General features: G+C 43.4%; 19 protein-coding genes across 44 annotated transcripts in view; 10 read left to right on the top strand and 9 right to left on the bottom strand.

Annotated features, from left to right (window-relative positions):
- Positions 1-6,944, top strand: part of LOC119561060 (RB1-inducible coiled-coil protein 1) — an 11,192-nt gene extending 4,248 nt beyond the window's left edge. Inside the window, exons 2-5 of the mRNA XM_037874896.1 lie at positions 851-3,922; positions 4,225-4,558; positions 4,619-4,718; positions 5,091-6,944. Of these exons, the coding sequence (XP_037730824.1) occupies positions 1,071-3,922; positions 4,225-4,558; positions 4,619-4,718; positions 5,091-5,863 (4,059 nt within the window). The 5' untranslated portion in view covers positions 851-1,070 and the 3' untranslated portion in view covers positions 5,864-6,944. The remainder of the gene's footprint in view (positions 1-850; positions 3,923-4,224; positions 4,559-4,618; positions 4,719-5,090) is intronic.
- Positions 6,945-7,604: 660 nt separating this feature from the next.
- Positions 7,605-13,922, bottom strand: LOC119561061 (ras-related protein Rab-23). Its single transcript, XM_037874897.1, has 3 exons — positions 13,861-13,922; positions 10,483-10,873; positions 7,605-9,458 (listed from the first exon to the last, which is right to left on the bottom strand). The coding sequence occupies exons 2-3, from the start codon at positions 10,600-10,602 to the stop codon at positions 8,772-8,774; spliced, it is 807 nt and encodes a 268-aa protein (XP_037730825.1). The 5' UTR covers positions 10,603-10,873; positions 13,861-13,922; the 3' UTR covers positions 7,605-8,771.
- A 1,048-nt stretch (positions 13,923-14,970) lies between these two features.
- Positions 14,971-46,714, top strand: LOC119561115 (TBC1 domain family member 4). 9 transcript variants are annotated; one of them, XM_037875028.1, is made up of 10 exons: positions 14,972-15,310; positions 16,349-16,652; positions 28,626-29,075; positions 41,269-42,026; positions 42,106-42,282; positions 42,880-43,767; positions 43,828-43,970; positions 44,030-44,622; positions 44,684-45,253; positions 45,326-46,714. In XM_037875028.1, the coding sequence occupies exons 2-10, from the start codon at positions 16,533-16,535 to the stop codon at positions 46,343-46,345; spliced, it is 4,719 nt and encodes a 1,572-aa protein (XP_037730956.1). In that variant the 5' UTR covers positions 14,972-15,310; positions 16,349-16,532; the 3' UTR covers positions 46,346-46,714. The 9 variants fall into 9 exon arrangements, with proteins under 9 accessions (XP_037730957.1, XP_037730956.1, XP_037730954.1 ...); XM_037875026.1 differs by having other exon boundaries at positions 14,972-15,345; XM_037875029.1 differs by lacking the exon at positions 42,106-42,282 and having other exon boundaries at positions 14,971-15,345.
- On the bottom strand, positions 22,170-23,711 carry LOC119561116 (serine/threonine-protein phosphatase 2A activator). The gene has a single exon (XM_037875036.1). It carries the CDS (start codon positions 23,636-23,638, stop codon positions 22,364-22,366), a length of 1,275 nt encoding a protein of 424 aa, XP_037730964.1. The 5' UTR covers positions 23,639-23,711; the 3' UTR covers positions 22,170-22,363.
- A 754-nt stretch (positions 46,715-47,468) lies between the features above and the next one.
- LOC119560376 (transcription factor castor) lies at positions 47,469-51,414 on the bottom strand. Of its 2 annotated transcripts, XM_037873784.1 has the most exons (5): positions 50,988-51,414; positions 50,416-50,669; positions 49,041-49,731; positions 48,404-48,813; positions 47,469-48,339 (listed from the first exon to the last, which is right to left on the bottom strand). In XM_037873784.1, the coding sequence occupies exons 1-5, from the start codon at positions 51,274-51,276 to the stop codon at positions 47,938-47,940; spliced, it is 2,046 nt and encodes a 681-aa protein (XP_037729712.1). In that variant the 5' UTR covers positions 51,277-51,414; the 3' UTR covers positions 47,469-47,937. The 2 variants fall into 2 exon arrangements, with proteins under 2 accessions (XP_037729712.1, XP_037729711.1); XM_037873783.1 differs by having other exon boundaries at positions 50,416-51,414.
- Positions 51,415-69,029: 17,615 nt separating this feature from the next.
- On the top strand, positions 69,030-70,331 carry LOC119560740 (probable RNA methyltransferase CG1239). Its single transcript, XM_037874354.1, has 3 exons — positions 69,030-69,158; positions 69,223-69,971; positions 70,071-70,331. Exons 1-3 carry the CDS (start codon positions 69,146-69,148, stop codon positions 70,233-70,235), a joined length of 927 nt encoding a protein of 308 aa, XP_037730282.1. The 5' UTR covers positions 69,030-69,145; the 3' UTR covers positions 70,236-70,331.
- Positions 70,255-71,826, bottom strand: LOC119560739 (CCA tRNA nucleotidyltransferase 1, mitochondrial). Its single transcript, XM_037874353.1, has 2 exons — positions 70,726-71,826; positions 70,255-70,667 (listed from the first exon to the last, which is right to left on the bottom strand). Exons 1-2 carry the CDS (start codon positions 71,824-71,826, stop codon positions 70,332-70,334), a joined length of 1,437 nt encoding a protein of 478 aa, XP_037730281.1. The 3' UTR covers positions 70,255-70,331.
- A 527-nt stretch (positions 71,827-72,353) lies between these two features.
- Positions 72,354-73,655, top strand: LOC119560048 (glyoxylate reductase/hydroxypyruvate reductase). Its single transcript, XM_037873354.1, has 2 exons — positions 72,354-72,552; positions 72,618-73,655. The coding sequence occupies exons 1-2, from the start codon at positions 72,413-72,415 to the stop codon at positions 73,519-73,521; spliced, it is 1,044 nt and encodes a 347-aa protein (XP_037729282.1). The 5' UTR covers positions 72,354-72,412; the 3' UTR covers positions 73,522-73,655.
- Positions 73,656-74,788: 1,133 nt separating this feature from the next.
- Positions 74,789-78,779, bottom strand: LOC119560594 (symplekin). The gene is made up of 5 exons (XM_037874119.1): positions 78,591-78,779; positions 78,328-78,521; positions 76,144-78,266; positions 75,154-76,076; positions 74,789-75,041 (listed from the first exon to the last, which is right to left on the bottom strand). Exons 1-5 carry the CDS (start codon positions 78,675-78,677, stop codon positions 74,871-74,873), a joined length of 3,498 nt encoding a protein of 1,165 aa, XP_037730047.1. The 5' UTR covers positions 78,678-78,779; the 3' UTR covers positions 74,789-74,870.
- Positions 78,780-79,348: 569 nt separating this feature from the next.
- LOC119560049 (nuclear receptor-binding protein homolog) lies at positions 79,349-83,722 on the top strand. Its single transcript, XM_037873355.1, has 2 exons — positions 79,349-80,962; positions 81,997-83,722. Exons 1-2 carry the CDS (start codon positions 79,829-79,831, stop codon positions 82,777-82,779), a joined length of 1,917 nt encoding a protein of 638 aa, XP_037729283.1. The 5' UTR covers positions 79,349-79,828; the 3' UTR covers positions 82,780-83,722.
- Positions 83,723-83,748: 26 nt separating this feature from the next.
- Positions 83,749-85,460, bottom strand: LOC119560051 (m7GpppX diphosphatase). The gene is made up of 3 exons (XM_037873356.1): positions 85,203-85,460; positions 84,979-85,134; positions 83,749-84,912 (listed from the first exon to the last, which is right to left on the bottom strand). Exons 1-3 carry the CDS (start codon positions 85,366-85,368, stop codon positions 84,110-84,112), a joined length of 1,125 nt encoding a protein of 374 aa, XP_037729284.1. The 5' UTR covers positions 85,369-85,460; the 3' UTR covers positions 83,749-84,109.
- A 255-nt stretch (positions 85,461-85,715) lies between these two features.
- Positions 85,716-115,176, bottom strand: LOC119559890 (exocyst complex component 4). 12 transcript variants are annotated; one of them, XM_037873029.1, is made up of 19 exons: positions 114,817-115,176; positions 111,226-111,422; positions 94,364-94,414; positions 94,236-94,299; positions 93,835-94,160; positions 93,166-93,237; positions 92,962-92,970; positions 92,385-92,497; positions 92,160-92,322; positions 90,981-91,191; positions 89,505-89,593; positions 88,897-89,237; positions 88,086-88,836; positions 87,900-88,024; positions 87,549-87,842; positions 87,089-87,490; positions 86,416-87,019; positions 86,151-86,357; positions 85,716-86,087 (listed from the first exon to the last, which is right to left on the bottom strand). In XM_037873029.1, the coding sequence occupies exons 2-19, from the start codon at positions 111,310-111,312 to the stop codon at positions 85,911-85,913; spliced, it is 4,086 nt and encodes a 1,361-aa protein (XP_037728957.1). In that variant the 5' UTR covers positions 111,313-111,422; positions 114,817-115,176; the 3' UTR covers positions 85,716-85,910. The 12 variants fall into 12 exon arrangements, with proteins under 12 accessions (XP_037728957.1, XP_037728956.1, XP_037728958.1 ...); XM_037873028.1 differs by lacking the exon at positions 114,817-115,176 and adding an exon at positions 111,967-112,173; XM_037873030.1 differs by lacking the exons at positions 92,962-92,970; positions 114,817-115,176 and adding exons at positions 92,777-92,782; positions 111,967-112,173.
- LOC119559894 (protein jagunal) lies at positions 113,429-115,322 on the top strand. Its single transcript, XM_037873051.1, has 3 exons — positions 113,429-113,601; positions 113,856-114,228; positions 114,288-115,322. The coding sequence occupies exons 1-3, from the start codon at positions 113,513-113,515 to the stop codon at positions 114,417-114,419; spliced, it is 594 nt and encodes a 197-aa protein (XP_037728979.1). The 5' UTR covers positions 113,429-113,512; the 3' UTR covers positions 114,420-115,322.
- A 360-nt stretch (positions 115,323-115,682) lies between these two features.
- LOC119559891 (katanin p60 ATPase-containing subunit A1) lies at positions 115,683-122,467 on the top strand. 5 transcript variants are annotated; one of them, XM_037873044.1, is made up of 6 exons: positions 115,683-115,904; positions 115,976-116,106; positions 119,585-119,853; positions 119,905-120,545; positions 121,316-121,790; positions 121,953-122,278. In XM_037873044.1, the coding sequence occupies exons 2-6, from the start codon at positions 115,985-115,987 to the stop codon at positions 122,276-122,278; spliced, it is 1,833 nt and encodes a 610-aa protein (XP_037728972.1). In that variant the 5' UTR covers positions 115,683-115,904; positions 115,976-115,984. The 5 variants fall into 5 exon arrangements, with proteins under 5 accessions (XP_037728972.1, XP_037728971.1, XP_037728973.1 ...); XM_037873043.1 differs by having other exon boundaries at positions 115,684-116,106; XM_037873045.1 differs by having other exon boundaries at positions 115,689-116,106; positions 119,917-120,545.
- Positions 122,468-122,543: 76 nt separating this feature from the next.
- On the bottom strand, positions 122,544-124,892 carry LOC119559893 (histone acetyltransferase type B catalytic subunit). Of its 2 annotated transcripts, XM_037873049.1 has the most exons (4): positions 124,774-124,892; positions 124,213-124,391; positions 123,656-124,157; positions 122,544-123,287 (listed from the first exon to the last, which is right to left on the bottom strand). In XM_037873049.1, exons 1-4 carry the CDS (start codon positions 124,824-124,826, stop codon positions 122,639-122,641), a joined length of 1,383 nt encoding a protein of 460 aa, XP_037728977.1. In that variant the 5' UTR covers positions 124,827-124,892; the 3' UTR covers positions 122,544-122,638. The 2 variants fall into 2 exon arrangements, with proteins under 2 accessions (XP_037728977.1, XP_037728978.1); XM_037873050.1 differs by lacking the exon at positions 124,774-124,892 and having other exon boundaries at positions 124,213-124,712.
- A 108-nt stretch (positions 124,893-125,000) lies between these two features.
- On the top strand, positions 125,001-127,067 carry LOC119559892 (26S proteasome non-ATPase regulatory subunit 12). The gene is made up of 4 exons (XM_037873048.1): positions 125,001-125,204; positions 125,262-126,316; positions 126,373-126,529; positions 126,591-127,067. The coding sequence occupies exons 2-4, from the start codon at positions 125,268-125,270 to the stop codon at positions 126,891-126,893; spliced, it is 1,509 nt and encodes a 502-aa protein (XP_037728976.1). The 5' UTR covers positions 125,001-125,204; positions 125,262-125,267; the 3' UTR covers positions 126,894-127,067.
- A 440-nt stretch (positions 127,068-127,507) lies between these two features.
- LOC119560763 (histone PARylation factor 1-like) lies at positions 127,508-128,990 on the top strand. Its single transcript, XM_037874384.1, has one exon. The coding sequence runs from the start codon at positions 127,582-127,584 to the stop codon at positions 128,929-128,931; it is 1,350 nt and encodes a 449-aa protein (XP_037730312.1). The 5' UTR covers positions 127,508-127,581; the 3' UTR covers positions 128,932-128,990.
- Positions 128,914-129,910, bottom strand: LOC119560764. Its single transcript, XM_037874386.1, has 3 exons — positions 129,723-129,910; positions 129,246-129,673; positions 128,914-129,185 (listed from the first exon to the last, which is right to left on the bottom strand). The coding sequence occupies exons 1-3, from the start codon at positions 129,821-129,823 to the stop codon at positions 129,004-129,006; spliced, it is 711 nt and encodes a 236-aa protein (XP_037730314.1). The 5' UTR covers positions 129,824-129,910; the 3' UTR covers positions 128,914-129,003.
- A 569-nt stretch (positions 129,911-130,479) lies between these two features.
- On the top strand, positions 130,480-135,498 carry LOC119560362. Its single transcript, XM_037873766.1, has 5 exons — positions 130,480-130,818; positions 130,927-131,070; positions 131,154-131,622; positions 131,692-131,839; positions 132,309-135,498. Exons 1-5 carry the CDS (start codon positions 130,663-130,665, stop codon positions 134,296-134,298), a joined length of 2,907 nt encoding a protein of 968 aa, XP_037729694.1. The 5' UTR covers positions 130,480-130,662; the 3' UTR covers positions 134,299-135,498.
- Positions 135,499-135,957: the final 459 nt, after the last annotated feature.

Here is a 135,957-nt window from a genome sequence, read left to right as displayed (position 1 = left end):
TCCACGCTGTTGTTGCTCTGGTTGCTGCTGTTTACGGCTCGCAAAATAAACACATAGTGTGGGGAAAAGTGAGTGCGCGTGTTCTAAGTGCGGAGCCATGCTCTTTACGCTTTTCCGCTTTCCCTGTTATGCGCCTTATCGCCAAAAGCCGTCTGCGAGGCCAAACTGTAAACAAAATTATAAAAATAAAATTGAATAAGCGTCTGTGCACATGCTCGCCCTGCTATTTTTTATTGCGACTCGGAAATGGCCCAGTTAGTCATTAACATTTGATCCGCCCCCACGCTACGCCTTCCCTCGGCCCTCTGACGACACAAAGAGAGCAAAAAACAACTGCGACAGTCTGTCTAACAGCTGTTGAGGAGCGACAGAGATCCAATCAATGGCTTAAAAATAGCTAAGCTAATCTCCGCGGCAGATTGAAGTGGATTCAATAGTTGTAAACGATAGTGTGTTGGGTTTTTGTACTCGAAATTTAAATCCGGGCTGCTTGCTGATTAGTTGGCTTAAAACAGATTTAACATCTCTAGAGCGTTTCGGTGGGCCTAATTTAGTAGTAGTTTTTCATCATCAGTGTTTATAATTTTTAAATAAATATCAGCTGTTTTCTTTAAAAACATTTCGAAAAATTTTAATTTCGTTTTCGATAAGTTGTCTAGCGAGAAAAATCAGGTTGAATAAATTGATTTTAGAGCTTAACTTAAGTAAACAACAAAGAATCATCAGAGAAACTACACATTACGACATTTAGCTAATTGCTCATTAGATCTAAATAAGTTGAATGCGCATCACAGCTAACAGTATCTTTACTCACCCGTTCTCTTTGTCTCTTTTGTTTTGTATCTTCCAGCTTAACACTCACAAAACAAACACGAGTACAAGGCGACCACAAGTATAAGCACACGAACCGATGAGGGAACACCACTAAATCTTCTGTAGCACTGCCAAAACATAAGCGATACGACAGGAACAAAAGGAGGAGGAGGCGGAGCGGGCGTGGGAGAGGGAGGAGCGGGAGCATCCCCTCCAGGTAGCCAAGTCGAGGACACAGAGGGAACACACACGGTTCCATGATGCTGTACGTGTTCCACGTGGACGTCGGCCGCATGCTGAGCTTTGACATGAACGTTGCCCTGCAGTCGGTGGAGCACCTGAAGGACACGATCCAGAAGCTGCACAACATCCCGGCCGCCAACATTGTGCTGTTGGTGAGCGGCGGCGAAATGCTGACGCACTCAACCCAGGTGTCGTGCTACTCGGCTGGCACAGACACCAATCCCATCTATATGTTCCTCACGGGGGACGAGCGCCCGGCGCCCACGATATCCAACTCGGACGCCGACGCCGAGCTCCGTCGCCAGGTGGAGGAGAGCCACCGCCTGCCACCGGCCCTGGAGACGGTGCGTCAGCGCGCGCAGTTGGCGCAGCACATGCGGGAGCTGGCCAGAAAGGAGGAGGATCTGTGCGAGCGTCTGGTCCACGAGCAGCACCTCCAGCAGCAGGGCTGGTCGGCGGTTGTGGCCAATATGGAGGATCTGACGAACGAGTTTCGCGAGCGCTTCCACAATTTCTGCTCCTCCTTCGATCGGCATCTCCAGAAGCGGGAGAGCTATTTGGAGCTGTTGCGCAACTTTGCCGATGATCTCAAGCAGCTGGGTAGGATACCCATACTCCCGGCCCTAATGTCCCTGGCCGAGGCGGATTTCCATGGCTTTGACGAACTGTTGGAGAACGACGACGTGTTTACCGCTCAGCAACAGCCGGCGCAGCAGCAGCAGGGTCTCACTGAATCCTCGCAGGCGGACTCCCCCAACAAAAAGCTGAAAATGGGCGACGAGGCGGAAACGGACTCTGCTGACCAGCAGGAGCGCGTTTCCCAGACCTCGACCAGCAGCAGTTCGCTGGCACGTCGCCACAACCTTAACCTGCTGCAGTGGATCAGCTCTAAAGGTAACCACAGTGCTCTGCAACTCATGTCAGACGAGTGCATCCAGGGGTTGGATATCTTCAGTGCGGAAATATATGAGAAACTGAAGGAGGAGGTCAAGCAGATCATTAAAATGGCCAACCAGGGCGAGGTCAAGGAGATCAAGGGCCTCGGTGACCGACTCTGCAAACTGGAGGAGTTTAAGTTCCGGATCAAGAAGATGGTGCAGGAGCAAAAGGAGCAGGCACTCGCCCTGCAGCAGAACGAGGCGCGGGCGCAGAATCTGCGCGACAACTCCGTCCTGCCGGACCTCTGTCTCTCGCATCGCTCCCAGCTACAAGTGATGCTGGAGAATCACACAAAGATACGCGAGTACTGCCGCTGCATAGCCAACTCCAAGGACGAGCTGGGGTGGAATCTGCACACTCGTCTGCGCCGGATCGTGTGGATCGAGAATGGGATGAGTGAGTTTGACAATCGGTTGCTGTTCAACCATCGCTGCTTGCGGCGTGCCGAACGTCACATCAGCATCATCGAACAGATCCACCGTGCGCCGAGCACTTATGTGGCCGCCGTCGCGGAGGTGGTGCGTCGGAAGATCTTTTCGGATGAGTTCCGGCAGTGGGCCACCCGACTCTCTGTGGACTTCGATCGCATCCACAGCGAGGAGTTGCGCCGGAGGAGGGAATTCAATGCTAGTTTTGAAGGTCATTTTCTCAATATTCTGTTTCCTGGCATGGCTGACATGCCTCCAGCGTTCGCTAATGAGCACCCTTTGAGCTTTGACACGCGTCTCCCTCCTCTGAGTCGATCGGACATGGAGCTGCTCTCCTCGCAGTTGCCGGAACTTGCCGGACAGCTGCAGTTGCCCGACATGAAGCCAGTGATAGACTTTTTCGTCATCCGATCGGGCAAAGGTGGTGAGCAAGATCAAGAACTGGAGCAGGAGACCCCACTGATAGCTCCCCGCTTGGCCGAACTGCAGGCGCAGACAGCTGCCTCCGATTGCGAAACGGATACCGAAACCGAGTTCGAGAAGCTCAGCACCACGTCCAAGTGCGTTGCTACATCAACCTCTGCCAGTTTGATAGAGCAAATAGCACGGGGGACTGCCACCGAGGATCTGCTCATGCTCAGTGCTGGCACCCTGACGGAAGAGAATGCTGGCAGTCTCCAGAGGATGCGTAGCGACATGGAAAATATGTCGAAGCTGGCACGAGCTTGCCTCGCCGAAGCTCGCTCTAATTTGGGCATCTTTCGCAATGATGCTGCTAACTACCAGGATGAGCTCCAGTCCGAGCTACATCTCCTGCGGGATAAGTGCAATGTGCTAAAGATGCAGTGTGAGGCACGCGAACAAAAATCCCTAGAGCAGCTGGAGGAGATGCGCTTGAAACTGCAGTTTGCGGAGCAGGAGAAGCAGGCTGCGGTGGCGCAAGCCCGGGAGCAGCTCATCCACGAACACAAAACGGAGCTCGAGTCCCTTCGTTGCCGGTTCAAACTGATGACATCCATGGAGCGCTCGCCGTCGGACTGTAGTCTTGAGAAAATAGAGCGTCCGACCAGCAGTGCCAGCGTGGCCAGCGCCAACGCCGGCGTGGATATCGACCATCTGCTTGCTCAGCAGCGCCAGGAACTACTGGCCCAAAGGGAGCGTGCCATAAGCGAGGCCGTTGATTCGGAGCGATCGCTGTGGCAGTCACGCCTCCTGCCCCTGAACTCTGAATCTGTGATGGCCAACGTGGGCATATTAAAGGACATGCTGGCCGACAAGGAGCGGCAGCTGGATCAGCTGCGAGAGCAGAACAAGATCCTCACCCAGGAGTCGTACCAGCTGAAGACCCGACTGGAGATGATCACCAACGAGGATGGCAACAGCTGGCTCAAGGAAAAGATTGACTATCTGAACAAGGACAAGTGTCGGCTGGAAGAGGAGCTTTGCCAGGAGAAAAGCCGTCGCCAAGAGATGGAGACCAGTGTGGCAGCCATGAGAAGGTAAGGAATAAAAGCCATTTCAAATCGCAGTTACTAAACAAAACATAGTTACTTTAAAATACCTTTAATTTGCTTTAAAAGTTAGTCAATTAGAAAACAACAGTTACTGATTGACGTGTAACTTGTTGGTCTATATGTGTACATTTCTTAAAAGTTATTTATTCATTACCTATTATTTTTATCCAGGCGGCAAAATTTGAAAAACCCCTTTATTATTTTTTTCAAAGAATTTTTTTAATTTTGTTTAATTTGTTTGGTTTTCCGGTTAGACGAATGCTAACACATAGCTTTTCCGTTCATAGCTCTGCCTACGATCTGAATGTCGGTGGGCCCTTAACCCGTTCCAAGTCCGGCGTCAGTTCCAGTCACCGGGCCATCGCCTTGGAGGGATGTGCTCGAGGCGATCTCGTCTTCGTGGTTTGGAGCATGCGACATGCGCAGTTTATGGTCGTCCAGGACTCGCTCACCCTGTACTTTGTCCACGCCGACAGTCTCGCTGGTCTGCAGCTGACGGCTCCTGCTGCACCCACTCCGGTACTAGATCCCTCGCTGGCAGTTGTGGATCTCAACCAGATCCCGCTGCCGTACTACGCCATAGGCCGGGTCATCGACAAGGAGTACTGTCAGGCGCGAAAGGTGAGTACACGTTTTTAGGATTACTTGGCATGAATACTCACCAGTATGGTTTCTTTGCAGGATGACAATCGCTATCGCGTCAGCAGGGGCTCCAAGTTCTATCGCATAAAGCTAGCGCCGTTGCCCTCTCGAAACGCTTCGCGGCGGGAGCGCTTAGAGTGTAAGTACCAATTGAAGCGGGAGATTCGTCCATAGTTCTGAACACGTTAATTCATTAAATACTATATGGAGTATTTGCATTTTCATAATATGATGTTTTTCAATTATTTCTGGTTTCTGTTATTTGAAAGAATATTACTTACACATTTGTACATATTATAAGAATCAAAAACCTCTAAGAATTATTCGATTTCGTTGTGATATTTTAATATAACAATTATAATACAGATTCAACCTGTAAATAAATTGGTTTTGAGAATAGATTTTTAAGCGATATTAACAAATTGAATGTGTCGTTTCATTCACAAAACTTACAGCGTCATTGGGAGCGATGAAGAACCTGCAAAAAACTAACTTATATCTTTCTTTTTAGCCAGCTCATCCGCCGCCGCAGCCGTTGCATCGCCCAGAGATGTCATCGATGCTCCCAGCAGCAGCAGCGTCTATCAGAGCTTCAAGCAGCGCACGGTGAGCATTACGAGCGTGAATGAGGAGGATGACGAATCAGCTTCACTGCTTAGTGAGCGTTGTCGCTACATAAGCGTCAGCGAGGAAGATGAGTTGCATGCTGCTGGCGGCTCCGTGTCGGCAATAACAGCTGCTGTTGCAACAGCCTCATCGACTGCAACAGCATCAGCAACTACAACTGCTGCAGCAGCCGTAGCGGGACCGACGACAACTGCAGCGGCGGCAGCAACTCAAGCACAGTCTGTGATAACAGAGCAGCCAACGGCATCGAGCAAACTTAAATTGGATCTACTGTTGGCCTCTGCTGATATAATAACACAACCCCTAACACAACAACCACATCAACAGCGACAGGAACAAGAACAACACGTTGAGGTGGAGAGTGCAGCGCCTGTGGCTGAAACAAGTCCAAATCAAACAATCCAACCGGAGAACCCGGAACCGGAAACCATCACCATCTATGTGCCCCCCAATCCCCCGGCACCATCAACTGCATCGACCACTACAAGTGCCAGCATCCTGGGTCCCATCGCTGCGGAGCCGATTGTCAGCACAGCCCCCATGCTACCAATGTCCATTGGTACGGCGGCCATAAGCGAGGACTCCGACGAGTACCGATCGCTGGAGGGCAAGGATGATGGCGATGCCGATGCCGATGATTTCCCCATTTCCGAGTAGTGAGCGACAATTGGGAGTTACATATAACTACTTATATACATAAATGGAGTGTGTATCTAGGCTAAATCTTTTACTCTGTGTAGGAACCGCAGCATACAAACAAAATACCCCCTAAATATAAGCCACAGGGCCGTCACCGACACAATACAGCAACACCAACAAGAAACAACAACCAACCACAGCAACAGAAAAGTGAAAAGTTATATACTTAACTAATTTAAAGTTTACCAAGTGCAGAATATATATTCAAACAGAAACTGAAAACAAATGTTCTATGTAGTCTATGTCTACATAATGATATAATCTTATCAAATTTGAGCGAGGGCCATACCCCTTCAAACACAATCACACCAAGACACAAACACAAGCTAGGATTTTCAAAATTTTTATTTAAAATAAAAATAATGTACTTTAACAAATTTACCTTATAATAAATATATTTACATTGGTAGTTTTCGGTTTAAAGTTATAATTTCCTTCATTTAGTGCCAAGAAAATTATTTCCAAGTCACACTAGTTTCGTAGCGAGTAAAATTGAAATGAGAAAAACAAAATTATATTTTTTATAGGCATTTTAAAAAGACTAGAACACAAAGAGTTTGCACACATACCCACCCTCACACAAAAACACAAACAAACACAATCTTTTGGGCTCAGCCTGCAAAAAACACAGTTTTATGCTCAGCTTACAACACTCTGCTCCCCCGCCTCCCCCCAAAAATCAAACTTCTACTCTCTCTCCCTCTCTATATCTAAGATATTTTGATTTTTCGACTTTGTGTAAATAAATAAGAACGGAAATCGACGAATAGTTATTTATGCCTTTATTAATAACAAGGAAACACTTGAAAATTACAACAACAAAATAGATATATACACATTTAATGATTTATGCGTTATAATTTTTTAACGCAAAATGTAAATAAAACAAAAAATAATATTTAAAAATACTTTAAACAATTTAAATGAGGAATCGTGGAAACGATGGTGTAACAAATGCGGATCGCAAAATTGTCAAGCTTACAAAAAAAGTGTAAAATCAAAAATCAAATAAAAAATGGTAAACATTTCAAAACTAAAATGGCTCTTTTAATTTATGATTCTGAACATTTGGATGAAAATAATTTATGGCCGATTGGTTTTAAATTTTAAACTGTTCATCAAAACGCTGATACTATGTGAGCATAGCAATCAGCTTTCTTGAACTACATTTTTCGTATAGCCAAGTGTATTGCTTAACTATTTACCGGGGACTTTAATCATTACAAGCAAGTCTAGTATAAGAAAAACATTTAAGTTTTATGATAATTCATTTTCATTTATAAGCTTATAGCTATATTAATTACAGTCGCATTATAAGAAGTATGCACTTCGAAAGGTGAATTTTCTATATGGTTCCAATCTTTGGCTGGAATTACAAACATTATTGCACATAATGACAAACTGACAAAAAGGCCTCGATTTGTAAAATTTCAGATCTCTTTTAAAAATCCTATCTATGTATGTATAACATATGTAAAATATGTCGCCAAGTAGATATTTGAATGTTCAATATCGTTGATCTTTCAATTTGACGAACTGTACAACAAAAAGTTGTAATATTTTCACTTTATATGACTTGAAAATCTACTCATTCAAATTAGAAAAGAAAACAGATATATCACGGCAGAGACAATCATAACGGTCTCCGATGTTTACAGCTGAGGGAACAAAATGTAATACAATATAAAAACACATAGGGTAATTTACAAAAATAATTTATTAAGCGAATATTGTAATGAGTCGTTACAATTATAAGTACAATATTAATAGGCTTAGGATTATTTATTCATATTCGGCTTATATAAATGTTTTTCGTGTGCCTTGTGCTCTAGCTGCAGATTTTTGCATAGAATGTGAACATCGGTCCACACAGAATCGCGTCAAATTGCGCTTTGACATGACTTGCAATTAGTTAATAATTATATAAGCTGAATAATTAATTGCACATTTGGCCAAAGTAAATTGGCGAAGGGATTTCACATGGATATCTGGGCTGGGTTAGCGTGATAAATAGCCTTTTAATTGTGCTTGGTTAGGCAAGCTTATACCCATGCTAACGTGTCTATATACATATCCGATATAAAAGCAAAGCTGCTTCAGTCTCCGTTATAGAAAAGCGGGCATAATACATACAAATTTGATTTCATATCTATAACTAATTAGGGCAGTTTTTTGAGAAACTGCCAGTGCTTGTGCATATTGTCTGTGGTTTTGAGAACTCTCATCTACCCTTGCAGATCGGGTGCAACTATTTTGGTTAAAGGCTTGTAGAGCTGGGGATTTTTATAACATTTATAAAGGAGTACTTTTAGTATGAGTATTTTGATTAAAGTTAAAATAATACCAATGAAAGTTAAGGACTCAAGTTTGGGTCTGGTAAATCTATCTTGACAATTATTAAGAACATTTTATATGAACAATAGTTTTTTTTTCAAGTTTTACATATTTTTCAGTGACCTGGACTCCACATATCATTAAAACCAAAGTTATGTAATATAACATTTAACCATTGTTTGGAGTCTTCGGAACCGGCCCGAGAGATACGGTTTAGAAAACATTTTAGAAGGATGTCTTTGATAAAAATTTAGTTTCTCAGTAAGTCTGCAAGGGTATCTCCTCTTCGTGGCTTGCTACGAAGATCCACTTTGCTGCCTCCGATTATCTTTGCTGCTCCGTAAGCATGTCTGAACCACATCACGCGGAGTCTGTGCACGACTAGTGAATGGCTGTGGTTGCATCCAACGGTTGGCTGGCCACCCGGCTACGACTTCATTAGACTCCAAAATAATTGAGCGTTAAATATGCTCCAGTTATTCATTGCCAGTCCAGTCGCCCCTGCCATCCATCCAGCTAATCCCACAGCTCCTCACAATATTCCACACTTCTTGAGCACTATCTTGCGCTTCCGGGCGACGCTGGAGCCGTGGCCCTTCTTCGCCGGACGGAGGACGATGGTGCCGCTACTGGACTTGGTGAATGTCGGACTGAAGGCGCTGATCGTGGGCGTGCTGCTGTAGGGCGGATGGCTGGAGTTCTGCTGGTTTCCGGCGGCCTGGTCGTAGCTCTGGGTCATCAGCTGATGGCACTTGGTGGCCAGGTAGCGGAACACGGACGCCACGTTGATGTCCTCCTTGACGGAGGTGCGGATGAGCCGGCAGTTGAGTAGCTTGGCCAGCGTCTCCACCTCGTCGGCGGTGACCACCGCCTGTTCGATAAGATCAATCTTGTTCTGCACAATCACCGTGGGTATTTCGTTGCACTCGTTCTCCACCTTGCGCTTCCACTCCTTGATTGCGTCGAAGGAGGCCCGATCCGTCGTCGAGAAGACCAGCACGGAGGCCTGGGCGCCCCGGTAGTAGGCCTTTGTGATGCAGTCAAACTCCTCCTGGCCAGCGGTGTCCCACAGCATGATGCGCACATCCTCGCCGTCGATCTCGATCTGGCGCTCCAGGAAGTCCACGCCAATCGTCTTCTTGTAGTCCTTGGTGAATATGCCCTTGCAGTAGCGCTGGATCATCGATGACTTTCCCACGCCGCCATTTCCCACAATGACCTGTTTGGAAAAAAAAAATTTTAGAGTTAATTAGAAACATTACAAGTTACATTAAAACATGTAAAATTTAACTATGTAATTTAACTATTTACCCTAAATGTAGACTTAACTTTGATCCTTTCATTATCAATATATTTACATTTTTCGTTATCGATCTTTCAAAGATCATTATTCAAATATAAAATTGCCATTTCCATTCGGGTATAACACAAATATATTTTCATTCACCAGAAGACGAGAAAATTAATTGTTCACATAATTTTTTTGCTTTCTAGTGGACATTTAAAACGGCTAAGTTAATTAAACGGGTAAATTTCAATCAAATTTGGCTTGTCAGTCGAGAGATACTATGTAAGAGAAATATGTGGTGTAGAAATCAATTCGAAACAATTCCAGAAACCCATTAGAAACAATTCCGCTCTGAGAGGAAAAAACCCTAATTGAACTAGAATCTTAATCCGTGCAGTTCCGCCATTAGCATCGGGCAAGGCACTCGCATTTGATCTCACAGGTGCCATTCACAGCACAAGGAGATGGGAATGCACTCGCAAAGAAGTAATGATCTTATCATGATTATCATTTTCAAGCAATCTGATGTGTTACTTAGGGCAAATACAACAATTTAACTTAAAACATTTAGAATTCTTTTCGTTTTAGATATGAAAACAAAATCACCATGTTTTAGTCGAATTCGATTTGCACAAATGTTAACATTCTAAGTGTTAACATTTGTGCAAATCGAAGTATTTTTCTAAGATTGTTATATTTAAATATCTATTAAGATGGTATAAGAACATTAACTAACATAATTCCAAGTTGCATAAAAAATGGGTTCATAATCAAATCGTTTCCGACAGAAATTCTCGAAAGTAAAATTCCGAACAGGTCTGTGTGAAAACAGAGAATACATATCTATTCGATCCTTACGTTGATAGCAAGCTGGTTTTTCTCCGTGCACTCATTTCAGCCATTCATCATCCGAATGGAAGAGATTCACATTCACGCAGCCGGCTGGGCAACTTACCACTTTAATGGCCAGCTCGATATCATCTTCACGCATGCTGGTGTAGTTGTACTGCGACTGGGAGTGGGTCTGCAGAACGGTCGCAGCAGCACCGCCGGTTGCCGATTGGATTAGACGCATCTAAGCCGGCGGGTGGGCCGCCGCTCGCCCAGGTGTGTGGCTGTTGCTCTGGCTCCAGCTCCAGCTCCAGCTCTCGGTTCAGCCTCAGCCTCAGCTTCAGCTCCAGCTCCTGGCCAGGCAAATCGGGTGGAGCACGCGATCTCGGGCGGCCAAATGCAGGTGTGTCCAAATGTACTTTTTGGTCAGCCAAGTTTTCCGCAGCTTTTCACTTTTCCCCAACTTTGCGTAAGCCTCGATTCACTTTCTACGCATTAATTTCACCAAATTCGAACTGTGGAAAAAGAAAAACCCACTCTTCAGCGACATCAGCCTTTAGATACATATAACAAATTAGACAGTCTAACTTCCCTAACTTGAACCAACATCTGCCGAATGACGAAATTCAGTCAGCTAACTTATGAAAACTTTGAAAGCATATGTCATATAAGTCATATCATTTTAAGATTGTTTTTTTTAAAAATAAAATGAATATGATTCTTTAATGTAGCGATTCTTTGTGTTGTAAGATACTTGAAGATTATTTCAAAACCAATCGAAAATCTAACATTTGGAATATCTGAGTTTATATCATATTTGAAAATAATATTTGGAGAGTTCGTGCTAAGGAAGTTTGACTGTAAATTCAAAAGGTTTTCTTTCATTTTCACATTAACCGGTTTTCAGCGCTGTCGTTTCGTTTCTTTTGCTTGGGTCTGTTTTTGTTGCCTTTTTCCTATTTCCCTGACTGGCCCCGGGGCCACCGAATGCGGCTTCTAATAAGACGCAACCCGAACGCCCGGGCACGCACGGTTACGTTGTTCAACAACAGGTGCTTCCACACACCTTACGCACAGGTAACAGGTGGTGTACAGGAGGGGGGGGGGGGGGGTTCAGGTGGGAAGACAGGGGCCACTGGATGGTAGATGGTGGATGGCGGTCACCGGCCAGTGGAAGCGAGATGGAGCATGCATGGCATTAGTATTCGCATTAGCGCGTGCTTATGAATTCTTTGAAAATTGTGCTCTTTCTTCTGGCCTTTCCCCTGTTTACAGTTGCTTTCTGCGGCCCCGTGGGCGGACGGCGTGGCAACGTGGGTTAAGAATAGATCTGGAGTGTTAATATATCTGACCAAACATGGGGAGATGCTAAAGCCACTTGTTTACATTGTGTTGTGCAGATGAGTTATTCGTTTCGTAGGCAAATTAGTTGATTTCCAAGGTTCTCAAACAAGATTTAAAGCTCTGCGTCCCAAAAATAATAATAAAACCACTATCAATTTGGGTCAGATACAAAATTTAACTGGTACGCCTCGGCCTCAAAAGAACACGAAAAAGGGGGGTAAAGCTATTCATTTTATTTATTTGAATATTGATTAGCTAAGAATAAAATGTAGTTCTAAAATGCAGTTTAACACTAAGGCAGCTAAAAAATTGGTGAATTTAAATAAAGATTTAACCAAGATGTAAGTGTTGATTGAAATATCTAGTTGTATAAAAATGACGTATTATTATTTTATAATAGAATCTATTTTTGTTTCGTTTAATTCTGGAATTTAATCAATAAAGCATTATTTTAAGTTCTCTATGCATATGTTTACCCTAATTTTTTCATTATTATTGGTGCTATAATTAACTACAAAATAATTAAACCAAAAATGTTTTATTTCAATTGATACATGTGGATTTGTATAGCTTTCAATGACCTAAATATTGTGATCTTTCTCCAAGGTTACTTGTTCAACAATTAATTAATTCCCAGCATGGATTCGGCATTCCGCACTAAGCGGACAGGTAACACAGGATTTGTGTTTTCCGTTTTTAATAGCTTGACGTTTTCTCATTTTTCTTTAACCTAAAATGTACCTTTAACCCACTGTGCAACCTTTCGCTCGTTCTAATTATGCCGCGACTCTTTTTCTCCAGCTTCTTCTAAAAGGTTCACGATATTTTCGTTTTTTTTTTGTAGTTCATTGTTATGATAATTAAGGCCACCGGTTATAGATTTAGTTCAATAGCCATCTGAGTACACTTAAAAGAAAGAATTCATAACTTATGGATCTGGCGAGCTCAAGGGATTGAAATTCTTGACTCGAAACTAAGAGAAATCTTTAAAACTTTAGTTTGGCTATACATAACATTAGAATAAAAAATTGTAAATGAGTGTTAGATTAAACAAAACACTTTTTTAAACACCCACATGTTATAATCAATTGTTGTCGAATATTTAAGATTTTACAAAGTGATATGCAAAGCAAACGCTTGAAATATTATTTATAGATTGAGATATGGCAAGAGACTCCAAGTTCAAGAATTTAAGCTCTTCATATTTTCTTTTCTGTAGGCTAAAAAACATCTCAGATTGACATAGAATCCAGGTGAGCGTGTGTGTGTGAGTGTGTAGAACTATTTGTTGTTGCGCACAAGTCGCAGAACGAATTGCGAATAAAGCACCGCACATCAATTTCCACAGTTGCACTGCAATTATTTTGAAATTTGCCCAAGGAACTAATAGATCGGCGGCCGTTTCTTGGCCATTGTTGTGGAATGTGGATTCTAACTTGTCCATTTAAGTTCACAGCACCACCACACCTGCACGGAGCCACATGCACTGGTGCTCACACCTACACGCTTGCACTTGTTGCTGCTGCCATCGCAGAGGAAAAGCGGATTTTCCGAGCTTACGGTGCAGTGTGTGTGTGTGGGGAAAATTATGCAAATGCCGAGCGCTACTTAAATCAATTAAGAGCGCGAATTCCTCATTATTTAAATTATGCTTAAACAGTCACTCGCGCACTAACGGTACTCCGCACAGTGTCGCCTTCAGCTTCGTTTTTATGTTTTGCCATATTTTTTTTTCATGGCTCTTTTACGACCCTTTCTCACTAAAGTCAAAAATCAAGCCAGCCGATTGTGTTTTCTGGGTGAGAAATGAACGAACAGAAGTTGCGAGTGCGAAAACGCGAAGCAGCCCGCATTCGAAGCCCAACTCAAACTCACACAGCCCGAGCTGCAGAAATCGTAAACACGTTCGCAGCGCCCCTTCAACATGGCCAAAACAACTAAGGCGGCCGGAGCAGCTAAAATGTGGCTAAAACAACGACGACAACGCGTGCGAAGCGCCTTAATTAAAGACGATCCCGATCTCGGAGTCGCAGTTGACCCGCAGTGAAAGTCTAGTTGCACACACGGTTCATCTATGGTTTTTGCCCCTGGCGATTTCTTAGGGCGCCAAGAGGGAGAAACCAGAAACGGGGACGGGAACGGGAACTTGAAAGCGCACCTGTAGCTCGTCGCGTTCGGAATTTGAATGCCAAGCCTGGCTTACGGGCAGTGTGACCGTGGCCAACAGGTGGCAGTATTCCCTGGGATCTTCAGGTAGGTGGTCACACCTGACGCTCTTAACACCGCAAGTCACAGGTGCAAACGGTCTTACTTTTATTTATTATCAAAAATAATGTATTTATTAGAGGTTGTCAATTGTACACTAATGCCGCTTAAAAACGTTGTAACAAATAATAAACGAACTATGAAAAATATCACAAGACTTAATTTTATATTAACCGTAAAATTTTTAAAATTGTTATATTTTATCAGAACACAGAGAAAACTCTCCAAGAACATTGTTCTTGAATTGAGAACATTGTTCGTGAATTGAGAACATTCGTTCTTAAAAACCGTACATTTTGGTATCAATTTAAGAACGAAATGATGAGAAGAAAAAAGTTAAATTGAGTTTATTTAACAACTTTTTGATAAGTATACACTAAGGACTGAACTAATAGTTTATTTGTACACATTATGTACTTAGCTACCGTCAATTCAACTTGATTCGAGCCAAATAAAAACATTTTCAACTTAAAAATGTCGTTCTATTTTTAAGAAAATTTTCAACTCAGATGAGAACGTCAGAATTTGCTCTGTGAAGGAAACAATTTTAGGACATTTTAGTGCCTTTTGGTTATTTCTTAGACCTTTTTATTAATTTTTTATATAAATTATGAATATTATTATAGTTAATAGTATTTTTATTTGAGTTGTCCAATCCTAAGAAGTATATGGATACTTTTCATTTTTGTTAAAATATCTTACAATATCGTTGTTGCGCTATTTTTCAAGTACTTATAATTCTGTTCATTTCGTTTAACAAAAAAACATTTTTCGTCTCAAGTGCTTTGTATTTACTTATTAAATATTAATTATTATTTAGAAATTACCAGTAATTGTTGAATTCAAATTTTGAAAATGTAGCGGTCTTGGCACCTGAGCCCATCGCTTTGCAACACTGCTTCGCTGTGAATGGCAGTCGCGGAAGAAGAAGCGCAGCGCATCAGCTGTTCGGCGAATCGGAACGACAAGACGCGCATTTGTTTGACTTTTGACTGCGGGTTTAAGAAACACAAATTAAGACGAATTCCCGCGAGGACGAGTTAACCTTTTGCTGAAAACCGACAAAGGAAACAGTGCCGTCGCCTTTGTTTACAACCCGTTTCGCAGGCAGGCACGCGCCTGCGCAGCAATCGCAAGTTATCGGGCGCCAGGACGAAGGACGAGACATAGAGAAATGCTGGGCCATCGCGAATTTGGAGCCGCGATAGCAACTCGCCTTTCAGTGCTCAGCGGAATTCGGTGGCATTTAAACGTGTTTTCGGTTGCACAAATCCTAAAAACAGTATTTATTATTGCAAATCGCTGCCCAACATCCGTGTGTTAGTGTTCCGGCGAGCGTGTGTGTGAGTGTGTGTGTGTGGCGAGGGGCGGCGAAAAGGTAGTGGAAACCTTAGAAAGTAGAAAGTAAAAAGTGCAAAGTTTGTGCAAAAGTAAATTCCGACATTGGGGTGACTGCCGTCTCTTTTTTTCTCGGTCTGTCTGGTGGTGGCTCGTCCTCTTCCTCCTCCTGTTTCATCCCCCTGGGCCCCCCTCCCCAACCATCCTAATGCCAAGAAAAAAAAATACAGTGCGCGCTTGATTGAGTGGATAAAATAATCCAAGGGTGTTTACTACAAAGAAATGTTCGATATAAGCTTGCCGTTGCCTGTAAATCCTAGTTTGTTTTGAGTGATAAAATAATCCAAGGGTGTTTACTACATAGAAATGTTCGATATAAGCTCGCAGTTGCCTGTAAATCCTAGTTTATTTTAGAACAAATTTATACTTTTAATGTATGTACTTAAAATCATTTTTAGTATTGTATTAAATTTACAAATTTCTTTAAAATTAAAAAAAAACCAACTTTGGTATGTGTAACTATAGTAGTGTGGCCGATAAGATAAGAATTTTAAAATTTTTATCAAGAATACGATATTATTTCAAAGAATTTCGAGAATATAAAATTGTATATATAATTTTTCTGAGATTGGTTCCGGTTACTTTATTTTTTAATATAAAGTATATTTTCAAGAACACTAGATCTACTTCCCCTCTTTAAAAGTTCACCCTATAGAGCGCGCACTGTACATGCGAATGTGTGAGCCATGAATATGTGAAAAACAAAGACGGCAAGGGCTGCGAATAAAAATCAATATTGATAGTAATTTCTTGGATGCTCTTCGAGACCTTCCCGCAGGAAGCGCAGTCAGGTGGTCATTGTCCGCTTCAGCCCCCGTTTCCCTTTTTCCGCACCAACCACCCACATTTTCCGCCCCTGGGGGTGACTCATTCAGCTCACGAACTCCGAATTCCAACAGCTACTCCCTTTTCGCTGGGAATGTGAAAACGCGGTCGCCCTCGCCGCATGTTCATTAAATATTGATTTCGATTCTGCACTACAGCACGCTGCAGAAAAAACATACAAAACGATTAAAAAGCCATTTGCAAAAGCGGCAAATAAAATGCAAAGTAAATAAATGGCCCGCAACTCAATTTGGCCTGCAATTTTAACAGTTTATCGTACGCCGAAAGTACACACCAATAAATAAAATCGAAAATCAAAAACAACTTTAAAACAAAGTGAACATGAAAACGCGCCTCGTCTCGCTGACTTATCGCGGCAGTGCGTCCGTCGATCCGCGCTACTCCGCCTCCATGTTGCCCTGGACCATCAACGATATCAGGTCCACGGAGAGCTACACGAAGGTAAATATTTTGAGGGGCTACTTATTGTTGATTTAAGTTGGGAACTAGTTAGTTATAAACTATTGTATTGTATTCAACTAAAAACTGTAACACTTTTCAGGGTTTTATAAAATAACAATTTAAAAAAAACATTATTCCATATTAGTTTCGATTTTATATTAAACACCCAAACTATTATAGAATCGAGAAAGAACGATATACCTTTTAACAAGTATACCTATATATTTATCTTATCTAAAAGGTAAGAGGCTAACACAATTTCCTTGATTTCAACAATTAGAAATTGCTGTTTAGGCTTTGTTTGATGCATTTTTACTTACCCAATGCTATCAAAATAAAAAAGCCAGTATTTGATCACGAGAGTTGTCGTAATATAAATCACAATATATATATATATATATATATGTTACTTTCCCAGTGGCCAGTTAGAAGCTTGGACTTCAAGACATCAATTTGATTAATATGCACAAAAGTACAATGCTATCCATCAAATATATTGAATTGGATTTGAATTTAAATCCCCCGACCTGCCGCCCACGCCAAACACCATTCTTGGTAATCGAATCAAACTCGGAATGCAATATGGGATCGCACATGACAGGTCTTCTCCTCACACTTTGTGCGCCTTTGGCGAAAACAATTAAAAGCAATTTGCCATTATTACGGATGGGTAAATCAATTATGTGCCAAGTGAGATGCTGGCAAAATAGCGAACGAAATTTAATTAATAAGTTTGTGCTCCATAAAGGATAATTACTGCGATTAGTGACCCATCGGCAGCCGTTCACCGGGTGCTACGGCCCTATAAATAGAACCCAGATAGACGATGACGAACGCCGGAGAAATGGAACAACTGTGAGGCCTAAAACAAATTGAGGGACACCCCCGTCACCAGGTGAAACCCAAAGAGATTACGCATACGCCGCGTTGAACACGTGCGACAACAAGTTGCCCATCCTCTCCGCGTGACTTTGCCGGCCCCTTTGGGTAATATTATTAGAAGCTGGGAAATTAATTTTAGCAAAGTCCGCAATTAGCCAGTCATCAGCGCTCTGCGTGGGTTTGAGTGAGTTGAGGGTTATTCGTCCTTTCCGAGGGCTATCCCTTGGACAATCTGTCGCGTGAGTTTAAGGAAGGCCAGACGAATCGGAAAGCAAGTTTACATTGTGGCGTTTGCAAAGTTGGCTTGGTTTGGAAGTGTGCTGAAAAAGAGTTTAAAATAGTAGTAAAGTTTAAAAAACCTTTTTTCAACATTTTTTAAAAAGGAATTGCTGTTGTTGTTCTTAATATTTAAAGACTTCTGATGTAGCCTTTAAAATTAATTATCCCTAAAACCTATCTGCGGGTATTATCAAAATTGAAAATGTTTTTAGGTAATATTTTATATTAGTACAACTCCTTGAATTTTAATTATGCTTCGGCATTACTTTGCACAGTGTGAAATCTGAAACCTAAGCAAACACTTTTTGTGGCAAGGAACACCTTTTATTTTCCCATTTTGGTTTCGCTTGCGTGTGTGTCCTCTTTGGTTGGAGCATACAGCTCAGATGCCCGTTGTCGCATTAAAACGAATCCATTCTACGTGCCTGCTACCATGCCCCAAAGGATCTGTGGGGAATCACACCTGCCTCTGGCAATTGTTGTTGATGCTCATTGAATGTACCTCGAGGGCTCGACTGCCCTCAAGAACCTTTCGCCATCACTTCAACAACGAAATACTCGGCTTTAATCTGCCCAGAGAGTTTTGTATACTTAGTTAAGTATGAATTTTCTGAAATTCAAAAGGGAATAGCCTTGGTGTACTCATACTTGTATGTTATTACTTGAAATACTTAAGGGAAACATTAAGGAGTTTAGGTAAATCTTTGATAACCAGGTCTCTTTTGGATTGCGTCAAATATTTATTTAGTTGTTAGGGAAACCATAATTTATTTTGATACTGGTGGCTTGCCCAAAAGTTATGGATTATTTATGTAGTAAGATAATCCATCTTTTTATATGGGTATAGCAAGTAGAGTAAATGATTTTCAGACCATCTCTTCAATTGTTTTCATAAAAATCGATCTTATTGAAAACTGTAATTTATTGATTGATTTTAATATCATGTGTTTGTACTTATGGTTTTAATTATACCAGGCCATTTTTTAGATATTTAGTTTTAGAAATCAAAAGTAAGAATGTAGTTAATTTAAATATTTAAATAAGAATAACTCTTTTTAAGTGTGATTACTTTCAGTCCTTGTCTCTAAGGTATTCTAATATGGTTTATGGCTAAGTATTTATAAATTCTTGTTCCCTGGCTTGGTGGCAATTTTCTGTAACTGGGGAATCGAGCATTTAGAATGGGCCAAAAATAATATTACCAAAATGGTTTTTAATCTTAGTTCCCAGAAGCGGAATCTAAATTGATAGTACGTCATCAAGTTGTGCGTTAGCCTCCGCGGCAAGCTCATTTTCTGCCCTCGGCGCATATCAGTTTCACAAACCATTAGTTCAAGCCCTGTGACATTTTATCCGCGCTCTTGTAATCCACTTAGCATCCGTACTCCAAAAGGCAGCCGCTGCTAGTGGCTCGGAGGGACCGGAACAGACCGTAATTCGCTTCATATTTACTTATTTAAATATTTACTTAAGCCAGCACACTTGTTTATTATAGTTGTTAGTTTTTGCCTCTCTTTTTTTGCATTTAAGTTGACACAAAACAAACACGCACCCGGAGCGAAAGAGACAGAGGCGAGTGGCATAAATAAAATGTTTGCCAGGGCTCTGCTCCTCTTTCTCTCTTCGGGGTTGTGTGGCGGCTTATTGCTTTATTATGTTAAATAGCGCATGAAAATTATAACAAGCTTCTTGGATGGATGGACTGCTGGTAGCGCCACGCCCACCCACAGCAAAGAAAAGCTGAAAAGAATGAAAATGCGCCCACTCTGGCGGCGTCATGCCATTTTTATACTTTTGTCAGCTTTGGTGACGCCTTGCGGTAGAATGTAACTCTATTTGAGTGCAAGTTGTTGAGCCAATATTTTAACACTTGATAGATAAATATTTGTCTTGAAATTAGTGGCAGAAGATTGATGGCGTTCTAGTGGTGTGCATGGAATACAGACTCTGAACCTGAGCTCTTTGTGAGTTTAATTATTGATTAATCCAAATAAATTTATTGACGCATCGAGCTAATTTTGCCTTAAATAGAATCGTAATATTTTTACGACAGTTAAGTTTTAACCATTTGTGATTTAAGAATTTGTAGGAACACTTAAAAGCACCACTTCTGCTTTTAAGTGTTCCTACAAATTCTAAGGGAATAATTTATGAAAGTTTTATACTTTTGATAAGATGTATACTTTTGGAATCTATTAACACTAATATCAAGAACAAACCTACTTGAATTAAATATTTTGTATAATTTCAAGAATTTTACCTTTTAATCAAGCGTAGAGACGGATCTTTCCGATTTCAAGTTGGATTTGTTTTTAATTTAAGAACGCACAGAATAAGAGAACAAAAGGTTACCAAAATCAAGTGAAATAGTTCTTGAATTTCGGATAATTCTTTACATTTCTGTACATAATTAAAAAACTGTTTATTCTTCTGAGGAATGTTAAAAGGATTTATTACGCTCAACTTGAGTTGCTTTAAAAATCGCTTCGCTTTTTACCTACGTGTGCTTAATTCCACCTATAAATCAAGTTTTATACGCACTTGGTCGACATCGAACCCTGAATGGGTGACTTTTAATCTCGCAACAATGGAGGGGATGGCCATTTTTTCACCCATAGCGTTCCCCTTTGATACATTTGAATAACACGAATGAGGCCCGCCAAGGATTTCAGGTGGTAGGTAAGGCCTCCCGATTTCCTCCCATTTACCATCCCCTGGCGATGTTGGCGCGTGCTGCCCCATTGACGTCACAACGCCGGGGAGTTGGGTTAAGCGATGGGGTCGAAGAGGAAAAATCAATACGCCGCTTGTTTCATTTTCATTTCCATTTTCTCATTTCGCCTCTGCAATTGTTGCCACTCTAGCTGCTTTGCCGCCTCCTGCTCGGGAAGTCACTCAAGTCGCGTTGGTAATCCGCTTTTGGTCGAGTCACTTGAGTCGCGCCACTCCCCCGACTCGACCCCCAGAGTCCTCTGCAGTGGCATAAATGCTTTCGCACTTCATCGTCGCCAGCCCGCTGCTCTCGAGTTCTGCTGCTGTGGCTCACGCGGCGTATGCGTTATATTCCCGGTACACCCCATCCTCATCCTATTCCCCATCCCCAGCCACTTGCTCTGCCGCACAGCCAGCCCACTCCATTCCAGTTGGCTGCTGCTTTGCATTTGATGGAACTCGGTTTCGTGGTCTGCTGATCTTTGGACCCATGTCTGCCGGTCTCTTGACATCGTTGCCATGTTGCAGATGTCGTTCCCGGATATTCGTGCAGATGACACACATAATTTTCCCATTACACATAGCAAAAGTGGCTTGAAAACTATGCATTGAGTGGATTGTCATTTTTATGTTACGAGCAAAATCTACATTTTGGTTATCATCGCATAGTTTGGTTTCACAATATTAAAATTGTTTTTCTATTTTTCTAAATTAGGAATAAAGAGTAATAAAGTAAAGTAAAAAGCAAACAATTCAGAAACTTTTATTGGTTGCATTATATGTACATAAACAGGATGTGAAGATGCTTCAGCTTCGTTTAACAAACATTCATTTTCCATCCAAACAAAAGTTAAAACACATATTTTAGTGGCCGGGACGAAGGACTTTACCTTCCAGCGCCCCTTACTATACAAATATTTATTTTAGTATTCAATTTGTTAATTTGTTAAGTAAATAAATATTTCAGTGGGTCCATTCGTTAAAAGTAAACTTACGTTTGCACAAAGTGCTGCTCAAAATTAAATATGTTAAATTCTAATCGTACTAATAACAATGAATTTACAGTAATATTAATAAAATATTAAATGCAAAATGTACTAATAACAATGAGTTGATTATAATAATTACTTGTCAAAAGTAAAGTAACGTTTTCAAAAAATGCTGTTCAAGATGAGATATATTGAATGCTATACCGACTAAAAACAATGAATTAATTGTACTAAAATTTGAATAATAAATAATATATTAAATGAAAAACTAACTAATAACTAAGAATTAATTGTGATAAAATAGGGGGAGAACTTATTTTGTATAAATAAGATATACGAGCTTTAGATTGACCTAACGTTAAATTTTAAATGATTTGTATTTTACTGACTAAATCTATTGGCGGAATATTTCCCTTAAATAAGATACATATATGTATGTATGTTTAATACAAAAAAAGGCAAACCAAGTTGATTTTATTTATTAAAGACCCTAAGGCAGAGCATTTGATTTTTTATTAATCTCTTATTTTAACATACTAGATTTAGGCATTGGGAAACGTCCTCAAAGTTTCCCTCCCCAGCTTGGTCCACGCTCTGTCGGTTAATATATATCCAAAATGGACGAAAATACCGAAATGTTTTTGATTGAAAAACTAAATAAGTTGGGGAAGGGTAACCTGTTTTAAAATAATATATTTAACTAAAGGCAGTTAGGGCACCTTTTGGTGTACCTTAAATACCTCAAAGCGCACCGTATAAGCGGGTTAGAGCGATACATATGTGAACCGCCCTGCTGGAACTTTTTTTTTCATAACAAACTCATCTCTTTATGCACAAAACACGGTAACCCTAATGCTTGGTATTCCTCGGAGCGTCGTCCATCCAAGTGGGCAGATGGACACTCACGCCGCTGAGAGATGAGCAGTCGCTGCCCACGGAAAGTCCGCTGTTGGACAGTCCGTCGCTGAAGGGTTTGTCCACAGCTGGCTTCTTCTTACTGCCTTCGATCAGTTCCGATCTGGAAATCGAAGGAGTGACGGAAGGCAGCTCAGGCTCCTGATCCTGCTCTTCCTGATCCTCCGCCATTTGGCGGCGCAGCGGAGACATCACACCCAGACGAGCGTTGCCCAGTTTCCGGCCAGACTTGTCCTCCTCAAAGGACATCAGCTCTCCGAATCGCAGGGCATTCAGGTTGTCAAAGTCCAGAAGTATGTCCTCCATGTACATGAGCATCACTCCGCGTTGGATCTTCGTCCACGAGGACAGGGCGGCCAGACTCCAAAGTTGGCTGGAGTGGCGGGCAAAGGTGCCGATGTAGGTGTTCGCCATATGGGCCACACAGTCGATCAGCAGATATTCCTTCCTGTATTGCGCAATGGTGTCCTCGTCCAGCATTTTCTGCGGGGAGAAGGGCGCCGCGTAGCACAGCTGGGCGAATCCCCAGATGAACGGCACAAACTGGAATTTGTCCAGGGAGTAACCCCCGTGCCAGTTCGACGATATCACCGAATAGGTCACCTGCAGCCGGCGCACGAACTTCAGGTAGCGATCGAAGAGAACCAGAGCCGAGGCGGCCAAGTCCTCCTCCCTGGTCAGGATCTCCGCCCTAAAAAGGGCGCACACGAAGAACAGGAAGCTCAGCTCGTGCCCAGTTCCGTACTCGATTTTGGTGGAGCTGCCGAAGGCGCCCGACAAGTACACCCCCAGTTCGTTCACGTGCCTGCATTTGCTGGCCGGCACCGCCTTCTCCACCATCTGGTAAATGTCCCTCAGCATGCAGTGTGCCCACCGCCGGTAGCCCTTGTTACCCGGCTCCAGGGAGGCACTGACAGTGGAAGCTTGGACCACGGGCGCCGGCGGATTGGTCTGGATCATGACCTCCAGTTTGTCGAAGATGGCCGTCAGTCGGCGAATGTTCTGGCTGATCGGAAAGGAGTCGGTGTTCCGTATTCCCTGTATCTCGGTGCTCACGTCGTTCAAGTATGTGATCAGCGTGAAGTACGCCTTCGAGACCTGCCAGGGCTCGATGTCCGAGGTGGACTGCACCCGGCACACGGGTCCAGTGGAGCTCCTTCGGAAGAAGGCGGCCACCCGCTTGAGGTTCACTTCGCCCTTGTGCTCCATCGGCTTCTATGTGTTTTGTATTTTCTTGTCTTATTGCTTTCCTTTTTTTGTGTCAACTAACAACCTACTTATATGCTAAGCAGTGTGTGCTCTAATGCTATCCAAGCTAAAACTTTTAGCATACTTTTTCGCGTCTCGATGGAATCTACCATATCATATTATTTATATTAAATCATTTGCCTTACTTCTATTATTATTATATTTTATTAAACTTTTTTTTAGTCTATTATACGAAATTTAGAGTGTGGGAAGATTAGTGATCATATGGAAATATGATAAACACCGATATATTTTAGAAAACTTCCAGAAAACTTATTTTGGCCTTTGCATTTATTAATAATAATATTATTAATTTTTAGTATCATAATGAATATGTATTCAAACCATGATGTAATTTCATCTTTAGAACATCAAGCTAAAAACACTAATTTATTTAAGAATATATATGTAAACTAAATAAATAGAGAAATTAAATCACTTAACTAAACTTATAACAAAAGCAAGTAACCTTCGTTATACCCGCTGTTTATGAATAATGAGTTTTAAGTAGAGTTTTTGTTATGTAGTAAGTGACCGCAATCCAGACCTAATAGAGGGGTTGTTTGGACTGACCCCGTAAATAGTTAGGGCTATACTTCAGAGGTTGCAACTCGTTATTAAGACGTCAGGAGCAGCAGAACTGCAACAACAGCAACTGCAGTTAATGCTAATTATATGGCTACACTGCGCCAGCGAAAGCAGCAACAACGAACAATGTAATGAACAATTGTAGACAATTTATTAGGCAACAGCCACAACAACAACAAAGTGCAGCTGCGGCATGAAAACGTAATGGAAAAACGGTTAAGACGTATAAATCACTGGGCAATAACACGCGACGTCTGCGCTTGGCAGCGACGTCGGCGTCGGCGTCATGAAAGCAACAACGCGCTTCTAATGAAAGCAACAAAAACCAGCAAATGCAAATGCAAAAGCAGTAATTTCACTCCCCAGCTGTTTTTGACATGACGCTAACGGCACTTCAAAAAAAAAAGAATGTGCGTGCAGGAAAGTGGACAGAAGAGACAGAGACGTCAGGTGAAAATACAACATTCACATGTGTGTGACAGCCTAGGGTGGACCAAAGATTTGTAGGTTTAAAAACACTAATAATAGAATTTATTTAATACATTAAGATTTTATTATTTATCAAACTTGGTAACTACCAGTATTCTGACAAAGTACATTTATCTTTAAAAACTCGAATGATTTTTATTTAACCGGAGCGTTGTGAAAAACAAAATTTTGAGGTGTCAAGAAGCCAGTAACCCGAATTATTTTAAAAATATCTAAAGTAATTATAGAATAATTCAACACCAGCGCAACCATATTCACAAAAAGCATTCCTCAAAAATATATTATGTAACGGATTTTACTATTGTATAATACATGTTGAGTAAATAAACCATGTCTTAATTTCCAAAAATCCCCTTAAAAGAAATTTTATCGAAATATAATTTTTTATCGTTAGTGGTCCACCCTAGTGCACACTAACACATGTAGTTCAAAAGTAAATACACCTGAGAACGTGACTGCGCCTAGCACAAGGCTTGATTCCAATTAGGAATCGCGGAACGGAGAGGAGAGAATACCTAGAGAATGGCCAAAAGAGGTCAAGCAGTCAATTGTTCCTGCAAGTGAACTGATTACGTATACGCAGTGTGCCACATCATAATTTGCCCCACTGGTCTTGCCAAACAAATGGAAACAAAGAACAGACAGCCTCATAATAATGGGCAAATAAGAAAGAAAAGTAACGAGCACAAGCGATGCTTTCACTTTCCGAAAGGAAAGAACAAAACGGGATAGTAGGCCAACGTCATTATGTTTTTAAGTTTATTTTAAATGTGCCATCTGCAGAATACTTGCCTAAGTATTCAGGTAAATATATTAAAAAACCATTTGTGATCAAAGGCGAATGGAAATCAAAGCTTTGCTATTTTTAAATCACAATTTACCTGACAACAAAGCCTTTGCGAGGCACTCAAACCGATGCTCAATAAACGAAGAGTGGCATTGTCTGTGATGGACAGCACGGATCCTTCGTCAAGTGTCAAAGGAAATTAATTAAATTTAAAATGTAATGGCCGTATGTAAGGTATTTATTTTTAATTTAAATTAAATGGATGGCAAGTAAAAGGAAAACGTTAGCTTTTTTCCAAGTCAAGACGACCTCTCTAATTACCGGTTGCCAGGAGGCGTTATTAGACGTCCTTTCCCCTCTAAACATCGTGAACTTCAAAGATTCACTTATGTACCTTAAGTGTAAGTTAACGAACGTGCTATAAAAAGCAACTAACTAATTAAAATTTGTTAGTATCCCAAATCCATATATATCATTTATTTGAGTCCTGATGCCTCGAGAATTAAAACTTCGAAAAATCAATACAAATTCTATCCATTAGAGCGTATGGGGGCACGTAAGTTTCCCAAGCCATAAGTTTTACTTATCGTATTTTTGTTATTCCCTCACTTGGCTTAAAAGTTCTCGGTTCTGTTTTTAGTTGGCTAAGTTAACGCCCATCTCATGAGCACGCCCACGCCCACACACTCTCGAACCTGAGCAACACTTTACTTTGATTTTAATTTAATTTGCGAGGAAAAAGTTTTCACTTTGTCGGGGCTTTCTGGGCGATAATGAACGCCTTCATTTGCTGCCCCCCTTTGAAGGCAGCTTGTTGTTCATTGCAATTGGAGATATTAGAGTCTCTGGGTTATCATTAGATGGGGGTTAACAACAAAGTTCTAGTGGTGGATTGGTTCTGGGAACTTGGGTTTTAATTAATTCTGCATTACGGCCATTTTCTCATTACAACGTTTTAATTTACAAATTCTCGTAGCCTGAAATTGACGTGAGTATATGTTTTTTGTTTATATTTTTCCTATTTGCAAAACCTTTGACAACAGAAACTTGTGGGAAAGCGGGAAATGCCGCCCCAATGGGGCTAAAAAACACAACGACCTGCTTTTCTGCCAACTACAGCCCTCGCAGCCACAACAACGACACACCCAGCAGTCAGCACAACCCAATTTCCGCCCCTCCTCCTCGGCCCCCAGAAACCCACCCGGCTCATAGTGTCGACACTCCCTAGTTACCGGGCTTTAGTTGTTAGCATATAAAAAAGGGCCAAGAACGGAATGAAAAAACGAGAGTACAGGCGGCGGAAGGAGGCAAACGAGGAGGAAGGGGACCAGGCGCCGGAAATGGAGCAGCCGCCATGTTGGCAGGCATGTCATGTTGTCGCTGTCGTCGTTGTCACCATTGCGCCTTTCCTACTGCCGTCCCGCTCTAAGCCCGCGCTCTCTTTCTCCTTGTGCATGCAAGTATGTAAACTGATTAAAAGGAATTTAATATGGTTAATCTGCTTCGCGTAGTGGAAACGTTCTAGCAAATTATGAAACAACGTGCAATTCTTCGCATTGTTTTTTGTTTCGTTGCTCTGGCTTTTTTCAAAAGCGAGGTGGATTTTCATTATATAACAATTGCGTTGTTTTAGCAGAGCTTAAATATATATATATGCGTAATAGCGTAACATGATACCTTCACATTTAATTACACAGTGCAACACGAAAAATGTAACCGCAGTTTGGATTTTAAAAACTGAAAGTACTCATCGAATCGAAATGGGGTATGATTTATCGATCCTTTGGCTTAGCGCGCGAGTGGATATTACAGCGGCTTAAAGATTTTGGTAAAACTCGATTCATAAGGGCAATATCTCTCAAGACCATTCGAATTCCGGGTACAGGTCCTGATATCTTAGCGAAAAACATAGGGAAGTGCAAAATATAAATAATATATTTCAGAACAGTGAATAGAACAACGGTAGACTCAAAAATGCAATGGAAATCTAGAACTTGGTATTTAAGTACATTATTTCCGAAATTTCAAAGCATATTTCCCGAAAGGCAAATTTTTTTTTATAAATTTGTCTTGCATTTTAATTCTGTATGTCTTTATACCTATAATAATCTTGAAGAGATGAACAGAAAATTGCAATCGGCCCTTTCGATGTGGCCAATTTTTACTTGATATAATATAATATATTAGTATATTAGTATATTAGTATATTAGTATTAGTATATTATTAGTATTAGTATAATATCCAATCGCGAGTTAACCCAGAGGAACGCCAAATGGGGTCTGTCTCTTTTGGATGATTACTTTCACAATTTGAATGCTTAACTGAGGTTACACTCCAAAGCCCGAAATATGATGCATAATGTTATATGTTGGAGCAATAATATGACAATAACATGATTTTCATTCAATGGTGACTTTTGAAGTAAATAATTTTCTTAAAATTATATTGAAGCTTTTCTAAATATTTAAATCTCGCTGGGGGCACTTTTCTTATGAAAAGTCTGCTATGCCCTTTGTATTAAGGCTTAAGCAAAAAACCATTAAAGTTAAAAAAAATAATTTTTGTTTAATTTAAGACTTAATTTTTTAACATTAAGACGCGATTGATTATAGAACAGTATGTATAGACGGACGTTTTAACCGTGCGTCTCGCGATGTAGTGCTTTGCATACCAATTACGTTTATTTAAGTTTCAACTTTTTTAACATCTCTTTCAACAATTCAGTGAATACGAAACTAATGAGAATTTGGAATAAGCGATTTTTCACGTAATTTTTACACCCCTGATAAACAAAATTGTTCATTATTTCAATAAAAAATGTTCCTTTTCTTTTTCCTTATAAAAATATTAAATGGCGATTTTGCGTGTACACAATAAAATTATTTTGTAATCAGGAACAATTTTTCTTAGTTTAATGGCTTGCATATGTGATAATTACTTTGTGTCAAAACTTTCTATATGGGAGAAACTCTCTTGTGGAAACATACAAGCAGAAACTCTCTTGTGCAAACATACAAAAATAATATATTTTCCACTCCAGTTTAAATTTAATTACTGAAGTATGTAAATCCTTTGTCTTGCAGTTATCGGTGGGCATTGAGCACGGCATCCTGGAGTCGTACAACTCGGACTTCGAGCTGCAGTTCAGCCACCCCCTGAAGCATATCGTCGGCATGTGCCGCATCGTCCACAAGCCGCAGGCCAAGAGCATCGGCAACGGCTTCCTGCAGCTGAAATCGGGTGCTGGCCCGGGCTCGGCAGCCTCCTCCTCGATGGCCGGCGGAGCCAACAGCTCGCTGACCGGAAGCGGACTTCGCCACACACTGACCGCGTCCACGTCGTACGGCTCACTCTCCTCCAGTGCGGCGACCGCCTACCAGCTGCAGCAGCAGCAGGCGGCCGAGGCCTCCGCGGAGCAGCCGCAGAACTTCATGGAGTTCCAGGGACCCATCACCGGATTGGTCTACTTGCTGAAGGACCCCAAGGATCCCCTGCTGCACCTCTATCTCTTCGAGTGCGAGACCGTCGAGGAGGTGAGTTGAGGCCCGAAGCCCTAATCCCGGCCAGAAGACGGATGAGAAAAGTTGTCGACGGTTTTAGCCGACATTGTGTCAGATGTCTGTCCGCTGGCATTTCGTTTTCTCACAATCTCTGCTATTCGAGGGGAAAGTGAACTGAACCGAATGGCGGAATGTGTGTGCGGACAGTTTGTGGCCTTTTGAAATGCTTTCATATGGAAATGTTTAGAAAACTTGCCACACAATAGTTTTCCGCATAAAAACTGCTCGGATTAAATTGCACCGAACGTGCAGGAAAAGCCCCAGAAGGACTTTGCGGGTTTTTGTTGCGACCATAATAAATTTAGATGCTTAACGAGCGACTACCTTTGGTTACACGAATGTGACATAGTTATAATTGCTGTCTTTGGTTGAATTGGTTAAAATGCATAAAAAGGCCGCAGAGATCGTACCTCATTAGAATCTTCCTAATGATGATTCGCTTTCTTGTCAAAGCTGCCCTTGAATTAAGGTTTGTGTTTCTATAGATTGTGATAGTAGGTCTGTAATAAAACTTGAAATTGAATAAGCAGTGAATAGTGCATCAGTGAGGTAAGTTCAAGTAATCTCGAACTTTATTGATGGGTTTCTCATTTGTTATTAGGATACTTCGTGTTTTTTAGATATTCTTTTATTTTATTTCTTCCCGAAACTCACAATAGGTAATGTTTGTATTGGGATATGATATCTTGGAGCAATAATTTTAAAAGTACTAGTATTTTGATTTAAATTAAAAAAAAAAGTTTTAAATACTCATAGCAATTTAAGGAAAGATTTATTGATCATGCCTCCGCAATAAAGACCTTAAATTCACCCCAAAGCTGTCCATTCAAAAGGCTCTGTACCGAGCTCTACGAAAATAGTAAGCTCAAATTTAGCACGCCCTGACCTCGCCTCCTTATCACGCATGTGTTAGATTCTAAAGTCTGAGCCCAGTGGGTGGTCAGCACGCCATAAATCGACTTCCGTTTGCATTTCTAATTAAAACAGTTCGGCAAGTAGGGAGCAACTAAGTGGGGGCTCTTCGACGAGGAAAGCCGGCAAGAACAGTCCACTAAATTAGGACTGCTCTGCACGACCTTCTGCCAAATACACGCAAAAAGTTAATTCCGAAAACAAATCCACTTCTACGCTTTTCGAAGTGGTCACGCCCCTCCGATGAAAAACAATGGGGTGAAAAGTGTAATGCCAAAAACATGGCGAAAAACTATGTTGTAAAACGAAAACAAAGTCACAAAGAACGAAATTTACGAACTTTTTTGAGTTTGGTGCTTTTAAAGTTAAATTATTGGGTGATATTTTTTAAAGTTCCACCGCGAAGGGCTTGCAACTTTCGGTTATTTTTGCATTTCGCTTTAATTCTCGATGGAGCGTTTCCACTTAATTTCACCGTAATTGGTAGAGAATTTTTCAGAAGAGCTGTTGTTGGTTCATTGCATGTCAAAAGCGTTTTAAGCCCTGCGTTTCGGCCGTGATGTTGACTTGGCTTGATTGTTGATAGTGGGTTTCGCTGGTGTGAGCTGGCGTTGCTCGGAGTTTTTATTGAGCTGTGCCTCCTGCACTCAGTTTCCAGCTGGTTTGATTTGCGAGTATCTGGGTCAGTGTTCGCATTTCGGGTTTACGGTCGTCTTAAACGCCTAACAAACTTCGATGGCATGTTAAAGCCTAATGCAGGTCGTAATAAACAAAGTATTAATGTTTTTGAATATATGCATTGAAGTATATATAAAAGGTTTTGCTTTCATTTTCTTGAATATGAATTAAATGTACTTGGAATAACATTAAAAATACTTTGCTTACATTTCGGTGCAGTTTTCTATTTGCGGTTTCTATTAATACGTTTTATGCATCAATAAATTTCAATTCAGTTCATGTCTATTTGCTTACAATAAATACAGACCAGCAGAAACGAAATGTTTTCCTTAGAGTGTTTACACTGAGCTTGTACTTGTTAATATAACAACCGTTTGATATGTGAAACAATCATAAAAGTGTGTTTGTTTTTATTTATTACGACACATAATAAGAAGCAATTATTTATATATAAAGCTAATTTACAGTGTATAACTATGAGATAACTTAAAATTAGAGAGCAATTAAAGGACGAATATTAATTTAAATTTTTAATTTTTTTAAAAATAAATTTCAAGAAAGCTTTCCCCAATTAAAACAATAAATACATATAGTTGTATTATGCACACAACAAATTTTTTAAGTAAATTTGATCAATATAAATGGGATTAAACCAACGAATTATCAATTTGACCAACGATATAGTCACTCTCCCAACAACAAAATACACAAAACATTTTATGATACTTTTACTATTAAATAGTAACCAATGAAACAATAAAATACACGTCTCAATTTTAATAGTTAGTTAGTTTTTACAGTTACGTAACTATCCGTATAGGTAATTTTTACCCATAAAATTTGTTATGGCCTATAGAATATTGCAATAGATTATAATTCGCAGAATAGTAAATTCTAGAAATAAACTTTCAACCAGACTTAAGGTAGGTGGTGGTCAGAATTCAGCTGAAATATTTTTCAATACGAGTACATCAAAAAAAGATAACATAGGGTTTCTTTTTCTTTTAAAATGTTCGACTTTGCTCTAAGTTGGATAATAAAGATCCATAGGCTTTCTTTTTAAGTATCTGAAGGCCAGAGTTGAAGAAGCTGAACTGTAATACTTTGCATACACCCAGTAAGATGACCATGTTGAACTTTCCTTTCGAAATGCATGAATTTAAATCACTGCCGCTATCTCTAATTAGGTACTGCACAAAGTTAAGCGAAGCGAGCACACAAAGCCAAGTCCCAACATAATTGCCCGACTGTGGTCAACCTGCTGAATACGTTCCGCCGATTGAGCCACTAATTGAAGCCATTAGGCGCCGAGATAAACGCACTTTCCCTTCGCCATCCTTGCTATTTTGAAAGCGATGAGCACAAAAAGAGGGAACCCATTACGCAAATGCTGAAAAAATAAAGCTAATTGCGAGGAGTCGGCTGAGCGTGGCATACTTTCGGGGGCGTTGGCAGCTGTGGTCCTCGGCGGCACTTAAACAACATCATAAGCTCGTAAATATTTAAAGCCTTTGTCCGCTCCACCTGTGAAATGTCCTTGTGCATCATTAGCAGGTGGATCCGTGTCGGGTCCTTTGCTAAATGACGCATGGCGCAGAGCTGCCATTCGGCTGTTTAAACACCGGGCTTATTGTCCTCCCTCCCACAGGATGTGCTCGTCGTGGACGGGATGTTGGTGGAGGGATGGAGGATTGGAACGGGCACTCAAGGCGAATGTCAGCGCCAGTTTTCGGTCCTGGCCATCAACATGCTCTTCTGCATCGCCGCTTGAACAACTCGGTTGGCCCAACAAGAAACTAATCGAGTGTGTTGGCAACCTTTCAAACTGTCGGCAATTTCGCATCCTTTGAAGATGCCATCGTGAGGCTGATGAAGAACGAAGGATTTGGCTTGGAGTGTCCACATAATGCACTGAAAAGGCCTCAATAACGTACCTCCCTCGCAATATCCGTAAGGCACACATACCATTTTCCCCATAAACTTTGGCACTAGATAACTTTTTGAAAACGATATTGAACGTTTAAAGCCCCCTCCGCCCTCGAAAGCCGCTCTCTCCGGCAGATAATTGGCTTTCACTTTTATTTCCTCGAATCGCATGCAAAATACTGCCTCCTTCCGTTTGGAAACGAGAACTTGGCAAGCCTGCCCGGTGAACAAATTCAATTTGTCGCACATTGGGGAAGGAAGAAGCTTTTATACCATGATTAGATTGGAGTCGGTCCTTTTCTCTTCGCTTAGTTTTGTGCCGTTGTTGGTTCGGTTCTTTGTGCCTGTGCCAAATTGATTTTATAGTCGGGTTTTAGTTTGTCAGGGGAGAGCAAGGTACAGGGCGAATGTATTATTTTGCATATCCATCTCACAATATTTAATATTTGTTTTTACCTCTATTGACATTTCTTGAGCACATTTCTGTTGGATTCCAGAGGCGAAATTCAAATAGACAGATTTTTTTAATTTTCAAAAGCTGTTAGGCTAACTGGTGTATTCAACTTTTATGAAACATAACGGTCTCAAGGGTCTGAATCTAATGGATGATCCCATGAAATAACTTATATCTATTGCAGTAGCAACAGTAATTACACAAAATTTCCATAAAGAGTTTTAATATTTGTTCACATTAAAGCCAAATATATAAGCTTTCTAAAAAAATTTCCTGAGTTTAATGATTTATTGACCTCTTAGCAGGGAAGTACCCAAATGTGTCCCAGGGTCACTGTACAGAACTCTGGCCTTTTTTTGATAACGAGCTCCAGTGCCACATGAAAAGCATACTGTACGAGAAATCTGTATTTCATAAGCTATGAATCAGAACATATATACTAATTTATATTGATTCATACCATTTTTTAAGCATTTATAAAAAATGTAATATAAATTAATTACTGCAAGATATTTTATAATCTTGTTTGTGTTTTAAAACATTATTATGTAAATATCGTCTTTATATGAGGAACGTTTAAAAAGCGCAGATTAATTTCATTTTTTATGAGCGTTCCTGATTTTGCTCCCCATTGTTATCCGAAACCAAATATTGAAGTGCATTTAATGTATTATTGCTTTTTAGAAACAAAATATTAAGCAAGTCAAAGCTTGAACAAATAATGTGTTTTTTTTTTAAACGAGTTTATTTATTTCAACGAATTGATGATTGATTGTAAATCATTTATAATTTTTCTATTAACATTTTTTGTTTTGTTGTTCATTTACAAAACTGCTGAGTTTATGTTCAACTGTGCATGCTTACTTAGAGAAATCAAAATAATTTAAAATAAAGAAAGTATTTCATTTTTATATGTAAACTATTCCATTATTGGTTTCCGAAATATAAGGGGAGCCTGCTTTAGAGGCTTAAAAAAATTTAACAAATTTAAAAAAAATTTCAAAAATGTGTACCCAAACTATCCAAGAATGTGTCCCCAATAATTCAAAAAAAAATGTGTCACTTTTTGTTCAATTTTTTAGGTTTAACTAGAAGCAACACTATTGAAAAAATAAAATTTTTTGGTTTTGTTTGTCTCGGATGGAAATTGCGACCTGCATCTTTCCCGCCGCAGGACATATGCACACTTGTGGCGCCTCGGCGAAATGCTTGTACCAGGCATAATATTACATATATATAATTGAAAAAACTTGAGAAGACTGTTGAGATATATAACAATAAAACCTGATAGTTTTGTTTCAATCGAACATTTCTTTCCTTCCCAAAAAAATAGATTTTTTGATGCTTCTAAAGCAGGTCCCTTCCTTAATAAGGACTTTTTATATATATAAAGGAATTATTGAAGCTCTGGTTCTACAATCCCCAAAACTGTATCTTCCTTAAAGAAGATGTGTATTTCTTTTCCATAGAAAATTGGAATTTAGTTTTATTTCAATTTGCCATTTCCCCCATTTGCAGTCTATGTTTTAGTTTGAGCACTATATCTGCTCTTTTGTCTTCGGACGATTGGCCATCGATTTTGGCTAAGCTGATTGTCATTTCCCCATCGAAATCCCCGCGGCATATGCTGTATTTGCCATGGTCGGTTGCCCAATGCACGTTTGTAATTTATGATCTTATTTACCACATGAAGTATTCGCAGTGTGGACTGCATGCCCCGAATTTTCCGCTCTCCCCGTCGTTCTCCGCTTCTCTTTTTCGCTCTCAGTAGCCCCGCATATATCTTCTTCGATTTCGCATGCGCAGATCGCTATATGGCGGGTTCCCAGTCGCACTTCTCGAATGGGATCTGCTCGTCGTCAGTTGTACGACGGCAATTGAATCGCGTGCGCGCTCCGCTTGAAGGCGGCGAGAGTTACCCACGAAAAACCGTATAATACCTGCAGAAAGTTAAGAGACCCAACAACACGTAAATAATTAAACGGGTATGGGCCGCAAACCAACGATGACAATAACCAAATCAGCGGCAAATTACTGAAATGGGCAAAAAATAAACTTGTTTATCGTACACGAAAATAAAAAGTGATTAGCAAATAAAAAACAGAGCGTTTCGAAAACAAAAATAAATCAGTTACTTAAAAGCGCCAGCCAAATCGAAAAGCAAAACAATATACCTACATATATCCACACATGTGTAAATCATATAGAATTCTGCTTATTTTTGTTCGTCGTGGCCAATCTATTATTCTTTTTATCCGTTTGTTCGCCTTATTGAAAAGTCTTGGACAGGCAAAACAGACCAATTGAGATACTTTTGGGTATTTACAAAGTGGTGATGTTTTGAAAACCCTCCTCGTAGCCATTAACTCTTACATAAAGTGATCTACGAAAATTTCCACTCAAAATAAACAAAGGCACTCAATAGGCTCTCATTGTCCCAAATATCGTGTAGTTGCAAAGTGCCATTGCAAACATCTCGGAATCAAGTCAAGCAAAGTCAATTATCGCGACAATTAGCAGGGGCGCAAGATAAAGATAGATGGATAAACAAATGACCGTATACTCGTCGTTATATGGACAGTTAGTTATAAATACACAGCGACATTGTCGGTGTAAGTGCAATTCCCTCGCCAATTGGCTGTAGAGACAAGTGCAGCTTTGGGAATCTGTTTAATTACAATGATTTATCGGCCAGCCAAGCGCAGCAGAAGGTACTTTGACCCTTTCTGTATCGGCACTATATACTATATAGTTTTTCTCCAACAGCTGATCGCCGTAGTTCGTTCGAAATTCGAAAATACTTTCGTTAGTCGCGAGCATCAGTTGGCCCTCAGAACACGCTCTATTCGCAATTGTTGCCGGGTTCTGATGGTCATTTCCCACCAAACGGGCCTCGTGAACGGTCGTAAAAGGTTGGTGCTTTACGTGATCTTTCGGGCGTCAAACGCAAATCGGAATATATAGGTATATATTATTGAAAAGCCTACTATACCGAAATCAAGTGGGTGGAATAAATAGACCAACGCGTATCGCGGAATTCGATTTAAATCTTAATAACGATAATAATTAATTCAAATCGGCGGTAATAAGTGTCTAATATGAACATAACATGACATAAAAATGGACATAAAATAAATTTATTCTCATTGTTGACACTACCTATAAATCCAAATAAATAAAAGAGTCACCAAATCATAGATAATACAAGTATTTATGGTCTTTTGTGATGCAGGCTTAACACGGCGTGAATATTTCGAACCAGCTATATTGTGATACATAGAAAACAACCATGGAAAACTTGTGATAGTCGTAAAACACTCAAAGTACAAGGCTCAAAATAGAATTTTGTGATACAAGCTGCAGCTGTGAAAAAGTTGTGAAAGTAAGTTGTGATAACCGAAAGCCAGACCCAGAACGAGCTCGCCCGGCGGATAAGAAAGTATCTCAAGATGTTCACGGTGCCGTTTCATCGGGACACCATCCTGACCACCTCCGTCAGCGATGCGTCGGTGCTCAACAAGAGTCGGGCCGTATGTAGAGATCCGGATCCAGTACTCCCTATCCAGTACCGAACCACTAACCAGCCCGCTGAATTGATTTCAATTTAATGCCTGCGCCTGAGCTTGTGTAATTTGTCTCTATTTACTTGCTTGCCTTTTGTTTGTCGTCTTATGTAATGGTTTGTTATGCATGCACTGCTGCGATTGCTTTGTTCTTTTGTCTCCCAACTAATTGCAGCGTTTAGGCCAAGTTAAAAGTCGCCCCCCCCTGGGCTTCACTGTTCAGCCCTGACTTCCACTCAACACTAATTGATTTACCCTTGAAATGGTCTTGCCATCTCGTCAATAATGAATTCGTTGTGCCATTTCTTTTCACCTTTCAAGTTGGACTTTTATTGAAATTTGAAAGGCCAGAGACAATTCCCATGTAAATGACTCGGATGTTCTATTCTGCGGATTACCATATAAAGTGTTTTATTTTTGAGGCTCGGAGGAGGGGGTGTCTTCAGTTTGGTGTTAAATTAAATTCCGCGCGCGTGCCAAAAGGCTGAGAAGGGTGGTCGGGAACAGGAACCCACTTTCGCCCGTAGGCGCCAGAAAAAGTTTCTCGAATTCGTCCTTTATGTGCCACTTGACCATGGCCATGGCGACTTTATTGGCCCTGGTGTCCAAGAGAGCGTTGCAATTGGGAAAAACACTTTTTGCGGCTTTAACTTTTTAGCTGAGTCGATTGTTCACTTTTGATGGGCTTCAAAAGTTTCACAAAAGCCGTTTCAAGAGCTGAAAAAAACATAAAGGGGAAAAGTTTCGAGCGAAAAATATAAAAAATAGAATTAAATGTTAAGTGGCTGAGCCGGTTAAGTAAATAAACGGCCATCCTTTTAAAATTAAACCAGAAAGTACGAAACGTTATTGTAATAAATATCTCCTTGATTTGTATACAGTACTGTTACAAAACGTTTGGGATTTACTCTCTTATAAAAACTTATCACATTTGAATGCATATACCTTTAAGCACCATCTTTATTTTTTTTATGATGATGTTTTTCAGAAGATTCTTAAATTAATTAGACCTGAAATGGTCTTACAAACTTGTATTACAACTTTTAGTACCCTTTGCAAGGGTATAAAACTATAAAAAGATTGAAAACAACATTAAATTTCAATTAAATTAGAGGCTTTTAGGAACCGGTCACAAATTGCCGGTCAATATAATATTTCCGATCAACTTTGAGCTCCGACTTGTTTAGAAAAGGCATTAAGTGGTAATTTAAGCTACATGTTGAAGTATGTCATTAGCCGCCATTACCCTCAGGCTTTTCGCCAGCTTTCAAATGCATTTTATTAGTACGTCGTTTTCCGATGGGCGACTGATATTTGAGTCATAATTCGACTTAGCGCAGGACAAACATCGCTTTAGGGGCTTGGTTAGTGGATGATAAACACATAACAATAAACACCGCTGTGTGCTTAAATGGGCCGGAACGAATGTCCACAAACCGAACCGGATCGAACCCGGTAGCGTCCCCAATTGACAGGGAAATGCGTTGCAGTCTTGACCTTAAAGCGACTCTAAATCTAATGTAAACAAGTTAGATTGAACGCAATGGCCATGCCGCCTGTGGCTGAATTGATCCGTCCTTTCGACGGAGCTGGGTTCAACAAACCCTGCCACAGGGCGCAGCTGCTGGGTCTGCGATGCCAGTCGGGTCTTTACTATTCAGAAGGCGTACTGACACCGCACATTGCAATTTCAAATTGCATAAAAAGTCATAAAACAGCAAACGAGTGGCGATAACAGCAAACAGACACGACTGTGGGCAAAAAGATGACATAAAAACGCTGACATGAAACATTGAATATTGCAGTTCAGACATATGACAAAATTTGCAAGCCAGTTCGGTGTTCCCGGAAATATTTGATATACGGGAAAAGTAGTGTCCTATGTCAATAGGGTGACTTACGAAAAGTTGGTATATTTTTTGTAAATTTACATGCATTTCTAAAGACATTAAACCATCTTTTGCTCGCAAAGTTTCATTTAAAATTTAATTTAATCCATTTTAGTTTCATAACAGAGTAAATAATAGTTCCAGATAATATCTACAGTGACCTTCCATATTCTAAATATAATAACTATCCTAGGGTTATGCAAAATCGTTATATGGCCTACTTAATGTTTTAGCGGTTCCAGTTTTTATGGCGAGCTAACCCCTTTTTACAAATATTTTTTTTAAATTTGCAATGCAAAACAGTTGGGGACCTACAAAGACCCATAACATCTCCGGCGATTATAAACGCGTGCAAATCGCCTGCAAATCGCATGTAATTTGACTTTGTCGTCACTGCGGCTTGTCAAGGTTACTGCGTTCTGTCTCGGACAGATTAAGCCCCGTCAATTCGGTATTATATATGCACATTGTTATTAAAAAGTAATGCAACAACAGCAATAGTGCAAACACGTAAAAATGAAGGAAAAAGCCAGAGTCATCAAGAGAAACGCGAGGCGAACGTGACGTTGAATTGAATTCCTGCGAACAGTTTTTCATTATTTATGTGCGATGCTTGATTTTTTTGTTTCGCTTAAACAATAATAATAAAAAGTGAAACACACATGCATATATTGTCGGAGGGTTTGAGATACAAGCGTGCCGCACAAATCCAAAGCAATACATACAGTTGCGGTTCAAACAATAGTACATCTATACTTTGAATGTTTAAGATTAAACGATGGGCGTAACAGCAAGGTTGTTTTCAGAAATCCCATAAGATTACATGGCTTTACAATTATTATAGCTTCCTATTTAAAACACCTTTAAATGTCTCTAGATTAAGCTACTTTATATTAAAAAGCAATGGTAAATATTACCGAAAATATATACCTTTTGAAGCAGATAATAGTTTGACTTATAACAATTCTTCTGCATTTCTTGATATGCAGTTTCAACCAATATTTTAAGTTAAGTAAACAACGATATAAAGCCAAAGGGGCCTATTCCCAATTATAATTATTCCCAATTAACAGTGGTTTTAACTAAAATATTGATCTATTGTACTAGATTAGTTTAGGATATTTCAAGATACATTAGAATTATTATAATGACCGCAGCTGTAGACACAATATATTTTCAAACTATTGGTCAACTTGTTCTGAAGATGTCGTCACGATCACTCGGCTAACGACTGATCACGACGAAGAAGCAGACCGAATAGTCCCGAAATAAGAATGAAAATTTAAATCAATTTAGGAAGATAACTTTTTCATTTGTTTGTGTGTCCGAATTTGTGCCTTAAAATTGCTGATAAATGACAATTAGTTGCGGTCCACACTAATGTATCTTCGAGATATTTTGTGAACGAGCAACGCATCTGACGGACAGCTGCATCCACTGAGAGTAGGATGGCATTGGACTTTTAACTTGCTGGCACCCGCCAAAATCATTTCTGGCAGCTCTTCAATGCAAAAGTGGGACGACGGACGGACTGCCCGATCTCCCGCTCAAGGAACGCCCCAGAGAGACCCGTTGGTCTCTCGGCCGTGCATCATCATCACGCCGGGAGCAGCTGATGCACATGATGCACCCGAAGCTTTCGGGCAGACATTGCGTCTGCATGAGCATCGAACATGATCACTTTGTGAGTCACAAAGTATCCCAGTTTTATCGCAGTTTGCGAGTGGGTGCCATATATGGGGATTGACATCTGTATGTTTTTCGTATATTATCCATAAATCAACTGGGAGAGCTAAAATATTTGATCTTTGAAATCCATTTCTTGAATCAGTTCCCAAAGTGTCGTTTAGTCACAGACATTTAATACATACACATCGAATGATCGCTACTTTGGTTGAATGAGAACATCAAAGTTCCTTTGAATTTTCTCAAGATCTTTCTACTTCTATGAGTTCTTAGAATTATATTTTTGTCATTACAAACGAAATTTTGTAGAACTCTTGTTTTTTATTAATGTATTCAAAATAATAATAATAACTTTTTAATACATTAATAGAATTAGGTTTGTATTATAATATCGTAGACCCTGTGCTATGAATCGAATTATATTTGTTACACTGTGTTACACTGTTAAGAAATAATACATACGTCAAAAATTCTCGCTATTTCCTGATGTACTATAATATACATATGTATAATTATTTCACTTTGAAATATTAACATTCCACAATCACATTTTATTTGCGGTTTGTTTGGGACACAAAAAATGAACATATTCCCTTGGCACATACATAAGTCTTCTTGATCCCTCCGAAAAAGCTGGAATTTTTATGGATGCTGTAATAAGCTTCATACTTCCACCTTTTTTCAAAATTCTGTCAAAATGAGTATAACCCTACCGCAGTCGGGTTGCATTATCCCAGTCACGAAGCGGTCTCAGCTGAAATTATAGGAGGGATGTCCAGCAAACTGTTCCCCGAACTTTCAAAGCGCCTCCCAGAACCCCTTAAGTGGCAGGACCACAAAAATTGTCATAAACTGAAGGGCAGTAAAACTCAAAGCTAAAAGAAGTAGGGGATAGACGGGAAGCGGAAGGAAACCAAAGGACATCGAGTCATCCATCAAATTGAGGGGACATTACTTTTGCTCTTGTACTGACTGCACGTTCTTAACTCTCTCCTCAAATGCCAGACATAAAAAAAATGAGTGTCTAACTCGGGTTTTCTTATGCGAATCTTTTGCAGATGGCCGAGCTGATGCACCAGATGCGGGATCCGGCCCACACGCTTGGAGGGTCCGTAGGCAGCATTCCGCAGACGCTGATCGGCGGCGGAGGTGGCGGCCACGGCTCGTCCAACGGAGCCCTGAATGGCATCCATGCCACTCCCGCCACGAACCTGAAGATGAGCGAGGCGATGCGCAGTGCCCAGCACGACACGAGCCCCAATCCCGTCAGCTCCAAGATGAAGGCCTCCAAGTCGTACACACATGGCCTGAGCAACTCCTCGGGCACGGTGAACATTCCCACGTCCACGTCGGCCCAGAGCAATCTCTCCCTGCTGGCGGACATCTCGCCGAATCACACGCACTTCTTCGAGGTGATGTACGTGGGCAAGATCCGGGTCTCCCAGAAGCGGGTGCCCAACACCTTCATCGACGACGCCCTGCCCAAGTTCAAGGCGTACGATGCCCAGCGCCTGAGGCTCCTCCAGAATCGAAAGATGTCCCTCAGCAGTGAGGGTGGTGTGGGTATTGAAGCCAAGCCAGGCAGTTCCCTCAAGAGCCACGACCTCAAGGAGGAGGATGAGGAGGAACCGGAGCACAGCCAGCGGCAGGAAGCGGAGCAGGACGCACAGGCCAAACCCCCGGTGCAGCTGCAGCTGACGGGCGCCGAGGAGGGAGCTGCTCCACGTCCCCTGGAGGAGAACAAGGAGAACAAGTCCCCGGAGAAGAGGACTCTGCTGCGAGGTCAGAGTCAAATCGAACTGGGCCACAAGGAGCAGTAAGTATCCAGTCAATCGAGTACCTTTTCCCCTGACATTTCGACCAACAACTTCTCCATCTTGCCGAAAATCCCAAAGCTCTGACGGCTCTCAGCCATCAGCAACCAATAGCCAGCTGGAGGCGCCCAATGTCATTGTAAACAAGCAGCCCACGCCGCCCAGGGAGCAGGGCGTGGCCTCTGGGACTGGGAATGGGGGTGCCACTTCCACTCCTCCGGGCCCCAGTCAACTGCATCCCAATTATGCGATGGAGAAGTAAGTGGCAGCAAGGCCAGCAATCCCGTCGCATGATTAGTTCGTTTCCTTTTCGTTTCTTGGTTTTTGCTCACAGCACTCGTAGTGGCTTTTGTATTCCTTTGAGGTCTTGAGAAGCTATAATCTATTATTTAAAATCATGTTTTATTTTAATTTACCATTTGCTTTTGTCTTATTTATATACTTTGCATGTAACATTCGTCGATCAAATTTCTTTAAAAATAACAAGTAACAGCTTTTTTTAGAGCCTTAAAATATGAATCATATTTATAGTCCTTTTCAGTAATATTATTACAATTAACATCTGAAAATGTTGATGATTTTATTAAAAACACTAAAATAATAATAACATATAACACGTTTTGAAGCCTTGTATACTAAATAGTTATTTCTAACGTAACCAGGAACTAATACCTAGAAAGATCCCCAGGAAGTAAAAGCCAAGCTAGTTTTACTTTTGATCCCTGATAGTTTATCCCTTTTTCGTTTGTTTCGCTTGCCAAGTAGCACCCATCTTCACTCTTTTTTATAGTCGCATGACACCGCTCAAAGCACCAAAAACTGTTAAAATCCAGCTATTAACACCTCCATTTTCAGCATACCCAAGCTGAGGGATCGCTCCGCCTCGCAGGGCTGCATTCCGCCCTTTGTGGAGCAAAACAGGACGATGGTGTTCCTGGTGGGCCGATGCGATCTGCGCCTCATCTCTCCCGACCGCAAGCAGGTGCTCCTCTACAAGGACTTCAAGGACGTGGCCAGCTGTGTGCACGGCCAGAAGTCGCTGGATCACTTTGGCATCATCTGCCGGGAGCTGAACAACGACGGCTACATTGGATACGTGTTCAAGTGCCAGTCGGAGCACGTATGTGACGATATAGTGGCTGCCATTGCTCAGGCCTTTGACACTTGCGCGGAGCAAAAGAGGAAGCAGGAGACCCAGATCTTTAGCTGCGAGCACTGCCCGATGCTCTGGTACCACAAACTCTGCACGGATGTCGAGGGACTCTCCGAGAAGAAGACCCAGGCCCTGATCCTGCGCCGGATCGAGACGCTCAGTGAAGACGAGCAGGAGATCGTGTGGGCCAAGTTTTGCGGCTCTGAGAAGACCAACTCACCGGTGGCCGAGCAAAACCAGTTCCTCATGATGTTGCTGAGGGCACACTGCGAGTCCAGGCAGCAGAGGCATGTGCACGACACCGCCGAGAACAGGTCTGAGTTCCTTAACCAGTATCTCGGGGGCAGCACCATCTTCATGAAGGCCAAGCGCTCGCTCACCAACTCGTTCGATAATCTCCTCAAACGCAAGCCCTCCAAGGATGACATTGCCGTTCCGCCGCACAATTTAAGGGATATCAGGGAGGGATCCGCCGAGCCCCTGGGCACACAATCCCCTCCTGAGGGCTTTCGATCGAGATCGAATACGGTGGGAGCCAGTCCCAGCAGTAAGCCCACAGCTGAACAGCTGAAGAGCCCCATGATGGATATGTAAGTTAAAATGCTTAGATCCTTGCAAGATCCTTAGTAATAATGCCGTACTCCGATTAGATTCATCAAGGTGGGCAACAGTCCCAAAGAGGCGGAAACCCACCAGGGTTCCTGGCGTCAGGCAATACTTAATAGTGTAGTGACACCCTCCAAGGGTCTAGACAGTGAGGTGCCCACCGAGTATCTATCGCCCATGCGCAAGCGTAAGTACTTAAAATACTCCCAATCCTTAAAGTAGTAGTTATTAAACCTTAAACAATAGCGGTGAAACGTGGCAAGCGGGATGCGGCGGAGCTGAGGGAGCTGTGGCGCACTGCCATTCGGCAGACCATAATGCTGAACCGCATGGAGACGGAGAATGCCATGTTGCAGGCGCGCCAGAACGAGAACGAGCTGAAGCGCATTAAGCTGGACTACGAGGAGATTGTGCCCTGCGACAAGCAGCTGATCGAGCGCTGGGAGCAGATTATCGAGCGCAACTCCACGCAGATCGGCAACAAAAAGGATCCCAAGGTTCTGGGTCACGCAATCCGCACCGGAGTACCCCGCTCAAAGCGCGGCGATGTGTGGACCTTCCTGGCCGAGCAGCATTCCATGAACACGGCTCCGGTCGACACAAAGCGATTTCCCAACTTCAATACGCCGTATCACACCCTGCTGAAGCACCTCACCGAGCACCAGCATGCGATCTTCATCGATCTGGGCAGGACGTTCCCCAATCACCAGTTCTACAAGGATCCTCTGGGTCTGGGGCAGTTGTCGCTGTTCAACCTGCTGAAGGCGTACTCCATTCTCGATCCCGAGTTGGGATACTGCCAGGGTCTGGGCTTCATCTGCGGCGTCTTACTCCTGCATGTGGGTTTCCTTTGACTGATTTCTGTAAAAGATCATTACCTAACCTCTGTTTTTTTTTCAGTGCGACGAGGCCAATGCGTTTCAGCTTCTGAAACACTTGATGTTCCGCCGTAATATGCGCACAAAATACCTGCCCGACATGAAGAAGTTTCAGCTGCAGCTGTACCAGCTCTCCCGATTGGTCAAGGATCACTTGCCGGATCTGTATGTGTGGCTCGATCAGAACGACGTCTCGCCCACATTGTATGCCGCTCCCTGGATTCTCACTGTCTTCAGCTCCCAGTTCCCACTGGGTTTCGTGGCCCGCGTGTTCGATCTGCTCTTCCTGGAGTCATCCGATGTGATCTTCAAGTTTGCCATTGCCTTGCTGTCCGTACACAAGCAGCAACTACTGGCCAAGGACAACTTCGAGGAGATCATGGACTATCTGAAGACCGTGGTGCCCAAGATAGAGCCCAACTGCATGGAGCAGATTATGAAGCTGGTCTTCAGCATGGACATTGGCAAACAGCTGGCCGAGTACAATGTGGAGTACAACGTGTTGCAGGAGGAGATTACCACCACCAACCATCACCTGGAAATGCTGAACAGAGAGAAGACGCAGAACCAGCATCTGGAGCAGCAACTGCAGGTGAGCCCACAAAGATGAATGCGACATAAGTCGCAATGATTAATATTTATTTGCCTTTTTTCCTCTCCGCAGTTTGCTCAATCATCGATTGCTCAGCTGGAGACCACCCGCTCCTCGCAACAGGCTCAGATATCCACGCTGCAGTCGCAAGTTCAGTCTCTAGAGCTGACCATCCAGACCCTCGGCCGGTACGTCGGCCAACTGGTGGAACACAACCCCGACCTGGAGCTGCCAAACGAGGTGCGCCGCATGCTCCAGCAGCTGGATGACCTGGATCGCCAGCGTCGCAAGCCCATCTTCACCGAGCGCAAAATCGGCAAGTCCATTTCCGTCAACAGTCACTTGGGGTTTCCACTCAAGGTGCTCGAAGAGCTGACCGAAAGAGACGAACATGGTTCGCCACAAAAGCAGAAGAAGGAGAAGACACCTTTTTTTGAGCAGTTGCGTCAGCAGCAGCAACAGCATCGCATCAACGGGCAGTCCTCCAATGCCAGCGAGTCGGTGTCCCCGACGCCACCCTCGCGGCCCAATCGTCTGCTGGACAACGCCAGCGCCAGGACAGTCATGCAGGTGAAGCTGGACGAGCTGAAGCTGCCGGAACATGTGGACAAGTTCGTGGCAAATATCAAAAGTCCTCTGGAGGTGGACTCGGGCGTAGGCACGCCACTAAGTCCGCCCAGCACGGCGAGTAACAGCAGCGGAGGCAGCATATTCAGTCGTATGGGTTACCGGACCACGCCACCGGCTCTCTCTCCGCTGGCCCAGCGCCAGAGCTACGGAGTGGCCATCACCACGGCTCCGTCTCCCCAGCACATGGAGGAAGTGCCGCCAGCCACGACGATGGCTGTGATGTCTCGGGAGGATGTCGAGGAGCCGCAGGCCATGCATCCGCTCAGCATGGTCGGAGGCGATGTAAACGTGCGCTTCAAGGGCACCACGCAGCTCAAGTCCATTCGTCCGGTGCACCACATGCGAGCTATTCCGCTGGGTGGAGTGCCGCACCAGTCCAACACGGAGTCCACGGTGCGAGTGGCTCCCGTGCCCGTGGAGCTGGCACCGCCCGCGGCCACGGCGACCACCGGTCGCAGCTAACGGTTCTGATTCATCGGGAAACTGCTGCGCGGATTTTATCGCGACTAGGGCCCGAAGGCAGAGCGGGCAGCTTAGAAACCCAACGCTACTCATAACCTCTTTTGTTGCGGCTTAGATACGATTAACCCAACCTATAAGATATAAACTTCAACTACTTCGTTTTCAAATTGTGTGTATGTGTCGATGTGCGCACAAAATGTTGCCATAGATATTGCTCCGAAAGTTATGCAATCGTTATAAACTGATGCCCCAAATATTAGACAAGTATACAGCTTATAGGAATAAATTGGATAATGCTTTTTCAAGGTTTTATAAATTTGGCTACCGCATCGAAATCGAAGCTTATAACCTTAGGCAACGCCCGAAAAAACAAAAAAATCAAAAGAAGCATTAATGAGTCTGTAATATGTTTTAGTTTTCCCCTTTCTATTGACGTAATATTTAACGAATTTACTTAATAGCTTACTTGTTGATTTTCGTGTTTCTTTAGTTCTAGACCATTAGTTCTTAATGTTACTCTTAATTTACTTATATTTGTACATTTCTCCCAGGGTTTTACTTTGCAATGTAATCTAAAGTCAGAAACCTAATGTATAAAAGAATTCCGATGATACTTGCTTGTACATTGTTCTTGAGTAGGATACAACTTTCTGAAATCTCTTTCATATGATTATGGTACTTGGATTGTATTGATTGTTTACATATATATACGATTATGAAATATGATAATACGGCAAAGAAAATAATTGCTTCTGTGTTAAGTACTTATCTATTGCTTAGCTGGACGGCTTTTGTCAGGTGTCCAGAGTTTGTGTAGCTGATTTGTGTTAGACTATGAGTAAAATCAACAACAATTACATGAAAACAGTAATAAAGTCAAAACTTATTTAATCAAAACTAATTGTGAAGTGTTTTTAAGTGGGTAATGATATACAAAATCCCTGTTTCTTTTTTATTAAACCTCCCAAGAAGAAGTCTAGAATTAAAATGTTGGTTTTTTATGGTAAAATCTGAACGATTTTATAATTTATTCAGCTAAAACTATTCTTAATTCGAAAAAGCTGCATTTACTAAAGTTTCTAATTATTTATTATAATAGCGTTCTCTTAATGTACAAAGCGAAAACAATTAGCCTTATTTTATTGGTATATCACATACAATTTAATGCTTATTTGCTATGTTATTCCAAGTCTCCTAAGTCCGGCATATCCTGCATTCTCACTATCGATTAAAAGAGGCTAGTCTAATGAAAACATCACAGTTTTAGTCAAACTAAAGTTCAAGAAATTCTTCTTTTTTTATTAAAAATGGCTGAAAATTTTAAAAATTAATGTGGCACTGAAAAGTCTAAGCTAGGGAAAAGCTTTTTACAAAAGCCAATTCAGCTACACTTTGAACGGAGACTTATAGCTCCCAAAAGTGTGGCTGAGTTGGTTTTTGTGGAGGAAAGGATGTCATGTCCTGGTCCTGCCTTTGCACCCAAAAAACCCACCCAAGGGAGGAGCCTGCTTAAAGCGTGTATGTACAATAAAGTCTAAAGTCCGTCGGTCGAACTAACTGGCTACAAACTACCCTGAGGACATGCATCCTTTCTACTCCTTAAACTCTGGCTTAAAACTAAACTCCGCCTTGGGCTGCTGGACTCCAACTCCGTTTGCCGCCGCTGCCGCCGCCGCTGCTGCTGAAGCGGCACTAAGTGCTGCCAGATTCCCCAGCATGGAAGGGTTCTGGGTCATTCCGGGATAGAGGTTCTGGTAGAAGAGCGGGTTTTGCAGCTGGAAGAGGGCCATCAGGTGGGTGAGCTGGAAGTTGGGGGCCGTGGGATCTACTCCAGGAGCAGCGGCAGCGGGAAGAAGACCGGGAAACAGACCGTTGGTCAGCGGGTGGACTAGGGGAGCTGGCTGGGACTGGGGCAGGAGCACGGCGGGATTGCTGGTATCGTCCTCGACCTTTAGGCGCTTGGCATCCGACTGCTGAGCATCGGCGGGCAGTTGCTGCAATGGAAAAGGAATTATATATATGATTTATAATATTTATAAGACTGATCTCTATACTTACAATTTTCTTTGGCGGCCTGCCGCGTTTGCGGGACAGGAAATGCTCGGCGGAGAGGGAGGAGAGCGGAGTGGAGGCGTTGCTGCCACAAACGGAGTGACTGACTTGAGGTTGGGTAACACTAACAGGCTGCTGCTGCGGTGCGGCGTCCAGCGAGGACTCCTCCGCGTCCTGCTTGACCTTGAACTGCTGGTAGGCCTGCTCGCCGTCCTGCCGATCGTGCTTCCTCTTGTGGCTGATCATCTGGCTGCTGGAGTGCAGGATGTAGTCGCAGCCCTCGCGGACGCAGTGGATGTGGTTGCAGACGGTGGAGAACTTGCAGGCCTCGAAGGGACACGACTCGGTCTTCAGGATCTTCTTGAAGCCATCCATCTTCAGCTGGTGGTCCTTTAGATGGTAGGTCTTGTGTTTGTCTAGGGAAGAGATATATGTTATTAAGATGTGTTTAATTTATTAAGATAATATAATTATAAATGTTTAGTAATCTAAACATGTTAAACAAAAATAGTTAATACTAAGTAGGGTACCATAGAAATCTTCATTTAGATTTAAACCTATCAAAACTTCCGTAGTTTCCTCAAATCTGTGTCCTTTTTTTCTATCTCGACTGACTATATCTTAGTACTCCTTGCAGACTTACCCATATCAGCTTTGTTCTTGAAGGTGTGGTTACAGCCCTCGCGGCAGCAGTGGTAGTGCGAGATCTTCTTGCCAAAGAAGGGGCAGTCCTCGATGCGGCAGTTCTCGTGCGCCCGGAAGCGCCGGAAGCCCTCGTTCACGATCTCGGAGTCCTTGCGGTGGAAGTTGGCGTGCATCTGGACATCGCTGGTGCTCACATAGACCTTCGGGCAGTGCTCGTAGACGCAGTGGTAGTGGGTCTGCTTCCAGTTGTAGGCACAGCCCTCCCCGTAGGCCGGAGCACAGTCGTCCGCCGAGGAGAAGCGGGCGAAGCCCAGCTTGAGGCTCTCCTTGCGCTTCTTGTGCCACTTGAGGTGCCGGATGATGTCATCCTTCTTGCTCAGGATCTTGCCCTGGCAGGGCTCCTCGTGGCAGTGGAAGTGCTCCCGCAGGTTCTCCTGCCGGCACAGGCTGTTCTCGCACTCCAGGTAGGAGGACACCTTGCGCAGGTTCTTCAGGACCTCCTCGTTCTGGAGGAGTGCGTCCAGGCCGCTGGCCGCCGAGAGGCTGACCAGGCTCTTGCTCTGCTCGCTGGAAGGGGGGGTCAGCAGGGAGGTGGTCTGGGTCTGTTGGAGGGGGGTGTTGGGGGTCAGTTCGCTTTCGACGGGCGTGATGTGGTACGATGAGTCCGCCGGCTGCTTGACGGGCGTGTACTGCAAAGATAGGCAAGAGGGGGAGAACTTTATAGAACATACTTGGATGCATCTGTGGGGCCAGTCTCAGACTGCCTGGTGCCCACAGCTGGGCAGCGATCGACCCATCTGGGGAACCCACGCGTTGCCGACACAGCTGTTTGTTTTCTCTGGAATCGCGATCTTTCTGTTTACCCCCACACTTGAAGTTTTTAAATCACGGATTGTTTCATGTATGTCTCTCAAATTACACCAACAGAGCGTGGGATATTCCCAAAAAATAAAAACAAAGCGAAATAGGGAAAAAAATTGAAAGCTTTCTGAAGTGGAAAATATTTTAGATGGGTTCAGCTCTCTTTTGAGAAAAGGGGTATAAGTTAATGGAATGGTATTTTAAAACAGTATACGCCTAACACCAATGAAGGACTAAAAAGAAACGTTCACTTGATGTTTAGGGAAAGGCACTTTAAGTAGGAAAAATAGTTGAAAGCTTTGTGAATTGGAAAATATGGGGTTGATTACCTTTCGTTAGCTTAGTTGTATAATCTTTAAAGTACTGTGTATTAATAAATGTCTATTAATATACTTAAAGTACAAAAAAATCTTCTTTAGTAGTGTTACCTTTTAAGTTTTGAAATAGGGACGTAATGGAATTTGCTTTATCCATATGAAAGTAAGCCCCTAAGTAGAATATATATAACTTACCATGCTGGGTGAGTCAAGGCTGTCGGAGGTTGACTCCAGCGGATGGACGCCCGAGAGGAGCAGCTTCTCGGAGCTGGCGTTGGTGTGGCTGTGGCCCGAGGAACTGCAGCTGTTGAGGCTGGACAGCGGCTTGTCATCGTCCTCGTCGTCGGCGGAGTCCTGCTCAAACTTGATCGTGACCGCCGAAAGGTTGCCGGCAGTTGCTCTTGCGGATGTCGCTGGGGTGGCTGCCTTCTCGATTGGCGTGGATGTCACTGTGGAGGATTGCAGAAAATTATTTGTGGTAAACTGTTCGGAGCCGGCCAGTTGGCCCAGCAGCAACTGGTGTTGCGGCGGGTCCAGCTTTCCCAGGGAGCTGGGGGTGTGGGTGGGGGTTAGTAGGAGGTTGGGGGTGGTCAGCAAATGTTGCTGCTGCTGCTGCTGCTGCTGTTGCTGCAGCATGTACTGCGTCAGCGGCGGCAGGGTGTTGAGCAACATTTGGCTGACCAGGTTGTTGTTAGGTGTGTTGTTGGGTGTTGGTGTTGCTGCTGTAGCGCCTGTATATTGATGTGGTTGAAAAGCAATCAAATTACTATTGGGACTACAACTACGGCTACTACTACAGTTGGTGTTTTGCGAGCTAATGCGTTTGTGCGTTCTTGTCTTGAGATGATCTTGCTGTGGCTGTTGCAGTTGCGATTGCTGTTGCTGCTGCTGATGTTGCTGCTGCTGCAGGCAAGTGCTGCTCGAGATATCCTCGTTCTGGGTGTAGGTGTATCCAGCCAGCGGCTGCTGCTGTTGCTGCTGCTGCAGTTGCTGCTGCTGCTGCTTCATCAAGTTCATCATGTAGAGTTGCATAATGAACTCCATTTGATTCGACATTTTCACGAAGCACTTTTCTGGTTATTTTCGGCACAGCACAAGGATATCTTTTAATTTTTTAAAATTCTTTAAGATTTCTTCTTTTCAGATTTTTAGTGGGTCACAGCACAGAACACAGCACGAGTATCTCGTCCTCGATCGACTTTCTTGCACGGCGTCTCAGCGATCCTCAAAGTTCGGCTGCGAGGCTCAAACTGTTTCAACTCTTTTGCGGCCTCCAGCTAATATAGCAAAAATTGCGCAAATCCAAGAACAAATGCAACCCTCTCGCATCTCTTAAAAAACCGATCTCGCTGGCTCTCGGCTCTCTTAAAAAACGAATAAGCCGAGAGGTCCGTTGGTGGTGGCTCGACTTTCAACCCCTAGTTTTTTAGCGACCCTTCGCCGGAAAATGCTCTGGGAAAACTCGGATTGTTTTCGGCTGGTTTCCGTTTTTTCGTTCACTTTTTCTCGACCAATAAAATGCCAGCGTTCATGTAAATTTATCTAGAAAAGAGAGTTTTTTAGGTAAAAAAAGGCCATAGAATGCGAGAGAGGAGCGCCTATTTGTAAAGGAATCTCCCTTGGCCAACGTGGGACAGAAAGGGATGGCAGAAGATAGAAGAGCACAGATCAGCAAAGGAATTTTATTCGATTTCTCCAACAAAGGTCAGAAAAATTGGCAAATATATCACTAAGTCTCAGAGACTAACTATTCTTGGTATCTTTTGTAATATATTTTGATATTTTTGTAAATTTTAAAATAAAAGAGATCAATTTAAAGTCATAATGTGTAAGTATTGTGAGTGTTTTTAAAAGTTTAAACTCTTAGTGAAGACTCTATTTCCTTGAAGAGAATCCTATTCGTAAAAAAGTCTTCATTTGAAATAGCCGTTATAAAAAAGGTACTACTTTAAAATGTTTAAACGATTTTCTCACACTAGAAATTCGCGTCCCCAATCTTATTTGCCTATTTCCATAAATATAATCAAATCTTAGCCCGTACAAAATACAGAATCCGCATCTTTGTTCTTTTTCCATCACATCTCTATGCAAATTGTCTGTACAAATTTCGGCAAAATTGGGAATCGAAATGATTCGAGGAATCGGCGCGGTCGCGAAATGGAACTGGAGCAGCTGCCTTCCGTTGTCGAAATAATCGAATGAAATCCATTCAAATGCAAAAAATAAAAACCCAAATTTCCAAATTAAAATTACAATCGAGCAAAAAATCTGCATTACAATCGTGCAAAAAAACACAATTAAAAATGCCAAAATTTTCATAGACCCATTGCAAAAAAATTAGCATAAAAAAAACGTTTGCAGAACTGCTGAACGTGAGCAAACCCTTAAAACATTTTCCGTTCGACGGAGGCGACATGTAACATCCGCTGCGCAGGAGCGCCGTATTTTTTTGCGGATTGTAATTTGCATAAATTATTGCTGCAAAATATTGGCACGCAAAGCTATTTGCATAATTTTGGCGCATCAGCCCGAGGCGAGAGCGGGCGATCGGGTAGGAAATCCGACATCCGGATCACCAGCTCGTATAGCCAGTGTTATGCAAATGGACCTGCACTTTCAACGGGGAGGAGGGTTACGTTACAGATTCGGGTGCGCCGATCGACTGCGCACGCGCGCAATCGGGAAATTTATGCAAATCAGCCAGGAAATCCCCCGAACATCGAACAAATCGATTGGCGAAGGACGAGGGGCGGAGGCTGAGGTACGATTGATTTTGGATTTGCATTTTGAATTCAGCTCGGAACTTGGAACGGCACGGTGAAAGGAACTAAAAGGCGGAAGGATCAGCCCAGGACATGGTTTGTCACTTGGTTGGCGAATTGGGAATGAAGTGGATTTACCAATTGTTGCCATAATTGAGTGACATGGATAACGCAGAGAGACTAACCCATGTACGGAGCTATTGATTACAGAAAAGGTTCTATGCCACATGGAAAAATGGCAACTGAAAATGGAAATCTGCATGAAAATGCAAACAAAAGCCCATAGATTTCGTATCCGTAGCCTGGGTATGGTCTTGTTTTATTTCCCCATTCATAGTTTTACTTCGGCTTTTATGCTTTTGCATTAGCCCAGCGAATTTACATACGACAATTTCATATTCAGTTACAAATGTTTCGAAATAGAAAACTTTTGTTAGTCACCATTGTTGAGTGTTGTTGCTGCTGGCTCAGTTGATTGGAGTTATCGCTGGATAGCCGTTTGTTCGGAGGATCCTGCCATTCCTATCCCATGAAGCGACAATTATTATTTCGGACGAAACTTTGGAATTAGCATTACACTGGCAAATCAATTAGCCAAGTGAAGGGCATGTTACAGAGCGAGAATCGCTCAAAAAGAGTTTATGGTATTTTAATTGCCACCGAAGTTCATCCTTAGTGGAATGTACTGTACACTAAATCACTTTACAAAGTTATCTGCGATGTCATCAACGTGAGAAAATCCCTGAGAACAATTTGAATGAGGAAGCATCCCCCATCTATCTCCCTAATTACGCCAATTGCCTGTGGCACTTCGATTTCATTGTCCGTTTTCCCAATTTTCACGATTTATGCTAAAAAGTAAATAAAAACGTTTGAATATTCAATCCGAGGGCCACAGACCCTATTTACCTATTCTTTTAAGATAGAGAATATTTTCCGTATTTTCTACCTTTTTCTTCGAGGCTTTGTTTTGGGATGCGTTTAGCCACAGATTTATTGCCTAAGCCATACGAGTATCTCAACTTCTACCCCCGAAGGTCTTACAAAATCTTATTCCACAGATCGATGATATTTCAATATATTCATTGCCAATTCTTGCTCTTTGTTTGTGCAACACTGCTGACCCTTAAATAAGGAGCCCCGGGCTGCTGTCCCTTTTGCATAAATCTTGGCTATCAATGACCACAGCCAATGCTAATAGGATCTTCATTTGCCAGCGTTTTGTCGACACCTCTTGAGGTCCTCAGCCTCGGCCACTTAGGGATGCAACGGATGGACAATGGCTGAGGACGAAGTCACTGCGACGACAATGCAAATGCGATAAGTATTTGAGAAGGCAGTTGGGCATCTTGGACTGACCAACCCCACGATGGACACGCGACCGAGTAATCTCAATCGCTTAGAGCTGGTCAAGAACGAGTTTCGGGATGGACCTGAAGGGTCAACGATTAAAGGGTTGTGCAACGGTCATTCCAGGGGTCAGTTCGGCACGCGTCCTCTAGAGGCATATTAACCGGATATCTAAAGAATTTCAATTTAAAACAAAGAATTCATATTTACTTATTAGGTTTGGTAAGAATGAAATTCTTACAAGGGCCATTATAGTAATAAGGTTTATTTATATTTAAATTATCTAAATAGGGATTAGTCAGAGGGAGCCTTATCTAGTAATTATAACATTGTTAATTTAAGTAAACAAATTTTTAAAAACTCAGAAATATATTATTGAATATTTAAAATTAAAATTCCCATTAATAGTATCTTTGATAAAAGCCGGATATGGTTTCTTTTACATGAGTATAATTGTTGGACGCCTTTCATTTATGTTCAGGCATAAAGTTCAATAGAACATCTTAGGTGAAACTTGATGTACCTACTCGATTTTTTTGCATTTTCTTTATAAGATGCTAATCTATTGTCCCTGCTCGATTCCCATGAAAAGTTCGCCGAGAATTCCTTGAGAAATGTCCGTTAATTGGAGAACACGGGTTCAACAAAATGGCTGACCTCCGGCCGCAGAGCTTCCCAAACGGGACAGGACCTCTGAGGGACACGCTGAGAACAAAGTAGAAAGATAATTTGAATGCATGACCGCAAGGGAACCCTTTGAACCCGGTCGCCATTGTCCCGCCTGTCCGCCCCGCTCGCCACCCCAAGGACAGCATCGGAAACGGGAACAGAAACTTAAACAGGATCAGGACGAGACACCCAATATCCAGCCTCTAAGCGCAGCATCGCTTCGCTGCTTCTAGGCTGACCAGATCCGGCTATGGACCGCCATATGGCTCGTATATCCTGCAAGGGTTTCATCTTTTCAACCTTTTTTTTTTTGCTTTTGCCGCGCTGTCGAAATTTTCTTCGCGGCCTTTCTGAAAATTAATGCCAATGTCCAAACCGGTTTTCTTGTGATTTTCATTTTTGATTCGTGGTCGCGAGTCCGGTCCGGTTTTCGGGCCAGGGCGGTCCTTCCCGCGACCCTTCAACCCTTTTGTTGTTTTCCCGGACCGCTTCCGAAAGGATGCGCAAAAGCGAATAAAATTGCAGCTTTCGGCTTCATTGTGTTTGGGCCTGACCCGAAGGACAGGGATTAGATGTGAAATCTTTTCTCAAGTTTTTTGTACGAAGATCCTTGAAGGGATTCTCAGGAATAACCGTTACAATTAGCGGAGGCAGGGAAATGGGACGGATGAGGTAAGATGGCAGCACTTCAGGCCTGACCACTGACCATCTCAATTAGCAGCCGTTTACTGGCCACGCGTCCAGAAGGATGACCGTTCAAGATGACCACCGTTGACCCTTCCGAGAAACCTGCTTGACCACTCAATAAGAAACCCATTATCCTTTGAGGGCCACGCACACGCGCTGCCCATTGGTCAGCACACCTCCAGAGATAATCTTCGACTTTTCACTCGTGTCGCCATTGTTTATGGATATCCACACGTGTCCACTTGGATTGTGAATGGACTGAAATAAATATTCATCTCGACTCAGGTATCTGCCAATTTATTAGCATGAAACCCATCAGCGTGCATTAGCCAAGGGTCAGTAATCTGGCAACAGTAAAGAAATCACTAAAATATTCAAGTGCTGAAAGTATCGAGGAAAGATGAGGGTAGAAACTGAAATTCTGATATATCTTGGGCAATAAATCTGTGGCTCTACGCATCCCAAAACAAAGCCTCACAAAAAGGAAGAAAGTACGGAAAATATTCCTTATCTCCAAAGAATAGGGAAATAGGTAAATAGGGTGTGCATGCCCACTGAAGCGCCCCTCGGATTGAATATTCAAACGTTTTTGTTTACTTTTTAGCATAAATCGTGAAAATTGGGAAAAAGGACAAAGAAATCTAAGTGCCACAGGCAATTGACGTAATTAGGGAGATAGATGGGAGATGCTTTCTCATTCAAATTGTTCTCAGGGATTTTCTCACGTTGATGACATCACAGATAACTTATTCCTCTGTATGGAAAGTGCACTGAGGATGAATTTCTTTGCCAATTAAAGTACCATAAACTCTTTTTGAGCGATTCTCGCTCTATAACATGCCCTTCACTTGGCTAATTGATTTGCCAGTGTAATGCTAATTCCAAAGTTTCGTTCGAATTAATAATTGTCGCTTTATGGGATAGAAATGGCAGGATCCTCCGAACAAACGGCTATCCTGCGATAACTCCAATCAACTGAGCCAGCAGCAACAACACTCGACAATGGTGACTAACAAAAGTTTTCTATTTCGAAACATTTGTAACTGAATATGAAATTGTCGTATGTAAATTCGCTGGGCTAATGCAAAAGCATAAAAGCCGAAGTAAAACTATGAATGGGGAAATAAAACAAGACCATACCCAGACTACGGATACGAAATCTATGGGCTTTTGTTTGCATTTTCATGCAGATTTCCATTTTCAGTTGCCATTTTTCCATGTGGCATGGAACCTTTTCTGTAATCAATAGCTCCGTACATGGGTTAGTCTCTCTGCGTTATCCATGTCACTCAATTATGGCAACAATTGGTAAATCCACTTCATTCCCAATTCGCCAACCAAGTGACACACCATGTCCTGGGCTGATCCTAGCCTTTCCTTTCCTCTCACCTTGCCGCTCCGAGTTCCGAGCTGAATTCGAAATGCAAATTCAAAATCAATCGTACCTCCGCCCCTCGCCAATCGATTTGTTCGATGCTCGGGGATTTCCTTGCTGATTTGCATAAATTTCCAGGTTGCGCGCGTGCGCAGTCGATTTGTGGACCCGAATGTGTAACGTAACCCTCCTCCCCGCCTTAAGTGCAGGTCCATTTGCATAACCCTGTGTCCTGAATCCTGGGTCCTTGTACGAGTTGCCTGCCTGGCAGCGCCTCAGTGGAAAAGTCGCCTGTGCCAAAATTATGCAAATATTTGGTAAATGCGTTTTAGGCATCAGGTCTCTCCACATGGTGGAAATTTGCATAATTTATTAATGATATTAACCCTCGGAGGGTAGCAAGCAAATAGTCGTTATTTTTTACCGGCAGCTGATTTCTCCGATTGATTTAATGAACTTTTGGCAATTTTTGCAGCAAAAAAGGTAATCGAAAACTCCGGCTCAAGATTTTCACGCTTTTTATTTTTATTGGAAAGAAAAGAGAAAACTTGGACAATAATTTATCAAAAATATGTGCCCTTTCAGCAGCTGTCCGAGTTGATTGATGATTGTTATGAGATTTCTTAAGTTGTCTCCAAGATTGCCGAGAAATCATTAGCGATGACTCAAGTTACAGATCGCAGAGAATTCTCACGCAATTTTAGGGATTTCCGAAGATAAAAAAGTTTTTTGGGAGGGTTATTCCCGAAAACTAATGACAATATTAAAATTAATGAAACCGGGCGATGTTATAGGATACTTTACGTAGCATCCTGCAAATATTTACCCTTTTTCTCGGCGAAATGTTGCCTAAATGTGCGAAATCTAGGTAAGAAATTTTGCCATTTCTCTAATTGCAGGGAAAGGGGTTCCTTTTTCAAGGACTTTCTTTAAAGTTTCGTTTTCCGCATTTTTTGCAACCCCTAGCAAATGTCCTTTCTCTGCGAAACCAAGCCACGGGGTCAGCTGCCAAAGTTCCCTGAACTCTGGAGCGCGAAAAGCAGGAAAAATAGAGAGTTGGAAGTAGAAAAGGAAAACCCAAAGGAGAAATATGAAATTATAATCTTATTACATCGTCACAACAAACAGCGCAGCATCGGAGCCCCCTCCTAGGACTGTTATCCTTTGGGCGTCCTTCGATCGTCTTCAGCTGCCTCCAGGGATTCCCTGAAAGGATGCCTGGCAACTGCGCACCGGCCGGAGATATGCCGTCCTGGATTTGCTTCCTTGCAGCACAATCCTTTCAGACACACACCACACGGCACACACACAATGCGACGTGTCCTTACAAAAAGGATTACGCAGCATGCTTAGACAAATGCTGTGGAGGGAACATCTTGTTATGTGTTCAGCATCATCATCATCATCATCGCAGCGCCATCGGCTTGAGGGTGGATTCCCGATACTCGATTGCTTTCCTCGTATCCCTTTTTTTTCGGCATTTTCCGTCCCAATTCCGATCTCGTTTTGTGGAAAACACTCCGACGCAGTTGTGGTTTTGTTCGAATTTCGGTTTTGGCAGTTGCGCAATGAGGCGAACAACGCCAACACAGTTCCAGGGAAGAGGATCAGGATATCATGATCAAAGCACGTTTGCAGCTTGATTGGGTTTCCATTGTCAACAACTGGGCGGTCCCGACCCCATCCCCGAGCAGAAGGAAAATCACAGAAGTGCGGAAAGGAAAAAGGATTGATATAACAATAAAACATATGTGACTGGGGATTTTATTTGCATCAGTTATGTGAAAGTATAGATGATTTACTCCAGTGAGGACTGACCTAATTATAAAACGACAAGAGAGATACTTAGCTACCAACTGTTAACCACTTTTAAAATAAAATTCCAGAGCAGATTCTTAGATTTAGATTTATTTATGGCACTCCGTTGAATCAAACTTGCGTAAGAACCTCTAGAATCTGTATGTTTAATTCCAATGTTCAAGCTTTTATCGTTTCCGAGATCTCAGCGTTTATACGAACATGGCTAGATTGATTCGGCGAGTGATCTTGATCAACGCCTGCTTCTACCCATTTCATACTTTCCAACGAATACAATTTACCCCTTCCTTTAACTAACTATATAACTATATTATATTGTTATTCTTATAACCATATTAAATATTCCTTAACTGATATGTAGAGACACATATTACAGTCCGCACAAAATATTAGTTAAGGTAGTACCAAAGATGAAAATTAGAATTAGAAGGAATACCAAGAAGCCGTAGAACAAACAACCATTATTGGACACGTTCACCTCCTTAACATGCTGACTAGCTGTCTGACCTGCACATGTCAACACAACTCATTAAGTTCCAATCAATGTTCCACCCTTCGACTTCCGACTCTCAAACTTCAACAGATTACTAATGACTTGCAAATTTTATGCAAATTGGGTGTCGAAATGAGGGCGTTGAAGTGGCACGACCAAGATTGTCACGTTATATGACAATTAAATCAGTCACCTCCTCCTTCCGAAAACTTCGACTAACCATCTATTCTTAAAAACTAAGAAAACTGTCTTAGTGATATGGGAAAAACGGTTAAACTTAAGTATTATTTAAGATCGAAGTAACCTAAGTAAATACCGCTGTCCCAGTTTTGATTAATATTTGTTTGGACAGTCAAGAGGAAGAATTGCCCAGGGGGAAACCCACCCTGGATGCCTTTATTCATCGGCTTTGCCATTTTTCTGCAAGGAAAATTAAAGAAAAATAGGAAGAGCGGAAAAGGCTGAGGGAAAAGGTAAAGTAAAATCGCAGTCCAGCCAGGCATGAAGACACTTTTGCCACAGCTTAGCTCACTGGGGCAGGGTCAGGGTCCATTAGGTTAAATGATATTGATGATGATCGCAGGCCGATCAGCTGGCGCTATTTCTGCCAGCTGGGGGGTTGATTTCGCCCAAGATCCTTCGATTTTTATTGCCTCTTGCCTGGGAAACTTCTCACATTTTCACACAAAAAACTATTGAGCTGTTTACGTTGGCCGTGGTCCAAGTCCTGGTAATAGAGCAATTAATAGGATTATGTATGCAGGGACACGGCGGATATGTTGACAGTTGGCTGGCCAGGGGTCAAGTTGCGCTGGTCATTTGCCGTTTATTCGCTCATTTGGATAGGGGATAGGGGATGGATGGCCCTAGTCAAATTGTCAGCTATTTTAGGCAACATTTCATCGAAAATGTCCCTGCAACGCGATCTTCTAATTCCTCGCGCTGATTGATGAATTTTCTCCTTAGCCGGAGACCATCGATCATCCGGCCAAGGGTTGCCCAGCCCAAGGCGAAAGTTTCGAATTTCCGGACAAGAAAATGCACCCAAAAAAGGATACTTTCTACGGCAATCCTTTTCTAGCGGAAATCGAATGACAAATGCCAGCCTAATGATGTCAGCTGCTGCAGATTTATGTGAAAGTTCCCTCGCGGATCTTCTTGCGAAAAGGGTTACCCCTACCTCACCCCAAATGCAAAAAACGGAAAAGTGTTTTACGGTTTTCTGCCTGTCTGAGCAAAAGGATTCTTGCACTCGAGACTCTTGCCAAAAAGGGAAACCTGCATCCTGCATCCTTGCTTCATTTGCCTGAGCTGCTCCGGGAATTCGTTGCACAATCCTTTATTGTACTTTTCTGCGAGCACTGTTGCCATTTCCCTGACATTCGATACTGCAAATTGCATAAACACGGAGCATGGGAAATTAATAAATTGATTGGACGGGGAAAAGGGTTGAGGGACCCGCGAAAATTAAATTTTGCATTCATAGATGGCCGAGATTTGAGGCTTGGGAAAATCGGAGCTCTGAACTGCGGAATTTGATTTGTGAATAACCGTATGCATACACATACATACACATTAATGCAAGAATCATAAGAGGTGGTTCTAGGAAAAGAAAAACTAAACTTTTCTTGGGATTAAAATGATAAGACTTATAGATTAATATAACAGTTGGTAGACCTAAACCAAGAAAGGACACTTACTATTATGAGTATGGTGCAATTTTTTTCTAGCTCTATTCTCGAGCCAATTAAATTATTTATCTGGAGTTCTGATAAAGCAATTTCAGTCATGAAGAACTCATTTCCCTAGAATTAGAATTTGATTTTTTAGATTGATTTATTTTAGATTTACATTTTTATAAGCTTTACTCGTAGAGTAAAAGTTTATAATAGATTCGTTGGAAAGCGTTTAGAAGGAAGCGTTTCCGACCTTATAAAGTAGGTACTAAATATATATTCTTGATAAGGGTCACTAGCCGAGTCGATCTAGCCACGTCCGTCTGTCTGTCCGTCCGAATGAACGCTGAGATCTCGAAAACTCTAAAAGCTATAAATTGGGGTGCAGATTCTTGAGGTACTGAGACAGCTCAAGTTTATTTCAGAAGGGCGCCACGGCCCACAAACGCCCATACGCCCACGCAAAAGCCTGTCTAGCGCCCAAGATTTTGAAAAGTTTGTAAAAGTGTAAATGCAATTTTTTGATTATCAATATCTATCTTCAAAAATTGTCCAAACCGGACCATCCATTTAAGGATATAAGCATCAAAAGGAATCTACGCTAGGTGGCGCTGTGAAAACTTTGTGAACAATTGCTTTGCTGCTTGCATATCTCCATCTCCCTCGCACTCCCCTTAGCTGAGTAACGGTTATCTGATAGCCGAGGCCGTCGACCATGTTGTTCTCTCTTGTTTACTTTAAAAATATCTTAATAATATATTTATATATTTGTATTTAAAAATCCGTAAGTGTACTTTAATTTGTACAAAACTAAATTGAACTTAGTTCTTGCTTTAAAAAATTTAAATAACAGTTTATTACACCACCGACTGTTTAGATAAATATTGCTTACATTTTCTTACACTTAAACATGTTCTTTAATACCCAAAATATTGGCCTTAATCTCCTTCAAAGTAACAAAATATTTATGCACCTTCTGGGGCAGCATCTTCACGTCATTACCTAACCATATATTTGCACATTACCAATCGACTTTGCGCATCGCATGTTTATGGTCCGTAAATATGCCCCTCATGAATATTTAATAGGATTCAATTGAGTTGCCCAAACAGAAGACGTCTCCTCCTGCCGAAGAAGTCCCCGCCTCAAGACGGCACTATCGGCACTTGAGGAGAATTAACATTTAGCACGGCTGATGCCAAACAACAAGACATCAAAATGAAATCAAGGGCTTGTCTTGGGCAATCTCTGTAACCCGTTGGCTTCGGTGGTGCATCCGGGAAATTTGCATAACATTGGCACAAGTCAAAAATGTGCTGAGGGTCCCCTCGCTGCTCGCCGCTTTTCCAGGACACCCGCTTAATTGAAAATGCCAAATTTATGCAAATCAGCACTAAAATTCAGATGTGCATCATTTGGGTTACGTTTGTCGGCTTGGGTGCTGCGGAAAATTCGCAAGCCGGCGGTCTGAGGTTCGGGAAATTTATGCAATGCCATTTGCAGTTTATTACTTACGCTCTCTGAATAATATTAATATGCATATAGTTTTTATTCGAATTTTTCTAAGCGAAGTAGATTGCAATCAGTGTGGGAAACGTTGAAAAAGGAGCGGAAAATGCGAAATGAATATCAAGGAAGGTCTGGGAAAGCCAGGATAAAAATTGCATTTACTGAAATGCTGATAAAATTTCTAAAAAGGCTTCAGCAAATAAAGCTGCAATTTAAAAAGCAATTGACTGAGAAAAAAGTACTGGAATATGATAATCCACGAAATGTAAGATCAAGAATTATATTTATGCAATGGATACTCGTTGGTTGTTTTATGTTACATACTGTTTAATACATATAATAGTTTATAATATTTTTAGTATAATTTGCTGAATAAGCCATATACCACCAAGTTATAAAAGATTTTTCCTCGATTCTCTTGACTTGGCTACCTAAACATTTTATAAAGATCATTAATTTTTCGACCAAGGTGCTGATACCTTATAGTACAATGGATCTTTGGATGATTGATCGTTAAAAGACGAAGGAAACGAATTATAATGATGCGTTGAAGTCCTTGAAAATGGCAAAACTTTAGACTTGAGTTTCAATAGCATTTTATTACTTTTTGGCAATGCCATTTAAGATTTAAGAGAACCCAACTCCATCTCTTTCCTCTCTCAAACTGTGAAAATTCTCCTCCCCCTTGCAACCACTCTCTTTTTTGCCGGAGCGTTTTTAAAATTCTGCGGGAAGGTCAGCGAATTTTTTGTATTTAGCAAACATCAGAACGCTCGGCGTTTTTCTGTTTTATGTCCTCAACAATTGAACACGCTGTCAGGCGACGCACACAGCATCCTTTATCCTTTATGCGCCAAGCTACCCCTTTCCATGATGGCCGTGACAATGACGGGCCTTTTGCCAAAATGTAGCGTTTATAACGTTTTCAAATAGCACAATTTCCAACAAAAATAACGCGAATAAAGGGTTGATCTGAGTCCAGCAGGAGATGCCCTACTGCTGTGCGTTCATATACCATATTTTCAGATATACATATGGTACACACGTATATGTATAACTCGCCTGCACCGGCAGGCTTCCCTCATCAAGATCTGGGTTCTGAAATCAACTTGCTGAGGGACTGACCGACCGTCGGCGACTTCTTAATCACACGCACGTGCTGTCCGAAAAGGATGGGCTGACAACAACAACCAAAACAAAGGGGAATCCTGTCCGGCGCTGGTCAAGCGGTCACTCTGCCCGCCGAGGGGTTAACTTTTGTTGGACACGCGTCACCGGAATTTTCCACAAAAACACACAATGAAAACCCATCAAAATGGTCTGTGGTCAGGGGCGGGACCTAAAACGATTTGGACGAACTGGTTTTCCCGGAAAAACAGCCGGAAAATTGTGTGAAAATTCAGAAAGCAACAGCTTAGGCTATAATTAAGCGGTTAAGCACCAGAAATTTGACGTCATATAATTGGGGGTAAAAAGCGGGTTTTCACCACAACAAGTATGGTTCCGTTTTTGTGAGTGCAAATTAATTGTGTTCTTGAAATAACAAAACAAACTCAATAAGTGTACTAAAAAAAAGAATGGAAAATTTAATTAATTTATATGCATTTAATTGTTGAATTTTGAATTCAGAGTTTTGTATTACATATTTGAATTAAGTACAGAATCATATTAATCTGATGGATACATATGAAAATATTCGAATCAAGGCAGATATTGTTTGATATCATTTTAGTACTATTTACTTTTAATATTTCTGTCGCTAAATCCATGTTAAAATATTGAAATTAACTACGATTCTTCAATTTTATATTTCTATATTTAAGACGCATTGCATAAGAAATTAATTTAAAAATATTCAGTTTATATATTAATGCCCAACTTTAAATTTATTATATAAATTATCAACTAAAATTAAGAATAATACATAAGATGAAAAATGCGTTAAACTATAGTCTTGAACTTTACATCTTTCACATATACAATTCTTACAATAGAAACCTTTAAAAAATGGATTATTACTTTCAGGGATTTTAATTCTATATTTTTTATTTCATTACAGAAAGCCAGATTTTATAAATGAGTTTCTGTAATGGGACGATTGAAGAGCGTTTTTTGCGGTAATAAAAATTGCAGTCTTAGATTTCATGTTTCGCTTTTTTGCCATTAAAAGTTCCTTCTCCCAGTTCTATTGATCGACGCCCCTTTAACCCCATTGAAACCCTATACACCCATCGATCATGATCTCGCTTCCTTCCGCAAAAAATTCCCACAGTGCGAAAATCGGCGAAGGATTGCGATTGAGATTAGGAAAAGGAGCCGAGCCTGGCGAAAAGAAATTTACGAGCGATCGAATAACCGAGGCGAGGCCAGGTATCAAAGGGTGCAAGTCCTGCCAGAGGTCCCGAGGCCGGGTTCAAATGTGTCACGTCTTATGATGTCACTGCTGGCGGAGCTGCAGCAGCTACCCCAGAGCGCAGATAGTCATCGGCCTTCCTCGCGTCCTCGTCCTGACCCCGATCCTCGATGGGTTCACAGTAAATTACGCGCAGAGGTGAAATGCAAACAAAGACGGATCGACTGGCCTGCCAAAGGTCTTCCTCGGGGTCTCCAACCCTTGCTCGCCGCTTTTCTTATCTTTTCCTTTCCCAACCTTTTCCCCTTTTCATTGCGCTCCTTTTTGTGACGAATCTAATGCTTTTTGCCTCAAAACTGAAGCGATTTTTCATTGACCCAGCGGCGGGGTGAGTTCAGAGATCGCCTCGGCTTGGCCTGAGTCTCTGTTATGCCAGCTTGAACTGGTAAATGCGTTCACCCGTGAAGACTCGGCTCTAAGGAGTCTAAGGAGTATCCGGCCCGACTAGGGCCTGGTTTCTTGGGTCATTGCCGCATTAAGCCGAATTTATGGCAATCGAATGCCAATAGTCATGCAGATTAATGGGAAAGGGTGCTCAAGGGTGAACTACCCAAGCCTAGGTCAGGCCAAAAGTATACATTGACCTATCCTTTTTCGGTAAAATAGTTAGCAAAATGTAATATTGGTAATAAATAAATTGCTTACACTTTATTGCACTACTAATAAAAAGTGAATATTAAAAATAAATAATTTGATATTGCACTCAATAAGTTTTATTAAATATTTTAATTAAGTACAAAATCATTATATTCAACACAAACCATATTTATTTGTTTAATTAAATTTAAAATGTCTAAATCAACGTAAACAAAATGAGTTCTTCACGATGTCCGACCAAACAGATTTCTGTGTCACCCCCGATTTAGTTTTAACATTACTTTAAAGAGTTTTAGATTAAAATCAAAGTTAAAATCTATAAATTAACTATAATTTGTAATAATTTATTATAATTTATATAATAAGTAAATATAATATCTCCATATTTAAAATTAAAAAACCGCAGTCCAAAACAAATTTTAAATGTATTGTTTAATTATTTATTTTCTATTTTAATTTATTATACTAAATTCAATACTTTTTTATCAGTAATTGAAATTGTTTTTAAAATCTTTTAATTTAAAGATAATTTGTACGCTTTTATGTACAAGTTTGGAATGCGTGTGTACAAAGAATACTGGACTTTTTAAAATTTAAATAATGATAATGATTTTTGCTTGAACGAGCAATTCTTTTCACTGCTACAAAAGATAGAAAACTACCCAAAAATGCTTTTTCGGGCTTCAACAAGCCAATCTATGCCGCAATATCAAACACTTTAACGATCGAAATTACATTCAGCAAAGAGGGAAAATAGACCGAATATGAACAGATTTTTCACTCATCCACTGAACATGCAAATGACCGTTTTGCGAGGGGAACAATGCCTTGGATCTTTCAAAATAATTTGATGCTACATTTGTATGCACAATACAGATGGACAGGAGGGGAGGAGGAGGAAGAGGGGCAGGGGAAAGGTGAACGGGGTGCTGGTGGTGATGGAAATCGGGAATTGGGAGTAGACCAGCACGCTGACCCGAAATTATAAAGTTACAATAGCGCCGGCAGGCAACCCTTTGCCACTGCTACCCCCGAACGAATCGAATTACAGGAGTTTCGCCGGACCGAGGACCATAAACCCAAGCCGTGGACCGACCCTCGGACTCCGGGTCCGCTGGGCTTGTTAGCCGCGCAGCCCTCGTGTGGCTATTCAAATTGCTCGGTGCCAGCCCAAGGATTTGACCAAACAAATCCCCTCTAATTTCACTCGCAGGGCCGCGCATGTGCAGCAGATTAAATGTTTGACGCCGTGCAGCTTTCGTTGCACAAACTCGGGCAAACTGGTTTTGGATTTCCTATGCCCATTTCCTACGGCGGGATGCGGATGCTGGGCTGTCCATCCATCAAAGGACCTGGACGCTGAGGGGAAAAACAACAAGTCATTTGAAGTTTTAATAGATGCTGCATCCTTTTGTTGGGAAAGTAGCTAAAACTGGTTCCTAAACCAGACCAACCCTTTCCCCTGGCCGGAAATTTTATTTTAATTTTATTTCCTTCGATTCGAGCAAGTTTTCCCTGGGAAATGTCTTGTGCGGTGCCTGCCTTTTTCAAAGATATTTTACAATTTATTTTGATAGAATTTATCTCTTGCCGCTTAATGGGCACTTTGGGTTTGGGCATCTTGAGAGACTTTGGGAAAATAATAAGGGATTTCAAAATTCATAATTGCGCTGACAATGAAAGGGCCCTAAATTTAGAAAAGGATCTCCTCAAAACTAAAATATTAAAAATGGAGCTAGTAATAGTTTACGAGACGAGTGAAGCAGGAGGATTAAATCCTAAATTTGCCATGAGCCGGTCACTTAATCAAAAATTCCCGTTCAACCCTTGGTCGCACTTCAACTGACCGCTGGTCCTCACCCAAACTATCATTGGCATTGTTCCTCATCATCGTCCTGCCTTTCCCCTAACGGAGAAGGGTCAGCATTCGGCACGCGCGAACGGTCAGGAATCTGTGTCCTGCGCGATTGCATCCGACACTTTCAACGGATGCGGCAAACAAAGCGAGGATTTCAATTTGCAAAAACATATATTATGCTTTCATTAAGCGGGCTTTGTTATGTAAATTCCGCAAAAACATTTACCACCAACAAGCAGAATGGCAATATCCGTCAATATGTAATATGAAATTTTAAAACTTAAACTCGTTCTGTTTGATTTGGGTGTTAAAAATTGCCAGGGCTTTATTTTATCAAAACGTAAATATGGGGTAACCAATTACTATAACTGCGAATTATTTTATGTAACTCCTTGCTAATTTTTTACTAATTTTAGTAACTAATTAAGAACTATTATTTATTTCAAAAAGTGTTTAGTCTTGTATTACAGAACGACTACAGAACAACTGAACAAATACTTATACTAAAAATTTTCTTTGAGTCTTTCAAACCTATGGCAATTATATTTTTAAGCACTATTCGGCTTGAATGTCTTCTCTAAGGAACATCTTATTTGCACACCACTTTGTAATGTTATTCACAAAATTGGTGATCTGCATCGCAAAGTGCACGTATAATTATACCCGTTACTCATAGAGTATAAGGGTGTATTAGATTCGTCGTATGTAAGAGGTAGGGCGCACACACCACACATGCCAGCGCCACGGCACCTAGCGGACGGTTGCGGCACTACTGACCATGTCAAAGACTGTTTAACTTAGTTAGTCATATACTTTTAAAAGTATAATCGTTTAATGTAATGTTGTGTAAAATAAGTAAAAGTGTGAAAAAACCTAAAAAAAAAAAATAAAATAAATAAAAATTCTAAAAATTGTGTGTACATTGTTATTCGCTAACGCCCAAAATTGGCCAAAATTGGTTTTCACGGCACCTAGCGGACAGATGCAACACTACCGACCATGTCAAAGCCTGTTTAACTTAGTTAGTCATAACTTCGAAATAAAATTGCGATTGGTACGTTACAGGCATCTTTTCTACGAGGCAGGTTAACTATTTCGAGAATAACATTGCAATGTGATTTACAAAAATGTTTCATCCTTATGATTCCTAGAGAAGACATCCAAACCAACGCATATTGCTAAATAAAAATAGGATACCAAAGCCAAAAGAGTGACCAGCATTAGCTGTTAAAGCTATCAAGTTACTCACAAGCAATGTTGGGATCAAATAATTATTATAACATTATTTAACGTGTATAAAATGTATATTATAAATACGCATGTACATTTTAATGTATAATGTAAAAGTATATTCCATGACTAAAATCATTTTCAGCATGCGAGTGCTGGAAGCGCACCCTTTCAAAAATTTTTGCTCAAATACAATACACATTATTGTATTGTATTATAAATAATTAATTTTATTTAATAAAATATATAAACACACTAAACAATTTTGAAATGCGCGCCAAATGTTTCTTAAGAATTATTTATGTTGGTATTTTTTCGGAACTAGCTGGTATTTTTGGCCTCGTCGCTCTTGAACATTTACAGCAATGATCACCCTGTGAACCATTTCGTGAAGAGTCACCCTGTTTACCGCGAGATGTGTTTAATTTTTTAGTTTTTTATGTTTTAAAACATATAAATAAGAATGAACTCATCAAATCTCAATTTAAATGGGCATATGTGGTGAGTATAAGGATTACAGCATTTACATAGGAAATTGCAACATTTTCCTCTTATTATGGTTCAGATTTCACCATGGACTTGGAAAACAACAACAACACGCAGTTAACCGGCAAAAAGCCGGAAAAATTTGCGGGAAAGCGAAAATCTGTAATTACAGCAGAAGACAAGGGTGGTGAAAACAAAAGACTGAAAACGGAGGATCCCACTGTGGAGGCCACGTCGCGTCCGCCACCGCAGAGCCCCAAGAAGCGCCTTCAACTGAATGGAAAGCCCAAGCACAACAAAGATCTTAACTTTACTTATGGCAACTATAAGCATTACTATGGCAAGAGGATACTGGACAAGGACTTCCGGGATATCCGCCTGGACGTGCTTGGCACCCAGCCGGATCTGTTCCGGGGCAAGCAGCTCCTGGACATTGGCTGCAACTCCGGGCACCTGTCAATCCAGATTGCCAAGACCTTCGAGGCCAAAAGCCTAGTGGGGCTGGACATAGATCGTGGCCTGGTCAAGGATGCCCAAAACACCATCAGCCACCTGAAGCGAGAGGCAGGTCCTGGACAGGGCTTTCCCCACAACATGAGATTCATGCATGGCAACTATGTTCTGGAGGACGACGTGCTGCTAGAGATTGAGCGTCCGCAGTTCGATGTAATACTCTGCCTGTCTGTCACCAAGTGGATCCACCTTAATTTCTGTGATTCCGGCCTGAAGCAGGCCTTCCGCCGCATGTACCTGCAGCTGCGCCCGGGCGGCCAGCTCGTCCTGGAGCCTCAGTCATTTGACGGCTACAAGAGGCGCAAGAAGCTATCGGTAAGTAACTATAATGTTTAACAGATTGGCATTAATTGCCAACATTCTGTGTCAATCGTGGAATCTCAATCTTAATTATCTCTGTACCCCATTTTTCAGGAACAAATTAGAGAGAACTACAATTCCATAAAATTCCGACCTGAGCAATTCACCGAATATCTACTTGGCCCAGAAGTAGGCTTTGACAAAATGGAACTCATGGGCACACCAGAGCACTGTGAAGCCGGATTCAAACGACCTATTCAGATCTTTACAAAGAAATAGTACTACAACAAAAAATTGATAACATTCTATCAAGTGGTCATAAAAACTTTAATAAACATACCCACGAGGGTAGGAAAGCTCAAGATGGAATCAGAACTACTTCATACTTTTTACTTTACTGGGTGAACTTGGTATCTTTTCCAAGACGTCAGGAATCCTTTTCACCAGATCATCGTAGCTTAATTGGAAGTCACTGTCTGCCCAAAGGAGTTTTAGTTCGTCCATAACCAGACCAAGTCGTATCCCCTTAAGACCGTGCTCAGCCAACGCATTTCCTCTAATTGGAAAATTAGGCTTGACCCACGACTTGAGCTGATTGTAGAGTTCCTGTTTGTCGGAGTATTTAAGCAACTGTTCCACGTAATCCCGTTGAATGTACTTCTGCAAGCACAGTTTTTGGTAGTCGCGCAGGGTGGTGTAATCTGTGCCAACCTGAAAGTCGGAGTTTAAACGATGAATAATTAGAGTTTCAGTATGTGGGTCTTATAACCTTCTCCCGCTCCTGAGTGATAAACCTGGCCAGGTCCCTTTCGTAGGCGGATAGCTTCAGGCGTTTGTGCATCGCCATGGCATCTTCCGCAGAGTGCAGCATCCCCGTCATGTACAAAATGGGATAATGCGGTTTCTCGAAGTGCTCTAGAGCAGCGCAAAGTCGCTCGAACTCCTCCAAGTTGGGCTCGACAGGCAGACCAATGTGCTCGAATAGGTTGCAACGATGCATCTCCAGCAGCAAGGCGGGTCCGTAATTCCCCACCACTATCTTTTGCAGCTCTGTCCAGATCCGCTCTCCGCTTATCCTTGCAAGGCCCCCTGCATTCTCCTTAATGGCAGCCAGAGTGGCCTCATCGTGGTTATTTTCTTCATTCGCTATGCGTCCGTAGAATCGGAAATAGCGTAGAATGCGAAGAAAGTCCTCCTTGATCCGGACATCCGCATCGCCCACAAAGACCACGCGACGCTCCTGGAGATCGTCGTAGCCATAGAAGTAGTCGTATACGGTGCCATCGAAGCCCAAGAACATGGAGTTGATGGTCAGATCACGGCGGTTAGCGTCCAGCTGCCAGTCGGTGGTATACATCACCTCCGCGTGGCGTCCATCGGTGCGGATGTCGATGCGCAGTGTGGTGACCTCGAAGTTCTCCTTGTCATTGATCCGGGGAGTGATGGTGCCGTGCTTTTCGCCGTTCGCGTTGATCATCCGCACCTCCTCCTTCTCGAACATCTCCTTCATCTGCTCCGGAGTGGCAGTGGTGGCCAGGTCGATGTCCTTCGGAGGAATGCTCATCAGGATGTCGCGCACAGCACCGCCAGCGATCCGCAGCTCATAGTCGTACTTATCGAAGAGACCCACAAGCTCCTTCAGCTCGGGGGTGAATATGCTTTGGAACTCGGGCGTTTGAACCTTTTTGAAAGCCGGATTCGTGCGCATCCTGGGCGGTTTCCCCAGCTGGGCGATCAATTCCGGAGAGGGCTCTCGTGGTGACATATGTACGGCCATGGTCTTCATCCAGCGACTTCTCTGTCTGAGGTTTAGCGCAAGGGATGCTAACGCACGTGTGGACAGCTTGGCGAGGCAGCGAGGGCCATTCATGGAGGAATTGGGCAGGCTCCGAATACCTATTCTTTTCCTAATCGCCTTTCCTTGGTGTTTGACTTACAAACAGTGAAAAAGCCGGGCGAGATCAAATGCTTTGTGAGGCAAGTTTCGTGACCAGATGTAATCTATACCCTGTAGTGGAAGGGTATACTGAGTATACATATGTATCACTAACAGAATTGTTGGCCTACATATGTATGTATTTTTTTTGGGTATAGTAAACACGTGCTAGGATAATAATAAGGTAAAAGTTAAAGTTTGCTCACTTTACGGAAAAACAATTTGTAATGATGGCGCTATTAGTGTGAAAGGTAGCTGATAACAATCAAAGAAATTTTAAATATGTATATTATATATTGTCTAAGCCATATTGTACTCAAGGTGCCAAACAATGATCCAATTATTTGATGTTTTTAATAAAAGGGACTTTCTGTCCGTTGGAGGTGGGAGGCTAACTTGATTGTAGGGTAATCTCCAGTCGAGTACCCCAATATCTGGTCATTTTTTATGCCGATACGGTCATACTAACGGAAACCTGTTACTTTGTTTACCCACTTTGCGATCCAACAAATTTGAACCAATGCCCCCGCGGTTGCCGTTCGGTCAAGTCAGAAACTTATTGCTGCCAGGACAGATAGCTCGAAGGATGAGTTCCCAGCCAAGTGTATACGTGACACGTCCAGATGTGGACGACAGTGGTCTGGAGTTGCTGCGCAAGAGGTTTGTTCTTAATGTTGCCGGCTAATTAGCTTACGGACTAATTTAATATCCATAACATTTCTCAGTTGCCAGGTGAGCACTTGGCATGAGACTTTCCCCGTCCCCCGTGCAGAGCTGATCCGCGAGGTGGCCGGAAAAGACGCCCTTTACTGCGCCCTAACGGACAAGGTCGACAAGGAAGTCCTGGATGCTGCGGGCCCCCAGCTTAAGTGTGTGGCCACAATATCCGTAGGCTACGACCACATCGACGTGGAGGAGTGCAGGAAACGTGGCATTCGCGTGGGCTTCACCCCGGACGTACTCACAGATGCCACGGCGGAACTGACGCTCGCCCTCCTCCTCGCCACCAACAGGCGACTGTTCGAGGCCAACAAACAGGTGTACAACGGTGGCTGGAAGTCGTGGGCCCCCATGTGGATGTGCGGTCAGGGACTGAAGGGCTCCCGAGTGGGCCTGCTCGGCTTTGGACGCATCGGCCAAGAGATAGCGGCTCGCATTGTGCCCTTCAAGCCGGCGGAGATAACCTACACAACCCGCTCGCCACGACCCCAGGAGGCAGCAGCAGTGAATGCCCGTCACGTCGACTTTGACGAGATGCTTCGCAGCTCAGACTTTATCGTAGTCTGCTGCGCCCTAACCCCGCAGACCAAGGAGATCTTCAATGCCGCGGCCTTCCAGAAGATGAAGTCCAACTGCATTCTTATCAACACTGCGCGTGGTGGGGTTGTAGACCAGAAGGCCTTGTACGAGGCACTGAAGTCCAAAAGAATTCAGGCCGCTGGTCTGGATGTCACAACGCCGGAGCCATTGCCACTGGACGACCCGCTCCTCGAGCTGGACAATGTGGTTATTCTTCCTCATATTGGCAGTGCTGACATCGAAACACGCAAGGAAATGTCCCGAATCACGGCCAGAAATATCCTTGCTGCTCTCGCAGGCGAGAAAATGGAAGCCGAAGTAACAGCCTAAATCACGTAATATTGGCATTCTCAGAATGATTTTACGTGTATCAAACATTTATGAGCTATTTCTTAAATTTAAGTTGAAGATCTCGACTTAAAAAATAAATATGTATTCCCTTGATTCAATTGACACATCATTCATATGAAAATATATACTTCGCTTATTTCGTGCAGAGTTATACTTTAATTTAAAAGTTGTATAGCCGATAAACTTTTTAAAGGTATCAACCAAATTTGAACGCAGTCTTATTCAGTAGTATTTAAACATATATGCCAGCCCATTGTTTAATATTTTTTTAATAACATTTAAAACTGAAAAAATTTGGAAATCGATTTTTCTATTTTTCTACTGATTGAAACTGCAAAAAAAATTTTGTTGATATCATTTATAGTTTAAGAAAAAATTCGGCTTTGAAGGTTGATTATACCTCTGCTCAAAATAACTCTAATTTACTTAATCTGAAACCGACCTGTTGGAAATCCGGAAACCTCCGGAATAAAGGATTGAAAACGAAGACTATAAGCACAAACTGTAGTATGAACGTGATTAGCCCGGATATGGATACCCGCGCTGTAAAGTTGTTGTTTGTTAGGTGTTCAGTTTAAATTTCTAGCTAAATAGAGCTTTTTCCATATTTGATACATCCTAACAGCTGTTAGGTAAACACTTGCCAGTTCCCCGCAATAAGCTGATCGGCCAGATTTCAGACAAAGACTTTCTGTTTGTACCGCATTTGACAAGGTTCATAAGGAAATTATAAATGCTGCAAGCGCCCAGTTTAAGTGCGTGGCCACCTACTAGGTGGGATATGAATACATTGAAGTGGAAGAGCGCGAAAAAGTACCTTTGAGTGGGATTCACTTTAAATTCACAGAAAACGTTGAGCCTTTTTAAGCTGTAAATAGGTAAATATTCGTCGGTTGTAGAACTGGGGGCCCATGTTGATGTGCGGTCAATGGGTCTTTAGTTTGTATTGGTCAGGATAAAGCTCCAGAAATATTTCCGTTTAAGCCAGTGGCCTACACGACCAGTGATCTGCTGCACCCTAAACACTTAGAACAAGCTGATTTTCAATGGTCTAGCCTTCTAGAAGCACACTGAGGCGGCGTGAGTTGACGTGACCACTACAGTGCCCCTGCCTCTGCCCCGCCTTCTTCTAAAATGGATGAACGTGGTCACTCTCCCGCACATCGACAACGCCGATATTGAAGCCCACAAGAAAATGGCTCGGATTTTAGCTCATAACATTCCCGTACGGGTGAAAAATGGTAGCTTAAGAGAAAGTGTAAATATAATCTTTGTCTTATTGAGTAAATTGGAGATGTCTATGGGCAAACAAAACAGTTAAGCTGTAGCTAGTCCTCGCCAGGCGGCAGAGGCTGGTTCAGATCGCTGGCGATGGGCGGGGGAACAGGCAGTGGCACCAGAGACGTCAGCACGGGCACTGTGGATATAACGCCGATTTCCGATGGATCCTGCACCTCCTTTTTGATGTGGTCGGCGCTGATGTAACCGCCACTTTCGTCCTGAGAAGGAAGAAAAAAATTAATAAAATCAAAGATTTTTTGATTCAATATAGTTAAGCCTTTTAAGTTAACCAAGGCTGGTGTGTAGAGCTAATGCAAATTTCATAGTTACCGTGACAAACACATCCACTGACTTCCCGGAGATGATGTCCAAAACCTGCTGGGTAATGCCGCTGCCATTCATCGGCTCGTCCTGCATACTCTCCGCGTATTCCGACAAAGCTGGCCTCAAATCAGGGCACTGCTGCAGTGCGTCCACCAGCTGGGCGGGAGGCAGGTGCAGCAGAATCGGCATGGACTGCGGCTTGAGGCGTTGCACGGTCTTTAAAAAGCCCTCCCAGATCACCTTCTGCCGCCAAACTTGCTTCATGATAAGACGCTGCAGCAAGTTCATTACAAAGTTGGCTAGGCGCGGATAAAGAGTCAAACTCTGTATGGTTGTGCGCATCATCAGAGTAGGCAGTGGAACAACCTCCACCAGCTGCTGTAGCACAGCCATTAGCACCTCCTGGGTGTATAAATCTCTCTCAGCCAGGCACAGCGATGTAGCCTTGACAATGGCCTTAAGGTCGCAGACATTGGTGTCAATGGTGTGCAAGGCCACCAGAATATCAGTGGGAGACAGAGCCATCGTCTGATGAGCAAATTCGGCACCAATGCCAAGCAAACGATTGAAAACCTCCTTCACCACAGCGGGGTTAAGTTTTATCAGCTTAGGAAGAACGGAGATCAGCTCGGAGCGGGACAAGCCACTTAGTACGGGTATCATCACACGAACATCCTTGACCTTGTTCTGGTAGAGATCCCTAACCCGTCGGACCAGATCCTCATGCGGCGATGGCACTCGCTCCGTCAGTATGTAGATGATGCGGATCACCAAGGTCTCCATGCCCTTCGGGCAGTCCTCAATCAGCTGCAGTATTGTAGGATTTTCTACACCCAGCTTCTTGATAGGATTATCTAGGCTACGCAAAATTGTGCGCTTCAGTTCGGCGGAGGTAGACACGAAAACTTGACAAATCTGTTCCACATAAACTATTGGGTACAAATAAAGGTTAAATCGATAACTTAATACACCCTGCAGTGGTATAAGGAAACTTACCTTCCGGCTTATAGGGTAGCAGGGTAAAGGCTAAACCAAGGCACACCTTTGCCGTGTCTTCCCGCCAGGCGGACTCTGCTGTTGGTCGACCGAAGTCTTGCGAAAAAACAGCGGCTGGTGGAGTCTCCTGCTCTACGAACTTAAGCCACTCCGTAGCAAATTCATCTATCCGCGCCGGAAGGATTTTGTGCACATGATAGAGACTGACAAGGTGGGCCAGTGCACGATCCCGAAGGTCAGTTCGCTCGTGCACGGAAAAGTTAAGCAGCGCTCGCACGAATCTATTCTTTCGAGGAGGTCTAAGAACCGCAAGATCCTTGATTAGCTCCAGACCGTGCTGGGAAAACTCGTCGTCCAATGAAAGCTGAACCAAATGTCCTATTGAAACTTCGGGAAGAATGGGTGCCTCCAGATAAACGCGACGGATCAGTATAATCTTATCCTTGTGATCGCAACGCTCTCCGATGCCAAATATGAGCTTGTTTAGTAACTCGTTATATGCGTGATCTGGTCGATTCTCTGTCTTAACGTAAGTGTGCCTTGTGAATCCTTGCAACAGAGAGTACTCCTCAAAGAGCCAGGAGAAGGCTAAATCAATGCGCTGTTTCACATCCTCAAGAATGAACTCCATGATGCCGTAACGTACGTTATCCGGGAAGGTGGCTGCAATAACGGTAACCAGCTTCCGGCGCCTAGATGACACCCCTCCCTTGATGCACTGCCGCTCCGAGTTAAGGATGCGACGCACTGCTTCTGTTAGGAACTTTTCCTTAAGATTGCGTGGCAGAGGCTTAGTGATCTCCTGCAGCTTCAGTGTCTTGGCGCGCTCCTTCATCTTTTCGATCACAGTCTGCTCGCCCTTGGCTCGCTCCATTGTCTCGCGCAGCTTTTTGGTGGCCTCCTCCTTGCGTTGCAATTCTTCTTCACTCAGTTTTTGAACAGCTTCATCGTCTACGTCCATAGCAGTAGATGCTGACTCATTTGCTTGCACTTTTTTAACCCTCATTGGTGGCTCCCGACTAAAGGTTGCGGCGCCTGGGCCAAGGCGCTTCTCTGAAAGCTGCTCGCCAAACATTCTGGAGATGTTGCTCACCTGCTGCTGTAAGGACATTTCACGAATGGGCGTGTACTCCTCAAGAAACTTCTGTGGCACCTCAGCGGGCAGGCTTGGCAGGAACTCCACTACCAGACCAACCACCGTTTCGGGATTGCGCAGATGCTCGGCCAGAAACTTCTCGTTCACTCGTGTGGACTTTTGCTTCTGCCTCTCCAACTCCTCGGTGTCTAGCTCCATCTCCCTATGCTGCTGCTCTTGCTTTTCACTGGCCAAACGTGCTCTTTTTGCGAGACTTTGTGCGGCGTTTTCAAGGATGCGCTTCTGTCGCCGAGCCATCTCCTGTTTGTCCATCTTAGGAATAAGCTTCTGGATCTCATTAGTCGAGGATCCCAGGTCAACCAGCATGCCTCGAATGGAGCCCGAAAACTCGAAGGCTCCGCGATTCTTCAGCAAAGTTTGCAGCTGCATCTTCAAACTCTTGCGCACGGAGCTCACCTGCGAATCAGTGAGGGTGGGCGGCAGATTGGCATTCAGCTGCTTAAAAGCATCTACTACGGCACCCATGAATACGGGCCGCATTTTGGCAACCGTGCAGAGGCTGCTTGTACAGGCAATTAAGTTTACCGATGAAATATGCGTGGTACCGTGGAACTGGAGCAATATGTCAAATATATTGTGGCCTTCCTCCTGCAACTTTTGGCGGCGGAAGAGCTTACAGTGGTCCGGGACATCGCCCAGCGAGAAGTCTCCATCCCTTTTGAGGCTGTCTTCGTCAGCAAAGCTCTGCAGCACAACAACGCCCTCGAGGAACTTGATCGCGTTTGTGCGTATGCCATCGTTTTCGTTGTCTATCATGTCCAGAATCTGGGCCTTGATCAGGCTGAGGATGTTCCATGCCTGCTCGGCGCTGTCACCAGGTTCCATGAGGTTGCACAAGTACTGCAACCCATTTTTGTAGATGCTGCCGCAGGCCTGGATGACTCGCTTGATCACCTGGGCAGAGTTATCCCTTAGCAGCATAGACACGATGTTAATAACATGAGGCAGTAGCTCAACCTTCACTTTGCTGGAAATGAGATATATGCGATGGACCAAAGACTTTCCTTATTTTATGCATTGGTACCTACCACAGTTGCTCCACGAAGGCGACCACCTGCCTCCGCACCTCCATGTTCGGGTCGTGGGCCAAAGACAGCACTGGCTCCAGGAACTCCTCGGCCAGCTCTGTGCAGGATCCAAGGACAATCTCCTGCACCTTGACCAGGAGTTCACATTTGGTCGAAGCCGGTGCGATTACCAGTTCATTGCACCACTCGACTACCTGAATGGAGAAATAGAAGATACAAGCAGTCAACTTTGGCGGCTTGGCGCAGGGGGAAGCTGTTTCTACCTTAGTCCTTGCCGTCGCCGTCTTCTCATCTAGAAAGAGATTGGCCGTTTCTGAGACAAACTGGCTGCGTCCAATTATGCTATCCATGATCCGTCAGTTGTTGCAGAATTTACAGAATTTTCAAGAGCTGCCGGCACAGATGGCAAGCGGTTATCGGTACCATTGACGAACTATCGAAAAAGACTTGTGGTGATGGTAATTCTACGCTTTCGCGCTAGGTCTAGCTATTTTGTTTGATTGTTAAATATGCTAGTTGGCTTGCAAGTAATTTGGATATAAACTGTTGAATGCCATGACTTTTTAAATTTAATCCAGTCCTTAGGTTAAAATCAAGTCAGTGCTATAAGGCCGTAAATTAATATTTAATGATATTTTAAACGTTTGTGACTAGTAGTCAAATCGAAACTAAGCAAAGATATGATTGAATTATTAGAAAACTAATAGTCTGTTCAGAAAGAATCCGTTTATGTATTCGCCAGGCTATAACGAAAAGAATAACAATTTTAATCTTTCAGAGTGTTTTTCGGCGGAAAGATGGTCACAGGCGTATGCGTTCGTTCAGCTCACGCAGGACCTTATTAAAAATAAATAGATAAACAATTAATTAAGAAATCGAAGAAATCATGTCCAAAAAAATTTACTAGTAATTGGAATACCCAATATGTTTGCTAACTCAAATCTAGCGTTTTTCCAGCTACTTTTAGCTTTCCGCATGACTATCGATACCAGGCGGCACTGCTGCGCTGGCCCAGCGATGTGAGGGGGTGACTATCGATAAGTCAGAGGCATCGATTTGCTCACATTTCTTGGGTCTTTTAGCGTGAAAAAAACGCCTAAATAAACGAATCGGCAGCGTGTCAGGCCAGAAAGTGCAACCAACGGATCGCCGTTCGCGCCGCAGTCGAGGATTGGAGCCGTCGAAGGCGCCGAAAAAACGTCGCAGCAGTCGCCAGCAGTCGCAACGGAGTGTTTACTGGGCGAGGGGTGCAGAGGAGGAGGTGGTGCCTGTGTATGTGTATGTGTGCGCCAGTGAGTGGGCAGAGGCAGCGACAGAGGAGCATCAGCGGATGTAGCTCGTTGCCCGGACCCCGCAGTGGACACCACGAAAAGTGAGCGTAAACGTAGGCAGGCCAACTTGCAGGCACAAAGAAAATAAACACTGGAAACCGAAGACGAGGCCTTCTGGGACAGGAACAGAACTGCTCAACAGCCGCAGACGCGTCGGTGACCGCACCCTAATGTCAAATAGCCAAGCGAATGCCGGCAACAGCGGTAGCGCGACATCGGATGAACCGACCCAGCACCACCCCCCCTTGGCGGCCGCCCCTGCAAATGCATCCTGCCCAGCCGCGACGCCGGCGTCGCAGTCGACGCAGCAGCCCCCGCACATAGTTGGTGCCTCAACAGCTGATGCTGGCAGCGGCGTCGCGGTCGGCGTCGGCGTCTCTGTTGTCGTCGGCAGCGAGGGCGTCAATCTGGACTCGTCGCCGCGCGAGTCCGGGGACGATTCCGAGGACGAGAGCGAGATCCTGGAGGAGTCGCCCTGCGGACGTTGGCTGAAGAGGCGCGAAGAGGTTGACCAACGTGATGTGCCCGGAATCGACTGCGTCCATCTGGCCATGGACACCGAGGAGGGCGTGGAGGTCGTGTGGAATGAGGTGCAATATGCCAGTCTCCAGGAGCTGAAGTCGCAGGAGGAGAAGATGCGACAGGTGTTCGATAATCTGCTGCAGCTGGACCACCAGAACATCGTCAAGTTCCACCGTTACTGGACGGACACGCAGCAGGCCGAGCGACCTCGAGTGGTCTTCATCACCGAGTACATGTCGAGTGGGTCGCTGAAACAGTTCCTCAAGCGCACGAAGCGCAACGCCAAGCGGTTACCGCTGGAGTCGTGGCGTCGATGGTGCACCCAGATCCTGTCCGCGCTCAGTTATTTGCATTCCTGCTCGCCGCCCATCATCCACGGCAACTTAACCTGTGATAGCATCTTCATCCAGCACAACGGCCTGGTCAAGATCGGCTCGGTGGTACCGGATGCGGTCCACTACAGCGTTCGGAGGGGACGGGAGCGGGAAAGGGAACGCGAACGGGGGGCCCACTACTTTCAGGCGCCCGAGTACGGAGCCGCCGACCAGTTGACCGCAGCCCTCGACATCTACGCCTTCGGGATGTGTGCCTTGGAGATGGCCGCCCTGGAGATCCAGCCCAGCAATAGCGAGTCGACTGCCATCAACGAGGAGACCATCCAGCGCACAATCTTCAGCCTGGAGAACGATCTGCAGCGCGACCTGATACGAAAGTGTCTCAATCCGCAGCCGCAGGACCGGCCAAGCGCCAATGATCTGCTTTTCCACCCACTGCTCTTCGAGGTGAGTAAACAGGCAAACCAATCATAATGTTCTCAATTGATGTCCCGCATGACAATTGCTTTGTTAAGTAGACCTTGTAATCTAATTCATGGATCCATCTTGCGGAATTTAAATTCAGCTTTAAGTGGTTTTCTTAGTCAAGTTTCTTTTTGTTTTCCTAAATACATACATTAATTAAAAAACGTCGAACTATCTGAAAATGTGTAGACTTTACCCAACATTTTACCGCCCATAACTTATACTTGCAAAGGTCTTTACACAATCATTAGCCCCATCTTCAAAATAAGAATATTGTATTTGTATATTAACATGCAGGTCACACAAAAAAAGTCTTAAAAGATTAATATTTTAACGGTCAGGCCACAAGTGGATCCAAAAAGTTAACAAAGGGAACTGGATTTATAACTGACTCCTTTTCAACTTTTAACAACTTTTTCCCCACCAGTACAATCAAAAAACAGGCCTTTTAAAAATTTATCATTAATTTAAAGAAAATATTCTTAACAAGCTAAACAAATCAATGCTTATATTAAAAAAAAGACAAGTGCACAGAAAACCAGACTACATCAAACGTTTCAATTTTTTAATACTACTCGCACTCACAGGTTCTTTTTGTACTATAAATTCTTTTAATACAAATATTACCGTAATCGATAATTCATCAAATGAGCTTAAACTTTAATAATAAATGGAAAACATGTATGGCACTGATGTACATATGTATGTATCTTTGGAGATTTTAAAAATTAAAACTAGAAAGCTACTAAAAAAAGCTATTAAAAATTGTTTTTAAAATAATGAAACCTATGTATAAGTACCTATACTTCCTCCCGTTAAAGAAATATTAACATACTCGTCAATTAGAAAAATGTTTTGATAGATAAGATATGATCGCGTGTTCAATTACATCTTGATCGTCGCCCTTGGAATTTAATACCAAAGTATACAATGATATTTTTTTTCAAATACACCTGACTAAATGTAATCCCCTGAGCAAATGAAGTAGGTAATAATATCATTTGTTGCTCCCGTAGGTGCACTCCCTCAAACTGCTGACTGCCCATTGTCTGGTCTTCTCGCCCGCCAACCGCACCATGTTCTCGGAAACCGCCTTCGACGGCCTGATGCAGCGCTATTACCAGCCGGACGTGGTTATGGCACAGCTCCGGCTGGCTGGTGGGCAGGAACGGCAGTACCGACTGGCAGACGTTACGGGGGCCGACAAACTGGAAAAGTTCGTCGAGGACGTAAAGTACGGTGTGTACCCGCTAATTACGTACAGCGGCAAGAAGCCGCCCAATTTCCGCTCTCGGGCCGCCTCGCCCGAGCGGGCTGACTCCGTGAAATCGGCCACGCCAGAGCCGGTGGACACGGAGTCGCGGCGCATCGTTAACATGATGTGCAGCGTAAAGATCAAGGAGGATAGCAATGACATAACCATGACAATACTGCTGCGCATGGACGACAAAATGAACCGCCAACTGACATGCCAGGTGAACGAGAACGATACGGCGGCGGATCTCACCAGCGAACTGGTGCGCTTGGGCTTCGTCCACCTAGACGACCAGGACAAGATCCAGGTGCTGCTGGAGGAGACGCTGAAAGCGGGCGTTATGAGCGACGGTGCCGGGGCAGAGAGCTCCGGAGTGGGGGTAACAACCACGGCGACCATGGCAGCCTTGGAGCAGCTGGAGCGCAACTGGTCGATATCCTCCGACGCAGACCAGCAGGGCACTGCCGTGATGTATGTGCCGCAGGGGCAGCAGCACACCGATGTGGACGTCGATGTGGAACAGTCGGGCACGACGAGCAATTGAAAGTATCAGCTTAGTATTCAGGGCAGGCCGACGCGTATTGTTTTTATTATATTGGGAAATTACACATTACGATTTTATTACTACTATTATTGGTTATTTTTATATATATACCTATATATATGTATATGTATGTATGTATTTGAAATAATATTTATGTATGTATGTACCATAAACGATGTTGAACCAGGCTTCCAAGCTAAAGAATTCGATGAAATAGGACACACACCGCACACGGGTGGGTCGACTGGCATGAACACGATGAAAACGAAAAATCTTAGGAACAGACTATTATCTGAAGTCATTTAACGGCAATTGGGGTCCTAGAAACTTTAAATATAAAATTAATTGTGTGTTTCGATAATATAGAAAGCCCGAAAACGTAGCCAGAAGAAGTAGAAGATATTTTACGGTAAAAACTGGCCTAAAATAAATTGTTAGGCATACAGTTAAGTTGGCGAAATTAAGCACTATTATTTTGACCATACTCTCCGGACCCATTTCATAATTGAAGTATCGATCCACCTTTAAAACCCTTTTAAAAACACGCAGCTAACGAGCTTACAAAAATCAAGCATTCGCTTAGCATAACTCTGGAACGAGCACGAATGGAATTCGCGGCTTCCAAGGCTAGACAAAAGTTTCGAATATGGAAATCCAGACCCTCAGATTTTGAATATAAAAACATCTGGGCGCCAATACACATAATTTTTTCTAGGACTTTATCAAATTTGATAAATTAGCCATGCCGTGACGAGAACAAAACCTAAAACTGCAGTGGAATGTATTTAAATGTATTACAAATATAAACAAATACGCAAGGCCACGAAAAATAATAAATAAATTATTTAACTAAAAACTATATAAACACAAGCAGAGCATGCAACAGAAATAATACACAACAGACATAGCTACACTATTATTAAATAAATAAAGATGGCAACCAGCTGATTAATTATAAAGTCTTTTTCCTTTATTTTTTCTAGTCATAATGGTTAGATTTATTGTGTTCAGGTGTGCTTATTTTGTTGATAACGTGTGATTCCGATTCCTCTACCTTTAATCATACAAAAATTACAAATGAAGTAGGGCAGATTTTTCGATATCCCAAAGTCAGTTTCTCAATATCATGTTAGGTGGTAAAGTACTTCTAGCATTCGGTTGGAAAAAGACTCAGTGATTGTAACTAATATTCCAAAACAAGTTACATATTTTATTTTGATTTTAAAAAATTAATAATGAATATCTATTTTAGCTTCATCATTGAGTAATACCACTTTCTTGGGTAGGATCCCTTCGCATTTCATCAACGTTTATTTTACGGAAAGTAGGCTTAAGCACACGCTTGGGCAGTAGCCTCTTTGGGCTCCGGAGTGGCCAACTTAATGCGCTTGCACTGTCTCTCCTCCTGCTCTTCATTGCTGCATCCTTTTGCTGGATCGGCGTCCGCAGACTCCTTTTCGGGCTGCTCCTTATCATCACCCAACGCTGGCACCACTCGAATCGGTTGCTCCTGCTCGTAGAGATCCAACAGCTTGTTGCCTTCATACAGGACGAACGGCAGGGTGGCTCGCTGGTAGTAGTCTGTCATGAGCTCCAGGTTGTTAATCACAGTATCCAGCATATGTGACTTTTCGCACCAGATGCCCGGGGCATCGTTCCGAACCGGATTTATGTGCACATGGAGGTGATAGAAGGATGGCTGGTAGTGGAAGTACATGCGTAGCTGGTTGGGATTAATGCCGTAGCGCTTGGAGATTGCGTCCTTCGACGACTGGCGCAGGTTTCGCAACAGATCAAGGTGGCTTCCGTTCAAATCCCGCAGCGATTTGATGTCATGCTTGTGAACAATGCCCAGCAGGTACAGGCTTTCAATGTTGCGACCGTCCCACTTGAGGTCGGGCAGCAGTATAAAGCCAGTCTCCGGATCCTTGTCTTCAAACACGATACGTTCCGTCTCTTGCTTGTGCTCGAGTATGTTATAGACCCACTCAAGGGAAAACTGGCTTGAGGTGAGATATGGAAGCGTTATCCTTTGGTAGAGATCAGGGGTCTCCCGAATGAGGTACTTCTGGCATACGGAATATTTTTCGATGTGCTTCTCGGTGGCGGGATAAATGACAGTGCACTTAACACCTGTGATGTGGAAGATTCCTTTAAATATTTCACTTTAATAGTATGGATTGTTAGTTTAATACTTGCCGCATAGATCTCGGCTGGGCACAACCTGATAGCTGCCGTATATATTATTGACAAACTCAGTGTCAACTTTCAGATCCGCGCTAAAATAACTAGGTTTCTTTGGAGACTCCGACTCCTCTGATGGCAACTCCGTGGCCACTTCGCTTTCCCGGTAAGCTGCAGGATATGATGTTTATAATACTTAGATTACTATTATTATTTACTAGTTTGCTTTTTTTTTTTACCATTTTTCTCGAGAACAACAATGGCATCGTCAGCTGGGTCATCAAATGTACCGAGGAGGGATATACTTTTCCTCACGGTGTTGTTGGTCAATATCCGTTTTAGCCGGAACTTGGACAAGTCGTACGACGGCGACTTTACCTCTGAGCTTTCAACTGGTTCAGTCATTTTTATAATTATTTAATTAATGTAAAGTTGGAAATTATATTCTTGCAAGAAAAAACAGCGATATGTTGAGGCTTTATTTGTACGAACATATAGGTTCCTATCGTTTTTCGATAACAGGAGTTATTTGTATCGAATCTTCTTAATGGAGACTCAAACCAAGGAGGAGAACTTTGGTGAATCGGTAATTCCGGGTTATCTTTCAAATTATTCGTAAATTTTTAACAATTCAAAGAACCGGAAGACGTGGAAAATATTTTCTACCTCACCACCCCCCACTTTCATCATAAAATTTGATAAGGTCAACAGATCGTTGTTAAATCCTCATTTATTGTGTAGAAGCCATTCAATTACTATTAATGAACTTTAGAATATGTATTGTATCTGTATAAACGACTGCATCGCAACACCAAGTGCTCGCCAAACATGTTCAGAACATTCATTATCATTTTGAGCTTAACACTAACACACATTTTGCCCTTACACCTAATGCCGATGTACACAAACGCATGGATATTAAAATGGTTCGCCGAGTGCAGCGCTAACTACACAACAACGCCTTTGGAGGGCTTGGCCCCCAGTATGTCCGACAGCTTTTGCTGATAGGAAGCCAAGAGGTTGGCGTCTGTTATGCCACAGGACTTGCAGGACAGTTGCAGGGCATTGAGCAACTGCATCTCTGAAAACTGAGTGCCACGTTCCAGCAGCGCATTGAGTATTTCCTGTGGGTAAACGAGCAGATATGTAGAACGAAAATTGCCTAAATAAATAACAATCTTGCTTACATCTGGCTCCATGCAAAGCAATTCGTAGAAGTGTTTGGCTTGATCCAAAGCCACTTCCCTGGAGGCAGTTATGTTACTCAGCGTCTGCTGCAGGGCGATCGAGTTCCTGCACATGCGTTGGACTGTTATTTGATCGATGTGCTCCAGATAGTTGGATGCCTGAATAAGAATGCGCGACGCCAAGTGCGCCAGACCCTCAAAAATATACTAAAGGAAATAACAAGGTGTTAGACTTGGTAATATTGGGGAGATAATATTATCTTACCCTGGTCTTCCTTGGATGTAAAGTAGCACTAAACGCCTCATCCATCTCGGACAGTCGTTTAGTCAGCACTTGCACCTGACGATCAGGCTCCAGGATGTCATCCTTGGAGCCCACATAGCTGTTGGTCCTGACACTCGACTTCGAGCGTAGGTAGTGGAAGCATTGAACGCGCACCTCCAGGTGCAGCACCAGCAGACAGGTGTTCGCCAGCTCATCGAACTCCAAAGCCAGGTTGGTCATCACCTTGATCGTGCCATCCTTTACGGCGATGTCGGCGCTGCACTCAGCAGATACAGCATTCAGTCCGTTTACCAAAGGCCGGCGCAAATCGTTGGCAAACTCAGAGACGCGGCACGAGAACCACTCCATGCTCTCCTGCAGTATGGCCAGCTCCTTAAGCACACTGATTTCGACCAGAATCTCCTGCTGGGTGATACCGCCCTCACCTAAATTACTGGTCAGCATCTCAGCCTCCCGAATGTTGCGCTGCTGCACCTGCAACGGACTTTCCTCCTCCGACGGCTCGAAGCTTCCACGATGAAGCTTTCGGTTATGACGCGATTTCTGACTGGAGGTCTTCAGGTCTGTCCAATTGGGGAGCGTTCTAAACGTTAAAAATACAATATTTATAATTCTTTTAAAGAAGTATTTACTCTGGCAATTTAAAACTTACTTTAAAAATCTGCTTATATCTTCATCTTTTAGCCATGCCACACTGTAAATCCTTTTGTCCTCCGAATCTGGCTGCACGATTCCGCGGTAGGCCGCCTGGCAGATCTCTCGATACGCCTTCAGCAGAGCACACACCATCTTAAGAAGGTCTTCAGAGTAGCACGGCAGGTCTTGAATAAGGTTCTTAGTCTCCATCAGTCTCCGCTCGACCATCACAGTAGACTGCAACAAAGGCCTACTCAGGTTGAGAGCCTTTATTTCTTCAGGACTTATAATTGTGCGCCACGCATCTTGATTCTTCGACAGTGACTCGATCGTCAGCTGCAGGTTGCGGTTGTGGCCCTTGGATAGGAATGTGTCCTTAATATAGTTGTCTAAAAAGTCATGTAGACTACAGGGTTGCCTGAAAGTGCGAGAAAGTGTGAACATTTTGTAACCAGCCACTAGGACTTTTTTCTCACCCTGGCTTGCACTTCATAAAGTTTTCTATCTCCTTGATATATCCCATTAGAGGTAGATAGACTTTGGTTATGATATTTTGATCGGGCGTACAGATCAGTATCTTCTCGCGCTGCTTCTTCTCGTGAGGGAAGAGGCCGCTGGTGGAGCCCTTGCCACTTCCGCCGAGTTGGGCGCCCATATTATCGTCCACGGAGGCATCCGAGGCATTACGACGATGCTCCTTGAAGGAGTCGCTATTGCTGCTGCTTCCAACATGCGAGGACTTGTCGAACTTGAACATTGAGCGCTTGGTGCTGGTTAGAAGGAGCATTGTCATTAGTAATTAGGGGACCTGGTAACTATCCGCCTACCTTGGCACCTTGCGCCTTAGGAAATAGGAATTTATGTTGCTGGTGGGCTCTGCAAAACCCGTCTGGGCACTTTCATCCGAGGCAGCATTTTGTATATCCAAGTAGTCGGTGAGCAGCAGTTGCAACTTAAAATGATGTACCCAGTTATTTGAGAAAGTCATTAGAGGGATTAAATTCGATACTAACCACTGACTGGGCCTGGGCCCAAAAGTCCGTCAGATCGTAGGGCTGGGGTCCAACCACCGAGTACTTCTGGCCCACCGACAAATAGTTCTTTAGCAGTAAGGTGTGCGTCTTGGCGATGGCCTTAAACTGCTTGAAAATGATCTCCAGGAGTGTGAGGAGGGGATTGGCCTCAGCCGTTGCTCCACTCAAAGATAGTTGATGCGTCGTGTGCCGCACCACATTGAGCAACTCCGTTTGAATTTGGACGCGCAGCGTCTCCAGGGAGTCGGGCACCTTGTGCAGCATTCCAAACGACTCCACAATGATGGCAACAAAGTAGCTCATGCTCAGCTCCGGGTAAATGAGATCTGCGTCTTCAATAACCTCGGTCTTGTCCAAATCGAAGCTCTGGGCCATTTCGGCCAGTGCTTTGCGCACGCGAGCATTGGCCTCAATCCGATCCGTGGAGCGGCGAGCACCTATTCCCCGAGTGAAACTGGAATTTAACCGACTGGAGTTGCTGCGCTGGAACGAGGAGAGGGCCTCGTTGGCCGAATTGGTGTACACCTGCGTGGCCAGTTCCTCGTGCAGGCGTTGATATAGCTGTTGGCGACGGGTCTGCAGGTCAGTTCGCAGATCGGACAAGCCCTCGACGGCCTGCAAGGGTCCATTTAAAGTGGCCAGCGCATCGGTCAAGGCCTTGCTGGCATGCAGGTACTGGCGCTTGGCGGTGTAACCCACCACCCGCTGAGGCACTTTGCGCAGCTCCTGGCTGAAAGGGCGTTGAGAATTTAAGGCGGCTCTTATGATCCAGAATGGCAAAGGCACTTACATTTGCTCCAGCATCTCCAGCACGTACTTGTGCTGCACTGCATCCATCCACATCTTCCTGAGCTCATCGCGCCTGCACTGGAGCAGACGCTTGCAGACTCCAAGGTTCTCCTTGACGGCATGGATACGCTCCCGGCTGGCAGTCACCTCCGAGGACACCTGGCTGAACAGGGGCAGCACTTGGGTAAGCTGCTGGTCGTGGCGCGATACCAGCTCGTTTAGTCGCAGATCCGAGCGCTTGAACTCCTGCTCGATCTTCTGCTTCTCCTTCTGGCGCTCCTCGGTTGTCTCGCTAAATCCCAGAGACTTGATGACGTTGACCAGGAAGCCACATCCTGCGGACTGCAAAGGGAAACCAGCCACCAGGCATTACTCATTTTTAATCTAAGAAAAGTAATATCGCTAAACAAAAAGAGGGCGTGCGGCAGCAAAAACAACCAGATGGTGTCGTCATCACTTTGGAACCGCTCGCAGGCGGCGGCCCGAGAACCTATTAGTAGGCAAGCAACAACAAAACACAAAACACACGGTTTCCAGGTGGGTTTATTGATTGAGCAGGCTATGCTGCGACTGGAACAACATTTTCAGCGACGGCTTGAAGTAATTTACCTCATCCTTGCCGTACTTCACTCCCCTCGGAGGCTTCGTGGGCGGGGGGGCGTCCATGTAGACGCTGTTGAAGGTGAAGAAGTGCTTGGCTGGTTGATGGGCGACAGGGCGGAGGCGGGGCACAGGTTAGCTCAGTATCAACATTATAGTACAGCAATTGCTTAAAATTTGTTGTTAAAATTATTTTGCACTTAAGCACCAGAGGACCGTCCGCGGAGTGTTGAAAATACCAGAAACTACAGACCATCAAACTATCGATAAGATTAGAGATGGACTCCTACGTAGGGATGGGTGTGCTCACCTATCGCCGGATAGATATTTTCCCGCGCAAATTTAAATTTATAAGTTTCAGATTATGGAAAATTATTGGAAATAATAGTTGGTCCACACAAACGGACTTGCGGACTAGCTAGATAAAACCAATTATTTTAAAAATGTGATTAGTCCCCAAAAACCTTTCTTTTCGATAGCTTGACATGCCAGTGGGCTTACTAGTGAATAATTTCAAAAACAGATCAAAGCTCTTAAGCGGATTTTTCATTTTAACTTTATTGTGTAACGGTGTAGTTGCATCTACTTATCTGAGTGCCTTGGTCGACTTAATTGTCTTCACTAAATTCCAAGCTAAAGCCAATGCGATAAAACAATTTTAATACTCGCTTCAAAAAACGCATGACGGCTACACTACAATAAAATATTCTTTGGTTTTCAAATTGCTTTTGGTTTTGATTGTTTACACATACATATATGTAATCCGTGTGCATTTGTTTGTTATAAATATTCAAGATAAGCATCTTCTGTAGTGGTGCTTTCAACTTACACTAGTCAAACTTTGTATATGATTTCTTTACTAAAATAGCAACATTTGAGACTGCTCACAAAAATAATACAAATTCGCAAGAAGATGAGTAGAGTTTGGAGTACAATTTGGGAGTTTTCGCATTTTTTTTACGTGTTAAGGTACAGTTTACTATTCGGAGGTATTGCATAGATTGCTTGTTTGAAGTTCATGTTTAGCAGTTGAGTTCAAGTTTCCTCGAGTGGAAGATTTAGATATGACTGCTTTGCCTTTGTTTTAGTTTCACAGGTGGGATCCTTGGGGTATATGTTTATGTAATTCTAAACCTAAATACACAGTTTAAATATAGTTTTTAGTAGCTCTCCTTCCATTCGGATGGTCATTGTGTTTCTGTGTTTGTTGCTCTTTGGCTTGTTGAAAAGTTGAAGCGATTGCTAATTAAAATTTGGCTCAAATACCGCTTATTCGATTGAGTAAGCGGTTACATTTGGGATGATTGTTTGGCTCTGGGTTCACACAAATACGTTTTTGCTCAGACTAAAGGTATTTCACTAGTTTAAGTAATTTAAATACGCGATTATGCTTAATCTACCATCGCTGGAGGAGTACTTCTGTAGCTGAAGCCGAGGGCGTGGTGTGGTCGGGTTTAGTGGATTACTCCTTCTTGGGCAACTCACTATTCATGATGCTGAGCCGGCGGATGTTGGGCTTGTCGTAGTCCTCCATCGAGATGCCGCGCGACAGGCGCCTTGAACCGTTGGCGCCCTCGAAGGATCCGGAGCTGGCGGTGGAGAAGGCGCGTCCGCGGTCCACTCCTGGCATCACCACCGACGTGAGCAATCCCTGCCCCTTGCAGAACAGCAGTATGGACTGGGCCACCTTGCCGGGCTGCAAAATAAAGGGATTTATAACCACTTTAATATCTGCTACTTGAAGAATAATGGAAACGCTGATGTTTTATTTATTGATTTTACATATCCTTTTTTTTAACCACATAGAATAACTTTAGTTTAATAAAAAATCAAAGATTTCAATAAATTCAATTTAATCTCAAAAAGTCAAAATCCTTTATTTAACTGAAACCAAACATTCTTTCTATCTTTCATATCAAAATCTAATGAGTAGTGAAAATATCTGTCTTACCAGCTTAGTATACACTTGCTGAGGCTATAATGATTTAGTCAGAAGACGGTACTACTCTAACCTAAATGTCCAATGAGCTTTTACGCATTTAAGGTATAACAAAAGAAAAATCTTCAAAGTTTATCAATCATACGCACCGTTGTCTTTGATCAAATATAATATTTTAATATACATATATAGATTCTGTTAAATTTGAAAAAAGTTTTCCAACAACAATTTTTCGGGATTTTCGTACACTTTTTTATTCATATCAACCGAGGAAATCGATTTTAATTTTTTTTTTAAATCGAACTGGAATACATGTTGAATGTAAGAATCATTTTAAGAAAACTTTAAGATCACAATAAACAAATTTAGTTTTCTAATACATTTTTTGCATAGTCTGATCTACCTTGTGAAGGGGTGAGAATACGAATTGAAGTAGTCAAATTGTTGATTTAAGCTTTAAGTTGTCTTAAGCTTTAAGAAATAAAATTTAAATTTTATAAAATCCGAATTTATAAGGTTTCTTCGTTTTCTGTAATAAACGGGTGATTTTAGTTTCATGAGAATGTGCTGCAAGAATATATAAATCTAGGCATGAAGTTATATTACAATTGCTAGTGCTCAAACCCCTTTGGTTAGCTCATAGATTTGAATCTTGAGTTAGCTTTATGATATATATATATGTCTGTAAATTTATAATATCTTAATGCAATATAGACAGCACTTACTGCATCGGCGAGAACATCGCCAGCCCTCTCGATCTTCAGTATAGTGACCCTTTCCTTCTCCACATCGCGATGCAACTTCTCCACCATCGAGGCATAGGGACTCAGCATGCCCGTAATTAAAATGACATCCACTTTGCAACCTTTGAGCGTGAGGTCCTTGCGACTTTGAATACGGATACGGAGTCAATTCGAAACGAAACCTCCAGTTATTGGTTGCAAACTTACTTCATAAATGCTTTGACATAGAGACCGACGTTCTTGCTGTTTAGGGATCGGTGCAGACGCTTCTGGTACTCGGTCACAATCTTCTCCTTGTCCGGATTCTCGCCCATGATTTGCTGTAAGGTTCGGTGGTACACCGGTTTTTGTGGGCAGTGTTAGAAAGCAGAACATTGGCATGAGACATAAAATTCTATACCTCAAAGTGAACTACGACTCTTAGCTATTAACTACGGAAAGTACAGTCGTGCAAAAATTACAAAAGCAGAGACAACAACATTGCAAATGAGGGATGGGGCGAGTTATGAATAAATATTTGTATTTCCAATTTTGGTTGCACAGTTCTTTCTTAGGCCAATTTCTTGTCGGATGGATGGAGGGGAAAACTATGTACATACCCAGTTCTAGAAGAAAATAACGAGAAATTCATCGAATAAATAAACAGTTAAACATGCCTCAAAACAGGGGACCTAAAACTATGAGGGGTTCGAATTTTAGCGAGCACTGCAGCACCGATTTAGCGAGGTTTGCGAATGGTTTGGCTTAGGAAGAGACTTAGTTAAGTGACGTTTGATCTGTTTACCTCCAAAACCTGAAAGCGCAGACGAACAGAGTTCGATTCGGCGGTGGGTAGTTGGGTTTAAACATAAAATAGAACAGAAGGTAAAGTGAGTACAACACTGAGATCAAACCAACGACAACACGCACTCCACGTCAAGGCCAATGGCCCATCAAAGCTCGGCGGGGATGGGGACTCATCCCTCCTCATCTGCTTGCCACTACTTACATGTCCGAATTTGTGGTACATCAGGAAGCTCTCAGCCGACTGGGCCACCTCGTCGCTTTTCCAGCTTATAAACTGCAATGACACAGGGAAGGCGGATTAACTACTGTGGTGCGTAACTTTAAGTTATGTTGGTATATGCTGTAAATATAATCTATGTTATGTTACAGATGCAAAATCTATTTTGAAATTAAGCCCAACAAATAACAAGGCGTTGGAAAAATAACCGCTTAAAATATAAAATATACAGAGCTTACTTTCATTGAACAAATAGGCAATCTAGTAGTGTTCTTTTAAATATGAAGATCTAAACATCTTGCTAATTTAATTTTTGGTATACAAGTTTAATGTCCTTTGCAGTTTTATTTGACAAAATATTTAGGGTAGATACATTTTTAAATCGGACCATTTTCACATCGTTTTTGTATTTAACTCTTTAGAGATGGCATTAAAGATACATACTCGTATATTCAACTATTTAAAGATACGTTTAAAAAGATATAGAATATTTTAAAGAATCACGTAGGGATTGGTATATTTTAATGTCGGAACACTTGAACAATTATCCTTTGAAACCTTTTCTTCCCCCTATTTGAATTTGCTGTTCGGGGCATTAGAAGCGTGAAGCTGCGATACCTTGGCCAAAAGCCAATTAAGTCGACCACCACTCACCTTGTTCTTGAAGGACTGCAGCACGCTGGCGGCGCTGCCCGTGGCGTTGATCAGGATGAGGCCCAGGGCCCGGCTGGGGTGGGCCAGTCCGAAGCGGGCCAGGACGTTGGCTCCGGCGCCCTCGCCCAGGCCAATCACGTACTTGACGTGCAGGTAGTCCAGCACGGTCACCAGGTCCTCGCCCAGGGCCTGCAGCGAGGGGAACGGGAAGCTGTCGGACAGGGGGGCGTTGTCCGCGTGTCCCGGCACGTCCACATGGATGAAGCAGGAGCGCTCCTTGATCTCCGTCATGCAGGGGCTGCTCACGAACTCCTGGAAGGAGTTGTCTGGGGCGGGATGGCTCAATTAGTCACCTCGCCACGGCTGGCAATTAGTGCTCCGCCCGGGAGCCGCCTACTTACGGTTGCAGCCCAGGTCGTGGACCGTGATGAATACGGCCCGCTTCTCCTGCTGCGACAGGTCGCCCTAAATCACAAGGACGAGGACAGAGGATAAGGGGGGGCTCTCGAAAGGGTCAGGACCCACTCACCTGCACTACCACAGTCAGATCCCCGCACTTCTCCGTGCTGATATTGTATTTCTGCAACAAAACGTAATCAAAATATAAATTGAAGTGTGTGCCCGGAATGCGGCTTATTTGTTAGCCCAGAACTTGAAAACTGAAAAACTTTGGCAAGGGCAAAGTAAACGGCCAAATCATGTTCACGTTGCCATAAACACAAACTCAAGCGTGAGAGATGACGGGCATGAAATGACCAAAAAATGTGAAATGTTTTCCTCTGCATTTGACTTTGTGAGCGCTTGCTTTTGGCAGGTCCTTGATGCCCTCCCGGCCACGTGTCCATGGCCCTCGGATGCTGACTGCTGACTCGCCTTGTGAATTTGAATTTGAATTTCTCGCCACGGCATGTTAAAAATTTGTGTGTGCACTAATATATCTATTCGTAGAACGGAATTCGCAATGGAAATTTTGAGGACTTGCCTGCGCGACGAGCATCCTTAAACCCGCCAAACTGTTGAATGTTTGTGTTATGTGTTTTCCTACCAAAAGGCAGCTTACTTTCGACGCTCACAGCATTGAAAACTCCCTGGGGATTGTTTGAGCAAATTTCGAAATTGAATTTTGTGTGCGATTGGCTAAATTCGTTATGATCCAGGAAGTTAGAAGTGGCTGGGTTACACAATAACTTTCTAAATCATTTTATAATCCCTAGAGGCAATAATACTGTGCAAAGGCTTAAAGCTTATTAAAAATATGCTGTAGATAAAAATAATTTATTTCTTTATTTTTTTGTATAGCCTTGGGTTAAGTTTCCCCGAGGAATTTAAATTATTTCTTGATGTATAAAATATTTAAATGAAGTATCTACTATTTTATTAAAATGCGTTTAAATTCCAAAGGAATGTATAATATTTAATGAGCAAATAATCTACTTCTTTGAATTTGATTTTCATTAAGATTGTGTCCCATATTTTGTTCATGACTCAAGGCAGCTCGGTATCGATTGAGGTAATTCAAGCTCTGGGCAATCCCGGCCCATTGTGCGTTATGTCAGGAGAAGTGTATTGTGTTGTCCTATCAGTTTCAGGCAGTTCCTCCTTCGACTAAGCCCATATCGAAATTTATTAAAGCGTAAAGCAAATAAGCCGGGCAAGCTCCTCAAATTGAGGCCGGGGCTTCGGCAGCCTCCGATATCCTTTGTCAGCCATCCTGGGTATCCTGGGTGTCCTGGGCACCCCACCCCACAGAGGCAGCCCTCGAACAACACACCCACATGCTCCCAGGCCATCGAACACTTATTGAAATTGAGCGAAACTATACAAGTGTCAAAAGACCAGCAGGGCCAAGAACCTCTTCTGGCCAAGAATTTGCCTAAGCCCTCTAATGTCTATTCGGCTAAACCGAGGGGGTTTTGTGTAAGCCAGTAAATAGATAAACAAACGGAATGGAATGGGTATTATGTAAATGCATTCGTTGAGTGCCCGCCGCAGCTTTTGTTCGCCTTCGTTTTGAGGAAGACGAACGACGAGCCACGGCCGGAATTACCTGCGGGCATGCCAATAAAAAGTTTTGCATTCAAATGAAGAGCATAAATAAATCAGACAAATTGGCTATTTATGTAACTGCGTTCTGTTCTGTGTTCGCCAGCTGCTGGAGCCAATTCCCCGGCCCAAGGCCACCTGGCCGCACAAAGCGAGGACGCCAGGAGGCAGGATGCAGGATCAGCCAGATGCAATTGCACTTGCAAATCCATCGACGAGCAGCGATTATGGCAAAATGGCTGGGGAGGATTGGCAGCCGTGCTTGGAAAAGGGCAGACCGGAATAATGAACGGAAAAACAACAAACCAGCGAACGGCGATGCTTGCCATCACAAATCAATTGGCATTAATTGAGTGTGAGTGGGTCGGATGGGTGGGGTTGGAGGGGGGTAGGTTGGTTTGGACTGGGTGGGAACTTGTATCTGCCAAGGACAAGAGCACACAGTGGGGAAAAACACTAACATTTGCACTACTAAGATAAAAACCTATAGAACCAGATGATTGGATGTACCTATAAATTATTAGGTTTTTAGGTTGTCAATAGGTTGTCTTTCCCTTTGTTGTATATATTGATATATATATTGATATTATACATATATATACATATAAGATATATTGTGTTATAACGTGTATCCCATTGTTGTTCCATTCAAAATAGGTTATAAGTGAATAATCAGAGTTTTAAAATTGAATATCTGTATTCCATTGCATCGCCACAAAACCAAAAGATGTAATATCAAATGACTACAAAGTTTTTGACTGTGTGATGTGTCCGCCAATAAATACATCTAAAGTGTTATCTCGGGGGCGTGGGAGATTCATTTACTGCCGGAGTATACCCCAAGAATGACTGCTATAAAGTGTTGACAATTGATGGCGAAGGAAGAGGGATTGTGCGTCAAGACCTAGGAAATTGTTGGGAAAAACTGTCGTGGGGCCAAGTGCGTCCATTCAGCAACCTTTTGTGCACCTGTCCTCCCATCGGAATGATCAAATACAAACGCATACATGCCATGAAATCGCTTATAAATAATGAAATTGCCAATAAATTGCACACCCTGAAGCACACAGTTTGTGGGTGAAAGTGGAAAGGTGGGCGAAAGGTGGTGTGTGCAGCTGTGACGGACTGCCGGCTGCTTGGCTGGCTGCACTTTACGACCTGCGATGCTCATTCGTTCACCTTGCCCTCGGCGGAATGGAGTCCCTGCCAGTCGGCCCTGCCCACATCGCGGATGATGGATGTCTTGCGGTTGGCGCAGCCAGAAATTTTCACTGACTAACAGTCGAATGCTTCCGACAAGGCTAACATACACTGGGGGAAATGGGAATCTAATGGGCAGAGAATAAAAAAAACAATGAGAACACTAAACTGTACTAAATAATATTTTAGATTATTTCAATCAATGATTGATCTAATTTTTCAATCCTTACAACATATGTTAATCCTGTCCTCCCTTTTAAAAAAAAGTTTTCTTTAATAAAGTTTATGATGAACATAAAAAACTGAGATATATGTTCTATCTAATTTCGTTTATTGGCACACATGGCAATGATATTTTGGCTTAGATTTGTGTGAGCAATTTTTTTTAATAATTCATCGATGCATGTTTGTATGTGTGGCAGAGCGCCTGCAGATACAAATCGTATCCCTTGGGATTGAGCCCCTGACCTCTGCTGCCGCCCAACGGAATGTTTCTTAAAAATTGAAAAAGTAATGACTTTAAAAGGCCACAGAACAGCAAACATAAGGATTTTGGCTGTTAATAAAAGTAGTTTTAATATGTGGTTTTTGCACTTCGGAAAAAATACGATAATTGTAAGTGGTTCTTTCTCATTCGAGTATTTTCTTTTGATCAACTCCCTTGTAACCGAAATTGTTCACACGTTTTTTGTGTCTCAGCAACTTTTTGGCCCCCAGTCAGCGTCAGTTGGCCGCTTGCTTGAGGGTTTCGCCATTGCCAGAGCTATCAGTCAATTAAAAAGTCATCTGGCTCAATCGTTTGATTTATGTTGAAAAGTCTAGCCCTGCTGTGCTGTCGATTCCCAAGTTTTTCCGTACGCTCGTCGCACTTTAATTGACATGGGATTGGGTCATTGCTTGCACTCTGCCTTGTATTTGCGCCATGTGCTCGACTACATCTGGATCTTGATTGGGACATTCGACTATATAGTCGTCACGCCTTTGACTCGATTCCCCAGTGACGGAAACACATGCTGCGAGCACTGATGGGAATTTACTTGCGGTGGAACAAGTTGGGGTCAGTGCTTCAATTGACAACTGTCATCTGCTAGTTAACCGATTTCTGTTTTTGAGGTAAGCAGAATTTTTAATTCATTTAATTGCTTATAAATTGAAAAAAAATATAAAAAATCATGTACATATTAAATCAGCTGGCTATAAGATAAAGTTGCCTAAATGAGTCAGGTTTAAATTGTATTTAAAGGTTTAAATATGTTTATTTGACATCTGCTAAATAACAAATTTCTGCTCTTGAGGTAAGCAGAATTTTAAATTCATTTAATTGGTTATAAATGATAAGCAAAATGTAACATATCAGCTAGATATAAGTTAAAGTTGCCTGAATAAGTGTGGTTTACATTTTTATTGAAAGTTGTAGAAGTATTAATATATGTCATCTGATAGTTAACCGATGTGGTTTTGTGAAAATCAGAATTTTAAATTAAAAACATTTATGTAGTCATTCAAAATCACGTACTTATTAAATCAGATAGCTTTATAAAAAGTTAACTGAAGGACCTTTACATTTTATCAAAAGTTGTATAAATATTTACATTTTTAATGTGAATACCCGCTTTCTAATGTTTAGAAATGTCAAATAAACTGTCAAACTTTTCCCCTTGAACCGCACACAATGCAACCTACTTGTTTGCCATCAACAAAGTAGAGCAATACAATTTTTCGGTACACGAATTGGATTTTCATGTACACAAAGTTTGGTTTTCATTTTGAGCATTTTTCCGGCATCTGTTGGGTATCAGTAGCAGATGCAGATAGATGCGTTTGAGTTTGCATGGTAACAGCAGACTGGCATTTGTGTGTGTTCCCAAAACGTTGTCCTGAATGCCTGGAAACATGCATAAAACTGTATCACTTGCTCTCCGCAGGATAACAAAGGGGAGCTGGTGTTTCTGGGGCCTGGCAGGGTGGCTGGGTGGATACCCACCCAAAGCTGAGGCATTGCCCCAAGTTGCAGCTTGCCATGATGTTTCCCTGAACGTGTCAACTCATTGACCTCCTTGCTGCTTTTCCGTGTTGCCACAGCTCTTGGCTCTTGGCCCCTTCCCTCCACGACCTCGTCTCATGTTTCCCCGATTTCGTCGACGTCGCCAGTTTTCCCAGCTTTCCCAGCTTTTCCCTGACTGCGCTTTCACTTTTTCCGTTCAGCAATCCCATTTACCCCGATTTCCCCTTAATGTCGTAATCATGTGGCAGCGACCTAAGTGCCCATTACACACGGCAGCCCTGTTCCATCATATCGCATCGCATCCCAGGACATCCGTCCTTGCGAGGAGTTTGCAGGAGCTGTCAGTCGGGTTGATTCTGCAGGATGGCTGATGGATTTCAGAGTTGACGGCTTGATGGCTGATATACCGTGTTTTGCCAAACGATGCGAAAAGCTTTGTTTTGTTGAAATTCCTAACTGCTTCACTAATGGTTTGAATTGATAATGGAAAAAGTTTGTACTAACGTTTAAAATAAGGGTCTCGGATGAAGCTCTATATGGATACATTAAGATATTTCAATGAATGCGATGACGAGAGTTTTAAAAGAATTTATGTAATGGAACAAGTCCTAAGCTGGTGAACAAACCAAGAAACATCTTTCCAGCTGCCTTGGAGGCCAATAAAAATGCAAACAAACTTTGGCAAACAATATTTTAAGCAAAAAACGAGCAAACTTGCTTTCCAGAAAGTTTACCCAAATTCAGCTGGTAAGTTGGTCAAAAATCGAAGAGACAACGAAAAGTTCGTGGGACTGGGATAGCCAAAACTTCGCACCTCAACTTAGATCCATTCAGGCCGAGTTTCTTTGTACTTGCTTAATTACCCAGCAGCTATACACCTCCCATAAAAGCCAGTGCTTGGCCGTTCCAGGTATAAATGCAGATATGGGTCACCATTTATCTTTGATCCCACGCTTCCTCATCATCCTCGATGGGGACACAAAACATCGGCGCAAAACAAAGCCCAAGTGAAGGGCTCTGGAGAGGCGAGTCTGCTGCAGAAGTGCTCGCCACTCGAACAGAAAGTTTATTTAACAAAGTGCTGGCCATTGAATCCCGGCCACAGTTTTCCTTTCCGTTAATCAGCATTTCCCTCGCCGGACACGCCTAACTCAATCGGCGGGATTTCTATTCCTCCCTTGGCTACATTTATTGCATTCGTAATTTAAAGGCTCGTGACCGCCCTGACAAACAGATCCTGGCCGGGTTGTTTATGGGCGGACCGAAGGTTTATTTGCTCGCCCCTTGGCCACTTCATTTTGGCCAAAAGCGTATTCGAGTGCAAATGGATTTCGGTTCATAACCGCACTTGCACCGAGGCACTTTGGGGATCCCTCAAAGTCCCCACGCTGTGGACTTTATTCGTATTTGGTTAAGTGCTGTTATGTGTCGCCCTGCCACGCCCACTGGGAGGCGAGTCCATATATACTCGACTCTTCCGGCTTATTCAATCGATGCCTGGCCCATTTCATGCTGCCATTTCGCCGACCAGCATGCGTAATGGTAATGTTCATTTAATTATCAGCTGTGGTCCTCTGGCCTGCCATCTCTATGACATTTTCGAGCTCGTTCTATTGACATCGCATTAATCTCAATTAATATTCCGAACGGCCGACTATGCTGCTCCGAAATGTATCAATTAGTAATTGCCAAAAATGAATTTTGCAGGTGCATCGTGCATGTCACGTAATTGACATGATATTTGATTTCCAAGCAAATGCACTTTAAATCCTGGTTGGGCACACAAAATCATAATTGCATTGTAATTAGCTTTGCAGAATATTTGCATTATTGTATGTAGTAAGACTTAAATTTAGAACATTTTGGAATATTTATACGGACTACGGAGGTAGAAGTTGTGAACTGAAGTGTCACTTTTCATTTAATGTTAGGTGTCCAAAAGTACGCAACAATATATTATAAACTAAGCAGATCAAGGAATTCATTCAGAAAGACTATACACTATTCACTGCATACTTTTAGACAACGACAATTTAATATACTTTAAGACGAATTCAATTTGTATAGGTTTTTCAAGTGTTAATCAAAAATATATTTAATTTTAAAGCAAAAAGTTTGACCTATGCAGATGGTGTTCTCAATTGGGTATTCTGGTCCTGAAGAATTCGCGAGACTAGCTTTCTAATTTAAGGTTTCTAATGCATGTAAAGTAAAGACTGACTTGTAATACTCAATTAAAAGTAACCAGGAAGTTCCTGCCTGTTCGTGGGCGACTCTTGCACACAGCTACTAAGAGCATAAGTTGGCCGCACTTTGACGTATACTTGATGGGATTTTCATGCCCCAACACTTGGCCAACATCGTGGGAAACCCATTACGAAGGCGCTGGAAATCTGGGCGCTTAATGCCGCGTAGCACATTAAAAGAGTTGGAAATTTATGGAAAACTTTTCAGGGAGAGAGTACAAAAACGCAAGCCCCCAAGTGATGCGAAAAGTTTAGCAAACAAAATTCCAGCACACTTTTCTGGCGGTCGGGACCGCATTGCAAGGGGAAATTTTTAATAGACACAAACAAATAGGCCAGCATGTAGGCTGGTGCTAAAAGCCACCAATTAAATGTTGTTTAAGTTTGCGCCCGCAGCCGCAGAATTTCGAGCCGACGAGGTAACAGGGCGTATGCGCAACCTCACCTTGAAAACTTTGACACTTTGCCAATGGCAAAGTTATAACAGCAGCGACTTGAAAATAGTGCCATTATAAACTGACTTTAAAAGGCATCGACGAGGTTCCAATTCCGGGAGGGGGAAACGGGAAATACCGTAAAAAAAACAGTTTGAAATACAATTATATTAACGCATGTTTTTCGATGCCTTCGATGTCCGGCGGCGGAGTCAACAAGTTTTCTTCCTTTGGACAGGGGACACCATAAGAAGAAAATGGGAAAATGCCAGATGCTACGGCGGAAACAAGAGAAGACGATGAATAAACTTTGCTGTCCGGGTGAACGAGAGTTTATCCAGTGTGCGGGATATAAACTTGCCGGAAAGGGACTCCCTTTTTTTTCTAGGAGTGAGCCAGTGTTACGGGAAGTTTCCTTCAAGGCGGCAAATGGAAACCCCGCGGGCTGCCTTTTTATTATTCAGCTGAACGCCGGAGAGTAATGGGAAAAACGTTGGAAATAAGTCGGGCTTGGGACTGCAGCAAATCATGTATAATGCATAGACCTATATGGACATGGACAGCCCAGCCCGACTCTCCATTATGCTTTTTCCTAATTAAATCCCATCGCATTCAGCACCGCCTGAAGGGATAAGCGAACCCTGCGAAAAATGAGGGAAAACAAAGCGACTCGGGCAGGAATATATATCGCAGTGGCTTATGCCGAGCAAAGCCCTTTAGTCAGCACATTTGAATTGGGATTGCAATCCAGGACGAGCAGCGTGCATTATGTGGTCGCAGATGGAGCGTAGCACACTTTGTGGCCGGATTTGATGAGCTCAGTGAGGGAAGAAAATGGGAAAATCATGAGCTAGCCGGAAAAGTGAAAAAATGCTGGCAAGAAAACTTCATAACCAGAGATTCTTCGGATTTTAGTAATGGGAGTTCTGTTTCAGAATGTCTTAATAAATATTAAATGCATAAATGATGGGTTGCTCAGCAATATATTACACAGTTTTATAAATAAAACTTGCTTAATAAATATTGAGAATTTTATCAATAATATTGTTTAAGGAATTATATAAATTTTCTTTTAATTTGGAATATCCAAAACTTGTGGTTTTTTTAGAATCCAATCAAGAGCCTTACATTTGCTGAACCAGCAATCCCCAAGTATAATTAACAGCTTAATACAGAAGAAAATAGGACGTAGTTAAGGACTAACGAACGCCATAATTTTGCCCATTTGAGCACCTACATTCGTTTTGGCCCCGTCCACGTATGTAATTATTGTGTGCCAGATGCGACCACAAATGGCACGTAAAAAGAAACATCCAGGCTAATGGTTGATTCGCCCACATCCATTCACAGCCACACGGTCCACAAAGAGTCGCACAAACAACCACATGCAGGACGACAATTATGCAATTTTTATGAGGCGCAAGTCAGAGAGCATGCTATGCCCTTTGAGCCCAGTTCACTGGGCAGCACGGTCCAAGAAAATAAAAAGCAAATAGCTGCCAACTGCAAAAGGTAACCACCGCAGAGGGGAGTTCGAGGTCACGGGAGCCAACCGCATAGGTTTCCATATTCTCTATTCGATCGCAGTGCAGCTTGGCCTAGCTTTTGGGCTTCGACTTGATTAATTGAACAAAATGTCACTATTTCGTGAAAGAAATCCAAAAAGGCAAAGGTGTTTCCCAACTTTTTTGTGGTATGTTTGGACCCTAATAGAAATGACATTTCTAAATTGTAGTGTTAAAGATATTAAAGTTGTCTCTCTAGTCTCTTTCAAACATATATTTCAATATATGGGAAAACATTCTTTAAGTTCTATGCACAAATTCAAAATTCCAGACATTAGAAGGAAACTACGAATAAATTTAGAATAAGGTACCATTATATTAGAACAGAAAGCAAAGGTTTTAGAAATGCATTAAAGTGTGAAATTTGTCTCTCTTGTCTGTTTCAAAGAAATATTTTAATTATTGGAAAAAAGTGCTTCGAGTTCTATGTATAAAATATGGAATCCCAGACATTACAAGAAAACTACAAATATAATTAGAGCAAGGTAACATATTATTAGAGAAGAAACCATTTTTCTGTGTTCATTTAAGCGGACAATCAATTTGTTATAAAATGAATTCATCTTTAAGCCAAAACGTACCCTAAAGGTGTTAAAATGCTTCAATCACTTAAACACTTTAGTTTACGCTTTTTTAATAACATCATTTTTCACTTGTGAGCTCTTTGAGCTCCAAGTTCTCTAGTTCCGTGCAAATATTTCCACCGACTATTTTGAAAAATTAAACCACTCAGTCACTTGAGATGTTGACAGAAGCCATCGCGCATGCAGCATGGAATATTACGTATACGCACAGAGAGAATTCTAGAAAAGCGCACTAACGCACTCGACGGGCCAAAGTGACGCGGAACACGTCGCCCTGCATCCGGAATCAGCCAGGATGCACTTGTCAGAAGGGCGTCCGACCTGGGGCAATCCTGACACTGAGCTGTCGGAACTTACGCTTATCTTCTCGGGAGCAGCGGCGGCTGAGGAGCCGGCGCCGTGTTTCGGGGCTCCCGGCTTCGACATGACTCGGTGGTCTGCCTTGGTCTTGGCCTCGCTGCTAACTTGGCTCGAAGGAACTGCGGGACACACAAACGTGGCTCGAACGGGATTCTATTAGGCGCACAGCAGCACTCGGCGGTGGAAACCGAATTGGAAATCGGAAGCGAATCGGGCGGGAACGCGTTTTCTGGGATGCGTGATGTTCGAACGCCTGGCGACGACTGTGAAACTGGCTTATCACGGGGAAAAGCTCGCCACCGCCGGCGTGAAAGCCGAACTTTTCCGAAGCCAAACGAAGCCGCGCGAAATGGGTAGCAAAACAAAATGATGGAAAGTGAAATGGCCAAGTGAGTCGCCCTCTGCCCACTTTCTCTTAGAACAGCCATCACCCTCGTACTCGCAGGGATGCTGCTGTGGAGAAAGGAGGCGGCCGGGGGCGGGGCAAGTGTTGAAATGTTGCCGTAGGGCAGTTAGTTGGGAAGGTGTTGGCCAGAGCGTGGCCAGATGTTTGCCCGCAATCTACGCATTACAAAATACGAACCCAATGCTATTTCGTAAAAGAACAGTATTCAATTTAATAATCTTTCACAAAACGTATCCTTACTTCTTAGATTGGTATTGTAAGTAACTATTTCGTCTTAACTCTATGAGAAATTTTACAATTGAAATAAATTACAACTAGTTTTAAGCAAATTTTATAGTTCTTTTGTGTATTAATTAAAAATGTTTAAATATAATAGACTAATATTGCGTTCTACGTCAAAGGTTATTAACTTTGATAGAAACAATAGTTTTTAAATTAAAAATGGTAGTTTAACCAACATTACCTTAGGGCTATTTCCATAAAAGATTTTTATTTGAAACAATTTTAAAGGTCCAAATATTTAACCGGAGCTTTGCATGAGAACTTAAATAAAGTAAATTGCAAAACATGCTTTTAAAAATTGAACATTTCTTGAGAAGTGTTTTTCCCATCTGGCAACGCTAGCACTCGCCCACACATAAGCACTCCAACAGGCACTCACACAGGCGCACCTACAGCTTCTGCCGAGCAAATTCCGTTGCCTACTTTTAAGCGCGCTGAATTTTGGCGCCCACTCACATACTGTACGTGTCCACCTCCTGCACGGCCTTTGTGTGTGTGTGTGTGGGCCCCGGCTTGTGTTTGTGTGAGTGTCTTTCGTGGGTTTATGTAAAAATCCTTTTTGTATTACTTGGTTTTCGTGGGCATTGTTGAGCAGACTCTTCATTGTCGACGGATTCTCGCATTCGCAGGCCTTTCTCGCTGTGGCTCTGAGCCTTTTTGGCCTTTTTGTTTTGATGTGCTAATTTGTCAGCGCGGGAAATGCGCAAATCCGCCGACCCTCCCACTTTCAGCCACTTCCCCATTTCCACGCCCCCTTTTTGAACGAAATGCGCATTAGGAATATGCGTGTCCTAGGTCAAGCCGGCTGTGAATATCCCGCCGAAGGGTCGCGGCTGTGGGCGTGGCACTCTGGTGAAACAATATCTGATATGGATTTGGAAAAGGGCTGCCGAGCATGAATATTCATGCAAACTAAGGGCAGGGGTGACGCTGGCCACGATGATGAAATGGATTACTATACCATCCGATTGTGCTGACACCGCCATCCCGCCGAAAGCGCCAATGATGCGCTGATGCAGCACGAAATTGCTGAATAAAGTCAAAGTAATTTAAAGTTAGATTGAAAAGAGTGCGAAGAGCAGGGCGTGCGCACAGGGTGAACTGCAAAATGTTGCAAGCAATTAGGGTTAAGCCAAAAATAATGACAGGAACTGAAGCCACAAGTCTAAAAGGTTTTTACATATAATTGGCTTCTCAGTGCAGTTTGCAAATAAGGCGAAACTATTCTTGAACTGGTAATGACAAGTCAAAAGATTAAATCAATAAATCGTATTGTTGTAGAATAAGAAAAAGCTGAAATTTTGTACAAAAATCCAATATGCTTTTAATTATACCTGTTACTCGCAGAGTAAAAGGTATGTTCGGTTCGTCAGAAAGTATGTGACATGTAGAAAGTATATATAACGTATATATTTTCTTGAGCAAGATCACTAGGCAGGTCGTTATAGTCTGTCCGTATGAACGCAAATATCTCGGAAACTATAAAAGCTACAAAGATAAGATTAGGCATGTGATGACCACACTTTTTAGTGCTAAAATACCTATCAATACCTATCGATTTTCCTAAAAAGTTTGGCAAACCCTCTCTTAATCCACAAACGCCCATAACATCTGTCTGTAGTCCAAAATTTTATAATTTTTTATATTTCGTAACGCCCTACTGCTTGCATATCTCTATCACCCTTTCGTTCCCTTTAGCTGAGTAACGGGTATCTGGAAGTCGAGCAGATTTCAGGAACGCTACAAAACACATGACGCATACGCAGTGTTGTACCGCTGCGACTTTCGTATTTCGTTGATCTCTTCACAATTTCCATGCATTTCCACCAAGGTCGTTAGCAGATAAATGTCATTATTTTTGTATTTTAATTTCGACATGCGCTTTAATTAAACAGAAAGGGGCGATGATAAAAAGAGCATAAAGCCGGCAGACAGACAAAGGAATTAAGCAAAAGGCGACCGAAGGAACAGCGTTGCATGCACATAAACAACGCGGCGGCAACAAACACCATTGTCAGGTACAATTATCCAGGCAGGTGCTCAGAACCCAGAACACAGAACCCACAACAAAAAGCCGAGCAACTACGGCAGCACGGGGATTTATGTGCGGGGAAAGCGCGGCGGAACAGGAAAAGCGAATGGGTACAAGATACGCGTTACTTAAGCGGTTAGCTGATGTTTGTAGGTGTGGCAGACAATGGCAAAAGTTCTCACCCGAGTGGGTGAATGGGTGGGGTGATGGGAAAGGAAAAGGGGTGGCTGCAATTGAAAGTCTGTAAGCCGATTGCCCAAGGCGGCAGCAGCGCAAAAACACAAGTTCAGGTGGGCCAAACGGGGGATATGGGTATCTGGGGATCTGGGGGATTGCGAGAGCGCAAAAATCCTATTTATGTCAATTCGCAAAGTTAAGTGGGAAAAGAAGAACTCAACTTCAAGGTTTTCCCGAAACAAACGGCAAGACAGCACGAAATTCTCAAAAGATAAACAGCAACTTGTCGGGAGTGAGCGAAAGGAGAACGTTAAATTATATTTGGTAAACAAATCCAATCAATTCTTGTGTGGCTTAAATGTTGTAGCTTAAGCGGATACAATGCTGGGAAAACACAAATTTAATCTGTTAGGTACGGAAATAAAAAGCGTTAAGATGGGTGAAAGCGATCAGAGGATTACTTACACTTAACAATTAAAAAACTTTTAAACGGAAGGATCTAAACATATACTGTGTTTATGCGGTGTCTATTTCATGAAATTATTTCACGAAATGAGCAAAATCGTGTGTGCATAAACAATGTTTCATGAATTTCTGAGGCACAGCCTACTTTACTCCATATAGCTCTATATAAATTTCAAATATTATTTCATGAATTTTTCTGTGTTGTATAAGCCGATAATTTTTTTAATTTATGTGTTGGAGAATGCATGAAATTCATAGCATAATCATAGTAATAGATGCAACTTCTCAACACATATAAACCTAAACGAGGGAACGAATTAGGTCTCCATGAATTTTAAAATAAAATATTTCCAGTATTTACTGCTTAAGAATATGGAATTTAAAATGAATATTTAAATAATTTCAATGTCGAATAAAACATTATGCATAAGAACCGAAAAGTTTAAACTAGAAATCTAGTTTAAAAACATTTCAAAATCCCTGCCTCACATTAAAGAACTGCAGCGTTTAAATTGGCACACCAACTGCGATCCAGCGGGATTCAAGTGCAAGGACTTGAGGACTTGACAGAGGGAATTGTATGCAAACATTTACCCTTGCTTGGGGCAGGAGGAACAGGAGGAGCGGGAGGGGCACCGGCACCGGCGGGAGCATCCTGTGCGCTGGAATAACCCGCACCGGCAGGATCAGGCAGGAACACTTAAGCCCAAATGGCAACACAAACACACGTCCTGGCAAGGCCAACAGGCGAAGGATGACAACGCCGCCACTTGGGCAAATGCGTTTGCCCGCCGCCTTCGTCCTGTGTACTTTGTCCTTTCTCCTTTCTCCTGCCACTTGCCACTTGCCACCTGCCACTCCCCTTTTTGTAGCGCCCCTGCCAAGTGGCAGGCAATCTACGAGACGAGTTTCCTCCCACCAAGACTTTTCCACGATAAATATGCGCTCGATATTTACGCATTTATTTATGCCGCTCTTTATTAGCTTTTTATCGTTCATTTATTTTGCTCGTTATGTTCGCGTCGTCGTAGAAGCGATTCCCCGCCCACGTCTTATTTGCACTGCTATTTTTGGATTGCCACCAGCATTCACAGGCGAAACGTTAAGGGGCCCTCAAGTTCTAACGAATGCATAGCCAAACAGACACATTTTGGGAAGAACGGGGCTTATTGAGACATCGATCATCCTCCAGAGGACGGCGGCTCAAATGGAATGCAAATTAGCCGCTGGCCGCCGAAATCCCCACTCTGATTGATAAGGGCCATCATCATCATCACCCGATTCCACTCGCCCAAATTGAAGTGCAAAGTGTAACCAAAGCCGTTGTCGAGCAACTTCCCTCGTCTAACACCTGAACCCTGACATCCTATTATCACTGTCCCCGTTAAGCGAATTATGTAGCTCCAGTTACCCCCTGTCTTTATTCCGACCCGAAATTCAATTAACATTTTTAATTCCCTCACTTTGCACTACTTAAGAAAGCCCCTGCGGCCCTAGTCCCCCATCCTGAAAGGCTTTGCCAACGAGGGGAATATTATTAACACAGCACTAAATTTAGCTACAGCAACATTATAACAAGAAGTGTACTCAGTTCCTGCAAGGAAGGACTAATGCCTTTATTGCTTTTGAAAAAACTTTGGGGGAATGAGTCCACTTTATCCTTATTTCACATTTTTCCTATTATGAAGCATTTATAAAAAAAATTGGAAGCTGCTAGGGTATAAAATCTTTGTCCTGCCTTAGTTAGCTTGTAAAACTCGTTACTTCTTTTAATTAAATCCATTAAGATAGTCAAAATTTGGGGTGTCATATTTGAGATGCAGTTTAAAGACTATAAAAATTATAATTTTTAAAGGTCATTTGAATCAATCGTTAATAATTATTAAGTAAGATGCAAACACAGAGCTGAAACATTTAAAAATGTAAAACGCTTCACACACTCAGAAAAAACGCGGCATTTTTTAATCTTGATTTCGGAGAGTATTTTTTCGGCTTGCTTTAAGAATAAATATGCTGCGCCTTCTGGAATCAAGAATAAATCATTCCTTAAACACAAATCATCCGAAAATGTACTTGATTCAAAATCATTATTCAGGAGCTTGAAACAAGCCTAATGGGCTTGTTTTTTTTCTGAGTGTACACTGTACACATTTTGTTTTACTCATGCTGTTTGCAACGTTTTGACCCTATATTTGCATCAAAAATCTCGCATTTTGTTGCATAGTTTACTTTGTGTATTATTACCAAGAATAAGATCCGAAAGAATCAGTGTTGAAGGATTTTTGTTGGAATACATGGTACCAATGTTAAATAAAAATTACTTAACACTTGTATTGATTATTACTAAATGCATGCTAATCAGCTTCCAAAACTTTTCTCTGTCTTTATTTCTGTGTCATTTAGTACTCGTGTACGCAGAAGTAGTTCTGAAATGCATGTCTGTCCAATGAACCCCGATTCTTTGAGTATGCCTTGGTCAGCCCATTTAATTGAACCTTCAGTGTGGCATGCTATTAAATGAATGTCTTCCAATTCGCCCATGTAACTCTTTGACGTCTTTCAATTACTTCCACTTTTCCCAACCGCTGACAAATTTGCTTGGGGTTATCTGCTGAAATTCCATTGTACAGCAATCGTACACAGATGCACATAAACACAGCCACAATGACCATGCAGTTTCGGATGGCTATTTGCATTGGAACATTTATTTTTAGCTCGCCAACGGAAGACATTTTCGAACAATGACTTGTTTATGCCCTGCGGATGCGTATTTTTCGGATGCATATTATTGGGTTGCAAACTGAACTGATTTACGATAGGATTTCGTTTGAAAACATGTATTTTACGTGGTAACATATTGATTAACTGGATGAAATGTGTATTTTATCCCTTAAATAACCAGGCAGTACTTCATTTATTTTGCTACTCAAAGAGGTTTACATTAGACGAAGATTATTTAAAATTATTTAAAGAGTAATTGACTAACTGGAATTTATTTTCTTCGAAATGTTTCACTGCAGCAAACGAAGGACCCAAGTTACCCAGAGCTTTAATTCTAGAAAAGGCTATTCGTTCGTCCACTCTCAGGAACTCAAGAGACCCAGACCCCCGAGAGCTGCCGTCAGAAACACACATCCATGCGAAGACCCATGCCCATGCCCATAAGAGGCAATCAGTCTTGTGATAGGGGAACACTCCGACGACCTTGATCCGAACCCAATTTGGCCCCACTCATTAAGGCGATGTGTATAATGTACGAGTGTTTTAGATTAATTAAAGCAGTCGGGCCAAGCCAAACAGAATCAGCCGAGAATTGCGATGGGTGTCTGAACCCCGCCACCCACTGCCATTTACACCTAATCAGATATATATGTATATATAGGAGCTGCAGGGCGCTGGGGGCTGTGCGAAATACATTAAACGCCTCGAGCCATAATTTACGAGCCGTGCCAACTAATGCTGGTCAAATAAGTCTGAATTAGGGAGCAAGCAAGCCACAACAAACTGCAAACTACAAACAGCAAACTGCGAACGACAAACATAATCGAAAATCGATCTCACGATCCGTGGTCACTTGATGCCGGTACCTCACCTCGTAAATGGTATTCATAACTCTCACCCGCTCCACGAGACTTTCGGCTCGGCGCGCAAAGGAGGCGCGTTTATCGGCGATGGACATGGTTGGGTTAGGGATCGGGAACTGGATCTGGAACTGGACTATCCGGATTACTGGGATTATTTCTCGGGAACCGACGAGTCACTGGGGGCGGATATCACGGGCGACCGCAGCTGGAATGAAAAGAGGGCCGGAGTTCAAAGAGACTGTTATCTAAGGCACTCGATCGATATGGATTATAGTTTGTAATATCTGTGCAAATATCACAAGGTGCACACGTCATTGTCTAATACAGCATATGCAAATACAGTAGATATCGGCTATGAGCACAAATATCCGCAAATATGGGAGCGTTTTTGTTATTGCTGTCTGTATTCCGACCATATATTACAGTGTTGAATTTAATATAGTTTCTATGGTGAAATATTTTGTTTATGTTTATAGGATAATTTGTATATGCCGTGACAATATAATGTAGCATATAAGAACTGTATTTCTCAGACACATTTATAACTTTGGGTACCGAAGGCTGCCAACACGGGCCAAAATAAGCCCCTGACAAATCAGTTGTTTGAGGTCCCGGCCCCATAACATTGAAAATCTTTTAATATTTTTGGCGGACACACTGAAAGACAAGCAATAATCAACAACTTGGCGCTGAAATGCAATTAATTTCTATGCACAACTTAGTTTCTTGGCATTTATTTGGGACATTACCGTTAAACCCGAGTCGAAACTAGAACGCAATGGTAACTTTGGGATCAAAACTGTCAGCTGCCGAGCTCGGCATAAATATTCGCATGGAAATTATCAACAACTGGCATTAAAATCGAGGCGGGGGAAAGACGACTTTCGAGCGGAAACGATCGCATGCGAGGAACGCGTCCAAATCGGAGGAATACCGCCGCAGAACTGATGACACACACGGCCCGTATGCTCGACTTTTGTAGCGCGGCGAGCATAAAGAGAGGGCCTGGTAAAATTCGAAATTCATTATTTATTTTTAAATGCCGTTCTCCTCTCGTTCTCCATTGTTTTCCCTTTTCTTGGCAGATTGATTTATGGATTTAAGTGCAACAGGTGCCACTCAAGACGGTCGCTCGGAAATGCGTCGAAAGACTGGCGGACACACCCACCATTCCCATTCTTGAACTGATTGGAGCACAAAGCTGGATGCAATCTGCATAATGATATCAAAGAGCACTGGGCACCAAATTAAGCTAATTTCGGTTTGACGCACTAGAAGCCATTTACCGACAAAGTCTAGGTTTTTTAAAAATACTAACTGATGTTCTAATTCAGCAATTACGTCCATAAATAGGAATTGCTAGGAAAACTAAATTAGATTTGATCGTGACCTATACGCTTTCAACGTGAATTTGTAAGAACTTCTAGGTGTGAGAATTCATAAAGTATTAATTAACAAATTACACGGTGTTATCTATTTCAATCGTTCGATTTTCGATAATATTTTTTTTGCAGAAGTATTACAATTTCAGTCAGAGTTTGTAAAGCAGTGAAGGAGGCATTTCCGGCACTCTAAAATATAAACATTTCTCATCAGCATAGAGCAGAAAATGTTATAAGTATATACATTTTTGGGACAAGTACTTTATAGTTCCAAATTTAAATAAAAGTCGTCAGGCACTTTTTTGAGCAACAAACCAAATAGTGTTAAAAAAAAAGCTTTAAAAAAACGTTTGCAAAAATTGTCAAGCTATGATTCTTAGACAAATTCAGTAAATGCGGCATGCATAGAATTAAAAATAACCTTTTCAAAAACGTGGCTCAGGACTCACTTAAGGAATCTTATGGACTACGCAGGTGTAAATATAAATATAAGTAAATCGCTACAGATATTTTTAATTATCGAAAAAGTTGAAAAAAATTTGATGTCCATTATTTTTAAACTATGTCATTTAGACAAATTAGGTTGAAGAGACGTGCATGGAATTTCAAAATATCTTTTCAACGACATATAGTACAAGTCTGTAGCTCAATGAATTCAAACGTTATGGGCGTAAGCAACTTAGCTTTTTATAGCTGCTTTCCCGCTAAGTAGCAGGGTTTTTCACCACTACCATAGCGATGTTACCAACCTGACCTTTTAGTGAGACCGTACTCAAAGTTCCTTTGGTATTAAAAGTATGTGACAGTATAACTTATCGATACAACCTATCACACTGGTTCCAGCTCTATTTTTTGTGCAATTATTTATTAAAAATAAGCAACGACACGACGTGTGACAACGAACCACAACGAAATGGCAACGCGCGGCGGTCCAATGGTCGCGGGCACCGACGGCAACGACTTCGAGTTCAGGCAGCGCGTAGCTGGCACATATCAAATTAGGTTAATAACACTACATCGCATCGGCAGCTCTCTCCCACACACACAAATTATCTAATTACTGGGGCGCCTGCGGCAGTAGGTGGCAGCAATGCACACACAAGTGGCCCCCAGGAGCTCCCCCACGACCTGGAGCTGCCACCCACTTGCTGGTGCAAGGGGGGCGGGTGGGCAAAGTGCCAGCTGGGCAGCATGTGCGCCCCAGTAACGGGCTCAATCTACAGAGATCCCCCACTAACGGCCACTTTCTCTTTCAGCCTGCTGAACAAGTCCAGGTTGAAGTTCTGCATCTTCTTTCACGCCCTGCTCTTCTTCGTGATGCTGGCCAAGCTCACGTCGGACATCCTGGACCGCCTGGACATCTTTGTGCTGGAAATCGAGGAGCTGGAGGTGCCGCCTCCGCTGTGGTGGGAGTACGTGTGGGCCGGGTCGCTGCTTACCTCCTTCCTGGGCCTCTCGGCCGCCAGGGGCAACAAGGTGCGCGAAATGCAGAAGTACATGGTGGCCATCCTGCTGTTCGCCATCCTGCCGCTGCTCTACTGCTTCGCCTACTACTTCTCGGACGTGTGGGAGTTCGCCACGCTGGACAAGTCCATGGAGCTGGACGAGACGGACATTTTTGTGTGGCGCGTAAGTTGCAGGGCCAGCTGATCCCCGGAGAACTCTAATAATCCTACGTGTCTCCACAGGGTTATCCGTACGGTGTGTTCTGGTACGCCTTCTGCTTCGTGGGCTTCCAGGTGCACGGATTCACGCTATACTTCGCCTACAACCTGGTCAAGGCCTGGAAGGCCAGAACTGCCACGCGCAAGTTCCAGTAATCTAAATACTCGCCAAACTAGTAAACGCCGGAAAGCAGGGCTAGTTGTAAATAATTTGGAAACTTGAAACTAACTCGAAACACTAGTGCACAAGAGCGTAATGAAACTATGGTAAATCTAAAGTTATGCAGCTGTTAAGGTATCGCACACTTAGTCATACAGGAAGGGAAACATATGGTCGAAACTAATCGAAGCGTCGGCGTTAAAGTTATTGTTAGTTGAAAGTTAAACCGTTCAAATGATTAAATAGACTCTTATCCATATACACATATATATACACACACGCAGCCTTGTGAGGTCAACTAAAGACAAGAAGCAACTGAAGCCACCAAATTTCCCCGAGTCGGAATAAAAACCAAAAACCAACCTAGAGATCACTTCATTTTTGCTTACTTACATTTCGACGTGCCTCGTGTTTGTTAGAAACGTTTTATATATATTTACATATGAAATATGCAAACATCAGTCTATGTTTACGTCTGCGGATGGGTACTTCCTCGCTTAGTTCATAATTAGTTCACTTTTTCTACAAATTTTGAAACCGTTTCATTTTTCCACGTATTTTAATTTTGAATTTCATTCAACGAACTGCACAGTGCCATACTGTGATTCGTGTGTGGAACGTTCGAAAAACTGCCCCAAACTACTTACAACTTTCTGTCACTATTTACACACAACTATAAATAGGGATTCAAATGCAATTTGAGTGTTAAAGCAAAGTTCATCCAATTTCTGATCGTCAATAATATGGTGTAATGACAGGCTAGTCGCCAAACTAAACTGAGAATTGAATTTTAATGTAATGTTTTTTAAATCGTAATTTATTATTCGAATTTTTAAGTAGTTTTTTAAAAATCGATCAATAAAGATGCATATATATTTGTTCTTCTGAGTGGGTTAAAAGGCGCATTTTATTTGGGTTGTCTTTAAGGAGGTGATAAAAGGGTTAAATTGAAATGAAAGATTTCAATTAGTAAAGAATTTCGTATATCCATTTTAGTTTATATATTTCATTACTTAAGTTTTTAACGACTTTTCTTTATGTTATGCTAAGGGAAATTTAATCAAATGAAATTTCATAATTTATAATACATTCTTATTTGTTATTCCAAAGGAAGGAAGTTCCTGAGCTTTCCCCCTTAAAAAACACCACCAATGGCCCACCTTCCCCGCCCAAACTCAGCCCGACTGGGCGTTGCAGTGCGGCTGGCAGGCCGAGTTGGCCACAACAATCCAGTATTTAGTGACCATTTGTGCATCGAGGCGAGTGGAGGAGCAACAGCAGGCGAAAATTGCGCAATTGTTTACAATTTCGGACCGCAAGCCAGGCAGCTGGAAGAGAGGAAAGCTGGCGAAGAGAGCCAAAGCTTTTTCGCAGCATCCTTTCCTCCCCTGCTCGCTCTGAATCCTTCTTTCAGTCCCCATTTCGACGTTGCCTGAGTGAAGAACAGATGCAAAATTTTCAACACACCATTTCGGACCGAAGTAAACAGGAAACTATCAAAAAACAATTGTGAAAAATTCAAAATTGATCCAAAAAAATTGATAAAAATTAGCGGAGCAAAATGCGGGGCGAGGAAACGACCTACAGGCGCACGACGCGTGAGAAGATTGTGCTGCGAGGGAACACAACCATACGCACCGTGGACTCCACTTCCACATACCTGCCCGTGATGAGTCCTGCGGGGTGAGTGTATCGCGGGGATGGACGAGGGGGATGGTAGCAACTAGAGGCGCAAGGCGTGCCGGGACACTTGAGCGTTCCATGACTGTCGCCTCGAAATCGATTTTTATCTCGGGCTGCAGCTGATTTTCAGATACAGATGTACTATATGAGGACAGCCAGAGCGACCTTCGCTTGTGGCTTTCCTCTGGATTTTCGGATTGTGCTGATGTGAGTTGACAAACCACTCAAGGCCCTCTGATTGCGGTGCTCTCAAATGTATGCTAAAGTTTTTTCGGATCCCCGATTGCAGGCCAACTCGAGAACCGGCTTTCTACGCCCGCATGCAAGCGCGCCATTAAATTACATTGCCGGCAAATTATTAAGAACCCGCTGCCATTTGAGTAAATACTCCGGCATACATAAGTGAGTGAACCGCCTTGCTTTCCCCAGAAATCGATGGAATCTTGAGCCAGAAGCTAGCGTGCATTGACCACAGTCCCCGTTGGGTAATACGAGGAGTTGAAAATGTAGCGAGGACTAATCGAATTATGAATGTCCTATAAATATATTATTACTTCCTGTATGTAGTGGTAACTGTGTGTTACCAGAACGGTTAGAGAGAATTAGAGAAGAAATTAGGAGCTTTTCTAAACAAAATAATCTTACTTATTATATGTTTAAAGCACTATAAATGGATATCCCAGTTGATTTTTATAACTTAAGAATAATAACTTAATCAATTTTTTGTATAAAAATATTTTAAATGGTATTCTAATAATAATAATATATATGTAAGTCCAATTAAGACTACAAATGCAACTAAAATTAAAACAACTTATTTTTAGTTAAAAACTCAGCAGTGTATCGTGCTATTAAATTCTTATAATTCCGTAGATTGCAAGGGCCAATCTGATCACTCTTTCGCTGTTTTTCCTCCAAGTTGTGCTACCCTTTCCCTGTAAATGACCATGATTGAAACCGCCCCCCAGCAGCGCCCAGGCGAAACTTCCTTTAACCTCAATTCGCATTCACATAGACGCACACCAGCAACCAGGAAAACTACCCGGTACGGAATGTGTGTGGGTCGCCTTTGTTGTGGACGCGTCGTCCAGTCGAGCGGTCAGTTGGTCTGCAACCCTTGAGTCGTCAGGTGGACGGCTCGTCTCCTCGGGTCGCGTTTTCGAATTTCTAGTGGAAGCCAATCGAGGGCTCCGGGCGTGGACTGTCAGGGGGCCAAGTTTCCGCTCGAGCATAATCGCGTGTGTTTTTAAATTCAAAGTGAAGTGTCTGTCTCTTTGTTATCTGTCTGACGCCGGCACAGCGCCATGTTCAACACGAGTGCCCAGAATTGGTTCGGCATGGGCCAGGCATCGGTGGCTCCGGCCGGAGGTGTTGCCCAGTTGCTCAACAACAACTCGAATCTGTACAATCAGTCGCAGCAGACGGCGACGCATCCCTTCATGCGTCAGCGATCGTTGACCAGCTCCAATCCCGCCCTGGAGCGATCAAACGCCATAGCCGTGCGGCCCCAGTCGCCACCCAACGTCCAGGTGGAGTACGAGGTGGCAGTGCCCTTCGTATCCGCCTATCGGCACACCCCATATCACTCACTCTGGGATCTGCACCAGTGGTAAGGGTAGTGGGAATCCTTGGGTCTAGAAAATAGGCCGACTTGCCTGAAAACTTCAAAAAAGCTTTAAGAACTAAAAAACTGTTAAAAATGTGCTTAAAAGTATGCTAAGAAAAGTAGAATGTCATCTTCGTTGACTTACTGGATTTTCGGACGGAAAATATGTCGTTTGGAAATGTTTCACCTTTATTTTAGTGATACCACTGATTAAGATTAAAATTTCTCTATGTCATTAATTAATTCCCCTTTCCTTAAACCGACCACTCCATATTTGTACATTTAAAAATTTAATTTAAATATTAAGAAATTAATTGGAAAACAGTCAAATGAAAATACATAATTGTTTTTGAATTCCTTGACCTAGCTACCAAGCACCTTCTTGATTATTAATCATGCACCTTAAAGGTTTACTTTAGGGCATACAGCGCAAGTGTTCCCGAGGAAAGTCGCCCTCTTGACCCCATCCATTTTCCTCCTCGAATGTATTTCTGCCAGTCATAATTGCCACTGGCTGTAATTTGCATAGGGCAAAACGCTGTTCTCTGCTGTTCCAATGGCTTTATCGAGTAGGAATTAGCATAAACACCTCTTGGTGACACGAATTTTAAAGAGACCCATCATAACGAAAAGTCCAAGGAACTCCGCCATCATTGGACTTTCCCATGCCCGGTTGCTTTCCACGCTCGTGCCGTCCTTGTAACACTTTGCCAATCAATCAATGGCTCAATTAAATGCAAGTAACTCCTAGATTAAGGCCCATTGGTTCTTGAATAGTAAATAGGACAAGTAAGCACTGGCCTAGTTAGCCGCTCGACTAATCATCCCCATCAGGAATCAGAAATCGTGGGCGAGCACATAGGAAACATTAACCCAAATTCGAACGAGTACAGCACACAATATAAATACCAAGCGGATGTGCCAGGAGTCAGGCAATATGGCCGGGAATTATGGTCGTGCTGCTGCCAACTTAATTAGCCTGGCGAAAAATATATTGCGGCATAGTTCTCAGATCGAGATTTACAATGTTGGAGCCGTTAAGGCTTTAATGCCGCCGGATGACGCATGCAAATGCCAAAAAACAATTCGAATGCGAATACAGCCGTTAACAATTGTCGCCGGCACGTCAATAACCTGGCCGAGAGCCAACGGGTTTATTGAACCCACCTGCCTCTGAATAGCAGGCCCCCTGGGAGGCGCCACCAACTCCATTTCCTGGAAATTCCCGAGCATTGTCTGCGGAGGGGCAGGGCGGGATGGGGCAGGACCTCAGCTAGGGCTAGCTAATATTAGACGGCTAGACACGAGGAATCCAACCGATATATGTATAAGCACACACCAGGACACGCAAAGCACTTGTCCGCGGCTGATAAAGCAAATGACCTTTGCGACATGGCCAAGTTGAATGGCAAGCGCCATGGAGCTACCAAAAAGTTATGGATAATAAACCATAAGTCTTAAAAATGGCCCTTGGGGACATTATTTAGCGAGTGTTACACATATATGTTGGTTTATTAAGGGGATACTTTTTGTGGGCTATTTTGATCCTTATGGATATGCCAAATTTGATCCCAAATCAAGTTTATCTCATAATTGAAGACCTCTGGAAAAGGGAATTTGTTGAAAAGAATTTAACAGTGGTGTTGATGTCCACTGCTAGGTGGCACCCTTATCATTGGCCCCAACATAAATTGGTTAACATAGTACCGGGTATATGATAGTCGTGGCTCTTGTTAATAATTTAATAATTAAGAACATCGAAAGCGAAAGCCTTTGTATATCGGCATCTATTAATTGCATTTCCTTAAAGTTTTTTAATACAATGTTCATGTTTTATCTTAAATATCTAATGACACCCTTCATTCCTTCCAGCTCATCCACACCCCCAACAAGCCTTTCGCACATGGCCCGGATGATGGACTCCCTGATCCTGGACTCACTGTCCCCATTTGGCTACACCAAGATCACCACCACCAGTAGACCTTCTCGGAATGCCAGCTTGAAGAAGGGCTCGGATAGCGGACACTCCTCGACAGCGGAGCGCCACCGGCCGATCAACAACTTGGGCTCGAATGCACCCGGGGGACTGGGTATTGGCGGAAGTGTTCCGTTGCGCAGCAAGCAGCGACTGCCCACCCAAGGTTAGTGATCCGCGAAGCGGCGTTTATTATATAATCATTAATAAAATGCAGTCTCCGCCTCAGAAGTGGCACCTCAGCCGCGAGCCAGTCAGACCCAGGGCCAGATGCCGTTTCCATCGCAGCAGCAGGACAACCGGTGGGTGTCCTCCTTGAGGCGGCGTGATCCCGAGCTCCAGCCCACACTGCCCTCCATCGGCAGCAACGTGAACAGCAGCAGCCTGGGACAGAGCCACCACGGGAGTGCCGGGAACGTGGGATTGGCGGCCGCAGGAGCACCAACTCCGGCCACCAGCATGGGCACCATGAGGATGGGGCGGCCAGCAAGGGCATCCGCCATGACGGCCGCCTTGAGGAAGAGCCGATCAGTGGAGCGCCTGCGGGCTAGAAAACTTAGCACCAATACCCAGCTGACTCTTAAGCACAAGCCGGTGAAGAAGAACTCACTGGACGAGAACTCCAACTCGGACGACCAGGACGCCACCACATCCCTGGAGGACAACTCGCATGCCCAGTCCCTATCCACCAGCCACAACACGCCCAAGTGCTCGCCGAAGACCAAGGCCAAGCACTTCTCGCCGCTGGGCTACGAGGCTCATCTGGTGGACACCCTCGAGAAGGACATCCTGCAGCGGCACCCCTGCATCAAGTGGCAAGATGTAGCCGGTCTCAATGAGGCCAAGACAATACTGCAGGTGAGCTTCTTACTGGGTCAAAAACACATTGAAAGTAATCACTAAGTTCGGATCCAAGTACTATTTTTGTGTCTTAAGTTCAGATTCTGAACGCAATTCTTCATCATTTAAGACATTTATTCGTCTATGACTATAAGGCAACTCAAATTCCCTATAACCTTTTTTTGGATCTATAGCATATGTGGTCTTTACCTACTTACATACATACACTTACACTTTTTTTCATAATTACTAAGAAGTAATTAAAAACACACTTAGAATAAGATAACACTGTGAAACACTTTTGGGGTTTTTGAGTTTAACCGCAGCTTTGATTTCAAAATTTAAAAGTACTGATCGAAACCGTTCAAGCTAGCGTTTGGATATTAAACAATGTAAATGAAGCCAATAGAAATATTATTTTAATGTATTCAGGATTTCTAGTTTAAAAAAATTACACTGATAGACTTATAAATTTTGAAAAACTACCATGTTACATATATGGATTGTTAATATTTTACCTTTTTGGGTCTACATTTTGTTATATACTGTTCTGAAAAAAGTTGTATAAGTATTTATTAACTATTTCTCTACCTACAATTGTTCTGGGGACGTATTTGAATCTTTAATGGGCTTAAGAACTATTGTCGAGCTAAGCCAGAGGAACTCAAATTTGTCTCGTTTTGATCAGTACATTCAGATTTTGAAATCCAAACCTGGGGTACATTTTCTGAGTTGCACATTTAAACTATGAAACCTAAACTCCATTGCTTTCGTTTTTGCCCTAACAGGAAGCGGTTGTGCTCCCGGTCATTATGCCAGAGTTCTTTAAGGGAATCCGCCGGCCGTGGCGTGGAGTTTTGATGGTGGGTCCGCCGGGAACGGGCAAAACGATGCTGGCCAAGGCGGTGGCCACCGAGTGTGGCACCACCTTCTTCAACGTGTCCTCCTCTACCCTGACCTCCAAGTATCGGGGCGAGAGCGAGAAGCTGGTGCGGCTCCTTTTCGAGATGGCTCGCTTCTATGCACCCAGCACTATCTTCATCGACGAGATCGACGCCCTGTGCGCCTCCAGGGGCAGCGACTCGGAGCACGAGGCCAGCCGACGGTTCAAGGCCGAGCTGCTCATCCAGATGGATGGGCTAAATGCGAGCATGCAGGAGGAAAAGGTGATCATGGTGCTGGCGGCCACCAATCACCCGTGGGACATCGATGAGGCCTTCCGAAGGCGCTTCGAGAAGCGGATCTACATTCCACTCCCAAACGGTAAGAAGGTGATGAAAAATTTATTATCAGTGATGATATGTAGGTTGATTTAGAAATCCGTTGGTTCTTTGCCAGCTTCGCCGTAAAAAAACTCTAGATATTGGATATCTCGGATAAGCTTCTTATCTTTGTGATTAACCAAATGAAAATATTCTTTTTCAGAGGACACCCGGTCGGCGCTTCTAAAGCTCTGCCTGAAGGACGTCTGCCTGTCCCCCAGCCTGAACACCGGAATGATCGGTGACGAACTGCAGGGCTACTCGGGCTCCGATATAAGCAACGTGTGCCGCGACGCCTCCATGATGGCCATGAGGCGCCTCATATCCGGGCGCACTCCCGATCAGATCAAGCAGATCCGCCGCGAGGAGGTAGACCAGCCGATTACTTTGCAGGACTTCCAGGACGCCAGGCAGCGCACCAAGAAGTCCGTTTCGGCCGACGACGTGGCCCGCTTCGAGAAGTGGATGGAGGAGTACGGGTCCTGCTAGTTGTACGGGCTGCTGGCCCAGCACCCTCGATGATTGTATCCCATGCGTACTTCCAAGTCTCAATTGCAATACTTTTCAATCTGTATAAATCGTACTCGCTAGCCGTAATGTTTTGTGTTTTATATACGCTTAATTGCTCAAGTGCCCCACGCCCAGCATTGCCCCTCTATGTACTTGCACATGGTAATCTGATATCTTATAAATACATGATATATACACTGGATCCACATATGTAATTTTTAATATTTATTCAAAAGAACCCTACTATAGGCATATAGCAACATAATGTATTTTGTAATCAACATATTTGAAAACGGAAAAACGAAATAAATTACTCAACACCCCTTGGATCCGCAGACCCTACAAGGCTTTCAATTTGGCAATGGTCGTCTGGTAGTCTTGCTCGACCACACTGTACTCCTCCTGCAGCTGCTCCATGCGTTGTTTAATCGTTGGCAGGCGAGCCCGCAGCATCTCCGTGTCCATCTTGAAGCGCTCCATTTTCTTCAGATCCTTCAACTGCTTATAATAGACGGCGTTGAGTCGTTTCTTCACTTCCAGCCTATAGGACCGGTACTCCTTTTCATCCTTCACATTGGTGTAGAACAGACGTAGCAGCTCGTACACCTTCCGCACCTGGCGGGGATTGAGTTTCAGGGCTTCACGAGCTTCCCGCACCATTTCCTTGTTGAATCCCTTCATGATTTCGGCACGGGCAAACGACTTCAGCTCCTTGCAGGATCGGGCGTCCACAAAGTTGCGCAAACGTTGGAACTCCTCGGATGGATCCTCCACGGTGATGTCCACCACGTTCTTCTGTGTCTGATAAAACTTGTAAATGGTCTCCACCATCTGGGTGGCCAGCCCGAGTTTCTGGAATGGCGGCAATATCAGCATCTGGCTTATCCTGGGCCGCTTGTTCTGCGGATAGGCGTAGTACTCGTATACTGTGGTGTAGCCAGCAGTGGCGTACTGCCATTGGCCATCGTTGTTCTTGTACTTTTCATAGCTGAAGGGAAGAATAGCATGAGAAAAAGCTGAGACACCTATAAACATATTTCGGCAGGATGATTTCTCCAAGCACTCGTTTTTCGGCAAGATCTGATATTTGGTAGTTCGTAAAGATTTTACACAAGCTTGAACATATAAAAAAGCGAGGCTAGCTTAAACTCCCCGAGAAAAATCTGATTTAAAATTAATGCAAAGGTTATAACATGAAGAAGAACTTAACCATTTAAAGCGTCTGTTACAGAAATGGTATGCAAAAGGGAATCTCAAAATTTGGCCTTAAGAGAACTCCGAATGCATTGTTGCAAAGAATATTAAAATTCTGAGTATAGCAATTAAGTTAAGTTAGCTTCTGTAATATATACTTACCACAGGAAGTAGCACCACTGTGGGTCATCGGTGTCGATGTAGGAGGCGGCGTCCACGAACCACAGGACGAATGTCTGCAGACGGGCAAAGAATTTGAGGAAGGACGAGCTCTTGTAGTCGCACTGGTAAATCTCGAAAAGCCTTTCGCTTCCATCGTCCGATACCCGGGTGTATTCGCTGATCTTCTCGCCGAACGGCTGGAACTTGTCCGCCTTGTCCAGGGTTTTAAGGAACTCGTCGAGGTTGATGAAGTAGCAGCCGTCGGGCAGACTCTGGGCAATGGTGCTGATCACGTCGTCGGCCTTGATCTCTCCGCCGGAGATCTCGTTCACCCGCTGGCCGTACTCGACGCCCAGGTAAATGTGCAAGGGTCCTGCCGTGTACATCACTCGTACGCGCAATTCCTTGTAGCCGAAGATGGTCTCCGACTCGCCGAATATCTGATGGGCCATGGCGGGGTGGAAAGTCAGGGCGTCGTTGTTGATGTCCCCCTTGTCCCGAACTGAAAGCAGAGGCATTGCAGGACTGTCTCGGGCCAAATCCAGAGCACCACTTACTCAGCTTAAAGTCCACAACCTCTAGGGCATCGACCACCAAGTCCTGGTACTCCTCAATTTGTGCCATTTTGTGATTTTTCCAATGCCGCCAATCAAATTGTTTTCGCAAATGGAGGGCAAGGATGTCTTTTCTGCTTGCCTTACTTATGGCAGATACGTAGAATCCAGCAAACTTATTGCTTTAAAAATCAAACCCAAGGCACGTTTTATACAAAAACTAGTTGGTTTTTGTGGGTGTTTTAGCGCAATTTTCGCGGCTAAACAAAGAATTTTGGCTTCCCACCAGTGTTGGACAACGCAAGCTAGCCACCCCATTGATATGGTTGTCAGCCGATTAAACTATCGGCGGCTTAATAGTATACAAATCGGTTCTCGTGTTGATTTTATTTTAAATTATTTCTATATTATTTTTTATCAAGACATTATTTAATTTGCCTTCGGCCACATGACTTAGATTTTAAGGCCATTTATTTATTGTGATTGTTGTAAGTATTTCTTTTATTATTAGAAGTGGCAGCCATATTTCTCTATTTTAATCTGACAACGCTAATAAAAACTTACCGTTGTCTTCTTATTCTTGCAGCCCTAAATTGTTTTAATAAAAATCGACCCATACTGACATTTTCTTTCCAAAATTTTGTTTAATAGTGACACTTTTCTCCCGGATACTTCCATTTCAAAATCAAAATCGTGTTCTGGCATACACTTCACAGCACTACAACTTGGCGCAGCCAACTTAACAGCACGGCGATTGTAAGCATCGATAAGTATCGATTCTTATTTGTAAAAATAGGGGCATTCATACAGCATTTGTAAGCAAAAATTAGTGCGGTGCGGAGAAATATTATTGCGAAAAAGCCGCTTTTGCTTCCAGCTACGTTAGGAAAAGGAACAGGCAGACCAACCAGGTTGCAAACAAGACGGAGTGCAGCATTTCACCCATCGCAAACCAGTTTTAGCAGACTCTGCGACAGGACAAAAACGAAGGCGAGGTTAGTGGGAAAATTGCCTAGTCATAGCGGCAAAAATACAAGTTAACTGCATTTCAGAGCACAATGGACACCTATTTGTTTGATGGCGGCCGCATCACCAAGATGGAGGTGGACTACGAGCCGGCCTGCAACGAGAAAATCCCCCTTGCCAAGGAGCTGGCCAAGAAGAACCCCGACGCCTTCCACGAAGCCATCGAGATGATGCTGCAGCTGGAGAAGCAGACGCGCCTGGGCGCCGACATGGTTTCCTGCTCCCGCGTCCTGGTGGCCATCTGCCAGATTTGCTTCGACGCCTCCAACTGGAACGCCCTCAACGAGTACGTGTCCCTGCTGGTCCGCCGCCGCTCCCAGCTGAAGCAGGCCGTGGTCAAGATGATCCAAGAGTGCGTCACGTACGTGGACAAGACGCCCGACAAGGAGACCAAGCTAAAGCTGATCGACACTCTGCGCTCGGTCACCGAGGGCAAGATCTACGTGGAGATCGAACGGGCCCGCCTCACCAAGATCCTGGCCGACATCAAGGAGGCGGATGGCGACGTCGCCGGAGCTGCCACGGTTATGGAGGAGCTGCAGGTGGAGACCTACGGCTCGATGGATAAGCGCGAGAAGGTGGAGCTCATCCTGGAGCAGATGCGCCTCTGTTTGTTGAAGGAAGACTACGTGTCCACGCAGATCATTGCCAAGAAGATCAGCATAAAATTCTTCGACGATCCGATTCACCACGATCTGAAGCTGAAGTTCTACTACCTGATGATCCAGCTGAACAGGGACACTTCGTTCCTAAAGACTTCGCGTCATTACCAGGCCATTGCAGAGCCGCCGCGCAAGAAGACTGGCCTCACACCCGTGGACTCCGCCGCATCCACAGATGAGCAGAAAAAGAAGGACGAGGACAAGAAGAAGAAGGAGGACGATGACAAAGACAAGAAGCCAGAGGTCGCCCCAGAGCCTGAGGTCGAAATTGAGCTTACCGAGGAACAGAAGAAGGAACTGACGGAAAAGCTGGTTTGTGCCGTGTTGTACTGCGTTTTGGCTCCCTTCGACAACGAACAGAGCGACATGATGGGCCACCTCTCGAAGAACAAGAAGCTGGAAGAAGTCCCAGCCTACAAGTAATTGCTTTTGATTTTAGCAATTGCAAAAACTAATTTTACCTTTCCTTTAACAGAGAAATTCTGCGCTTGTTTATGTCAAAGGAGCTGATCAACTTCGACACATTTAATGCAGACTTTGGGCTCGTGCTAGCAGAGAATGAGATGTTCAAGGATAGCACCAAGCACGGCAAGAAGTGCATTACCGAGCTCAAGGATCGTCTGATAGAGCATGTAGGCCTACTTTCGTAGATCCGTCTGCCTTCCAGTACTGATAAATGTTTTCTGTCCTTAGAACATTCGCATCATTGCCATGTACTACTCCCGCCTACATTTGGCGCGCATGAGCGAGCTGCTGAACCTGCCCACCAGCCGCTGCGAGGAGTACCTGTCCAAACTGGCCAACAGTGACACCATCCGCGTAAAGATCGACCGTCCCGCCGGCATTATTTACTTCACCCAGAAGAAGAGCGCCTCGGACATCCTGAACAACTGGGCCACCGACGTGAACCAACTGATGTCTCTGGTCAACAAGACCTGCCACCTGATCAACAAGGAGGAGTGCGTCTACTCGGTCATGTGCGCTGTCGAGGAATAGTCCTGTTCATTATGGCCGCCTAGAATAGTGTTTTCCCTTTGAAGCGCCTGCCCATACGCAACTGTATCTGTACTAACCACCCTACCATCAACATTTCGATTCTCTTCGCGAAGTTTGTATTCATTGAATGAACTACAATAATTAAAAGAAAACCCCTCTAAATGTCCATTGCAATGAAGTGCAGTTTTTTTTTTGCCAGTCACCGGTGCTTTCTGACGGCATTTCGCAACACTTTGGGGGTGCGTTCAGAGTGCTTCTTCTTGTTCGTGGGAATCGACATGGGCGTAGAGTGGGCGAGGGGTTCTCTTTGGAACTAAAATATATAATAAATAAAAACTAATGTCTAAAATAATTTGAATTGAAACTGAAAAATAGTGTTCGAGTAATTACAAGCATTTAAAAATAAAAGCACAACCGCTTTTTATATTTGGGGAGCAGGAATAAATTTGAAGATAAAATAATGACGATTCCATTAAAAATTAAGGGAATACTCCATATAAGATGAAATTATATATCTGCTTTGTGTTCAGTATTTCCTTTAACGTGAAAAAAATATTCGTCTCCACTGGTTACTTTGCTAACTCACCCCCTCAAACTTTATACGGCGCTCCTGAAAGCTTGTATACTCTTCATTTGTTCCATAGCACACCGCACATATCGCGAAATTGTTTATATTTTTAAATCGAAAATGCCAAAAGAAGACTGCAAATACTGGGACAAGTGCTACCAGCGTAATCCCGCACATTTATCCAAATACAATCATCCAGAGAAGCCGGCTGAGAAAAAAGAAGACTGTGCAGAAGACAGAAAAGTGGCGCCAAAAAGATGTGCATCCTCGCAGTCGGAGGACACGGAGAAGGACACTCCCAGCAAGTCGGAGGACAAGGATGAGCCCAATGCAAGCAACTCCAGTGCAGACGTGGAAAACGAGGAGGAGGCCAAGGGCAGTTTTGAATCGGAAACAGCGGAGCTTCACAAGGAGGCCATGAGCAACATATCCGGGAAGAACTACATGGAGATCCTTGAAAAGCGCATTCGGCTGTCCGTGCAGAAGGAGTACGACAATCTCTGCGAGTCCAATGAGTTCATCAGACACAAATTCCTTGTCGAAATGCCCCCAGACTTCTATGAGTTCTGGAAGTTCGTGGGAAGCTTGAAAACCGATCCTGCGAAGCCCAAAGATGCAGGGTTGGAGCACCTGGACAAAGTATTCCAACTGCAGTTGGTGGGGCCCTTTGAGTTCCTTGCCGGCAGATTCCACGGCGCCAAACTTGGCGAACCGGGAGACTATCTGCGCCACTGGCGCTTTTACTACGATCCCCCAGAGTTCCAGACGATCTTCGTGCGCCGAGGCACCGGGATTCACTACGGCTACTGGCGAGATGTACCGCAGGACAAGGAGAATCTCTTGATAGCCCGCAACGACTCCGCCAAGGGTTGTGCATTTCAGTTCGTGGCTGGAAACGCCTTTGATGCATTTCTCTACTACCTGGAGCACGACTTCGTGGCTACCCCCTTCTCAGCCGGACAGCTGACCGGAGTCAAAAAAGCTGTGCCGAAGTACTTGAGCGACAATTCGCTGGAACTGGCTCAGCTGGATCGCCTGCAGCGGGAGCGCAACAAACGTGTGGTGGCCAAGACATTCCACCGAGCCGGCATTGTTGTGCCTTTCGAACGCAAGACGCAGCTGGGCTACCGCCCACTGGCCGTCAGCGACTCCGAGCTCAAGAAGATGCTGGCCATGCTGGAGCGAAAGGACTTGGATGGCGGAGCTGCCAAGCAAGCTGTGCTGGCGAAGCTGCAGCCGGTGGCCAACGCCGCCACTATAGCCGTGGACGAATCGGATTTCGGCAGCGCCCTGGAACTGGGCATCGATATGTTCAGCAGTGGGCACAAGGAACTGCACATGCTGGCCTCCTCGCTGCTGGTACCCGCGTATTCGATGCTTTCCCGGCCGCAGTTCATTGCCATCGCCAAGGCGCACATGGAGCAGCGTCGTCGAGAGGTGAACCTCAGCATGTTTGAAGTACTAAAGTAATTCGTTTTTTATTCCGCAACCGCAACATTTTTACAAACATTAAAACTAGGAAGAACACAGCCGAAAGTAGTTTCACATGTACAGATAGGAGTTCTCCTTGCGCGGTGGGACGTAATTGGGGCTGCAGGTCTGCACGCCCACGCTCTGGAGCAGCTTTATGACTGGTTGGGCAGCCGTGGCGTCCAGGGGCAGCTTGTCTGTGTAAATGACGAAGGAGCTCACTGGCAACTCCTCCTGGTCCCGCCAACTGGCAACTGCAATAAGGAAGAGAAAGGTGAAATGTGATTGTTTTTGCTGCCACCAGAACCACTCACCTCCCGCCGCCACTCCGGCAATAAAGTTGGGAGCCTCTAGTTCGGTGATATCCTTCTGGTCGGCGCCCACGCCACGCACAATGGCTATGTGATCCCGGTAAAGCTGGATGTCCTCGCTCTTGAATTCGACCTTAGGCTTCAGCGTCAGGGTGACTACTTTCTTGGCCAGCTTTGCGTAGGGCAGTAGGAGCTCCGTAATCTCGCCACTGCTGGTCAGGTCCTCCTCCAGGATGGCCAGCAGCTGTTTGGACGAAGGACTCCAGTGCAGGGACGAGGTCTTGGCGGGAATGCCGCAAACGCGTTTCGAATCCTTTGCCAGCAGCGAGGTGGCAAAGTGGGTGACGTTGACGCCCTCGATGACCACCAGGAGCTCGCTCTCCACGGGGGCTACCTCGCCAGCCGGCTCACCATCGAATTTGAGCTGCAGCCTGCAAGTCCTAGAGATTAACACTGGGTAAACAAGGCAAAACCACGCACTTCTCGACCGGCTTCAGGTTCTCCAACTCATCCTCGTCGCAGTCGTCCCAGAAGGCGCGCGACGACGGTATGTTCAGTTCCCCAAATCCTGGACAGCTCATGGTGTCTATTTTAAGTTAATTTATGGGTGAAACTAAAATGACGAGCTTAAAACCGGTCACTGTGTTTTTTTTCAAGTCATCAGAGTGACCATGTGCTGAACGCCAAAATAAGCACCAATCACCATTCAAAATAAAATATTTTCCGATATTCTCAAATATTTTCGAATTTTTTCCTGAGCTTTTTAAGTTGAAATATTTAGTTTTATTCTGATGGGCAGAGTTTTTATTAAAGTTAATAAGATTAAATATCAATAAGTTAAATATTCTTTAAAGAATGTTGAAATGCGAAGCATGTAAAAGTTAAACATCTTCAAAAACTAATCCGAATTTGGTACAACTAAAAAAAAACTGTGTGAAATAACTTTCAGCGACTTCTAATTTTTTTTTCTCATACTTAATATAACCATCTTTTCGTAAATATTTTATACGAGTTTTTAAAAATTGTCACCCCTTCATTGTAGGTGACCCAGAAATCTCTTAGTTGGATTAAGGCTGTCATAATTCTAATCGAACACTTCGTCATAATTTGTGTTTTTACGGTTTTGGGAGTTTCTGAATTTGGGCTATATTTTTATGAAGTTGAAATGGAAAAGTATGCCCGCCCTCGATCCGCCAAAAATACCAGATCCGCTTCTTGCAGACCAGCGCTCCGGTGACGGTCATACTGAATACAAAAAATGCAAGATGCAGGCCCATATTCGAATTGGAAAACCACTTTGATCGCGAATTAGAAACTGATTAAGAGACGCACGTTGCTGAAAATAGCAGGAACGGCAGTGCGCTAGGACTAAGCCCAAATTCGGCCAGCAGGAGCGGGAGCGGGCGCTTAAACCAGTGCCATGAGGAAGCGCAGCTCGCGCTGTAATTCAGACACTTTCAAGGAGGAGCAGATGGACCACAACGGTGACGACATCAGCCTGCTGCAACGCCCACTGCGCACCGCCCACACGGGATTCGAGGAGGCGCGTCGGGCCTACGAGGATGGTACCAACGAGGTGAGTCCCGACCGAGTGGAGTACGTGACTCAGCTCTGGCCCGCGATGGCGGTAGCTCCTTCGACACAGTTTTTCATGTTCACGGACAACTTTCCGCTTTTTCCGCAGGTGCGCCAGCTCCTAAGCCTGGAGTGCAGCCTAATCTACGAGTGCAAGGTGTGCCGGAACATGTTCCGCAGTCTGGCCAATTTCATCAGCCACAAGCGCGTCTTTTGCTGTGTCAGCGCTCGTTCCGCGAACGGCAGTGATACAGTGAGTGGGCAGTAAAGATAGCCCCATTTCATATTCTCCTTAGCCATGGGAACCAAATTAATCGCAATGAACTCTCTCCACAGGATCAGAACTCCACGATGATAATTCAAACAGGTGGCGGGCCGTCCCCGCAGGATATGGAGCACATGCTGCGCAGCAGGAGCACGGGCTGCTCTCCAGTTCCCCGCGATGTGCGTCCAATACGAGGAGGCGGTGGTGGTATGCGGGATTTGAGTGGCGTTATCGAGCGTCTTCGGCGGGAAAAGGCTTCATCGCAGGCCCGGCGCAGCTCCCCCACGGTTCTGCAGCTGGAATCCGTGCCCACCTCGAGTCAGGCCGTTTACCAGACCATCAAGGTAGACCAGGAGGACAGCATAAGGACAGAGCTGGACGAGGTGCACCGCATGCTCAACCCGGCTGAAACCATTGTCGGTCCCGACGGCAAAGCCTTGACCACCGTCAAGTTGGAACGCCACGGAGGCAGCGACTCCGGCGAAACCGGCGAGCAGTCCATCAGCGACGAGACGGAGACAAGCATCCACTGCGATATCTGTAAGACGAACCAACCGAGTAGGCCTTGAAATTAATTAGTGACTGGTTGTTTTCCATTCTCGTTCACAGGCAATCTGACTTTTCAGACCAACAAAACGCTTGAGGTGCACATTCAAAAGCATCACTCATCTTCGGCGTTTGTGTTTCAGTGTCCCGCATGCTCGCTGACCTTTCTCCAGGCAGCTGCAGTCATTCGACATTTATCCAAGGATCACAAGTGAGTAGAGCTCGTATTGGAATAGAATCAATTTAATATTATTATTTCTCATTTAAAAGTACATATTTTATTGTCGTATTTGTAAAAACTGTATGTCTTCTAACTTATGTAAAAAAGGATAATTTCCTGAACGGTTTTAATACTTTTTATATTGGTTATGAGGGCAACCCTTCCATTTATTAACTCTATGTGTCAAACTACAACTTTGTATGTGTTGGATTATTAGGCTCTAGGAGTTTTGTAAAAACATTGTTTGTTTATTGCACTTTTAACCAGCACGGCCTAGCCACGGCCTAAAGTTAAAAAAAAGTTAGTAGCTCATAAAGATTTTATAAGGGAAATGTAAGTTTTATAAATGGGACGGCCAAATCTGGTCTTATGACTGTTTCCTTAAAGACATTTTGTTCTTATTATCCATAGGACTTCCAACTTCTTTTTAATGTTTGTATTTTTGGAAACATTTTTTCAGGAAACCAACTCGTCGCATTCGAATGATGAGGAATACTATCCTTAAGCGCCGCGTCCAGCAGGGAGACATTCAGCCCAAGGGTCCCTGCCGTGAACTTAAGCGCCTGCAGCTCTCCGACGACGTAGTGGGATACGTCCCAGAGCCATTGGATGCTAGCGGTGAGCACCGAAAGATCATGTCTTTGTGTATCTACTGTGAAAAATCCTTCGAGCGTCGCGCTGCTCTGTCAACCCACCTGCTCAATTGTCGGGCGAAGCAAGAGGCGTTGGCGAAGCCGGCTCCTTCCGTCAAAAAACTGAAGGTGAAGAGCAATGATTCCAGTCTGGATGCAGCCGATGAAGAACCAACCGCCTCCATAGATCTGCCGAAAGATGAACCGATAAAGAGAGAGGAAATTTCTCTAAACGAGATGTTTGCTGATCTACAGGAACCGAACGATTCATTTGCCCCAGGCCTCACCACAGTGTCGCTGGACCAGCTAAATTTGGCACATGAAAGCGACTCTGCTAGTGATGAAGCTTCAAACACCGACGAGGAGCAGGAGCTTGCGCCAGGGGCTGGTCCTGAAGCCAACACCGATCTGGAAGATGTTAAGGGCAAGGCCAAGAAGAAGCGTCATGTGCCAGCGGAGAAGCAGCTGCGTTGCCGATGCAAGATCTGCCATAAGCAGTTCAATGCCCTCGGAAATCTACGTCGTCACATATCCATGTTCCATTACCGAGCACGCCGCTTTGGCTGCAATCTTTGCGAATATCGCGCATTTCGGCGCTATGATATTGTTAATCACCTGGGATTTACCCACAAGATTGAAGGAGATCGAGACAAGCTGACGGAGCAGTATGTGTCCACCCACGAGTGTGAGTACTCGCGCGACGATGTGGACGGGGATATCATTTTGTTGGATAAGGAGGAGGAGCTGACAGTGACGGAAAAGGAGGCAAAGCCCCCTATAAAGACCTACGAAAGGCGCTTGAAGCGTGCAAAAACCATATTAGAATTTGTGGGAGAAGTACGACCCATATCACCATCAGCCGTAATAAAGGAGGAACCCGGCCAGGAGCCGATGGAATCCACTCCCACGCCTAGCAAGAAACGTCGCAAGTCTCGCACTCAAATCTCACCTGAATCTGGCGAGCACTCCCACGAAAAGCGACCCATCCGCAAACGGGTCAAGGCGGTCAACAAAGACTTTGTTTACGATTTGGTCAGCTTTAAACCGGACGGATCAGGCCAGCAAACACCAGTTCCGCTTGCCGTGGAATCCATGCGAGCGAAGCTGCGTCGCCAGGCTCCAGGGAGCAATGATGAAAGCAAACCCAAGCAGTGCGAGCCCTACATTACGGAGGCCAATAAGTCTTTAGTGCTGGGCATCACACAGCGCATCATGTTGGATCTTGTGAGCCAGGGTCTGGCGGTATCTGCTACTTTACCGGAATTGCCATCGGAGAGACCGCAGATACGACCACGCCTTATCTCGCACACACGCAGCGAAGGCAGGCCGCAACAGCAGCAGAATGTTGCGGAAACTACCTTGAATGCTGCTCCGGAAACCGAGAGTTTCCTCGAGAAGATTGCGAAGCGGACGGCAGCTGCTGGCAAGGATACCGCTGTCATCAGCAACCTGTGGAACAAGGTCAACACTGCTATTGCCCAGCAGCAGCAGCAGCAGCAGCTGAAACAGGAACAAGAGAAGGAGCAGGAGAAGGAGCAGGAGCCGATTCAAGAGACCCAACCAGAGGACAAACCCGAAACACAGAAATCAAAAAGCCCCCTGCCCACGCCTCCCTCGCCGCACAGCGTGTGCCATGCCCCCGTGCCCGAAACGCTGGCAACCACTGGTATGGAATGCCTGGGCGGCAAGGGCAGTCAAGCGGGAACACCGACAATGTTTCCGGCCCTGCCCAAGCCGCCATCCGTTCTGCAGGCAGCTGCCAATGGGACCATCCAGCTTACCCTGGACAGTCTCCTGCGAGCCGCGTTGCAGAACTAAACGGAACCGGAAATGGAAGCCACCGCCATCATCGTTGCTACTTTTACAACGTACGTTGTCCTTCCTTCTGAATTTTTCCTCAAATTTTCGGTTGGTCGTTTTCCCATCAACCGTTTAAATGTAATTCACTAGTGTCCTTATTGTAAAACCAACTAAATAAGAAACCAAGAAGAATCAAACCAAGAATCCCTAGATTATAAACACGCTTTGAGTATTACGCGATAAAAACAACCAAAACGAATTCAAATCGTAGGATAATTTTCGGCTATTAGCAAATGTTTGTTGTTTGTGTGAATTGAAAAAGTACAGATTTTTTAAAATGTTATAGTTAATAATGTATAAATGTACCTAATTTTATAATCCCACATAAAGTAAGTCACACAAGTGTATACGGTTGTTGTACACGCGTGCAGCAGATTGCCTTGCCAGGACTTAAACCAGATTGAATATTTAATCAAAATGAAGCCAATCTTCTTGGTGTACTTTAACAAAGTATTGGGGTGAACCGATTCGAACGCTTTACACAATGTTTCAAAAATGTAATCTGTCTAACCTTAAGTCGTAGGCTTACAATTACAATTGTAAATCTCAAACCTATCATACAAAATACGTTAGTTTATAAAATTCTTTCCGTTAGCAATACATATTTCGTTTAACTTTTGGCATCGACAACACTCTCGGAAGTCGCTCCAAAGAACCAAAGAATTGCTCCTTGCCGACCAAATCGGCACACCCTAGTATATATTAAGAAGACGGAGGGGCTTTGGATATTAAGTTTGTTGACGCTTCATCTTGCCATCTATCATTCGAATCCATCGCCCCACCACCTAATTAGCATTATTATATTCAGGAACATCACAGCTGAGGAACCGAGAACACGACGACTTCTGCATGATGCTGCATAAATTTGTTACTCAAAATGTTAATTGCAAACTAAGCGAAAGTCAGGCGCAAGTTGTACAAGGCAGTCTGTTGTACATACACAACCCAGATACATGTTTATATATATTTTATACATACGCAACGTTGGCTCGGCAAGTGTTTTGCCAAGCGCAACAGACATAAGGAGGAGGAACCACTCGCAGACATTCAAATAAGTCCTGATCTACGCGAGTGGTTCGGTGTATTTATATATCATTGTAATGTACAGGGTAGAGCCTTAAATCAAATCACCAAATGATAATAAATCCTACGATAATCACCCACAAAAATGGTCGAAATATGAATTGATATCAGCGAGGCCAACAAGTGTCCGGTTTCCGAAGCCCATCACCTGTTCGCCCTGCTTTTGGGGCCAGGACAAGTGCCTCGGAGACCCAGCTGGATGGAGTTTGCATGAAATAGAGCAGGTCACCAGGCAGCTATCTACCCGTGGATGCTGTTGCTCTTACTGCCGTTACTGCGGGTGCCCGACAATGGAAATTGTGTCACGGTCAGGAGTATGGGCGTGGACATGGGGATTTGGGCAAGGACTAGGGCTGGGTTGGGTTGGGCTAGGACTTGGGACAGTGCTAGGGCCCGGGCCTGGGATGGTGGGAAACCGAAACCGGGGCACACTTTAAAGCTAAGCGTGTGCGTATCTGTGTCCGTGTCGGAGAATAGAGAGAGACATGGAGCGTGAGAGAGCGAGCTGGCGAGGCGCGACTGTGTGTAATTGGA

Source organism: Drosophila subpulchrella, unplaced genomic scaffold (genome assembly GCF_014743375.2).
Source record: "Drosophila subpulchrella strain 33 F10 #4 breed RU33 unplaced genomic scaffold, RU_Dsub_v1.1 Primary Assembly Seq354, whole genome shotgun sequence".
In the NCBI taxonomy this organism is placed as follows: Eukaryota; Metazoa; Arthropoda; class Insecta; order Diptera; family Drosophilidae; genus Drosophila; species Drosophila subpulchrella.
Note: the sequence above shows the minus strand (reverse complement) of the source record. Positions and strands in the feature narration are given on the sequence as shown.

What these genes read in the sequence shown, in the direction of transcription:
- LOC119561061 (XM_037874897.1), bottom strand. Translation starts at nt 10,602, where the DNA reads ATGCGTCTAATCCAATCGGCAACCGGCGGTGCTGCTGCGACCGTTCTG. An exon ending in TCGAGCTGGCCATTAAAGTG is followed by an intron (nt 9,459 to 10,482) that starts GTAAGTTGCCCA and finishes TTTTCCAAACAG; the next exon opens with GTCATTGTGGGAAATGGCGG.
- LOC119561115 (XM_037875028.1), top strand. Translation starts at nt 16,533, where the DNA reads ATGAAAACGCGCCTCGTCTCGCTGACTTATCGCGGCAGTGCGTCCGTC. An exon ending in CCACGGAGAGCTACACGAAG is followed by an intron (nt 16,653 to 28,625) that starts GTAAATATTTTG and finishes TTTGTCTTGCAG; the next exon opens with TTATCGGTGGGCATTGAGCA. An exon ending in GAACTGGGCCACAAGGAGCA is followed by an intron (nt 42,027 to 42,105) that starts GTAAGTATCCAG and finishes AAAATCCCAAAG; the next exon opens with CTCTGACGGCTCTCAGCCAT.
- LOC119561116 (XM_037875036.1), bottom strand. Translation starts at nt 23,638, where the DNA reads ATGGAGCACAAGGGCGAAGTGAACCTCAAGCGGGTGGCCGCCTTCTTC.
- LOC119560376 (XM_037873783.1), bottom strand. Translation starts at nt 51,276, where the DNA reads ATGTCGAATCAAATGGAGTTCATTATGCAACTCTACATGATGAACTTG. An exon ending in GCCTTGACTCACCCAGCATG is followed by an intron (nt 49,732 to 50,415) that starts GTAAGTTATATA and finishes CTATCTTTGCAG; the next exon opens with TACACGCCCGTCAAGCAGCC. An exon ending in CAAGAACAAAGCTGATATGG is followed by an intron (nt 48,814 to 49,040) that starts GTAAGTCTGCAA and finishes TCTCTTCCCTAG; the next exon opens with ACAAACACAAGACCTACCAT.
- LOC119560740 (XM_037874354.1), top strand. An exon ending in AGAGGCGCAAGAAGCTATCG is followed by an intron (nt 69,972 to 70,070) that starts GTAAGTAACTAT and finishes CCCATTTTTCAG; the next exon opens with GAACAAATTAGAGAGAACTA.
- LOC119560739 (XM_037874353.1), bottom strand. Translation starts at nt 71,826, where the DNA reads ATGAATGGCCCTCGCTGCCTCGCCAAGCTGTCCACACGTGCGTTAGCA. An exon ending in TCACTCAGGAGCGGGAGAAG is followed by an intron (nt 70,668 to 70,725) that starts GTTATAAGACCC and finishes TCCGACTTTCAG; the next exon opens with GTTGGCACAGATTACACCAC.
- LOC119560048 (XM_037873354.1), top strand. Translation starts at nt 72,413, where the DNA reads ATGCCCCCGCGGTTGCCGTTCGGTCAAGTCAGAAACTTATTGCTGCCA. An exon ending in CTGGAGTTGCTGCGCAAGAG is followed by an intron (nt 72,553 to 72,617) that starts GTTTGTTCTTAA and finishes AACATTTCTCAG; the next exon opens with TTGCCAGGTGAGCACTTGGC.
- LOC119560594 (XM_037874119.1), bottom strand. Translation starts at nt 78,677, where the DNA reads ATGGATAGCATAATTGGACGCAGCCAGTTTGTCTCAGAAACGGCCAAT. An exon ending in GCCTTCGTGGAGCAACTGTG is followed by an intron (nt 78,267 to 78,327) that starts GTAGGTACCAAT and finishes TCTCATTTCCAG; the next exon opens with CAAAGTGAAGGTTGAGCTAC. An exon ending in CAGTGGATGTGTTTGTCACG is followed by an intron (nt 75,042 to 75,153) that starts GTAACTATGAAA and finishes CTTCCTTCTCAG; the next exon opens with GACGAAAGTGGCGGTTACAT.
- LOC119560049 (XM_037873355.1), top strand. Translation starts at nt 79,829, where the DNA reads ATGTCAAATAGCCAAGCGAATGCCGGCAACAGCGGTAGCGCGACATCG. An exon ending in TCCACCCACTGCTCTTCGAG is followed by an intron (nt 80,963 to 81,996) that starts GTGAGTAAACAG and finishes TTGCTCCCGTAG; the next exon opens with GTGCACTCCCTCAAACTGCT.
- LOC119560051 (XM_037873356.1), bottom strand. Translation starts at nt 85,368, where the DNA reads ATGACTGAACCAGTTGAAAGCTCAGAGGTAAAGTCGCCGTCGTACGAC. An exon ending in TGTTGTTCTCGAGAAAAATG is followed by an intron (nt 85,135 to 85,202) that starts GTAAAAAAAAAA and finishes CATATCCTGCAG; the next exon opens with CTTACCGGGAAAGCGAAGTG. An exon ending in GCCCAGCCGAGATCTATGCG is followed by an intron (nt 84,913 to 84,978) that starts GCAAGTATTAAA and finishes TCCACATCACAG; the next exon opens with GTGTTAAGTGCACTGTCATT.
- LOC119559890 (XM_037873029.1), bottom strand. Translation starts at nt 111,312, where the DNA reads ATGTCCATCGCCGATAAACGCGCCTCCTTTGCGCGCCGAGCCGAAAGT. An exon ending in TTATGAATACCATTTACGAG is followed by an intron (nt 94,415 to 111,225) that starts GTGAGGTACCGG and finishes GTTTTGTTGCAG; the next exon opens with AAATACAATATCAGCACGGA. An exon ending in CTAAGGCGCAAGGTGCCAAG is followed by an intron (nt 87,843 to 87,899) that starts GTAGGCGGATAG and finishes CCTTCTAACCAG; the next exon opens with CACCAAGCGCTCAATGTTCA.
- LOC119559894 (XM_037873051.1), top strand. Translation starts at nt 113,513, where the DNA reads ATGGCAACGCGCGGCGGTCCAATGGTCGCGGGCACCGACGGCAACGAC. An exon ending in GCTGGCACATATCAAATTAG is followed by an intron (nt 113,602 to 113,855) that starts GTTAATAACACT and finishes TTTCTCTTTCAG; the next exon opens with CCTGCTGAACAAGTCCAGGT. An exon ending in CGGACATTTTTGTGTGGCGC is followed by an intron (nt 114,229 to 114,287) that starts GTAAGTTGCAGG and finishes GTGTCTCCACAG; the next exon opens with GGTTATCCGTACGGTGTGTT.
- LOC119559891 (XM_037873041.1), top strand. Translation starts at nt 117,411, where the DNA reads ATGTTCAACACGAGTGCCCAGAATTGGTTCGGCATGGGCCAGGCATCG. An exon ending in GCAGCGACTGCCCACCCAAG is followed by an intron (nt 119,854 to 119,904) that starts GTTAGTGATCCG and finishes AATAAAATGCAG; the next exon opens with TCTCCGCCTCAGAAGTGGCA. An exon ending in CTACATTCCACTCCCAAACG is followed by an intron (nt 121,791 to 121,952) that starts GTAAGAAGGTGA and finishes ATTCTTTTTCAG; the next exon opens with AGGACACCCGGTCGGCGCTT.
- LOC119559893 (XM_037873049.1), bottom strand. Translation starts at nt 124,826, where the DNA reads ATGGGTCGATTTTTATTAAAACAATTTAGGGCTGCAAGAATAAGAAGA. An exon ending in GGTTGTGGACTTTAAGCTGA is followed by an intron (nt 124,158 to 124,212) that starts GTAAGTGGTGCT and finishes CTCTGCTTTCAG; the next exon opens with TTCGGGACAAGGGGGACATC. An exon ending in CAGTGGTGCTACTTCCTGTG is followed by an intron (nt 123,288 to 123,655) that starts GTAAGTATATAT and finishes TCTTCCCTTCAG; the next exon opens with CTATGAAAAGTACAAGAACA.
- LOC119559892 (XM_037873048.1), top strand. Translation starts at nt 125,268, where the DNA reads ATGGACACCTATTTGTTTGATGGCGGCCGCATCACCAAGATGGAGGTG. An exon ending in GAAGAAGTCCCAGCCTACAA is followed by an intron (nt 126,317 to 126,372) that starts GTAATTGCTTTT and finishes TTCCTTTAACAG; the next exon opens with AGAAATTCTGCGCTTGTTTA. An exon ending in AGGATCGTCTGATAGAGCAT is followed by an intron (nt 126,530 to 126,590) that starts GTAGGCCTACTT and finishes TTCTGTCCTTAG; the next exon opens with AACATTCGCATCATTGCCAT.
- LOC119560763 (XM_037874384.1), top strand. Translation starts at nt 127,582, where the DNA reads ATGCCAAAAGAAGACTGCAAATACTGGGACAAGTGCTACCAGCGTAAT.
- LOC119560764 (XM_037874386.1), bottom strand. Translation starts at nt 129,823, where the DNA reads ATGAGCTGTCCAGGATTTGGGGAACTGAACATACCGTCGTCGCGCGCC. An exon ending in AACCTGAAGCCGGTCGAGAA is followed by an intron (nt 129,674 to 129,722) that starts GTGCGTGGTTTT and finishes TAGGACTTGCAG; the next exon opens with GCTGCAGCTCAAATTCGATG. An exon ending in TGCCGGAGTGGCGGCGGGAG is followed by an intron (nt 129,186 to 129,245) that starts GTGAGTGGTTCT and finishes TCCTTATTGCAG; the next exon opens with TTGCCAGTTGGCGGGACCAG.
- LOC119560362 (XM_037873766.1), top strand. Translation starts at nt 130,663, where the DNA reads ATGAGGAAGCGCAGCTCGCGCTGTAATTCAGACACTTTCAAGGAGGAG. An exon ending in ACGAGGATGGTACCAACGAG is followed by an intron (nt 130,819 to 130,926) that starts GTGAGTCCCGAC and finishes CTTTTTCCGCAG; the next exon opens with GTGCGCCAGCTCCTAAGCCT. An exon ending in CATTTATCCAAGGATCACAA is followed by an intron (nt 131,840 to 132,308) that starts GTGAGTAGAGCT and finishes ACATTTTTTCAG; the next exon opens with GAAACCAACTCGTCGCATTC.